We start from the raw sequence: 144,179 nt of genomic DNA, 5'->3' as shown, positions 1-144,179 counted from the left end.
TGGTAGCCGTTACGAGATACAAGGGACATTTTCACAAACAGTTTCTTTAACTTAATGACGGTTAATGGATTATTTAACAATCAGTTCCTTGTCTATTATCATTATCTCTTGCTAAATAACAAATACATAGGTGCATATTATTATGCCTATTAGCTCGACTATTCGAAGAATAAGTAGACCTTACCTCAGCGTCGGCGTTGGCGTTGGCGTCACACCTTGGTTAAGTTGTTCGTAACAGTCCATATTTTGACAAGGTCATTTGAGATAAAGCTTTGAAACTTTCAACACTTGTGTACCATCATCATGTCCAGTTATAGGCAAGAGTATACATAACCCCATCAAGGATTTTGGCTGAATTATGGCCCCTTTTGACTTGAAATTCTTGGTTAAGTTTTTCGTACCAGTTTATATTTTGTGTAACGTGTTTGACATATGGCTTTGAAACTTTTATCACTTGTTAATCATAGCAACCTCTATCTGTAGACAAGAGTACATACATTTTGTAACTCTGACAAATATTTTGGCTGAATTTTGGCCCTTTTTGGACTTGGAAATTGGTTAAGTCTTTGTACAAGTCCATGTTTTGTCAAACTTATTTGACATATTATGGCTTTTAAACTTCGATCATTTGCTTATCATCATGATTTCCATCTGTACGCAAGAGTACATAACTCTGACAACTATTTTGGTTGTATTACGGCCCTTTTTGAACTTGGAAATCGGTTCAGTTTTTCGGACAAGTCAGCGTTTTGTCAAAACTATTTGACACGTGGCTTTGAAAGTTTGAACACTTAATTAATATCATCATGATTTCAATCTGTAGGCAAGAGTACATAAATCTGTCAACTAATTTGGCTGAATTATGGCACTTTTTGGACTTGGAAATCAGTATTTTGTTTTATATTAGTCCATATTTTGCTTTAACTGTTTATCATATGGCTTTGAAAATTTGACTACTTGTTTACCATCATAGTCTACATAATTATGTAGGCAAGACTACATAACTAGGACAAGGACTTTAGCCCAGTTTAGCCCTTTTTGACATAGAAATTAGTTAAGTCTCTCATACCAATCCATATTTTGTCTAAACTGTTTGATATATGCCTTTGAAGGTTTGAACACTTGCTTAGCATCATGGTCAGACACTGCCATTATAGTGTAAGACCCCAAATCCACAAATACAGGGACATAGTTTGTCTTATCTTTTTTCTTTTGTCTAAAATCTGTGCTAATATTTTGACCCCATTCTTTCATCAGTTCTTCGAATAGTCTAGCGTGCTGTCATCCGATCCGACAGCTCTTGTTTTTTCTCTGCTAAGTTTAAAATATAATTCATTCAAGTGTTGAATAAACTCATTAATCTGTTATCAACAGTTTATAATTAGCATGGAACAGTGTATTAATTTGGAGTTCCTTTGTTATTAAGGTTTTGAAAGAGAAGGTAAACAATCAGATGAATGCTGGTATCTGTAAACCATTTAGATCCAAGTTTTAACTGAACACTGATTAATTCTTATTTGTTAATTCATTTTCAACAAAGTCTATGTAAGTAACCATGAATCTCTAAAAAAATGGAGGTCCGCACCCTAGAAAACCACAAACAGGATTGTCTAGAGGTATGGATCCGTACCCTTAGACACTTCCTTTTATGTGTTCTAATGTTAAATCAGTTTGTTAACTGTGCACACTTATAACAAAAATGACTTGTTTAAGTAATTACAGTTACACGTTTCCTTTTCTCATAATTTCAGAGCTCAAAAATAATTGATTTAGTATCTGAGTTACACTTGAACCTATATGAAAAGTTTTAAGCTACAAGTACTTTTCTGTATGACTGTCTACTTCAAAGTTTTTAGTTTACATGTTAAATATATTTTAATTCACAAGTTTTTGTTTCATGTGTATCATAATAACTTTGATTTTTATTAATGACTTCTCTGATGCTTGAACAGAGTTGTTTCGAATTCATGAGCTACGACATTTTATACTGTATGGTATCACAATGTTTTTGTTTTACATGTTTTACACATTCATTCTTATCATTTCACACATTGTCCAAATTTGACCACTGTTGTAATTTATAGCCCCACTGCTGAGTTTAAATGTCCATTTTATTGACTTGGGGACTAATATTAATTACATGCATCATTTTAGCAATCTAGGAGAAATTCCCTCTCTACCCTTGTCCTATAACTGTACAATAAAAAACATAAGCTATATACAGGTTATATAACAGCAAACTAACACAAAACTACTGTTAATAATTTTAGACATTCAAGTGCAAGTACAATATAATTTCAGCTTCAGAGATGTTTATTTGCGGTTAAGGATCTTTCTAAAGTGAATTGACGCGACCATAAGAAAATAGAAATAACGCCTGACCAACTTTGCTAAATAAATAAATATGTACTTCGTGAAGAAAATCAAGATTCTGCCTGAAAATGAAATTCATCTTTTAAAAGATATGTGCGAAACTTGCGGCAGCTCCGCACTTCAAACTATGCCCAGTCGTAGGATAATGCAACAAGTTCAAGCTTCCTTCCAATATGTCGACTTTGTAAAATGATCGCGTCCTTTCGTTCCGTGACTCAGCGTCTGTATTAGTACTCGTTTTAAATTTGAAAATACTGAGCTTTTTTACTTGTCTTAATATAAAATTCGGTGCTACTTTAAAGGCAGAGCTCCTTGAAAAATCACCAGTGCCCCTTAAAATTCAAAAAAGCGGTGTTATTGCAATGGCTGCAAATATCTGTAATTACGGATCCGTGTTCTGTTATTACAATTATATTTGTATCAATGATATTCTACAATTTCTAAATGCAAATTACGTTCATTTTGGGAGGAAGGATGGGACCGAATTTCGGCCAAGAAACACTGCTATGGTAGTCCTCTGGTATGGGAAAATGACAAACAACCATTTACATGTACATTTTTGTTTTAAATTCAAAACAAAAACTGTTTTTAAAAAGTGATTGATCAGAATTTTACACAGAGAAAAACACTGAACACAGAAATTCTCGAAAACTCCTGTTTAATTTACCAAATTACTAACAGTACAGAGCTTTTTAAAAGTTTATATTTTTTATCTCTATAAAGTAGGGGTTGTAGTAGAAACCTTTTGCGTGTTAATTCTCATTTGTATGGCCAACATTTTTTTCCCCCAAGTGTAAAACACTGGTCAATGATTTCTAAGATTTATGGATGCAATATAAGTGAAAGGAGAGAGGAGCAATATGTGCTTTTCAAAAACCCACGCCTGTTAATTTGGACCCCCATTTTATTTATAGTTTGATGTACTCAGACTACTATACAGGAAGTACATTGGAACCTGACATCAAAACAAAACCTTTTTAAGTTTTCGCAAAAATGATTTTTGTGACAATATTTGCACAAATTATTTTAAATATATAAAAAGTAATAAAACTGGTGAAAGTAAAAAAGTAAAAAATTCTGGTGGAGATCGAACTCCGACCTATTATGTTACAGCGGAACACCTATTATGTTACAGCGGAACAGTGACGTCATAATGTATAAACATATGCATACATAACAAATTCAGTTTCGGCGGCGTACATTGAAACTTACGCAAATACTTTTTTCTTACATAGGAAGTATATCGGGCACTAATTTCTTTTATTTTCAAACACTCATCTACATTTTTCTTCACTGTTCAAAAGAATAAGCGGGACGTTTAAATCATCCGTAAACTGCAAACCAAGCGTCTACTGGCTCCTATTAAAACAAACAAAATACTGCTAAAGTATGGAACTATTTTATTCTAACGAAGTTTTGAAATCACAGGAGTGATAAAAAAAATCGAATAAAGATTTTTTTCCGTATATATTTATTGGAGTGTATGTGTGTGTGTGTGGGGGGGGGGGGGGGGGGGGGGGTAGTGTTTGCACTGGCCGGTGTGTCTTCGACAACAACCAAAAATGATACTGTGGTGTTCAGAACTTAGGCGATCTCAAAACAACTGAACAGGGTACAAAATGAACGAAAGTGTGAGTATTAATTTTTATAGGACATAAAATGCGGAAAAGGAATGTTCATTGCCTTTCAAATCCCTATAACATGAGAAAATTTAAGATACCAGTAATATATTTTGTAATAATATGTTTTTAATAAATATTTTAAATTCATTTAACCAAAACCTTAAACTTTATTACAAAATTTACGTCTTAAAAATACTAGCTCTAGTAGCTTGATGGACCCTCTCTTGTATTTTTTGTAACCAGCCTTTATAAAGAAGTTATAACTCTTATAGGTGTTGCTAAGAAAAATATACATGTAACTGTGTGTATATACACAGAATAGAAAAAAAAATGTCAGAATTATGCATTGAAAACATATATCATGCAGTATCTTTTCCCAACATAAGCAACATATCAAACAAAGTGCAGTGATTGTTTGTTTTGTATTCAGCGTGACGTTTTACGTACTAGTATATGTAACGGCGGACAGCGAACCTCACCAGTGTTCAGTATTGCCATGTTCATTACAGGTAATTGCCAACTCATATGCATTTTCTATTAATTTAACGAATACAGATTTATGTATATACTCTCCACAATATTGCAATAAATACTCAGTAAAGAATTACACCACCATTTTTTTGAGAAAACAAAACCATGGTTTACATGAGGGACCTGCTTTGGCATCTGCTCGTAGTGCAATCATTTTATTTCAAAGCAATTTGTTTATACCCGAAAGACGTGACCAGTAATTAGTTAGAAATTTTTCCGTTGTCTTACAAGAGAAATTTGCCATCCCCTTTCGCCAGTTACAGACACACTGAGTTTATACTTTCCCCCAAGTCATCCGTTTATTCATTACATTTATTTCACATGGAAATTTGTTAAAAGTATATGAAATGTCATCGCCCATTGCCGCCGGGAAGACAGAAACTCCAAGCAGAGGGGTACGACTCCGCCAGAAATAGAATAACCCGTTGCCGTTGTTGGCAGCCTGTATGCCGGAGAGGAGAGTCCTGGAAGTTGAGGTGCCCCATAGCACATTTGGAAATTGATGCATGTTTGTTTTCTAGTGTGCATCCCATTTCAAGGGTGTGGGAGCCAAAACGATTTGTGGCCTGAAGGCTTTTGGTGGTCGTATTGTCCCAATACCACCAACTGGCTACCCATGCAACGCCCTTGGAAATCTCAGTATTAAGCTTACATCATTAGTTGTTTCATAAGTCGTTTCATATTTGCTTTGCACAAATTTTGCAGCTTTAAAACAACACGATGATACAAAATCCAATATAACTAATCTATTTAACAGGTTCTTAAATGTTCCACACGCTTCAATCGACCTTGATGGATTTTCGAACATTGTATTTATATTTGAAGGCATACACATTCAACATCTATAAAATAGAAATCTTTGTCGTCGTTCTTGAGATTTTCCTAACATGAACTCGCCGCATCTGGACAACCCGGAAATTACTTACGCGGGCATGCGTTTCTTATTTTTGTTTAAATCTAAATATTATAACATAATATCTTTTCTGAGCATCTATGCATGGTGTAGGAGGCAAAATGTATGGAAATAATTCTATAGTTTAAGTATAAAGGACTATCCACATTAATTGCTTTTTGCCGTGAAATCGTCATATCTGGAAAATCCGGAAACACGTACACGACAATAAGTTTCTTATTTGTTGTTTAAATCTAAATATTATGATAATATATTAATTTCGATTATCTAAGCTTGAAGTAAAATAGATACTCTTAAGTTTTTATACCATTTATGAAGTTTAAGTTTATGAAATTACAGTCCAGTGGCTATATGACCAGATGGACAAGGCACATGAACGACTGGCCCACTAGAATTGAAGAAAATTGCGTACAACATCTTTTTCGAACTTATGGTTCTCTTGGCAATACATGGGAGTTTTTTATCTTTTCGCTTCCATTGCTTATTATCAGCCCTTCTCTGTGGCTCAAACATGTGCACCAAGGTTTCGTCACCTGTTAGCAAGTAAGAAATAGCACGACTATCACAGCCTTTGTGTGTTTCCAAAAGTTCCTATTTTATATTTCTTTTACATATGTCTTAGTATAGAGGTTCCTCTATAGATACATTAAAAATCAATTAATTTTTCAGTAAGGGGAAGAAATAAAATATATAATGTTACAAATCAGCATTTTAACACGACACCAAGAATTTGAATTCACCACAAATCTTATTTTTCAACACTTCATGCTATTTCCTACTTGAGGCAAACTCAACATTTATGTATTGAACGTAATGTGACTCCAGAAGTTAAATTCATGCTTATTAAGCATGAAAATGAACTTTTGTATTCTGCATCAACATCTACGGTGTACTGCCCAACAAACAATTCTTATTATGACTCAAAAGTCCTTGTCATAAAAGATGAGTAAGCTCATTAGGCACAAAGTTAAAAGGAACCACAATTTTGTGCTTCCGTGAAATCTACTCGTACCTTTTCATTTGATGTTTCTTTAAAATTTCATATTTGTATACATTATCTACATATCTATCTCTCGATACAATCACATCCTTTTCATGGACCTCGTCACTTTTGTAAGCGTCAAGCTATAAAAGATTAAGTATAAACGTAATTTGAACCAGTTAAAAAAACAAATAAAAGATGATGGAAAATGTGTTACTGATTGGAATGGGAAATATCACTGTATGTCAAATGGCAACATGTTGAGCATACTAAAGAGAATGAGAGATTCGGCATTGAATTCAGAGAGTGCCGCTCACGTGAAACACAACTCCTCCACTGAAAGATGATCTAGCTGAACCCCTTGCTGCAGGTCAGCAGTCAGACCTTATTCTCATTGTTTTTAGCAAGGTTTTTCAAAAAGATAGCCAAACACAAACTTTCTGAGCTCGGTATCGGAGGCTGCACTCTTGACTGGGTTAGCTCCTCCTTCTAATGTTGTTTTTCTTTATGGCGAGAAATCTGTTGAAGTTATTGTAACATCTGGTGTGTCCAAGGGTCAGTCCTATTCTTTTTTACTGTATATAGATGACTTACCTGATAATGTAAAATCCCAAATCCAGATCGAACTCTTTCCTGATGACACAGATGTTTATACCGTAGACCTATAAAATGAGGTTTCTTTTAACACGTATATTAACAAAATCTGCGCATTAGTAAACAGACCGGCTTCATAAAACGTTTACTTTTTATAATGATCAAAATTAATAGACCTTATATCTATTTCTTACGGAATGAATCATATTTCAGGTTTCAAGCAAAAGCAAAATCCTATGCAGGTAACTTTAACTTTCGCGAAAAATTGCAATAAAATAATGACAGGATCTGAATCTTGGCATGTAAATAAACAGGGGGTGAACTTAGTATATTGTCCATATCTTTCTTAAAACTGAACATTTCTTAGTGTAACTTTGTAAAACATTTGGTATTAGACCATGTTTGATAATAACACTGTAAAAAGGGAAAATATGATACGAAACATTCATCTATAGATCAGTTTGTTTATTTGTTTTGTTTTGGGTTTAACGCCATTTTCCAACAGTATTTTAGTCATGTAACGGCGGGCAGTTAACCAAACCAGTGTTCCTGGATTCTGTACGTGCCAGTACAAACCTGTTCTCCGCAAGTAACTGGTAACTTCCCCACATGAATTATCAGAGGTGGAGGACGAATGATTTCAGACACAATGTCTTTTATCAAATCGACACGGAGAACATACGTCCCGCCTCGATCTATAGATCAGAGACCACCAATTCAAAAATGTACAGGGAACGTACTGGGAATAAGGTAAGTGTATACCTGGGACCATAAGGTAATGTTTGTCCGTTCTGATTGGCCAGTCACGGAAATAAACCCAAGAAGTGATTACTTTTTTTCAAAATTGAAAGTTTTTACTGCATTTATAGTAATTTGTTGTACCTTTTGACAAAATTTGCTACATCACTATTCATATGTTTTTCATTCGATGTTTTGGTGGAACTAATGTAGTTCTTGAAAAAAATGTGATTAGATATACGTGTTTTTTTATTTATGGAAGGCCGTAAAAAGCCATAATGTTATAATGTTTGTCTATGGGAAAACAATTGACGGTCTCTAACCTGTTAGCGTTTTTTTTTCAAGCGTTTTTCTGATTTATCATTATCAGCGGATGCTTATAGAAAGAAGCGGTATGAGAATTGGTGGTCTCTATCCTATTGGATTTTTATATTGATCAGGGACCACCAATTCAAAAAGTACAAGGGAACTTACTGGGATGTGTGGGGGTGTGTGTGTGTGTGTGTGTTCGGGTTTAACGTCTTTTTTCAACAATTTTTCAGTCATATAAACGACGATGTCTACTTGTAGCAGTGAGCACAATGCCCAACTTTATAGTGCTGCCTCACTGGAATATCACGCCGTAGACACGTGGCATGATACCCCACCCAGTCACATTATACTGACACCGGGCTGACCAGTCCTAGCACTATCCCCTTAATGCTGAGCGCCAAGCGAAGAAGCTGCTAGTACCATTTTTTACGTCTTTGGTATGACGCGGCCGGGGATCGAACCCACGACCTCCCGCACTCGAAGCGGACGCTCTACCACTAGGCTACCGAGGCGGTACTACTGGGAATGAGGTTAAGTGTATACCTGGGAATAAGGTAGCGTCTGTGCATTCTGATTGGTCAGTCATGTAAACAGACCTAAGAAGTGATTAGTATTTCAAGATTGAGTTTTTTTACTGCATTTATAGTATTTTATTATACATTTTGCTAAAATTGGCCACATTTTATGTGTATTGAAAAAAAAGGTTTATCAACCGAATTTATTTATTTACAAGTGGGTAGTAAACAGACAACATAAGCTCTGAAGAGCTTTTGAAAGCTACTACACAAAGTTTAAACCACATACATATATGATATTATAAAAAAACATAAAAGTTACTTACTCTGACATACAAGGTGATAAAATTCTACGCAAACAAATAAATATCTTAAGTGTATTATATAACGCTAGATATCATGGTTTCTTAAAAAAGTTAAGACGTAAAAATTGAGATACTGTTCGGTGATATATGTTCACCTTTTGCTAAAAGGAAGAACTACCCCGACAAGCAAGTTGGTCCACAGGCTAGATATCATGGCTGCTTAAGCCGGTGCTAGGGGGCGTGGGCAGTGTTGCATTTTCCATTACTGCTCATGAACAGACTCAATCAAACCGAGTCTGCAATTTTCACTGTTTGCCTTGTTCTCGGTGCTTCCGAGGGATCTACTTTCCAGATTTTATTAAAAAAGTTAAGACGTAAAAATAGAAATACTGTTCTGTGATATATGTTCACCTTTTGCTAAAAGGAAGAACTACCCCGACAAGCAAGTTGGTGCACAGGCAGTACATTTGCATTGTCGCCCCTCCCAGCCGGAGATTAGGGGCTGGAATTGACCGTAGGAGGTACACTTCCTAAAATTGTCTGGCAGGGGATTTTCACAGTTTGGCAGCAGAATAAGGGGGAAATGACCATGTTTTACAATATTGAAACATAGTAAAGCAGCTGTATTTCTATATCTTAAACCTATTTCGGAGTTTCTGACACGTATCAGGGCGTGTAAATACGGAGGACCTTGCTTGTTTACTATTTTAAAACTTCTAGTGCAACAGATCTCATTCGTCGTACTTGGGGCGATGGAAGTCCTGATTTTAACAATATATCTTCATAAGTACTTTGATGGTCATCAAAAATAAAATGTAAAGCTCTCTCTTGCATTTTCGATTTTCTTGATGTTTGTTTCATTAGTAACATGCCAAGTTAAAGGGCAATAATTGAATTTGACATAATAAAAGACTGATACATTGTCATTCAACCAAGTTTACAAAAATATTTGCCAATACGTTTCATAACATTCAATTGTCTAGATGCTCTTTTACAATTATTTGACACATGAGTATTTAAATTTAACATAAAATCGATGGTTACACCAAGTAATGTTACTTCATCTTCGCATTTAATTTGCACATCACAGAAGTTGAAAGTTAATTCAAGCTTGTGAGTATCTTTGCCAAAAGCAATAGCTTGAAACTTTTCAGGGTTTGCGTTCATGTGCTTAGCAGCGAACGAGCCAATAAGTATGATGCTTTGCTCTTCTAGTGTTTTAACAAGGTCAGATGGTAAATCTCTAACATATGATAAAGTATTGTCATCCGCGCAGTTGTACAAAGTACCTTTAGTGATAAGATAGAAAATATCATTGATAAAAATATCAAAAAACACAGAACCTAAAATTTAGCCCTAGGGGGGACTCCCTTAATAATATTTCTAAAACTACTATAAGACGAGCCTAATTTAACACAGTGCTTTCTATCTGACAAGTAAGATAAGATAAGATAAGATCATGTACTAACTTTAGCCAATTTAAAAATCTTATTCAGTCATGGAATGGCACAATGTTCCTCCTGCTCGTTGGGGAGGGGTGGTGGGGGTGCGGGGTGGGGGTGGGAGGGGTTCATAACACAGACGCAGCATAAACTTAAGTGCATGCTTGGCATAGTGTATTCTCAAGCTTAAGTTTGCTTTTGTTCCTTTTCATTTTATCTTTTTGTTTTTCTGCTTTATATTCAAGCATTGAGTTTCATTTTGCTTTTGTAAGTCTGCTTACTGCTATTGTGTTTACTGTATGTAGTTTGGTTTTGTCTTCCAGAATTTGCTTTAGCTAAATATTTGTGTGTAATTAAGTCCTGCTTTTGTTTGCATTTAGATGTTGCATTTTGCTTTAGTTCATGTTGTGTTCAATTTTGTGATTATTGTGATTACATCCCTTTGATAGAACCAATATAACATGTGTCTGTGTACCAAATTAACTTGAATGTGAAGTACCTTGTTGCTTGCAACCCAGCCTATCTGTTGGAAAATCTAATGATAGAGCTTATATGTCATGTTTATATGTTAATTCTTAATTAAACCAAGTTACTTTTAACCATAATACAAATCTGTATTTCTTTGTTATTCATTTAAGATGCTAATCAGGTCATTTTCAAATCTGATTTGAGTGATATTCTGATTTTTTAACATATTTTTTAGCTATGGGACCTTTGCCCCAAATTCCTGGTCAACTTGTAATTAATTCATCTTTTAAGCAGTTTTAAACCAAAGTTGGTGGGATTAGCATGTTTCTCATAGATTTTATGTTGTAAATTATCTTTTCTTACTTGTAGCTTATTTACTTTTGTTAACCTACACCTGTTATATAGTCAGTTAAAAATGCTCATCAGAGCTTATGTTACTTGTAATTATCTTGCCGACTCAAAAATAAATCTTATCTTATAAGTTTTATTTTAAGTCGGCAAGTCATATAACAATACAACGTAAGTTCTGACTGAGCTTTTTAACCGACTACAAAGTACTTAGCTTTTCACAAGTTTTACAGCATTATCTGACAAGTTATAATGTTTCATTTTAAGCAAGAGAAGATCATGAGGCAGACAGTCAAAAGCTTTAGACAAGTCCATTAGAACAGCTGCTATATATTTGTGTTTATTTACTGTACTGTAGTAAAGCTAGTTTCCAGTTTTCCACTATTTTCAGCAAAGCGGAGTTTCAACGGAGTATCGCTATTTATATGTTTTTCGGCCGATATTTTGGTAGATTTAAGATACTTCTTGGAAAACATGTAATTAAATATACATGTTTCGATTTATGGAAAGCCGAACATGCCATAGTCTATGGGAAAACAATTGGTGGTCTCTAACCTGTTAAACGTGATTTTTTTTTCAAGCGTTTTTGTGATTTATCATTGTCAGCGGATGCTTATAGAAAGAAGCGGTAAGAAAGTGTTTCCCAATTTTTTTGTTTTGGTATTTAATTTGTTAATTACTTCACTTCAGTTTTAGCGTTACCAAGAATCATTCGAAAGGCATCGCATTCATTCCGTACAGTTGATAAATTTATGTGACGCTAAAATAATCATCATAATTATGTCACAAGTTTTACATTGGCATCATTGTCACCTTCTTTATGAGGCATAAAAGTAAAAAAAGTCTTGTTTCTGGTCACCCGACCGACCGTATTTTTTACCCCTGACCGTAATTTTTTTTGGCCCAAAAAGATCAGTCTACGAAAAAAAACGTGGCACCACAGATTTTGACGAAAATTGAGAAAAACATTTTGATATTTTACGTTGTCTACCTAGGCTAGAGGTCTCAACCAGAAACAATCAAAACTGTGGTGGAAACTGTGGCCGATTGAAATTATGATTTATCAGTAGTCACGATTTTTTTTAGCCTTAACAGCTTACCTGTTGTTTTAAATAATAAATAGTAAATAAAAAACATAAGAACAAGACATATTTATCAAGAATTTCTGTTGTAAAAAATTTAAACCTCTAACGTTTCAATCGTCTTCATGTAATGGCGGTCGAAGGCGTGACCAATAAAAAAGCTTCGTGTAGTAATGTATTTACCTGTATCGGCCATTTTCCAATGTATGTAGTACACGCTATTTAAACCTCTGAATTTTTTTAACTGCAATAGTTTGAAAGTTTTTTAAGGAATCTAGATAATAATATACATCATTTGAAAGGCAAAATTACAGGCTTTCTATGTATGTATTTCTTTTTTTGATCCGTCGCTTTATTATAACATAATTTACGCAAAGAAGGGGACAGTGCTATCACATTCTTTTCCTTTTCCGGTTTGTACTCGGAGGCGGATATCGACAAGTCAAGAAAATATTAAGTTAACGATATTCAACTCTCGAGTACAATTAGGCTGATATCGACAAGTCAAAAAAATATTAACAATATTCAACTCTCGAGTACAATTATTTGGACTACTGACCTGCACAAAAAATGCCCCGTGCGTCAGCTGGGCCCGTGGAAATTTTCTTTGATGCGTCTCAAGTTTGAAAGTTCTGCCCCCTTGTCAATCAAAATCCTGGTGATGCTGCCATAAACAGAAGTATGCCAGTAGGCGGAGCGTCGTATATTAGCTTCTGACAGATGTCAATCGCGCCACGTGCCAACACTGACGGTTTGTATTATGTCCGTCATTATCAAAGGTGTTGATTGATCCATGTGTAAATCTTTTTGAAAACAATACAGACTATACCAGTCTTATAGATTACCTGTTTACAGATCAAACTGAGTGAAATGTGAGAGTATAAAGCACGAAACAACACTAAATCTGGCTGCTAATTGATCGATCTCTGATGACGTTTGTTTACTCGCCGAAAATCCCAGCGAAAAACAAGTTTTGTTTAAGAATAACATATTTACTTAAATTATTTGTTGAAATTATCGCCCGACAGAATACGATGAATCAGAGCTCCAGATAAGCTGCGTATTTACGCAATTAAAGTTGCAGAAAACCCAATTGAATTCATTCAGTGTGCGTAGTGAAACGCAATTAAAATTCCTAATACCCAGTTCATAAAAAATCGCTTACGTATTGCATTTTCCTTATTATATAATGGGTACGAGACTTTAACGCTAAACAACTGACTGGTTATACGTTACCGGAGAACAGGTTGCTAATTATAGGAAAAAATTATAGGACCATTCAGTCGGCTGATCGGTGTTACTTGGACGCTTTGTAAACAATTTTTACGCTGATAAAATGTAAAAGAGATCGCAGAAAAAACATTGTTGCAGCACAAACAAACGAATTAGTGGGATATTTTGCTGCTCAACAAAAACATTTATCTGTTTTTGACGATGTAGTGTCACCAATACTGGACGACATCTTATGGGAGAACGCATATTGCTGTGAACACATTGTTCGGGATATTGCATGTATTGTGGATGAAATGATCTTCGGCTGCATTAAGGATGGAACAAAAGTATCTCAAAAAACATTAAATAATTGGAGAAAAAAATATCTTTGGTACTATGAATTAAAATAGTAATACACATGTTTACATTGCTTACAGGCATGTAAAAACATTTTTAAAAAGAGAGTACTGTTTAACATTTCATTACAATTTTAAATACATTTTTAGCTCATCTGATTTTTTGAAAAAAAATGATGAGTTATTGTCATCACATGATCGGTGTCGGCGTTGCCTGGTTAAGTTTTATGTTTAGGTCAGCTTTTCTCCTAATCTATCAAAGCTATTGCTTTGAAACTTGGAATACTTGTTCACCATCATAAGCTGACCCTGCACAGCGAGAAACATAACTCCATCCTGCTTTTTGCAAGATTTATGGCCCCTTTTGGACTTATAAAATATTAGATTTCTTGGTTAAGTTTTATGTTTAGGTCAACCTTTTCTCTTAAACTATCAAAGCTATTGCTTTGAAACTTGCAACACTTGTTCACCATCATAAGCTGACCCTGTACATCAAGAAACATAACTCCATCCTGCTTTTTTCAAGAATTATTGCCCCTTTTGGACTTAGAAAATCAGTTTTCTTGGTTGAGTAATATGTTTTAAGTCAGCTTTTCTCCTAAACTATCAAAGCTATTGCTTTAAAACTTGCAACACTTGTTCACCATCATAAGCTGACCATGTACAGCAAGAAACATAACTCCGTCCTGCTTTTTGCAAGACTTATGGCCCCTTTTGGACTTAGAAAATATCAGATTTCTTGGTTAAGTTTTATGTTTAGGTCAGCTTTTCTCCTAAACTATTAAAGCTATTGCTTTGAAACTTGCAACAGTTGTTCACCATCATAAGCTGACTATGTACATCAAGAAACATAACTCCATCCTGCTTTTTGCAAGAATTATGGCCCTTTTTGGACTTAGAAAATCATGGGTAGGACAATTTTTCTCAAAAAATCAGATGAGCGTCAGCACCCGCAAGGCGGTGCTCTTGTTGTATTAAACATTGAAAGGTGCCATTAAAGTACTTTTATGTACTTAGTCAAACCTGGTTAATGATATATACCATGTATACTGCAAGCATACACAATTTAATTTAAGCCACAAGAAAAAATAATTGTTTGTGCAAGATTGAATACCCAATTGGTTTTAGCACATACCCGATTACTTCTGAAAAGGCTGGGTAATGATATTATTTTTACCCAATTCAGATTTCCAATACCCAATTCAGACACAAAGTGATGGGTATATACCCAATTGCACCAAAAGCTTATCTGGAGCTCTGTGAATTTGTGCCTTTAATCCCTGTTGACAGCCGCTGATCGGCAAATTAACGTACATTCAAATTAGCACTTAATTGCCGCTCTTGCAATTTCTTCAATCCATTTAATAGTCAAAAGTCGCATATCAGTGACTGAACACGTGTGCATCAAACAAACAGTCAAAATTCCTTTAATCCGTAAGATAAATGCGTTTCATAACAACGAGTTTTGTCACCTTTTTAGCACATCTGATTTTTGGGAAAAAAAATGATGAGTTATTGTGATCACTTGATCGACGTCGGCGTTGCCTGGTTAAGTTTTATGTTTAGGTTAGCTTTTCTCCTAAACTATCAAAGCTATTGCTTTAAAATTTGCAACACTTGTTCACCATCATTAGTTGACTCTGTACAGCAAGAAACATAACTCCATCCTGCTTTTTGCAAGAATTATGGCCCCTTTTGGACTTAGAAAATATCAGATTTCTTGGTTAAGTTTTATGTTTAGGTCAGCTTTTCTGCTAAACTATTAAAGCTATTGCTTTGAAACTTGGAGCACTTATTCACCATTAAAAGCTGACTGCACAGCAAGTACTGTAACTCTACATTGCTTTTTGCAAGTATTATAGCCCCTTTTGGACAAAACAATCAGATGAGCGTCTGCACCTGCACAGTGGTGCTCTTGTTATCAAGAACATATGCCTTGAGAATACTTGATACACCTGCAAAACACAAACAAATAAATTTGCTTGGCAGTGCATACTTTAGTAAAATCCTTCCAGAATTAGTGGCCAAGGAAAAAGAACACTGTTACATGTAATATTTAAATGAAAATTTTCAACTTATTTGTGAAAACTGTTAAAAATAAAATATCTGTTAATATTTCTTATGTATTTTAGATTCGTGAGACACAACAATGGGTCTTGCAGAAAGCCCATCACCCGTGGTCCAAGGCCCAACATCTTGTGAAATTGTAGAAAAGTCATGGAAGAAGAGACTGTTGTTGAAAGATGCTAGAAGATCTTTTACATCTATCTTTATGAATATAGCTGCAGCATGTTTCTTGTACATGGAAATGTAAGTATATTTATATTAACCCTTACCCTGCAAAATTTCTATAATGAACTTGTCCATAGAGATCTTTCAGTTTGGACAGTACCATTAACTATTAAAAGGGGTGCATACCAAATATATACTGACTGAATGGCGAACAGTTCAGATCATGATCACAGACGGCACATCCGTGTAGGCTGATCATGATCTACACTGGTTGAAAAGGCAGAATCAGTCGTGTCCAGCATGATAAGGGTTAATATCCTCTGACTTCATGAAAGTTTGTCTTTCTCATACACTGTGTCATAGCTATAACTTTTAACTACAGATTCAATGGATACACAGGTACAATTGTGGGTGGAAAACTAGTTTTTTTTTAAATCATTGTAGAATATATTTCTCACATTTAATTGACATGCTTACATTTAGTTACATATAGTTATAATAGATATTATATGTTTCCTTACATTGATGTTGTGAGTGAGCAATTCCTAAGCATCTCAACTCTGAACCGTGGTTAAATATATCACAGATCTATTTCTTTAAAATGTACCAGATTATCCTTTTAGCTGATTAAAGGTATACCAACAATTGTTCAAGCATGGTGAGAATGGTGTTTTGCATGCAAGAGTCAGGTCTGTAAGTCATGTATTAATGACATCTCTTGTTTATAAATAATTCTTCCTACCTTATTTTGATTTTGCTGGTTGTAAAATACAGACATACATGTATAGTCATGTCTTTTTAAACGTGCTAAATTTGTCATTTACCACTGTAATCGTAACTTAAGTTTATAACTGGAGAATATAATATGTACGTGTACATGACTTTTTGTGTATTTGAATTATTTCTCTCCGGACAGTATTAAGTCATGTTGCTAAAACATTTCTAACAGTTCTGCACGTTATTTTTTCAGGACTTTCAGCATTGTGGCAGGAGGTTTGGACATAAATAGCAGTTTTCTGTGGTACATTGGTAAGATGATCTTTGAAACTTTCTTTACTTGTCTTGCATTGGCATAGCTCCCAATAGGATTTTTAGGCGAATGCCTTCACATGTTCTGAGATGTGAAAAAATGCAGGTTAGAATGCATCTCAAATTTATATGTCCAGAGTGCAACAAAACCAAAATAAATCATCGAGGGTGCTTGATCGCTGACACTAGATCTACATGCCTGGAGATAAAATTTTACTAATTTACAGGGAAACATCCCATACAGACACAACAGACATAAATTGTATTTATTTATTTAGCTGGCTCCTGAGTATAAGTGTAAAGATTTGCAAAAAAGAAACACAAGCAGATAAATTTATAGTGAATCGGCACAGCCTATTTTTCAAAGAGACTATCATGACTATCAGATGAACATTTCCAATTTTATGAAAATCTGAAAATTAATGTGCATTTCTTGCAATTTCAGAGTTCATCGTGGTTTTGGTATTCATGCTAAATATAGCCTTTGACGTGTTCAAATATATATCGTATTATGTGTTCAGTCGACAAGTGGAAGTTACACGGGTTCAGAAACAGCTTCTTGGTGTACGAGATAATGGTACGTTCTTTGTCTTTAATGTTTCACTGATTCAGAGTCGGAAAATAAACTCTATCTAGAAATATGCACAGTCATGTTCTACTGTGCAGCTTTTAAGAGAGCAATGTTAGAACAAGTGCATATTTCTCAATTTAAAGCTAGTAATCATTTTATTTCAAAACGCATATTTGTGTAGTAGTTTAGCACAACTAATGGTAACATGTACTAAAATTATTGTGACATGTTGGTAACGTGTCTTTAAACTACAGTAACTGTAAAATGTTGGTTACGTGTACTACAGTTACTGTAAAATATTGGTTTGAACTCAAAATACAACTTGTCTGCTACTGTATAAGATCTACCTTTTCAGTAAAGGTTTTTTTTATCAACTTCCTTTTAAATGCATGATGCAGTTATCAGTAATATACATTATTCTAAAGAACTCAAAAGCCAGTCAAAGGATGTCCATAGGAAGTTATTTAGCGTTTTTCAAAATGTATTGATTACTTTTGAGTTTGTCTGAAAAAATGAATTTTGGTGGGGTAAATTCCAGCGTAAATTACAAAATTTTAGCTATTTTTAAAATTTAACTTGATTCCATTTTTAGCTCGACTATTCATAGAATAGTACTAGTAGAGCTATTGGACTCGCCCATGCATTGGCGTCTGCGTCAGCGTCCCAATTTGGTTAAGTTTTTGTATGTAAGCTGGTATCTCAGTAACCACTTGTGGGAATGGATTGAAACTTCACACACTTATTCACTGTGATAAACTGACTTACATTGCACAGGTTCCATAACTCTTGTTTTTCTTTTTTACAAAATTATGCCCCATTTTTCGACATAGAAATTTTTGGATAAGGTTTTGTATGTAAGCTGGTATCTCAGTACTCACCAATGGGAATGGATTGAAACTTCACACACTTGTTCACTGTCATGATCTTACATGCACTAAGCAGGTCCCATAACACTATTTTGCTTTTTTACAAAATTATGCCCCTTTTTCGACTTAGAAATTTTTGGTTAAGGTTTTGTATGTAAGCTGGTATCTCAGCATCCACTAATGGGAATGGATTGAAACTTCACACACTTGTTCACTGTCATTATCTAACATGCAGTGTGCATGTTCCATAACTCTACTTTGCAAGTTTTCAAAATTATGCCCCTTTTTCGACTTAGCAGTTTTTGGTTAAGTTTTTGTATGTAAGCTGGTATCTCAGTATCCACTAATGGGAAAGGATTGAAACTTCACACACTTGTTCACTGTCATGATATGACATGCAGTGCAAAGGTTCAATAACTCTACTTTGCATTTTACAAAATTATGCCCCTTTTTCAACTTAGCAGTTTTTTGTTAAATTTTTATATGTAAGTTGGTATCTCAGTACCCACTTATGGGAATGGATTGAAACTTCACGCACATGTCCACTGTCATGAGCTGATAAGCACTGTGCAGGTTCCATAACCCTGTTTTGTACTTTTACAAAATTATGCCCCTTTTTCGACTTTTGTATTCATTCAATTGACAAGGCTGTTGAATAGTCGAGCGTTGCTGTCCTCTGACAGCTCTTGTTTGAAATATTCTTATTAACTTTCAGGACAGCTTCAGTTAGCACTAAACCAACATATTAAAATAAATTTCAAGAAAAGTTTGAAGGATGAAATTATGGACCATAACTTATTTCTAGGGAAAAATACTTTGTCTTACATTATGATAAATATGTCTTGAGTATTCAGAAAGATCTTGCTACTGTCTCTGCAAACTACAGGTCTTGTAAAATTTAGAGAAGATATTTTCGAAAGAAAGAAAAAACTGTTACGGATTTAGCAGATGAAACAGTAGATTGTTTAGTTGTCTAAACATGTTTTAACATTTCAGATCCTGGATTTACGCTGTCTCCAGTGAGGCCTCTGTTATCACCAGGTAGCGAGCATAGTCTAGTTTTCTCGAGCTCCCCATCAAGCCAGACAGCTTACTCCCCAACATCTAGCCCCTGGAGCAGCATGGGTCATGTGACACCTACTAATTTGGGTTCCTTTACGGGGGCACAGAGTTATGCAAGTCCAGGTGCATCATTTTTGTCAACATCAGGTGGCCACTATTCATCATTTGACAGGGTAGGTAACCAGTTTAAATAAAAAACATCATACATGTTCATAATTGTTTGTTTTGTTGCATACAGAGTCCCATGGACATAGTTTTGGTTCAAGTTTTTAACGAAGGAAAATCGCAGGTTTCAGGCACAGATGAGCAAAGGGGTAACCACCCAACATTCTGCAAGCCAGCTTGATGGTTTCTTGAAAGAATTCTGTGTCCCTTGTGTGGTTTTGAACCCAAGCTTTGCAGGAGCAAGTGATATGTAGTCATAGACCTCAAACAGTTTGCCTAAAACGGTCCCCCAGTATCAAATTTTTAATATGGAGCATGAAATCTGAACTGTTAAAACACAGAAGAGACATTTTGTTTAAACATGAGGGAAATCAACTAGAAAATATAACATGAATTTGGTAACTTCTATAATGGGAAAAGCAGTGTCGGTGGTCAAGTCTAAATGTTTTGCAAAAAAAATGTCTACATTCAGATGTTTTGAATGCTGAAGGTCATCTTTTGACACACATGACCAGTTTGCTCCATTACTACTCATTCATTATCAAATGCAGTAAAACAGAATATTCATAAAATTTATAATGTGTAACTGGCATTGGCAAAATGTAGGAATAATAATACTGTTGTCATATGTTATGTGACACTTTATGCAGATTATACTTTGGAGAACTTTTACATATATCATACTGTACTGTATGTATCTTCAACTCTTATTTTATGGCTTTTAGAGTGCAAGTTTTTCACACAGCAATATGTCGGGATATTCGTCAGGTGCCTCAATGTCACACAGTTTACCATACTCTCCGGGAATGTCCATGTCAAGTCTGGACTGCAGTGGTCTCCGGTCTCGTCTCTCCCTGTCCTCGTCATTCAGGTCTCCATGTAAGTTATCAATCAGTAGACTTTCTGAGAAATGGTTGCACAGTTTTGAGTGTACCATGTCTTTATTTAGACAGTCAGTTGCATGCTGTACTTAATTAGTTGAATTTCTTATCGAAATTAGTTAATGATTGTGCCTTGAAACAAATGTTGTATTTACAGTTGTAATTAATTACATTACCTAGTATTGTCTGAATCTGCTTGTGTTGAAACTAAAAATGGTTTGGTTTACTTCTGTTTTGATTTGCTGAAATTTATAATAGTTTTTGCTACTTTAATTTTTCAGTTTAGAGATGATTTGTTTTTGATGTGGAATAGTTGACTGATTCATTCAAGTCACTTGACAAATAGATTTGCTCTGCAAAACAACATATTATAAAATAATCATTTATATATATTAAGCAGAAGACTAACCAAAATTTTCAGAACGTCTGGACTGTATTACAATTGAATCATTTTTTTCATGTATTACTAACAAGAATGCAGTTTTAAAAACATATTAATTTTAATGTATTTACTTTATGTTTTACATCTAGCTCCTTCAGACAAGATGACAGACCTACAGTCATTGTCCATGTATCTTAAAGAGCAGGATGAAAAAGAATACAGAGCACATCTCAGTTAGTACTTACAGTTTGTATAGTACACAAATATAAATGTCAGTTTATAATAATGAAATGAATTAGTTTGGCACATTTGTCAATTTGTCAACCAAGAGTTGTCTTCTAACAGAGAGATGGATTCTTTATAGAAAACTTGACAAGGGGAAGCCCTTATATATAAAAAGTACTCTACCAAATGCCAGCTTCTGATTGGTTGATTTTGAGTACAATATCTAAATTGACCAATGACAAGATTGCATTTTAGACTGGTCTCCGAACTAATTACGTCAGACCTAGTTCTGGTTCTTGTGAGTTCTGGTTAATTAATTTTATATATATGAGAAATTACTTAGTGACTTTATTATACGCCCGAAGGGATGTGTTATGTTGTGACACCGGTGTCCGTCTGTCTGTCTGTCTGTCTGTACGTTAGCAATTTTGTGTCCGCTATGTAACTCTTGAACCCCTTGAAGGATTTCAGCAAGATTTTACTGTGAAATCATTAATATTCGTGGGGGACTAATTTTCGTGGATTTCGTGGTTGAGTCAATCCACGAAATTTAATCCAAACGAACAAGTAAAATTCCCATTCATTTTATGTTCAAAACTTGAAATCCACGAATTCATATCCCCACGAAATTGCCGTTTTGACCAAAACCACGAAATTTCATGCCCACGAAATTAAATGATTTAACAGTATTCTATGTTTCACATATTGTATATCTATTTTATGTTTCAGACCTTGTATATGTGTGCCATAGAATTATTCTTATTTTTATAACTAAGCATCATTATTTAAGAAACTAGGGAAGAACTTCTTAGACACACAGAATTTTGTAAATGATGGAGCATTGCTGTAAATGCTGTACTGAACCATGTTTTTTGTGTTGTGTTATTGGATAGGTTCTCAGGATATGTCTTTAAACGGTTCCTCATTCTGGAGTTACGGTCGACCAAGTATTGATTACAGTCATATACTGAGAAAAAACCAGTACCAGTTAGCTAGCAGATCACCTCAGTATCACAAGTCGGGGGCAGATGATAATGACAATATGGGAGAAGAGGTAAAATAAACAGTTGACTACTTGTTGATATACCTTCCTTGTTACAAGGTTTTGTCTTGATTTTTCCTTAATTATCTTCCCACATTTATGTGGGGGGCATATAGCGTTACTGCTGTCTGTCCATCTGTATGTACGTCCGGAAATCGTGTCCAAGTCCTCCCACACTATTAGTCTGATTTTGCTTCAAACTTTCAAGATGAACAACCTTGATGTGCAGATGACCTAAAAGGAAGGGATTTTTTCTGTGACTATTTTTACTGCAGTTATGGCCCTTTGATGGAAATCGTGTGTGTCCAACTCCCCAAACACCATTAAAAGGATATGCTTGAAAGTTTCACAGATGAAGGACCTTGATTTGAAGATGACCATAAATAATGGACTTTTTTCTGTGGCAATTTTTTTCTAGAATTATGGCCCTTTCTTAAGTTCACAAAATAGGCCATAGTGAAGAAATTTGGTGCATTCAACTCCTCATACACTTTTTGAAGGAATAGATTCAAAGTTGCACAGTTGCACAACCATATCTGAATATGACCATAAAGGAATGGCTGTGACCATTTTGATTAGTGTTGTGGCCCTTTGTTAATTTCACTGTTATATAGGGTATAGTAAAGAAATTTTATGTGTTCATGTAATTGCATAGTTTGTCGGAGCATTTGTGTCCTATGGACACAATTCAAGTTAAATATTGGACAATGTTGTTCATATTAATGATGACATTAAGAACTTGTTAAGTTTTCAACTTATTTAGTAAGTTTTCAGTTTATCATCCGAGTGATTTTGATGGCCATTTTTGACACCAAAATGTTTTAAGACTTATTTATTGGTGAAGTGTTACAAAAGCAACGTTTACTTGTCAAAATTTTGGCCATAAAATCAACAGTATAAAAGATGCATTTTAAAGTTCAAAAAGAGTCCCAGTACCCCCTAGAGACCTTTAGAGTTTTAGAGAGTTTAGACTGATGTATAAGTTATAACAGGATCTTGCAAAATGAAACCAAAATTCATTAAATAACTTATTACAAATTTTAAGGAACAGAAAGTAGAATTAAGGTCATATTATATAACTCTTCAGCTCATGTTCTGTCTGTCAGATCAGCGATAATTGCTTGAAACAACATCCATGAAGCCCAAAGGCCACCAACTTAATTTAGAATCTATAGGCTTGATCTTATACTGATTTTTTACCAAAATGTCTACAATAAAGTTTATAATTCTTTGATTAATTGTGAAATCATTTAGTGGGCATGGAACTTCATGACTTTGGCTAAAATGACTGTTTCACAGGGTTATATGGATTTGTTGACTTGTATGCATGCACTGGTATTGAAATTGTAAAGAATGGACTGTATTTTGTGGAAGAATAAACAAATACTTCTGCTCAATAGGTCCAAACAGAGTTGTATTTTCTTTGATCACATTTTTTTCTTAAATATCGAAACCTCATATGTTTTAAATAATGTTGCAGTTTTATAATAACTACTAAAAATATGTATAGATTTAATTTTAAGAAATATATTTGCATATATTTGAAAGTTTTTAAAATTATTATATCTTTATTTTGAAAAAGTGAGGTACTATAAGATCATTGATTGTTTTGTCTTGGCTTATTTCAGGTGTGGAGACCACTGGGTGTTACTGATGATAATTTATTCCTCTGGATTGAAAGGCTTAGAAAGGTAATTTATGTTCTGAATTTGGTTAAAAACAAAGGAATTTATTGCCATTGTCATGCCATAAATGCTACCTAAATTGTGAATACCGGTAGGCCTCCTTGTATACTTTTATGGATGAGTCGCAACCAAATTGTTACCTGCTGTAGACTGTGTAATTTTAGCACAGGTGTTTTTTAGCAGTTTCATGATCAGCAACCTTATTTGCATTGTTAAGAATTTGCGAAATGTGAGTACTTGTGTTTTAGGACATTATGCAGATTAACCCTTACCATGATGGACACGATTGATTCTGCCTTTGCAACCAGTGTAGACCAAGATCAGCCTGCACATCCATGCAGTCTGATCATGGTCTGCACTGTTCGCTGTTCAGTAAGTAAATTTTCAGTAAACACCCCTTCAAATGATTAATGGTACTGCCAAAATTGGAAGATGGAGCAGTCCATTATAGAAATTTAGCATGGTAAGGGTTAATATTCATGAATATTTTGAATTCTCAAGTTATGTTATTCGCAAATATTAGCAAAAATCAAACCATCGTATATATTCCCCAATTTTACATGGTTTTCAGTGAATTATCGAAATAGTAGCTTGAAATATATCCGGTAATTACACAGTGCAGATATCAGATATATTACTCACTAGTATGAAACTATAAAATGTGTAAATTTTGTCAGAACATGAAATAAAAAGAAAATTTGTTTGTTTTACATGTAAGATTAGATTAAATTTCACTCATGAACACCGTGTCTTCCATTTTCACTTGTGGCTATGCCATTCGTGAAAATACTGCATCTGGTGTTCACATGTGAAAGATATATTAATCATATACTGAAACAAACAAATATCTTCTCTCACTACAGCTATTATGCAGTGAAACTCCAGTGAGCTATCTATGCTGACTTTTGTTGCTAGTGGCAATACATTTCTGACTGTTAACTTGTACATTTATTAGTGTGTAGTATCCTAAACCTCAGACACTACGGTTTATACACTTAATCCAGTTTATTTTATGTTCACAAGTATAATGTGTATGAAGTTTACCGTAGGAATGATTTATCTTTTACCTACATTTTAATTTTGCAAATATTTCCATGCTGGGGAATTGTCTTTTTATACAATATGTGACAGTTATTTGTGAGCCTTGTTTCCAGCTTGAATTTTTTTGCATTAAAACTATTTTACAGTGGCTTGGTAACACAATAATGGTGAAATTGGCACGTGAAATAGACAATGTAAATTCACAACTTAGAAAGATTGGATCTGAAGATACTGAAATTGGTGGTAAGAAGTTTTTAATGTATAAATTAAGACCTTTGTTGTTGGTTTTTATTAGCTCAGCTGAACCAAAAAAGGTTCAGGGTGAACTATTAATTTAGCTGAATGGTCTGTCATCCTGCATCCTTTTTCTTGTGTCAACAGTTCGTTTGAAACGTCTCATCTGAAAGTACTTGCTGGCATTACGCCAGACTTAATCGGCAGAATCCTAGCATGGACTTCTCTCTTCTTTGTTTAGATGGTTTAGGAGTTTTTGGGCTAAAAATTAAAAGAAACAAAGCTTTAAACAACTTCTCATGAACCGCTTGATGTTCTTGTTCCATGATACATCGTGTCATAACATATATTTAAGGTTGAACAGTAAAGAAAGGGAGAGTATTGTTTATGTTTATGGGCATAATATCACGGTCAAGTTTGATAACCAGTTGGGTCCTTCAAATTTTTATTGAGTTATGGCCAATGAATTACTCAAAATTGCTCGAATTGACATTCTGCTGTCTTAATCAGAGCAGTGTTTAGGGGCTTCTGTGGCATTACTTGCAGAGAACAGGTTTGTACTGGTACAGAATCCAGGAACACTGGCTGGGTTAACTGCCCGCTGTTACATAACTAAAGTACTGTTGAAAAACTGCGTTAAACCCAAAACAAACAAACAATCTATGGCCAAGCGGTTTTGGTCACTGACTGAATCACTTGCCTCTCACCGATATAGGTTTAAAACCTCGCCTAAGGTGTAGAATTTTTCATGTGATGAAGCCATCCGTCTGGCTTACAGAAGGATGGTGGTTCTACCCAGGTACCGTCCATACCTGAAACAATACTGTGAGGGGCACCTGGGGTTTTACTCCACCTTCAAAAGCTGGAAAAGTCATTGTATTACCTAAGTTGTGTCAGTGTTACTCTTCACCCAACAAAAACAAAAGAAAAAAGATCTAATGTTTACCAAACTGGGTCACAATGTTTATCAGTGTAATATCTCGGCCAAGTTTAATACCCATCCAGAGTTTAGTGCCTCCTGATTTATGGCCCTTGAATGATTAAAAATTGTGAAAATTGGCGGTGTCTGCAGTTTTTATTCAGTGTTCACCAAATGGGTCGCCGTATTTATGCACATATCTTGGACATGTTCGGTAACCAACTGGATACTCCCAGCCAGTCTTGTGTTATGGCCCTTGAACTACCTGAAATTGCAAAAATTGACACTGTCCACTTAAATATGTTTGATAACACAGTTCTTATCCAGTGTTCACCAAACTTGTTTAATGTTTATGTTTATGAACATATTACGGTATCTTGGCCAGGCTCAGTTACCAGTCAGATAGTCTTTGTCTCTCTGGAGTTATGTCCATTTTGGCATTTTTAATGCCAAATTCATTACTTTAATAGAAAGACATAATGGAATGTTTTAATTGTTTAAAAAATTTGAATTAATAAGTGCATTTCCACTTTCTATTATCAAATGAAATTTAATGTTGTATAATGTATGTCTGTATTATTCCTGCCACTATTGAGTCTTATGACAAATATAATATTGTTTTTAAAAGAAATTAATTGAAGCTTGGGTTGACTAGAAATTGGACATAGTAAAAGTTACCTTCCTGTTCGACATTGAATTGAAATTGCTCTTAAGGGACCTCTGATGTCAAGTGGTTAAGTTTGCTGACATTAGAATCACTTACCCTCACCTCTCTTATTTAAGCCCTTACAGGGTCGTTATATACGGAAACCAATGAAACCATTTCAGCTGGCTTGCAGAAGGTCTGTAGTTGAACACAACGGCCCGCTTTTGCCTGAAATAATGCTCAAAAGGGCATCTGAAGTCTTTATCCACCATTTAAAGTCTGAAATTGGACATGTGACTTAAATTGTATTGATGTGAATTAAAACACTGCAAAATAAAATAGCTCATTTTATTTCAGAGGTTGGAGTGTCAATACTGAAACAGCTAGCTTTAACAAAGGGTAGTTATGTACCTACACTGAATGTGCTGGTTCCATACCTGGACTTCACTTCTTATCAAGAATATCTAGTCAAGAGAATCAAAGGTAAGCTGTTGGAAAAATTACCCTGTAATATGAATATTCTATAAGAAGTAAAACAAAACTGATGAACTTTGTTCAGTCTTGTGTTTTGTATGGCTTTATTTGTAAAATTTCAAGGGTTTATTTGAAATCAATATTCCAGATTCAAATTTCTGCAAGGCTAAACAGTCATATGTTGCAGATTTTGTACTTTTCATTCTATCCAAACTCTTTACTTGCCACATACAGGTTATTTTAAACTAAAGCGGGGAAAGGACTCGGGCCTTTTGATTTAGGAAAACAATAGCTCAGTATTTGAAAAGGGTTTTTAGCTCACCTGTCACAAAGTGACAAGGTGAGCTTTTGTGATCGCGTGGCGTCCGTCGTCCGTCCGTCCGTGCGTGCGTAAACTTTTGCTTGTGACCACTCTAGAGGTCACATTTTTCATGGGATCTTTATGAAAGTTGGTCAGAATGTTCATCTTGATGATATCTAGGTCAAGTTCGAAACTGGGTCACATGCGGTCAAAAACTAGGTCAGTAGGTCTAAAAATAGAAAAACCTTGTGACCTCTCTAGAGGCCATATTTTTCATGAGATCTTCATGAAAATTGGTCAGAATGTTCATCTTGATGATATCTAGGTCAAGTTCGAAACTGGGTAACGTGGGGTCAAAAACTAGGTCAGTAGGTCTAAAAATAGAAAAACCTTGTGACCTCTCTAGAGGCCATATTTCTCAATGGATTTTCATAAAAATTGGTCAGAATGTTCACCTTGATGATACCTAGGTCAAGTTCGAAACTGGGTCACGTGCGGTCAAAAACTAGGTCAGTAGGTCTAAAAATAGAAAAACCTTGTGACCTCTCTAGAGGCCATATTTCTCAAGAGATCTTCATGAAAATTGGTCAGAATGTTCACCTTGATGATGTCTAGATCAAGTTTGAAACTGGGTCACGTGCGGTCAAAAACTAGGTCAGTAGATCTGAAAATAGAAAAACTTTGTGACCTCTCTAGAGGCCATATTTTTCATGGGATCTTTATGAAAATTAGTCAGAATGTTCACCTTGATAATATCTAGATCAAGTTAGAAACTGGGTCATGTGCGGTCAATAACTAGGTCAGTAGATCTAAAAATAGAAAAACCTTGTGACCTCTCTACAGGCCATATTTTTCAAGAGATCTTCATGAAAATTGGTCTGAATGTTCATCTTGATGATATCTAGGTCAAGTTCGAAACTGGGTCACGTGCGTTCAAAAACTAGGTCAGTAGGTCTAAAAATAGAAAAACCTTGTGACGTCTCTAGAGGCCATATTTCTCAATGGATCTATATAAAAATTGCTGAGAATGTTCAGCTTGATGATACCTAGGTCAAGTTCGTAACTGGGTCATGTGCAGTCAAAAACTAGGTCAGTAGGTCGAAAAATAGAAAAACCTTGTGACCTCTCTAGAGGCCATATTTTTCATGAGATCTTCATGAAAATTGGTGAGAATGTTCACCTTGATGATATCTAGGTCTTCAAAAGTGGGTCACGTGCCTTCAAAAACTAGGTCATTAGGTTAAATAATAGAAAAACCTTGTGACCTCTCTAGAGGTCATATTTTTCAATGGATCTTCATGAAAATTGGTCAGAATTTTTTATCTTGATGATATCTAGGTCACATGTGCTCAAAAACTAGGTCACTGTGTCAAATAATAGAAATAACGGCGACGTCATACTCAGTTCAACACTGGGTCATGTGGGGATAGGTGAGCGATTCAGGACCATCATGGTCCTCTTGTTTTAAAACCTGTTGTAAAGTCAGTTTTGGGGAATACTTAATGATATTTTAAGAAATTTTCAGAATGGAAGAGGCCTGTAAATGGCCCCTATTTTCTTTATCTGTCATACTGTGTTAATTTTTACAAATATTAGTATATATTATTTTAAACCTAATACAAAGCACTTTTTGTGCACACAGACATGTTTACATATATTTTGTGTTATATTTTAAACTTGGGCTTGATTATGTCTTTAAGTGTAAATATAAAGTTCTGTATGTTTAGTGAAAGAGAATTGTTAAAGTTTCTTGGACATATATATTGAATTGTATAAATAAATAACCAGCTTGTTAGGCTAGTGGTAGAGTGTCTGCTTCAAGTGTGCGAGGTCATGCTGCATCATACCAATGACGTGAAAAATGGTAACAGTAGCTCCCCTGCTCTATGCTCATCATTAAAAGGGAAGCTATGCTTTATGCTCAACATTAAAAGGAAAATGGTTCAGGAATGAGTTGTCAAGAGTGATTAATATAAGTTGTAGAACTTGCTTCACAATCGACCTAAAATACATTAGAATAAACAAATTGTATAAATTGTTTGGTATCCTCTTGTCTCTGGTTATGGTTGTAAAAGGTTATATGTTAAATCTGAAGATTTGAATTTGAAAGAAACAAAATTTGTTTACTTTAAGGAAGCTATTATTAATTATTGGGTTTGTTAGTGAACCTTCACAGATATAAGTGGAATCGGTGCGATGAATGTGGGGAGGCATTAGCCAAGACCATATATTTACCATACTGACCCAAAATACTTCCATGGAGGATCACTAACAACCTCAGTAGTTGATTGTTTTATCGACAGCTTATATTTAGCCTAAACCAACATGAAAATCTACTGACCCTCCATGGAAATACAAAATGTATAGCGGTTTACCATGTGACCACATTTTAACCAATGACAATGCTAGAATCATGTGGGGGCTAAATCATGTTATGTTTTATTATAGAGTTGGGTAGTGACGGGTGTCTCAGTGAGTATTCTTGGTGCAGCGGAGGTTCAGGTGGTCAGTATGGCAAAGCCTGGGGTGAACATCTACCTACAGATGCTGGGGTATGTCTTAAAAAAGTTAAATGTTAGTCTACATGAATATATTAACCTTTAGCCTGCTAAATTTCTAAAATGGACTGATCCGTCATTCAGTTTGGGCAGTAAGATTTATTATTTGAAAGGGTGTTCACAGAAAATTTACTGACTGAATAGCGAACAGTGCAGACTATGATCAGTCTGCAAGGATGTGCATGCTGATCTTGGTCTGTACTGGTCGCATAGGCAGATTCATTTGCTGCCAGCAGGCTAAAGGTTAATCAGGTAATGTGAAATTACTAAATTTCTCATGTGATAATTTCATGGTTTCTTCCAAAACAGCCATTTTATTGGGATATGCATGTGTGGATTTCAAATTTTTAAGATGAAATAAATAGAGAATTTTTTTCTATTTTGAACTTTATTATTTCTTCGGAATGTCATTTTTTTGATAGTAAATAGCTTAAAAATTCATAATAATTAGTCACTTACAAATAAGCATTTCTCAGTATATCGTAAAAGGAAAGTGATATACAAAAAATGATGTGAAATTGGTATTATGAGAATTTTACATATACTGTCTTAGTCAGGAATTGTATCAATGATATCTAGTAAGAAAAACTAGGGAAATAACTAGAGAAATAGGAAAACAAACAATACCTTACAGGTTTTGATTTTCATTTCACATACATGATGATTGTGTAATCTATATTCTGGCAGATAATTATTGTGTAATTTTAAGTGGTTGAGTCTCTCATACCTCTTAGATCTATACATGGAGCTCAGAATTCAGCTACCCCTTATTGGGCCTCAGTTAAACTGCAGCATGTCAGTTTATACAATCAGCTGTTAAGATGGAATAGAAGCTATGACTGTTATACCTCCAAGTTGTAACATAAACTGATAAGGTATTATAGAAACAATGTTTAACTGAAACACTACTTCTGTTTGAAAATACTGCATTTAACAGATCTAATTTCAACATTTATTTTTAGTTGGTGATGCATATGCTATGTTGTTACCTGGATTCTAGGCTACCACCTGACCTCAAATATCCCGATGGTAAAACTTTCACATGTCAGCATTTCATCAAAACACCAGATACGCCAGGTAAGTTTAACTTTGGCTTGTAAAGATAAGCCAGGACTTTGTCATTTTATTATTATCCAGATTCCAGACTTTCCATGTTTATATTGACATATCAGCTAAAATGTTTTCCATGTCCTATTTTTACTAACTGTGTGTCATGTTCTCGTTATTTTGTATTACCTATGATAATTTTAAAGCGAATACAATAGCAATAGCAATACAATGCCTTTCTATAAGTTGTTCCCACTTACTTGTTTTGTTGTGGAATTAGAAATTGCAAAGATGATATGCCTTCTTTTTAAATTTAATGTCTTTATTTTTTGGAAATCTTCCTTGATTTGTAGTTTACGTAGCTTACATATTCTTCTGTATGTTGTAGATTTGGAAAAGGACAACCTGTTACTGTATCAGAGCAGCATTAATCCACCACATTTCCAAGTTGTCATTAAAGATACTTTACACAATCTACCCAAGGTATGTTCACTTCGTTTGTATCTACCATTGGTGTGCTCTGTAGATCATGTGTTCAATAAGGCTTAGTAATATACCAAATTAAATGACTGCAGTTGTCAATATCCTAATTGTAAGAATTGATTATGAAAAGTGATCCAGTAACTGTAATGGTTAGTTCCTCAGCTACAGTGCAACTTCATTCACTCAAACTTGTATCGCTTGAACACCTCCCTTAACTCAATGTCTGGTGCGACCAAAACCCCCAATATGGTACATATTGTCCTCCCTAGGCTCGCTTGAACACATATGGCTGGAACTCTTGAACTGTACGTCCAGTTCCGATGATTATATTATAAGGTAACAAATACCTTTTTGCTTGAATAAGAAAAGGTGTTAAGTTGAATTTCAGGTATTGTCAGTCAGTTTGCACAATATAGCGGTGAACTGTTGGAGAGCTGGCTAATCAAGTGTTAATGCCTAGAAAACCCAGAGAATGAACAAATTGTTGATACTATTTAGTGTGATTTCAATGTACATTTTAAAGGATATATATACTGTATCATTTTCTATTTTAGGGGCGGAATAATCTTTTCCATGCCATACTGTTTTTCCTGCATCATATAAAACACACAGAAAATGGAATGCTTGGGTACGTAAAATATATAATACATGTATTTTGAAGAGGAAACTTGATTTGTTTAAACCTTTATCCTGCTGGTGGCGAGTGATTCTGCCTTTGTGACCAGTGTGATTCTGCCTTTGTGACCAGTGTAGACCAAGATCAGCATGCACTGTTGCTATTCAGTCAGTAAATTTTCAGTGAACACCGCGTTGATAAACAAGTTGAATGATAGACCAATCCATTTTAGAAATTTAGCAGGGTAAAGGTTAACAAAAGTTACATAGAATTAGAAAATACACTTACAGAACATTAAAAATGCTTCTTGTTCAACTTTCATCAAAAGTTTAAATATGAAACTTAAGTCTGTCACATATACTTTCTTGGATAATGTATAGATGTCTGATTTGAATATACTTTTGTTGCATTTCCTTGGTCTTATCTTCTGAACATATTACTGATTTTTTATGCCAAATGTTCCTGTGTTTCAGGAGAGTCAACCTTGGAATGTCGGGAGTGAATATACTGCGGGTGATCGATAACTGAAAGAGAAATTGTATGATTGCATATGAGATTTTACAGTGCCTTGATAGAGAACAAAACGCATCGGGAGTGGGTGGGGGATCTTCAGTGCTGTAGATTACTAAACAGTGTCACTTTGATCTGCTACAAGTTATATCAGGAGTACCTTACAAGTGAATATACGGTGTGAAATAGATACCATAGTGAAAGTATGGCAGTTGGCATGATACAATAGATAGGGAAACAGTGTTGCGGATCTACTTTGTGCTATATGTCATTGTACAATTTCAGTTGCATCTGCTGCAGGTTATATCGCGTTTGCATCTCAATGTGTCTAAGATAACTGAACAATGGGTCGATACATTTTATATAAGGAGTGAAGCTACCAGATGCAAAACACCAAACAAGATTACAAGTGTACCATGTTTGTATTTTAGTTCTCAGGATACGAGGAATTGAATTTTAAATTTGAAGAAATAACTTAAAGATATCTGCAAATATTTTACCATTCCAGAAGTGAACTGTTACAATGTGTGGTCTAATTAGAGAAATCACATTAAAAATGTGCAGTACTGTGAAATCATTATTATTCGTGGGGGATTAATTTTCGTGGTTGAGCTCAACCACGAATTTAAGTCCCCAACCACGAATTTAAGTCCCAACAAACAAATTATGCCCAGATAATTTTTAATTGTACGCAAAGTCGCCAAAAAAGACACTATAGCGGTTCGATCTGATCCGTAGTTGCATGCATGCGACAGTACTAACCTGCAGCTTTCGTGTAGTTTATGGAGACTCCATCAACGATAAACATAAGTATGCGTGGAAACAAAACCGACTATTTCATTTAGAAATGCATCTGTGGTTTGTTTATGACAAGTTTGTCAAAGTGAAAGTAGATACTAAGTATAGAAGTTTGACGCAGCGTCACGTGCCACCTGCACTATAATACGGCTGTTATATGATTTTTTCGGCCCCGCTATGCAATATTTATACACTAGCCTTTATTTTTACTGACATGTAGTAAAATACTACGACTTTGGAACTATTAAATATTATAAATTAATTGTAAGATTCCTATCTGATGCATTAATACCTAATTCACATTACACGTTTCTCGGCAGGAAATAACACATGCACAAGTTCAACAGCAGACGCGCATTCATTTTGAACAAATGTTGGACCAGTTTATAATAGTTTATGTAAGAATTATTATGGTTATACAAGCACTATTTAAATGTATAATAGTGTGTTTTAATTTGCAGTACAATAATTAGTTCTTGTTTTTAACACGATCAAATGATCAACTTTATTTGTTTCGATTATGAATGCTAATTTTGCAAGGTGCTACGGTTTTGACACTTTTTAATTGGCGCCGACTTTTCTCATTGAATATTTCACAGTTTTTAAAAAAATTGCAAATTAGGGGTCGTATTATTATAGATAACGCAGTCGTTAATTGACACATGATCACTCGCTAATCTCCCGCGGCATTGATTGCAAATTCGGTAACCATAGTAGCGCTGTTTGACACGTGTAGGTTTCACATGTAATGACAAAAGTACTGGTAGATTTATTCCTGCGAAAATAAAGATTTTTTGGATTTTTTTTTTTTCAAAAATTGAAAATCCACGAATTTACGTCCCCACGAAACAGCCGTTTTGGTCAAAACCACGAAATTTCGTGCCGACGAAATTAAATGATTTCACAGTATTATACATTTTCATGCATGGGGCAGAAGATATTACAATATTTTTGAGCTCGTGATAAACTTATTATGAATGAACAGCTGGCTATAAGTGTATAAAGGTGGTTGTTTCAGTTTCATGACAGCTCTAAAATAGGAGAAATATGAGTGTGTGTTTCAAATTTTTTATGATGAAATGGCAGTCCAGCCGAAGAATGTGAATTCAACTGCAAGTTTACAGTTGTACAGTTTACAAGCTAAATAAATGTAGCTAATTAAGCAGGGAATCTGTGACTCATAACTGTTTTAAACTGTTTCTAAATCTCAGCATAAATTTTGCTGCTTGGTTTTCTTACAGGAAAGCTACATGCTTCATATCAAGTGGTGGTTATTATGTGAACATTAGTTATGTTTTTAAAACTTACATGAATATGATCATAATGTATATTTGTAAAAAATAAAAGAAAAATTCTATTCTGAAATAAAATTTGCTTTTAATTTTGATACTGTCAGACCTTCATCATTATCCAAGAAAATTCGTTATAGCGAAGCAATAATGACAATGCTGGTTTTCGGACATGGCCGAGTTGTACGTAATATCAGGCTGGAATGAAATGGAAGTGATGATTTTGTCACAACTTGTGCTTGGTTTATATATAATGGATACTAGTCTAGTCATTTTAAGTTAGTAATGCTTTTGTTTTCATGTCATTTTTAGCTCATCTGATGTTTTGAAGAAAAAATGATGAGTTATTGTCGTCACTTGATCGGCGTCTGCGTCAGTGTTGCCTGGTTATTTTATGTTACTTGTTCACAATCAATAGCTGACTCTGTACAGCAAGAAACATAACTCCATCCGGCTTTTTGCAAGAATTATGGCCTTATGGACTTAGAAAATATCAGATTTCTTGGTTAAGTTTTGCGTTTAGGTCAACTTTTCTCCTTAACGGTCAAAGCTGTTGCTTTAAAACTTGGAATGGTTATTGGCCATTAAAAGCTGACTCAGTATAGCAATTACCGTAACTCTACATTGCTTTTTTTTGCAAGGATTATGGCCCCTTTTGGAGTTAGAAAATCATGGGTATGACAATATTTCTATTATACAGAAACAAAAAAATCAGATGAGCATCTGCACCCGCTAGGCGGTGCTCTTGTTCAACAGTATGGTGATATAATGGTAATAAATTGAATAAGCCAGTGTTCCTGAACTGTGCATGAGTAATAATTTGTTTTTACCATGTAAATATTAAGTGTTGGGAATTAGTCAAAACTTCCAAGTTGATATACAAAATGACCAGAACATCATTTTTTATTCTAATTTAAAAAATCCATGTACATTTCTGTTAAAACACACAAACATTGAAGTCACGTCAGCATATTATGTGGTGCCATATAGGCACAAAGAAAGAGTGCTACCACATTATATCTACTATTTTATATTAAAGACATTTTAGAATCAAAAGATAGAACTGTGTTGCAAATTAATTCAACACATTGTATCGATTATTAGTCGCATAGAATAACTCGCTAAATGTTCACACACTCGTGTTGTTTCATGGGACGCTTTACTTCCCTTGTTTTAACATTTGTTTACATGTTGATGTCACGTAGACCTACTACATATGGCACCATACATGAGCTATGAAATAGTGCTTCCATATTTATCTACTTGCTTACATAAAAAAAAAGAATCGAAACTAGAAATTGTGTCTATAGGACATGGATGCCCCCACATACTGTACCATCTCTTTATAGCAAAAACTATCAAAGGGCCATAACTGCAGTAAAAATATTCACAGAAAAATCATTCCTTTATGGTCATCTGCACATCAAGCTTGTACGTCTGTGAAAATTTGAAGCAAATCGGGCTAATAGTGTGGGAAGAGTTGGACACAAAATATTTCTCTACATTCCATATAGTAAAAACTGTCAAAGCACCATAACAGTGGTAAAAATAGTCACAGAAAAAAATTCCTTCCTTTATGGTCATCTACACATCAAGGTTGTTCATCTCTGAAAGTTTGAAGCAAATCAGGCTAATAGTGTGGGAGGAGTTGGGACACACAAGATTTCGGGAAGCAAGAATGTATGTACGTACGGACAGCAGCAACGCTATATGCCCCCCACATACATGTAGGGGCATAATATAATAGCAAAACCAGGTTTTAATATATCGAACCAATACAAATGAGTTATACGCTGCATGTAAAATACACTCTGGCAACACCAGTATGAAATTATTCTGCAAGCATACTGCCTCTTCATATTGGCTCGATATATTAAATCATGGATCTGATTTTTACAAAATTGTGCCCCATTTTCCATGCAGTTTTTGTATGTAAGCTGGTATCTCAGTAACCACTAATGGATTGAAACTTCACACACTTGTCCGCTGTGATAGTCTGACATGCATTACACAGGGTTAACAACTCTACTTTGCATTTTTAGCTCACCTGTCACATAGTGGCAAGGTGAGCTTTTGTGATCACCCGTCGTCAGTCCGTCCGTCACGTGCGTCCGTGCGTCAACAATTTCTTGTCTGAACGATAGCGGTTTCATTTATGATTTTATTTTAACCAAACTTGCACACAACTAGTATCACCATAAGATCTCGGTTCCTTTCTTGAACTGGCCAGATCCCATTACAGGTTCCAGAGTTACGGCCCCTGAAAGGGCCAAAATTAGCTATTTTGACCTTGTCTGCACAATAGCAGCTTTATTTATAATTTGATTTTTACTAAACTGGCACACAACTTGTATCACCATAAGATCTCGGTTTCTTTCTTGAACTGGTCAGATTCCGTTATGGGTTCCAGAGTTATGGCCCTTGAAAGGGCCAGAATTAGCTATTTTGACCATGTCTGCACAATAGCAGCTTCATTTATGATTTTATTTTAACCAAACTTGCACACAACTTGTATCACCATATGATCTTGGTTCCTTTCTTGAACTGGCCAGATTCCTTTATGGGTTCCAGAGTGATGGCCCCTGAAAGGGCCAGAATTAGCTATTTTGACCTTGTCTGCACAATAGCAGCTTCATTTATGATTTGAATTTAATCAAACTTGCACAAAACTTATGTCACCATAATATCTCGGTTCTTTTCTTGAACCGGCCAGATCCCATAATGGATTCCAGAGTTATGGCCCCTGAAAGGGCCAAAATTAGCTATTTTGACCTTGTCTGCACAATAGCAGCTTCATTTATGATTTGATTTTAACCAAACTTGCACAAAACTTGTATCACCACAAGATCTTGGTTCCTTTCTTGAACTGGCCAGATTCCTTCATGGGTTCCAGAGTTATGGCCCTTTAAAGGTCCAAAATTGGCTATTTTGGCTTTTGCAGCCATATAGAGACTTCATTTATGGTTTTATTTGATACAAACTTCCAAAATATCTTCAACAACAATAAATCTTGGATTCCATGACAAATCAGATCCATTCGTAGGTTCCAGAGTTATTTTATATCTGATTACCTCCCCTGATTGTAATCAAAATGGATTTATATCAGTAAGTACTTATAGGACTTATTTGAAATTTCATTATTGTCATTAGTTGGACTGAGCCAATGAGGGTAGATAACTATGGACTGATTTTATGTCGAGTTACCTCCCTTTATTTCAAATTAAAATGGGTATATCTCCATAACTAATGAAGATACTGATCTGAAATTTCATTTATGTCAACAGATTTATTTGGCAGATCCTTCTTTTGTTAACTTACAATCATTTTTTTTAATTACTTCCCTTTTACGTTACTATAAATAGCTTGTTTCTAGTAACTTTTTTATTATTGGCCGTAGGGAAAAACCGAGACCACTTTTCTGTGGTACAACATGGATGTCACCTTCAATTTTTAGGTGTATTTTGACATATCTGTACCTTGTAAGAATTTTTTTTTTCTTTTTGGTTTAATTTCATCCCTTTGTTGTTCCTGTCCTTTGGACTTAGATATTTTTTCTGAGGACCTTCTTGTCCTCAAGTGCAATGATAACAAGTGAGCGATATAGGGCCATCATGACCCTCTTGTTTCACATGTATGCCCCTTTTTCAATGTGGCCATTTTTGGTTTAGTTTTGTATATAGCTTAGTACACACTAGTGGGAATGAATTAAAACTTTACATACTTGTTCACTGTGATGAGCTGACATGCATTGTAAAGGTTCCATAACTCTGTTTTGCACTTTTACAAAATTGGGCCCCATTTTTAGCTCACCTGTCACATAGTGACAAGGTGAGCTTTTGTGATCACCCTTCGTCCGTCGTCAGTCCGTCCGTGCGTCAACAATTCCTTGTCTGCACGATAGTGGTTTCATTTATGATTTTATTTTAACCAAACTTGCACACAAATTGTATCACCATAAGATCACAGTTCCTTTCTAGAACTGACCATTGTTATTAGTTGGACTGAGACAATCAGGGTAGATAACTATGGACTGATTTTATGTCAAATTACCTCCCTTTATTTCAAATTAAAATGGGTATATCTCCATAACTAATGAAGATACTGATCTGAAATTTCATTTATGTCAACAGATTTATTTGGCAGATCCTTCTTTTGTTCACTTACAATATTTTTTTTTAATTACTTCCCTTTTACGTTACTATAAATGGCTTATTTTTAGTAACTTTTTAATTATTGGCCGTAGGGAAAAACCGAGACCACTTTTCTGTGGTACAACATGGATGGTTCCTCCAATTTTTAGGTGTATTTTGACATATCTATACCTTGTAAGAATTTTTTTTGGTTAAATTTTTTCCCTTTGTTGTTCCTGTCCTTTGGACTTTTTTTTCTGAGGACCTTCTTGTCCTCAAGTGCAATGATAACAGGTGAGCGATATAGGGCCATCATGGCCCTCTTGTTTCACTTCTATATTCATCCAATTGACAAGGCTGTTAAATAGTTGAACGCTGCTGTCCTCCAACAGCTCTTGTTAAATATAAAGTCAATGAGTAGTCGATAGTTCAGAGTTCTTTTCAGTGAAAAAATACATATTGCACAATGAAAGACAAATAATTTAGTTGTATACATAACACTACAGCTCTGTATAAAACCTGGCCAGCTGAATTTGATACAGATCTATAACTTATAAAGAGGCATTGTTGGGAAGTCAGTAATCTTCAGTGATAAAAACTTTCATTGACTTAAGAAATAATTTATAGCAAAAGAGTGCTTTAACACTATTTATGCACGATGGGTCGTTATACGACGTATTACCGCCCGAATGTATAAATAGTGTAAAATACGGTTTTGCTATAAATTATTTCAATTCTAATAATAATATTATGCATTTAATCTAAAACAGTAGATAAAATATAGAAGCGCTCTTTCTTGATCGCAACAAAAATGTTGACGTCACCGCATGTTTACGTGACGTCATTTCTAGCGTGTGTTTTAACAGAGGCAAGCATATTAGAATGTCACATCATAGATGATTTGTTCATGATTCATTGACAATGACACCCTAATCAACAGCAACATCACTAGAAATTGGGAACTTCTCCAAAAGAGTAAGTGAAGGAAGCTTTTCTTGGGGAAAAGTGAAACGGCCAGGGTTTGTACTTGCCATCTCTAAACTGGTAATCTTCAGTTGTCTAAACTAGCATGGCAAGCAGTTTCAGTTGGATGCTCCTATGTTGGACAAGCTGGGATAACTCTGGATGTAGAGCACATGACTACGAATCAAAAAGTTATGAGTTGAATCTCCAAGTGCGGCTTACATTCTCCTTTATTCAGCCAGACATCCCAGCCATGTAGAGGTTTTCAGTTACTTGCAGGGAACCAGCCATGTGGAGAGGTTGTCAGTTACTTGCAGAGAACAAGTCATGTGGAGAGGTTGTCAGTTACTTGCAGGGAACCAGTCATGTGGAGAGGTTGTCAGTTACTTGCAGGGAACCAGTCATGTGGAGAGGTTGTCAGTTACTTGCAGGGAACCAGTCATGTGGAGAGGTTGTCAGTTACTTGCAGGGAACCAGCCATGTGGAGAGGTTGTCCATTACTTGCAGGGAACCAGCCATGTGGAGAGGTTGTCAGTTACTTGCAGGGAACCAGCAGTGTGGAGAGGTTGTCAGTTACTTGCAGGGAACCAGCTGTGTGGAGAGGTTGTCAGTTACTTGCAGGGAACCAGCCATGTGGAGAGGTTGTCAGTTACTTGCAGGAAACCAGCCATGTAGAAAGGTTGTCAGTTACTTGCAGTGAACCAGCCATGTGGAGAGGTTGTCAGTTACTTGCAGGGAACCAGCCATGTGGAAAGGTTGCCAGTTACTTGCAGGGAACCAGCCATGTGGAGAGGTTGTCAGTTACTTGCAGGGAACAAGTCTGTATTGGTACAAAATCCAGGAACACTCACTGGGTTGCATAACTGATTTAGGCTGAAATACTCCTAATAAATAATAATTTCTTGTTTGTTTTGAAGACAAGACCATTCATGAAACAATTTTAACTACTAAATAAATTGGGGATCCTACAGTAAATGGCAGTACCCCCACTTGAAGAATGTTTAATGACAACATAGATTAAATGGTGAATTTTTGTGGTGGGAAAGTGTTTCATTTGGGGATTAAAGTTATGGAATCGGGTTTATAAACTTTCCTGTCAAAACAAATAACAATAAGTAAAATGCTTCTATAAAATTGTTTATTCACATTGTTATGTTCACCAACATAGTACATATAGATATAAATAAATTTATTTAAATTTTTACAACAAAACAAGTGTTATAAGCAATGTGTATAAACAAATGACATTTAATGTATAGATATTTCATCAAGCATTCAAATTTATTTGATCTTTTTGTTATGGTTTCCTTCTCTTATCCTACCATTTACTATGATAAATACATCAGTCATCGGCAAAAAAATCCTCTCTCGTATTTACTTGCAAAGTAAAGTCCTAAAGAAAGCAAGAGCAATTTGTGAAACGCATGTGTGCCCCTCTGCCCCCAATGGTGGCATACCAGATGTAATTGGGTGTGTAATTTTCAGTTGCTAGGATGATGTGACCTTGACCTAATGACTCTAAAAACAGTACAAGTCGTTACATAAATTTTAGCTTGATTTCTACAGGGTTCTGTCTTCTTGAGCTATAGATCACCCATCTAAATCCCCAGGTCTCTCTGACATTGAATACCCAAGCTATTGTGTTCATTGCTATAGCCCCAAGCCTTCTGCAGTTATTGTAAACCTTGCCCTTCGACACACTGACCCCTGAAACAATAGGGACCATCTACTGACCATGTGCAACCTTATAATATTTGGCAGTCCTTGGTCAAAGCATTTTTCAGCCCACAGATAACTATGACCTTGACTAACTACTTCAAAAAGCAATTATATTATAGTGGTTATGTAGCAATGATGCAGAATCATCCTATGAAGTCTGACCACTGTATGCCCAAGCAATTTAATAAGAAACTATTTTTAGTCACGACCTTGACCTACCTACTAAGACCAATGAAATCTGACTTCTGCAGGCAAAAGCTTTCTCTCGTTATTGACTGGAAATAGAATACTTACCAACTGACTGACATACCGAAGCAAACCAATATACACCCTCTTCTTCAAAGTGAGGTATAATAAAGGACATACAAATATCATTTTCTTGCCAAGTTCTGTATATCGTAGATCTTGTACAAGTAATATTACATAATTATGGACAAAACAGGTAAAAGAAGCAAAATACATTCAATTTTAATGTTTTCCCACAAGCCCATCACTGGTTTCTGTATCTATCACAGAACAAACATTACTAAATAACAAAAGAGGTGGGTATGTAAATGCATATAAAACATTTATTTATAGAGTGCAAAAATAACTTGGTTCTAATATGTCAACTTTATGGAAGCCATATTGTATCACATATCGAATTGCAAAACACGTATGTTAACCACAAGTAGAAGTATAGAGTGGAAATAAAGGTATCTAACTTTAAATAAAAAAAGTGTCAAGCTGTTTTTCCTTTGGCTTTAAAGGAGTAAAATTCATTGAAATAAGAAATTTATGCATAAGAAAACACATACCGGACACCAAGAGCTAACCTAACTACTCCCAATAATATTATACATGGTATACATAACCATGTTATTCAAAAACTGATAATGTTATTAACTACATGCAAGGAGAAAAAGAAAACATTAACTGAAAATCAACAGTGAAACCTTTCCAACATCTACACATTTCGGGTGTGTTAATTATCACATTACAACACTAGTAGGTTATTGCACAACTGTGTAAAAATATCCTCATCCCTTTACTATTAACATTCAAAAAAAAAAAGTTTAACACAACTACTTGAAGACTTCTTCATTCATTAATATGATAGTTATGTAAAGCATTTCAATGTAAACAGAGATGTCATTCCATGTGCACACAAAAATTAAAGGTTATTAGCTTGGTGTAAAAAAATATACAAAAGTTCTACAACAGAATTGTCACTTTACTTTAAAAGTGCAATTATATCACTCCGCTAAAAAAATGGGTGTACATTTTTCAATGCCAAGCTAAAAATCTCTTTATTAAACATGCATCTACTCTTATTATATAAATGAATCAAATTTCTGGTATAGCCACAGTCGAGTGGAAAATACCACTTTTTAAAGTGACAAGAAACTTTAGAGTGATGTCAAAAACAAAGCCAAACAGTATCTTATTGTAAGTAAGACTGAAAATAAGTATATAATCAAGCCACATACCAAGGTGGCACCTCCTTTGTGTAAAAATATGTTTTCACAAGCTTTTGATAGAAATTTTCATAAAATTTAACACTTTCATCCCTGAATGAACAATATGAGGGATTTTCATACTTTAACCCTTAGCCTGCTGGTGGCAAGTGATTATGCCTTTGCGACCAGTGCAGACCAAGATCAGCCTGCACATCCGTGCAGTCTGATCATGGTCTGCACTGTTCGCTATTCAGTCAGTATATTTTTGGTAAACACCCCTTTAAACAGTTAATGGCACTGTCCAAATTGAAAGATGGAGAAGTTCATTATAGAAATTTAGTAGGGTAAGGGTTAATAAAGGATCTGTATTACAATAATTGAAACTTCCTCAAGTGTGTTACATTTAACTATGCAATATATTTGGGCCTAGGATTTTTCAGGACTGGTCCGGATTTCAGGTTTCTGACCAGAATTTCCCTTTATAACTCAAGGTAATGGGCTTGCTTGACCAATTCATGTGATCCCTGCCTGTACACCTTATATTTTCCTTATATCTGGTCTGCACCATCCCCTTGAGACCACAAGCAATTAATGTTTTATTATTTTATTTTATGATAATATTCTTAATGGTCTGTTAACTCCTTAATATTCTGACTATGACTTTAATTGCTTTTTAATCTTAAACCAAAACTGTATACCACTTCACCAGCAAACAGAGTTGTATTTCAATACCTGCTCTGTTAAAATCTTTCATATACATGCAATTTGAAATTTTCTGAAAATTGTAAGAGTTAGCAATGTTGTATATGCAACATGTTCACGTCACTAGAGTAAAATCCCACCTCTGAACAGCACATCTAGCTTTGCAAAGTCTGAAATTTCCCCTTTAGTTAATGTGTATGCCAAGATATCTTAGACTAGAACTTTCTTTCACACTCAAGATGAAATCAGTTCAGCTTTTTACATGTAATTAATTCTGCTAACAGCACGGACTGCAAAATATAATTTCTTACAGTTATAATTCAATGAAAAATTAAAATATTTAGTTTCCACCCATGTAAATACACAGAAAAAGTCTAATGTAATTGAACTATAATTTACATTTACATTTAAATCCGTGAACAAAAATTTACATTTACATTTAAATCCGTGAACAAAAATTTACATTTACATTTAAATCCGTGAACAAAAATTTACATTTACATTTAAATCCGTGAACAAAGACAATCATGTAAACTATACTTCATGTATCATTTGAACTTGAAAGTAGAAAAGAAATGTAATGTCATGGCAAGAATTTCCCATCTCCTTATTTGAGAGTAGGGACTGGTGAGGTACTACTGGATAAATGAGGTTAAAGCGGCTTCTTTCACTCAAGTTAACCTTAATTTAAACTGTAGGTCTTGACTTTTATGAAACCGGTTTCAAATTCCCATATACGGCATGCCACAAAAAAGTTTTTATTATCCATTAAGTGTCAATATAACTATTTAACAGTCATTTGTATTTCAGTATTGGTGACTTTACTGGCATATTAATGTTACCTAATATGAAATTACAGTCAAACCTATGATAAAGACCACTTATGAATAACGACCATGTTTTATTTCACATTTAAACACATGCAGTGTATTATAACCTATGAATAAAACACCACCTTCATAAATTATAAAGACCACATTTTAGCTCTCCCAATGGTGGTCTTTGTTGACGGGTGTACATCTCTTTGGTTTTACTGTGTGTATCATATCTCCAGTTCCAAATGGTATTTTCCACATTGCATTTTTAATGTTGTAAAATGTATATCATTTCCTAGTCTTCAGGTAGTCAAAAAGTATATTAGTATTAAAATCATATGAAACCTGAAAGCCTTCTTACTGTAAACAACCACAACCTCAGTATTACATTAGATAAAAATTTAGTATAAAAAAACTCCTGTTATTTGTGATTCCATATTCACAAAAAATATACTGTTTCACAATATTTCAGCTAAAGCAATAAAATAAATTGTGTTTATCAATTTTTTGTTGTATTATAACAATAAATTCACCTAGAGAAGTTTAAAGCTAAATAAACATAGAGAAACAGTGCGTATATTTTCCATGTAAATATCATAATTTGGTGATACATTTCTCAGGAAACAAGCAATACTGAATGGTTCAGTAAAACTTAAAGCCTTGCAGATATATTTCCCTTGCACTTAGATGTAACAGTAAAAAAATCACTGCATAATTACGTTTTTTATGCATACAATATACATACACATCAGATCTTTATATCAATTAGACCAAAACTATAAAGCCTTTAAGGTATGTTTTGGTTCAGTAGAAGGGTGTTACAAAGAAAATTAAATGAGCCGTGCCATGGGAAAACCAACATAGTGACTTTGCCACCAGCATGGATCCAGACCAGCCTGCGCATTCGCGCAGTCTGGTCAGGATCCATGCTGTTCGCTAACGGTTTCTCTAATTGCAGTAGGCTTTAAAAGCGAACAGCATGGATCCTGACCAGACTGCGCGGATGCGCAGGCTGGTCTAGATCCATGCTGGTCGCAAACCCACTATGTTGGTTTTCTCATGGTACGGCTCAAATAAATAAGTGACAATATGAAAAGTATGAACTATATACATATTTCCTATATTTCATTCTATAAAATAACATACTTAGGGAATTTTGATTATAAGCAGACTGAAGTAAACTGTAACATAAGGAAGCAATTTAATGCACAGAATAATGAAAGTTATATTAAACTGAAAAAAAATATTTCACACTGTTCAGAAAGCCCTGCAATATATTTTCACAGCACAAGTAATGAATATTTCTCTATACTTTAGCAATATTTATCACATGAATGACATCGCAAGAGTGAAACAAAGTCATTGCATAATTTTGGTATTACACTACAGTGACTGTAATAAAGCTTTGACGGTCCAATTAACTTGGTCTATAATAGGCGAAAATAGAAGATAATTATGTTGATGTTTAAGTTTCAGCAGGCAAAAGTAATTATGTGATAAAAAGAATATTGCATTAATTTTGTGTCTTTCCACATCGAGTTTTTTAAACTTGTTGAATAAACTGATAAAATGCTCAGCAGAGCTTTGCATTCTATTATTTTATTCAACTTGTTTAATATATGAAAAGACACTCATGTAATATCCTCTTAGACTACATAAAATACATATTATTCAGCCATAAGAAATTATTTTAGCTATGAAATTCACATTCAAAAAAAAACCTATGAACTTTAAACTTTAGTCTCTAATATTTCTACAACATTGTCTAACCCGATGTATTGCTAGAGCTACATCGGCAGGAAATATACAGCAAAATTTTAGAAATGACAAGCAGAACTGTACAATGAGACAAAATAAACATTATGCATATGAAATGATTGATCATAATGGAATGTAATGGTAATTGATATGAATTCATAATAATGCAAATAAAAATGTTCTAAACTCCAGGGGTACTTCTATAAATTATAATATACATGTAAATGCAAATATCAGCAGAATGCATCCTACATGTAGATAAGCAGTACATGTAGACAAGCAGTTTTCCCTGGTATAAAAAAAGAATTCAGTAGGCCAAACAGTAATATATACTTTGAAATCAGTTAATTTTGTGGGCAAGAAGTTTTGTGATTTTGACCAAAACAGCCATTTCACAGATATATGAATTCAAAAATTTCATTTTTTGAACATATTAATAAAAATGAGAACTTTACTTGTTCATTTAGATTTAATTTCTTGGGTTCATCAAACAAACAAAAAATCCATGAAAAATAGTCCACCACAAATATTAATGCTTTTACAAGTTTACAGTGTATGAATTGGTCTTGAAACATGGCACGAGTTGAGGGGGTCCTTTATAGTCTTGGTAGGTTACAGGTTGTTACTGACCATAACCAATGTCCAAGGCAAGATCGATTTGAAATTGTGTACAGACATAACAAATAGTGTAAAACAGTTTTGAAAAATGTTCTTTATTTATTGAGGTTCTCAACCTCTTTTGATATCCTTTACCCAGTAAATTAATTGTTATCAAGAAAAGGTCACTAATAATAAGGTATGTTGAAACATGACCTTTTTTATAAACTTTTGTTGCTACTGAAAATCTTTTACCATAAATCAATTTATTTTGTTGGTGTAAATTTTTGTAATTTTTACCAAAATTACCAATTCTGTTAGGGCAAGAGTTTGTGGCTTTCCAATTTTATAAAAAAAAAAATTGCGCTTGTTGGGATTAAGTTTCACTGACTGAAGCTATCACAAAATCCACGAAAATCAGTCCACTACAAATAATGATCTCACAGTATCAATAATGCCATATGACACCATCTCTGTATGATGCTCATGTCATGACATAGATAATTTCACAGCACATTTGTCGAAAAACAAAATTACAAAAATACAGTGAATGTCTCTGCCTTGCTCACAACCTTACACGAGTATACATTTGATATCTAAAAATGCTTTTATTACCAGTATGATCATAATATCAAAATAACTGTTGTGTATATATATTTGGTATAACCCTGTTGTAATGAATGCCAAGGATTTACATGTTATCAAAAACTAGAAAAAAATCTGTACAAAACAGTTTAATTTTGCAATAAAAATGACATTGTTTGGTGTGAAAGGAAATATTAAATGAAATACTTTGTATATAAGACAAGTTTCAGAAAAAAACAGTCTTTCAGGAAAAAAGAAACTTAATATTCAGCAAAGAAAATACGCATTTGTTAAAAAAAAAAAAAATATGTCTATGTCAACACTGGGTGAATTTTAAGGTATGTAGAATGCAGGTGACTAGAATTTTAAAAGTGAAGATAAATCAGTGCATTTTTCAGATATAAATGTGTGCTGAATGTATCACTAAATCCTCCAGCTCATTTTTACATATTAGTAAACCAAAAAGTTCATTTTGTAAGAGTAAAAACCAATGTGAAAGCAAATACCTGTCACATCAATGCAATTTGATTATTTACTTCTAGACATTAAAGCAGGTTTTCACAAAGTAGGGAATTACATTAATTTTGTACTTAAAAAAATAATGTGTTGCATTGTAAAGATCATTAAACAAGCTACTGAAAAAGAAATTCTAGAAAAATGAAAAACAAATATCAATCTTATTGGTTTAAGACAAAGTTACAAAGTAACATTACCAGACTGTTTCAAGTAGGCATAGTTTAGACTGGTAGCTACTTTTTCCAAAATATTCCTCTTTTTCTATCAGCTGCTCTTTATGAAAAAAAAATGCTATTGCCTTACAGGTTTAACATTTGTTCTTTATATATAACGTGTAATGCTATAATTTAGTATCTCGGACAGCTGATCTAGGTCTCTGTAACATCATATCCTCGACAACCTGGTGCTCTTCCCCACCCTCGTCATTGGCTTTAGCGACTGCTAGATGTATACATTGTACCCATGGTTCAATATTCTGTTGACCTTTGGCCTTGAATACATAATTCTGATCAGAAGTGAAGATTTCAAATGCCTTTGGAATGTCACGTATACCCTTCCTTACAGCTTTTACACTCTGTATCTCTCTCACGGGTAATGTTTCTTTTCTCTGTAAATAATAATCAATAGATATATTTAAATTATCACCACAACAAACACATTTTCTTTTCAAATTAATGTTAGCTTTTGTTGACAAAAAATGGTAATTTGCACCAGAATTTCACTTATTTACCCATTCATCTAAATGTTCTTTACATTAATATTTTCACCAGTTCCGTGTTAGATTTTGGGAGGCATGGGAGCATAACAAGATATCGTCAGACAAAACATCAAAACAACATTTCATTGACACAACAGCACACTGACACCATGAAACATAAAACGTCAACAGATTATCAAAAATATGAAAAAACATAAACAATGTGTTCACACTTTAAGAGTAAGGGAAGTAACTCTGATTTATTAAATACCCTCTTATCACAGCATTAGTATCACTGTGTTCTTTGTTTTATATAAAGTATAGTCATTCTAGGGCAATTATTATTTTTCTATCACTGCAAATGTTACGGTAAATGCTGATCTAATTTTAATGAGATCTGATTATCAATCAGCAAATTCAGTCAGACTGTGACAATTGGTCGACACAAACAACTGTCTTTCCATATATTTTGGGGCTGATGTTCTGTCATGTCAATGAAATGTTATGTCACTGCTTTGCCATAAACCCAAGCCTTTGCCTTATGGTAAATTTTGTTCCTGCTCTGTCACTGTTATAAATGTGCTAATGATTGCAATGAAACTTTGCAGGTATGTACAAATGGCAGATACAAACATGTCAGTAAAATTTCATCGGTAAAAATTTGCTACAAACAGGGATATGGCAAATGAAACATTTAGTGTCCTAAAGCCTAACCGTGAGACTTACACCTTTAACCTGCTGTCGGCAAGTGATTTTGCCTTTGCGACCAGTGCAGACCAAGATTAGCCTGCACGTCAACGTAGGCTGATCATGGTCTGCACTGATTGCTATTCAGTCAGAATATTTTCAGTGAATACCCCTTTGAATAAAAAGTGGTACTGCCAAAAGTGAATGATGGATCTGTCCATTTCAGAGCAGGGTAAAGGTTAAACACTGACAAATATGGACCCAGAACTTACTGAATCACTCTTGTTGTAGCTTATCTGAGTTCCAGATAACGTGAAGTATCTTGTCTTCCATCGCTTCAGAAACCTCCATCTTCCTTTCTTCTCCTTCAGCTGACCCTGAACAATATTATCAATTTTAAGGTACCAAGCTTTTCTAAACTAAAATCATACTTAGCATATCTACTAAAACATGTGGAAGAATGGCCTATTAAATTAATGGGCAGAGATCAGTTCAGATGTACTTTTGATGCTATTCTTTTACGTGTTAGACAAGGCATTTTTTGACTCTTTTAAATTACAAGATATATATAAAAATTATACTAAGCTATTCAACTAATAACTTTGCTTCTTAATATCATTTCATTATAAAACATCTGTTGTGTTGGCATGGAAAAATCTCATATCTTTTCTAAAGTTATTGTTATTCCATGCTGTTTATACTTTAATTTACTTAATAGGTTCATATTTAACCTAAAATATTATTTTACTGGAACCTTTTTTTTTTCATTTACACATGGCAAATACTTACAGCTATGACGGGATTGCCGTCAGGCATCAGCTCGGACATTTTCTCGGGATGGTTACACATAAAACATGCCCAGTATTTCTTCACTGCATTGAACTCGAACACGTCAAAATATCGCACATTGTGCATTTCTTGTAACAACGCATCTTGATCCTGTAAAATGGTGAACAATTTTGTAGTAAATTCAGTGTAATTTTATCTGGAAATGTCCAAACATGGTTACCAGTTGCATAAATGAATAAATCTTGATACTGTTTGCTGCCCAAAAGTGACAAAACATGTTGAAAACGTTTAATGCAAAACCTGCAATACAAGACTTGATTGTTATTTATGATTCTTTAGACCTTTACCCTGCAAAATTTCTAAAATGGACTGGTCCATCATTCAATTTGGGCAATACCATTTATTATTCCAAGGGCTGTTCACTGAAAAGTTGCTGACTGAATAGCCAACAGTTCAGACCATGATAAGCCTGCAGACTAATCAGGCCAGCAGGATAAAGGATAAGCTATAAAAGCGATCATATTATGTGTCCAAAAAAATAAACAATTAACATCAATTCCTCAAACAGTGAAAATCAAAATATTTTCTAACCCACTGACTGAATTTTCACCCTCTATATAATAAAGTGTCCAGAATGAAAATAATCTGTACCTTAGCAACAGGGAATGATGAGGTGACAAGTGTAAGATATCCGCTATTTCCCTTCTCTGGATACAATGCATCCCAGCATGCTTTCAGACTGCTCACATTTACATCTTGTTGACTCAATGCAGACTGAGACTGTGCCTAAAACAATAACCATGTTAGTTTAAAAACAGTTTGATGTATCAAATAAGTTTTTCTAAGTTTTCTTCTATTTACATTCAAATCGAACGAAAAATTATTTGACCATGTTTTTAAGATTTTTGAATTCTAGTCATAGGCTGAAACATATTTTCAAGTGTTTCTTACCAACTTATTTCTAATAGTTTAAAAGACATTGCCATTGGTTACTTATTCTTAATCTATTCTTCTATCACCTAATTTGATACAATTTTTGCATTTTGGTCATATTATTTTCATTCTCAAAATGGCTGCAAGCGATGGCAATGTCTGCTTTGTAGAAATTCTTTAGAAATTTTATTTTATGCCACATCAGTACAATTTCAATCATAAATTTTTTTCAAACTTTTATGATGGAGGAACAATTAGTAATAAGAGGTATGTTATTTGAAGTCAAGAGACCTGCAACACTTGGTTATGAAAGAACCTGCATAAGATTTTTTTACCTGTACTGCTAGGAACATAAGATGTATCCATGTCTTGGGAAGTTTGGTGTTAAGGGTGAAGAACTGTTTTCCATACAAACAATGCTTTCCATTTATTCCACATTGGAAATTTAATCTCACATAACGTTTGTGTCGACCATCTGAAAAGAAAAGAACAGAAATAACTCGCCTCTAAATTTTGGAAATGACTTCACAGAGGCAAGCTTAAATACAGTAAAACATTGCTATGACTGGTGTGTATAGCTACAAACATGACGTTTCAGTAATGAACTATAAAGTATATAAAAGATCAATAACAAATAACATTCACAAGTTCTACATACAAAAGATTTGTTTGTTAGGTAGGTTTCAAGTCAAACTGACACTAGGTAGGTTATTTTGCAAAACTGAAGGAATAGACTAATTAGCATACCAAGCATTATTAGGGACACGGGTTGTCATCTGGGAAGAACCACAGACCCTCCACAAGCTAACTGGGTAGCTTCCTGACAAGAAAACTCTACAGCTTAAAGATGGCTTTTGAGCCCACAGCACTATGGGGCAGCCTATTCAATGTTGGCGAGCTTAAACCACTCTGCCTTCACATACAAAACACAGCTGTCAAGGCTCTACAATGGCCATGAATGTAGTTTTAGATTTTCAATGGGATCTCATTTTGTAGCTTGACTCTACCAGAAACTCCACAAAAATTAGTTCCAAGTAAATATTAATAATATCACAGTATATATGTTAATGTTGATGACATGTTAATCTAACTAAAGTGACCAAGAAAAAGCAGTAACATACATGTATTTGATATACAATCTTAAATGTCACACTTAATAGTGTCAAATAATATATGGCAGAAGCAATCTTTATTTATCTAATCACTTTGAATCGGTTGTATGTTGCACAGAATAGTTTACTCTGGCTATTTATAAGCTACCCAGGTTGTTTACTTTCATCATCATGTTTAAATCAATTTAAACACATTTCTTAAATCAAATTAAAAAACATGCATACCAACTATGCTGCATTTAGCTGGAAGTGGTATTCTGGCTGATAAACTGCTGATGAAGTTTCGTATTGTACTTAAATGCTTTTCACAGAAGTGTTGAACTCCATCTCTAACTGGTTCTGGCTGGTAAATACACAATGAAAGACAGTTAAGACAAACATTTTAAGCAATGGACAGTATACACTTGTACTTTCGCACCTCAGGCAATAGTTTTGACTACTGGCTGGCAAAGCCATTCAATAAGTGTTTTATTACATGACATCAGAGATAATTTTCACAGTTTTATTCTTTATTTATTTAAGCTTAGTAAAAATGTGTCAAGTATAGATTGGTCAAAAAGCATGGAATTATATCAGGTGTCGTGTAATAACAATGAACAGAAACTTTGTCTACATAAAGTAGAAATTATTCACTTTAGTCAGAAAGTATATGGACATACTTAATGAATGTACCTAACCCTTGCCGCCCTGCGTTGTTAAAAATCAAAGAAATAAAGAAGAGAAATTCCTCTTCTGCTTGTTTTACGCTTTATTCCATTCTGTTAAAAGTCTCAGTGGCATAGATATATCAAGGCACATTGAGGCTCATACCTCAGTGTTTTTCTGAGAATAGATATTAAAGCAAAACAAATATGAAAGCATGTATTGTTCCAAATTTAAAGGTTTTACCTTGAAAGTTCATATTTTTAACATGTCTGGCTATTTTACTGAGTTCTAGCAATCAAAAAACCTTGAAACAAAACTGACTGAAACCGTGCTGTCTGTTTATTTAGAATTTAAAGACTCATTATTATTTTTTTTACAAATAATAATAAGAGGCAAGTGATCTGAAGTCAGTAACCTTAACCGGTTGCCCATAAAGCTTTATATTTCAGAAGGCTAAAAACCTACATACTGTGACCTGAAATGCCGTGTGGCAGCTGTAAAAGGTCTCCCCATTTTTAGATTTAGTGTTGATATATTTTCTGGTCCTTTGGGATCATGCAGTCCATTCACTTTTACTATGATAGAACACGGCTTAAGCTTGTGCTAGAAGCAGTTTCATTACAGGTACCTCCAATAAATGGACTTGATCAAAAATAGTCTGTTATTAATTTCCCGGCTGCATTCTATACTTCCAAAGAATATTTTTAAAGATTTTATTTAAAAATACTATAGCAATATAATACGTACTGGCAATCCAGGATTACTGCTCAGTGTGAGAGCACTGTTTAATGAAGCTCGGTCCAGTGTTGAGGCCGGACTTACAGGACGATCATTCAATGTTCGGACATTTGATGAACTGTTCCTAAATATAGAAAATTACATGAATTTACTGGTGTCATTACAGCTAATCAAGAATTAATTAATTCAAAAACTTTCCAAATCACAATGAATTTTGAAGGTACATGTATTTGTTCCATATCTAAAGTGCTTGTTTTTGAAAGGACGGACATATTCTTCAAACTGAGGTTCTTATAATCTTAACATCATTATGAGCATTTTCAAATAATTCAATCCTCTCAATTCTTATCTGATGAAAATTAAGTAGCTTTGATCATAAATTTTTGTAATATTGAAAACTGAAATCAACATCTGAACTATCAAACTGCAAATGTTTTGTAATCCATATAAAACATGGAATACCTGCCCCAGTGTTATATTCACAAGACAAAGGATAAGGTTCATTTCAATATTTACCTTGAAGCTTTTGATAGACTTTGTTGACTGGATCTCGCACTGTTAGGCTGTTGTTGTTGTTGTCTTACACCTACTACGTTGCTAGGATATGCTGGGTTGCCAACAGTGATAATTGTGACAGTTCCTTCAGTCTGGCTTGACACAGATCTCATTTCCTTCTGTCCACAACTGTAAGGTAACCAATTTACATGTTAAACAGAAAACGGTGATGCTAACAAATTATGAGTTTAGAAAAGCCAGGCCTGAGACTAGCCAAAAGCAGTGTTCTAAACCATAAAACCCATTTTTTTAATATTTACATAGGGAAATTCTGGCAGTCAAAATCTGAAATAAGGACTTAAAAATTCCTGGCCTGAAGGCTTTTTATGGTTTCATTCCTAGGCCAGGGTCAAGTTATAAAACTGAGTTTGGTCATGGATACTCTGATATCTGACTGGTTGTTTCTGAACTCATTCTTGAAATTGACCAATGGCAAGGCTGCATTTTGAGACTGTCATTCTAACTCTGTACTATAACACTGAAGTCTGGATTCAGACTGAAATATTCTTCTTCAGTGCTTTGTGTGTTGTGTAGTGCCTGTAAAAACTCTTCCAGCAAATACAGATTTTATCAGTACACACTTTTATTTATTTACAAATAAAATCATGTTTATCATTGATATTTTCTCAACCTTTTGTTCTGTAGCAGTAACACTACTTGCATGTACATTGGGTTTGTTATTGCTAGGTACTTGTCACTTGTTGAAACTGGTTCCATTCCTGGCTCTAGATGAAATTATCCCAAAAAACCTTCAAATATTCAACAAAGAGCAGCTGTCTGATTGCAAGTATATTCAGATATTCAGATTTTCAGATTGAATAAATCAATTCACTGCACTTCTCACCTTGATTAAGTTTAAAATATAAATGAGCTAAATGTACCGAATTTATAACAGAAATCAATGTAAGCTGTTGAACCACCTAATTTAGCGGGCATAACATTCAGTCAGTCTATTACGCCTGGACATGAATTTGTGAAATGCTGATTTTGGACATAAAACGCATACATTTATAACCTACACAACTTACTATTTTTTATGATCATCCTTCAGCTGATGAACAAGAATTCTGACTGCACTTGACCCACATTGCGATAGTTTACTAATTTCCATGATATTGTCCGCTAACAGATTATGATGTAGTAATCCAACAGCTTTAATTTCTTGCAGAATCACAACAAGCGCTGATTGGTCAGTTAGAGTTGATAATAATGATACCAAATAGTTCATGGTTTTCACAGCGTGCACCTTGAAGAACAAAATTAGTCAAGTTAGAGTAATAAACTAGATCTGTAAGATAAGCAGACGTTTGCCACTTCCATGAAAATCCGACATTTAACACTTTAAAATCTTAACTAAATCTAGATCTTCCGTGGTACTTTCATACCAACGATAAAAAAATGATACTAACGTGGCAACACCCTCAAAGTTATAAGTGCATGCTCAGAGAGTTACAAACAGGCAAGACTACAGTCCATGCCCACAACTAGCTTTTGCACCAGGAAAAAGAGAAGACAATGTAAGTTAAAATCCAACAATCAAACCTTGGTTAAAAAAGTAAATGGTCACTGGGATTTTCTAATTTTCCCCTTGTTTACACACTGCAAAAAGATTCTCTTGATCCTCTGAAGAAAAGTCTGTAATACATTGTAGTCATAAAAATTAACTATGCAGGAATAACAAATCAAGAAGACCTCAATCTTTTGTTTTGTTCTGGTATTACCCATTTTCAAAATATTTCGGTTTTCATAGCAGACCAGAATTCCTTAATCAAGTGTTCCTGCATTCTGTGCATGTAACAGTGGGCAATTACCTGAAACAAGTGTTTGCTGCATTCTGATCAGTACTTAAAATTCGAAGTATCAACACACAGCAAGCTAATATTCAGCATGAAACATAGGCATAATGTGACCTTACCTGCTGTAAGCACTTACTGTTGTTGTCGCATAGCCCTATACATATGGTTTGCGTATTCTGTATTCAGTGGATAAATCGTCTGCTGCATTTCTGGCATTTCTTCTAGGAATGTTGGGGCGTCTTACAAAATATTGAAAGGTGACGTTTCATTATCGGCAAGCATTTGTGACTCCTTCTCACAAGCATGGTATTTTAAGATAATGGAACTTGTCTAACTCTCTGAGACATCAAGCCCAAACGAAACACAACAATTGATATGCTGAACAAAAAAAAATACATCGTTAACCATTGGTTTTTCAATTTATCAGTTTCTAACATTAGATTTACCACTCCTGTACTGTTCAAACTAATTGTTGTAGACATTTTCCTTATTATTAACAACAAACAAGAAAATTGCATTAATATCTTTACAAAACACTGAGGGATGGAAATGCACACCCTCTCACACTTGCACCAGCGTAAGCAGATCTGTATTACCAGTATTAATAGACTCTATATCCTCAAGGACCCAAAAAATATAAAATCTGATTTCACTTTTACTCATAAGACATTCATTCATTATGGGATTGTACCTATAGTAGCTATCAATCATAAAGCAGAAAACGTACAAATCCGTTAAGCCTGCTGGAATACGGCACGTGAGAACACAGCTTCCAGATTAAAATGTCTTTACATTATACAAAAAATTCGCCATCTTGGATAATTTGTTTTGAGTTCAACAATATTTTTCAACAAAACCATAATTCTTATTAACTTCGGGGCATAAAGACCTTATTCGGTTTTCTCTGAACCGTGCAAAATCTTTCTCCAAAAGTAACTGCTATTCTCCCAATCGACCTGACAGGTCAAATGATTTCAGACCCCACCTTCTTCTTTAAGAAAAGACCTCTTTTCTTCCACAGATCTTCGCAACACTCATGGCTGGACTCACAACAATCCAAAATACATAGATTTCACTCTCCCTACTAGCTTGAAGTGAGAACACCTGGATAACATGAAATTCTGCCCTTTCAATTTCTAACTGAACACTTAGAATCTTTTCTTTTGAAGTTCTGTCCAGTAAAAATTTATTTTGATTTAAAATTTACTAAGAAGCTATCTTACAGGCCCTGTTCATGTCAACCATTCCATTTTCTATTCTACCACCCTCTTCACTTTAGATGACCAATGTTGTCCTCTTTGATGGAAAACATACATACACTACACCCTGTGCCTGCAACCACATTTCCTCTTGTCATCATAGCCTCTTTCACTCTTTTTCCTCCTTTTTTCTTTCTGACCCCTTCAGTTTTATTTAGCTGTATGTATAACAAGGAAATCATTGAGTAAGTAACATTAATATTAGCAAATGTAAAGTTTTCATCCTTTAAAAGTACTCTTGCCTAAAAAGAAACTTCCATCAAAGGGAGGAGATCGCTTATACCACAGACATGTGTTTAGTTTTAAACATTTGTCCTAGAAGTTATTTTTACAATGCAAAACTTAAAATCCCAATTCAAATTTTAAAAAATTCATTAGTCCCACTTCAGATCAAATCAACTTTTAGAGGTTAAGTACGAAATGTGTCTATGTGACACAGGATGCCCCCCCACTGTATAATGACAAGGACACAGTTCACTTTTAAAGACCAATTTCTTACTAAGTGCGGGCGCAACTCTGTACTTGACTAATAACACAACATTACATGACCCCACTTATAACTAAGTCAGGGGCCATAACTCCTAACACAATAATGATCCGGATGCGGAACCCCATCCTAAATCTAACTAGATTCGGTAACCATGCAACCCTATTTTTGGACTGTTTTCCACCCACTCTTGCCATATGAAACTGTAAGTGCGCTTGATGACTGCTTAAATTCTGTACTACAATTACAACAACTTATGTCTCCACAACTAACCATCGTCACCAATCACACTCACAAAGGGTTTGGAAAATTTGTATGAAGCCATTTTTTATCCGTGGCAGAAGCCCTGATTCCTGTAAAAGTTTTGTGACTCTAATCAAATACCTTGGAGCTAGGAGGCGCGACTACAACTTCCCTAAGGACAGACGAAGGACAGATGGCATGGGCATAACTATGCAACCCCCACCCGACGTGGAGGGATAAAAAATGTCCTACTTTACTTTTTTAAGTAGTTGTTTTCTCACGGTTATACTGCCTAGCATAACATGAACAAAATCCTGAAATACAAATCTACACTCTGTAGATCATTTTATCGGTACATCCATGCTGTTTTCAGAGATTTTCATAAATCCTGCCATATGCTTTGGCCCTTAACATCATAAGAAAATGACTAATAAAAATAAATTTACAAAACCTCTACTTAGGTTCTATGTCTATTGTGTATAGAAATTACCTTACATTCTGGAACTTGACGTATATATCTAAGATGAATTGGCTGCGAGCAATTTCATCCTTTTTGTATCCTAAGCAACACTCTTTTTTTTTCCAGAACTGTTTAACCATGTTCTTCTTCCTAACAAAGATACTAACAATATCTAATCAAGGCAAGAAATTTGCTTCCCGAAAAAGAATAGAGTGGAACCCGCTGCCCCCCGCCCCCCCCCACCACCCCCACAAAAAACAACAGCGTTCTCCATAGGATGACACATGCCCCCGAGGGCAGTTGGGGGGGGGGGGGGGGGGGGTTTTTTTTTTATTTTTTTTTTTTTTTTTTTTTTTTATTTTTTTTTTTTTTCTTTAATGAATAGTTTTATGGCGCGTAGTTAGAGTTTATGGTCGACCTTTGACCTCCGGAGCTGGTTCCTTCGCGTGACACGTCGTCTTACTGTGTAACCATTCACGCGTATTTATTTTAAAATCCAATGCTACTACAAAGCTCATGGACCGGACACGCCCATCAAGTCACTATCAGAAAAATGACCTTAATAACGTCAAGTTGACCTGACCTTTGAGCTAACTACCTGTTTCTTTGCGCGCGCACATGTCGTCTTACTGTGGTACACATGTCATGCAAGTTATTTGAAAATCCATCCATCGATGAACAAAGATATGGCTGGACAACGCCCCTCAATGCACTATCCTTAATGTCTGTGTGACGCTTGACCTTTGAGCTCAGACCTGGGTCTTGCGCGCGACACGTCATCTTACTGTGGTACCTTCATGCCAGTTTATTTGAAAATCGCATCCTCGATACAAAGATATGGACCGGACACGCCCATCAATGCACTATCCCTTAATGTCGAGTGTGACCGATGACTTCGAGCTACGGACCTGGCTTGCGCGCGACACGTCGTCTTACGACAAAAAAAACTGGTTGTACACATTCATGCCAAATTTATTCGAAATCCCTCCATCGATGGACAAGAATATGGACCGACCACCATCATGCAGTAATCCTTTAATTGGTCTACGTGTGACTTACCTTTGAGCTACGGACCTGGTCTTGGCGCGCGACACTCGTTTAATGTGGTACACATTCATTCCAAGTTATTTGAAATCCATCCCATCGCTGAAAACGATATGGACCCGGACTCGGGTCATAAAATAACCTACGTTCCTTTCAATTTAAAAGGCTGCCAATTACCAAAAATAGTAGTAATACCTGTATAGCTTAGATTTTTTAACACGGGTACGGTCTCGTTTCAAAGTCTATAATTAATCATTTAAACCTGTGTTGAAAGATATCGGTAAGTTTGCTACTATCACAAAGAGGTAAGGGCGGTATCTGCTGCTTTTCATATGTTTCCTTCTTTTTCCCGAGCGAATGGCGATCGGTCCATTCACACTTCCCGAACTTAGTGAACCATTATACGATGTTACTCCATCAAACTCGAGCGGTAGTGTGTGACTAGATTTCTCTTCCCAATACCCGCTCCCTTGGCAACTATTTGATCTAAACAAAAAAAAAAACAACAGGAATAATGGATTAGTATTTTCATGCATTGAACTTACATGACAGTTTTTGGGACACATTGATAAGGGCCAGTTGTTTATTATTGCGTGAATTCTCTTCGCCGCCCCATCAAATAAGATAAAAACTGGCGTGCGCTTTGTGAACGTCATCCCCCACAGGTTTTTCTAGCTAACCTTGGGAATCAATAGCCTATACCACCCCCATTGGATTTTTGACGCATAAATGTTCCAAATTGGGAATAATTTCGTCCATAAGGAATATAGTAAGGATGTGTTTAAAGCACTTTCTCATAATACACTTATTTCACATTGTACAACCTCTTTAACAGACTTCTTCCATTACAAATTGTCAATAATTTGGTCAATTTTGTGCATTTTGATGAAATATGTTTCCAGAATGTAGATTGTGCATTTTTGCCTCATTTTGGGAAAAATACATACTTGTTGGCATTGGGAATATAGCCGAATACGCTATAAAACACCCATAAAAAAAACCCTGCCCCACGACATAAATTCTTACTTTTACTGTTTTAGCGTGCCAGCCGCTCGTGACGGTAATTGTCTCTGGAAATCTTACATTTCTCATTGTTTTTTAAAGGTGTCTGAATTATTAAGCCCATTCGGTTTAGGCACGACTTGACCATATCGTACGCATATCTTGACTTTATTCGCCAGTTTTTGTCAAGGTCAGGTAACTGTACTCCAAAAAGAGATATAAAGAAAACATTTTTTTTTTTTTCGTTTGTGGGGCTCAGCGGGGAGAACAATCACACTTTGGGACTGCCAGCCAGTGTTTCAATTTTACGTTTCTATTGCTCGGGACCATTACCTGGCACTTTGAATTTTTGCATTTGCAACCTGCTGAACTTTGAAAGTGGCTTAAGTCGAACTGTTCATGAATTTTTCACCTTTTTCTTCTCGCGCTTTTCCTACAGTCTTGGACCCCGTAAATAACCAGTTTTCCAATAACCAGATCAGCATGACATCAGGCTCTTGTTTGCCGCCTGTTGGAAAAGGGAGGTAATTATTGCCAGGGGGACATAAATGTTAACCGTTCCATGATAATTAATGATGAATTTATTAGCGCCGCCTTTCCACATCCACCCGTAAAACTGGATGTCGTCCTAGACTTTACCTAGGATTTAACGTACAGGATGGCAGGTTTTAGTGGAGCCCTTCAATTAACAGATTTAAATGATTTCATAACACCGTCACAGGTTTGTATCCATTAGTTAACTAAAGAACCAAAAAGTCTTCTACATTTACAGCTTTTTTTCCAGAACTTTCGTGGAAGCAATGGTCGATAGGGCTTTAGACGCTTTCCTACAGAGGTGAAGGCCCCGGGTTCGATTCCTGGCTACTCCCATTGCGGTGTGTCGTTGGGCAAGGCACTTTATTTAAATCACGATTGCCTCAGTTGACCAATCTGTAAATAGGTACCAGCAAATTGCTGGGGGTAAGTGGTTTTAACTCTTCTTAAATAGGGTCGCCCAAGCAGTCAGGGGTGTAACTGTTTCAAGTTACCACAGTTTATAACCCAGTTGAGTTATTATCTTATCTTCCGAAGACGTCAAACCCCTTGTGGGAACGTAGACGTTTTGCGCGTCAAAATCATAAAGAGAAAGAATATAGTGATAAAAATTTAGAGTGGAAGAAACTAAAAAAAACTTTGGTGATATTTAAAACTTGAGTTTGCAGGATAACTAGGGCGAGACGTGTTCAAGGCTGCAAACTGCGGCACTGAACTGCTCTAGGGTAGGGAGGTGGGCGACACTTGGGGGAAGTTGGTACACAGTTCTCGGAAAATAAAAAACTTCTAATAGTCAGTGGTTGCAGTAATTAACCTATAACTTAGGGAATGGCCATAGCGGACACATCGGGTCATTGGGGTAAGGTAGTCTATGATTGGGATAGCAACCAGATCATGATGAATCTTATAGAAGAGTGATAACCTAGAATCTTTACGCCTTAAATCCAGTCGACGAAGGTTTAGGGAGTGTAGCATATCTGTTACACTAGAAGTAATTGCTATTTTTTTAAGATATTTAAGGTTAACAACGCGAGTGCAATGCTACACATGCAGCCTCTGTGTCAGTATGTGCATGATCACTCTTACAAAACATTTAAAGGCTTGCCTAAATACAAGACTGACACAATAAATTGCTTCGAAATTTACAGTACAAGTCTCTTTAGATGAAATGTTTCAGTTTAATCAGTTATCCACAGAAATTTCAGATTGCCAAATTAAAGTGATAAAAGCAGGACCACGTTCACTAACTGGAATAGATAACTGAAACGTTATTCTGTGTATTTCGAAGTAATTTATGAAGTCAGTCTAGTACCGGTATTTAGGGAAGCCTTTAAATGTTCCGAAAGGGCTATGATGCATATAGAGGCTGCAAGTATATAAACTCAGATTTTCACAGGTTTTACAGGTATGCCGAGTAACTTCCCAAAGCGTTATGCTCAGATAGTTGACCTTGTCAATGTATATGATAATGTGATTGGATTTTTGGTCATAAATTTATTTTTTTCATTTGACTAACGTATAAACAGTACATTTTTGTGAAAAAAGGGATTTTTGAAAAAAAACACCACTAGACCAGTGTCTTTGGGTTCTTTGCAAGCTTTATCCTTGAACTGTTTCACTCAACCTTCTTCCTGTATATTCTATTTATGTCTGTTGGATGTAGAAATAATGATAGTTCTATTATCTTTCAATTTTTGTAAAGTTAATATAGGATTCAATTTCTCCCCAAAACTAATCAGTTTGTACACCATAGTTCTGGCTACCATATAGTCCACGACCATTTGTAATCCCGCTCGAAAGTAGTTGAGAAATATAGCCACATATACCAAATTATTCCTTGGTCTAAGACTTAAACAGTATGTATGTATCTCTTCTGGGGACCGCGACTGGATCCGGAAATGACGTCATCAATATGGCGGCCGATTATGGAAATAATACTGCTGAATAATTTCTTAAAAAATCAGTAAAATTGCTTGTGATATCGACTATCATGTCATTAAACAAGCCAATGGGACATTTCAAATATCTATATTTACACTTTCTCAGGAAACAATATATTCAATTTATTTTAACTGTTTAATTTGTACCCCACCCACTTAATTTACAATGCATTTTTACACGTCGCTTCTACCTCTTGATATTAACTATTTTCAACTATTCTTATGGTGTTGAATTTGAAATAAGTTAATTTCGAAAGTTACAATAAATATAACATACAATAAGAGAATATATGTTACCAATATCTGCTTTTAATAAGTACCTAGAAGAAAAGGAATTTGAAATGCAGTTAAAAATGACGGCACAAATAGTTGTCTATGCTCTTATTATAAGATTATATGCAAATTACATGCATTGTTTGCAAGTTCATTTTGATTAGATTTAAGCATGATCAAGACGATTATGCCAGTAGAAGTTTAACAGATCTTTTTTAATTAATGCAAGTGTTAAATTCATGATAGTCTTCTTAATTATTCTGATTTACCAGTTAATTATATTCATTAAGGCTTGACATCAACACTGAAAGTGTTCTACTTAATTCGACTTCAGCCCCGCGATAACAAAGCTATCTACAAACAGTATTATTCATTACTCCTGCATTAAAACGTTCTGAGTTTAATATGGGCTTTCCGCAAGTACGTTCAGCTAATTGCAGCAGGAAGGGCATCAGGGGCATGGGGTAATCATTTCATTGTCTTTTTTTCATCATTCCTTCTCTGCAACTGAAAGTATTTATCAAAAGATCCGATATGTGATATACTCTGCAAAGCCTTTTTAAACCGTAACACTGCAGCAATGCATGTATAGTTTAGAACATGATAAATACATGAACAAAGTAAAGCATATACATGTAGACAGAAAGCTCAAAACGTAAAATAAAGGAAAAGAACGAAGTGCGGCAACGCCTTGGAACGGTCAGTTGTAAAATGGCAACAATGTTCACACTCTATATCCCCATCATTTTCCAATGTGATAGAACAGTATACATAAAAGTAAAATAAAGGAAAAGAACGAAGTGCGGCAACGCCTTGGAACGGTCAGTTGTAAAACAACGCTGGTGTGCTTAAAACAGAACATTGGCAACACTGTTCACACTCTGTATCCCCATCATTTTCCAATGTGATAGAACAGTACACATAAAAGTAAGCCGTCGACTGCTGAATGTCTTATTTATGAAAGGGAAACTAAAGGCACGTTATGTGAAAAACAATAATGATTGGGTAAATATCTATATGAAAAACCTCTGGTCCTTTAGTTTTATGGAGTTCATCTAATATTATCACAATAAAATTTTACTTAAACTGGTGCTAAATGGCGTGGGGTTATTTCACCTTTCTTAATCTCTCATGAGCAAACTTAGTCAACCGAGTCTTCTATCATTTTGATTAGATGAGTTCTATACTTTCAAGGGATCTTCTTGAAGCTTTTAACAAACCATTTGCCCATGTTCTCCATGCCGTTGCAGAAAGCAGAACAACAGCAGAATATTATTAAGGAACCGACGAATCAGGAAAGAAAAAACATATCAAAGCAGCTCAGTATTAGGGGGCTTTAAGAACTATCATGGCGTCGTCCACATCTTTCGTTAGACACGGTCAAATAGGAAAATCTAGCGTCCAGCTGACAAAGGACTGAACACCAAAAATGCAATATATCTCTTAAATTTGATAAATAACTATTGTTTTGATACACTTAGTAACAGTAGTGTTTTTAATTGCTATTAAACGCAAAAAAAAAACACACACAAACTGAATTACGATACTGATATTAAGCGGAATATTCTCGCAGTTGATAATAGCGGTATTTCTGCAAAAGGACATATTGATAACGTTCATTGAATTCTTGAAAGATGCTCTAGCAAAGATATGGCGATTACATAAAGGTAAAGGAAAAGGTATTTATTAAACGTCACATATAACCGACAAACAACATGACCTACAGCTATTGTGAGACAAACCACGCATCTAGTAACAGATACCTACCTGGTCCGATATATTTCAAAAAAGTGTATGGGGAACACCCCACATCCATCTAAATAGAACAAAAGCTTGGGTAAATCAGTGTACTTAAATCAATTTCAAATATAGAGATACATGCATGTCAGCCCCAAGCAATGCAGTATTGTAGTCTACATTTAATAACTGTACCTCCCTGGCATAGAAATGAGCAACAATTGATTGTCCGTATTTGAAAACATCATCAAGAATGCGTTGAATTATTTGAATTATTGTTGATATAGTAATCACAGCTGACTGTGTATAACGTTTTCTAAATCATACGAAAAATATCTGCGACAAGCTAGGCAGAAATAGTTCTCACGGATTACTTATTACATCTCAAAAAATGCATTCCCTAACCGGACATCAAGGTTGTTCAATAAGGAGAGGGTTTGACAAACTGCTTCACATGGTCACATGAACAAATAGGAATATAAAAAAAGAGAAAAGGCTTAACTGAAATTAAATGCATTAAAATAATTTAAGCATTTCCTTTGTCATTCATTAGGTAAATAGGTATAAAGAGAAAAGAAATCATATGAAACAATTAACATCACACCTTGTAATTGTTGGATTTTATTTTTTCTAGGATTTCTTTTTTTAGAGTTTGTCGCAATATCGTTTCACGCGGGGTAAAATATCAGTTAGACATGAAGTTATACGTTAAAAAAGTTAGTATTGGTACAAGTAAAAGGGTTAAATTATCTATGAAACGAGCTTAATGTGATTGTATATGCAATTAAGGAATCCATCATAATCTTGCTGATCATCTATGCGAACTTTGAAAATACAAACTTCAGGGATGTGATTAGTGGCCAAATCCTGTTCATTAGAAGGACTCAGGGTGTAGGTTTAAGTACTATACATTTCCTTATGTAAAATGTAAATATACTGTAGGCGTTAAACGACGATGACATCATAGACCACCTAGTATGCTGGACTAAAACGTACATAGAGAAATCTTCTGATGATTCCTTTCTTAGATTTCTTTAACTCAGGTTTATGGGGAAGTATGTATTATTTGGATTTATCAATTTTAATAGGAGAATCTCCACTTTAAAGCTGTTATATCATTAGAAAACAACATTCTTAAGATTGCATTATGTAACAGATTTTTTTCTATTGATTTTGCGTTTTGACCACATTGTCGGGGCGTTAAGCCGATCTGACACACTCATACAGATAACAAGGGTATAAAGATATATATATAATTATGTTATTTGACTATGGAAGTGATAGAGTATTAAACTATTTCTATTTTTAATCGAGCATACTGTGCCATTTAACAGAAATTTGCTCACTTAATATCGTTATTTAGCCATTTTCGTCATTTTCTGATATTTATGGATATTTTTCATTTTAAGCATAATTAATTCCATCTTATTTTTCATAAAAGTGTCTTATCTGCTAGAATAAACATTACCTTCACTAAATATATCAGTTTTACAATCATAACATAGTTTTCAAAGACGTTATCACCTGTAATTATTCAGCAGTTGTACATTTTCTGCCTTTCTAATTTTCTTTTTAGCCGCCATATTTATGACGTCATAACTTTTTCCAGTCGCGTGTCTGGAAAGAGATACATGGGAAATTACGATAACTTACTTCAATCTACAATGTGGTATGGGTCTCTATATTTCTCAATATTTTTCTCACGGCAGCCCATATTCCCACAAATCGACGTGTACTAATAACTTAACTGACACTATTTTCATTTTGTGATGGTCACATGCATTAAGTTATGGCAAATCCCAATTTGGATACCCAACCAGTGTCAAACCGCAACATCTGTGCACTGACTCTTGTGAAAAACTGATGACGTCACACTAAGTTCGTAGCACTTAGTTATTTTTAGCTTGACTTTTCGAAGAAAAAGTAAAACTATTGCACTTGCCCAGGCTTCGGCGTTGGTTGAAGTTTTTGATAAAGTCAAATATCTCTGTTACTATCAAAGCTATTGACTTGAAACTTCAAATATTTATTTACTATCAAAGTCTACACCAGGAGAAACAATCCCCATAACTCTGATTTGAATTTTGACAGAAATATGCCCCTTTTTAACTTAGAATTTTTTGGTTAAAGTTTTGGATAAAGTCAAATATCTCTGTTACTATCAATGCTATTGACTTGAAACTTAAAATACTTATTTACCATTAAAGTCTACACCAGAAGAAACAATGCCCATAACTCTGATTTGAATTTTGACAGAATTATGCCCCTTTTTAACTTAGAATATTTTTTAAAAAAAATTGATAAAGTCAAATATCACTGTTACTATTAAAGCTTTTTACTTGAAACTCAAAGTAGTTACATACAATCAAAGTCTGCACCAAGAGACACAATTCCCATAACTCTGGTTTGAATTTTGACAGAATTATGCCACTTTTTAACTTAGAATTTTTGGTTAAAGTTTTTGATGAAGTCAGATATCTCTGTTACTATCAAAGCTTTTGACTTGAAACTTAAAATACTTATTTACCATCAAAGTCTACACCAGGAGAAACAATATCCATAACTCTGATTTGAATTTTGACAGAATTATGCCCCTTTTTAACTTAGAATTTTTTGTCAAAAGTCAAATATCTCTGTTACTGTTAAAGCTTTTGACTTCAAACTCAAAATAGTTATTTACTATCAAAGTCTACAGCAGGAGACACAATACCCATAACTCTGATCTGAATTTTGACAGAGTTATGTCCCTTTTTAGCTTAGAATTTTTTTTACCGGCAAAGCTCTAATTCAGAGTCAAGCACTGAGAAAAGTTGAGCGCGCTGTCTTACGGACAGCTCTTGTTTAATATCAAGATTGCCCGCCCGCTTAGCAGAATAGGAAGAGCACAGATATACGGATCACAGGGTGTGAGTTCCATCCACAGGCACAGCGTATGTTCAAAACAACCAGATATCAAGATATCTATTGTATATTTATGAATTTAAATGAATTATAGATAATTATATCCATTTTCAACAAAACTTTCTCAAAAAATGTAGTAGGGAAACAACACGTCAAAACCATGGCAACATTAAATTGCTTTTATTAACCTACCTGTTTCAGTCAGTTAGACCTTCATCGTTTTCAACAAAGTTCATGAAAAAACACACCTTAAAAGGTTTTAATTACACAAAAGTTTAATGAATAACAATTGTATACCACCTATTTGTTTTCAAAATGAAGAATACCTTGATCACGTTACAGCTGCAATGGTGTGCAAAATATTGCATACAGCAGAAACCATTTGAAACTTGTGTGTATTTTATAACTCAACTTCAGGTTGTGTTACATGGTTAAGTTTATATCAGATCAAAAGAAAAATGGATTAAATATATTTTAAAGTATAAGGTGAGTCCATGGCATTTCATTTAATGAAATTATAATGTGGCTGATTTCTGGCACAAATCTGGCTAGGTTTCAATACAAGGTTCATTTCAGCACAGAGATCCCTTACGGCATAATTATAAACATCTCTGAAGCTGAATTTCTTTAGCTTTGACACCACTGTAATCATATTTTGAACATTCAGCTAGTTTTGCATACCATTATATTTGTGCCACATTAAAGAATTCTTACAGTACATAAATTATGATCAGTGTGTTTAGGAAATCTTGGTCAGATTTGAAACTGGGTCAATAACTAGGGCAGGGATTTGTTTCACTCAGTATTTTGGTAATGGGGAATAAAAATTTTAATGTGAATTATGCATGGTATGAAAGAACTTTTCTGAGGGGAAGCATATAAATGGCACTACTTTAGAAGGATTTTTAAAAAGACCATCAGGGCACTGGATCAAATAGAAACCCTATTTTAACACTCCAGAGGTTACATTTTGGATTTTTTACCTGATCTACATGAAACATGATCAGAAGTTTTGTCTTATGGAATTTAAATCAAGTTTATAACTGGGTCATCAGGGGTCAAAAATGAGGCCACAAAGTCATGTCTTAGAAAGCCTTTGTTTATACTCTCCTGAAGCAAAATTTTATATCATAAATGAGTTATTCTGCACGAAACAAGGCCAGCAATTACTGTCTAAACTAATTCTAGGTAAAGTTCACAAAAAGGGTTATCTGGTGTCAAAGTTAGTTCAGGTGAGTGAAGCCAGTGCCTTCATGGTCCTCTTGTGGTACATTATTAACTCTTGTGGTACCCATTATCAGGGTTTTATACTTAATGGAAAATTTTTTATGCAGTTTTTGGGAAATTTGAAATTTCTTTAAGAGGAAGACATAGCTATGGTAAATCACTAGGAGAATTATATTCATTTTTAAATTCTTGTGAATTTATGATATACATTCAAAGACTAATAAATACAGTAATTAGATCCCAATTTGTACATCAGATAAGATCAAAGCTTATATAATAAATTAGCTTGCGTTGGTAACATTAATTATTACAATTCAGATGATGTTAAACTGACATAAATTTGACAGTGTTAATATGATAAGGTTAACTAACTTGAAGGAAATGCCTCAGGGACCTATGTTAACTGTCTCTGTTACCGAGTCATAGTAAGTCAACATATGAAATAAACATAAGAATTTTTTTAATAAACAGTAAAATAATGAATTAAAATTATTGGCACCATTTATCTTGAAAATTGTGCGGAGTGCTTTTTTGCCAGTTTAAAGTCAGTGACACAATTTTTTGTACGAGACATTTGGATTACGGAGCCAGACATGTATATATAAAGAGGAAGGGACATATAATTTATTATATACCCATGTCAAATGATCAAGTAGCTTCAGTTTCTATAGGATAAAAGATATTTGTAATACAATGAAAAACTGATAGCCATGAAGTATGAAATTTCATTAAATGTATAGTTATGTTGCATCAAAAGTGATTGATTAAATTGGATTTAAAAGATACGCTGGGAAAAATTACAAATGTAGTCTGAACAGGCTGTTAATTCTTTTGTTAAACTCAACATTATATAACTATTTATCAAATTTAATAATAGAATTCCTATATCTTCTTGAAATGATGCAACTACTGGTTATGTTAAAATTTTTACTTTTGACTTTGATAGCAGCTAGGACTGTTCTTGGGTTAGGTCATGAATTTGATCTAACATTTGTATCTAAATTTGGAGATGTAGAAATTGGGCAAGTAGGTGGACTTGCTGTAAATAAAGAAGGAGATGTGCACATCTTTCATCGAGGGGAAAATATCTGGAATTCTTTCTCCTTTGATTCTGAACATGTTTATACTTTGCAATATTTTCCGATAGAAGTGGATGCTGTTGCTATTGTGTTTAAAAATGGAACGCTTAAGCGATCATTCGGGAATAATACATATTATCTACCCCATGGATTGACGCTTGATTTTGATGGTAACATGTGGTTGACTGACGTTGCGCTTCATCAAGTATTTAGGATACCGAAAGATGGCAATACTCCTGATCTTACATTAGGTTACCGATTCGAACCAGGATCTGATCTCGACCATTTCTGTAAGCCGACTGATGTTGCTGTTCTATCTACAGGCGAGTTTTTTGTTGCCGATGGATACTGTAACAGTCGAATAATGAAATTTGATAGGTATGGGTATTTTATTAAACAGTGGGGAACAAAAAGTGTCTACAAGAACTCTGATGGGTTTCCTCTGCTAGGTACTTTTAATTTTCCTCATGGTTTAACTTTAGCAGAGGATAAGCATAAAGTTTGTGTTGCTGATCGAGAAAATGGAAGAATTCAGTGCTTTGACTTGGAAGGAAACTTTTTAAATCAGATGCACCCAAAAGAGTTTGGGCGAGCAGTATATGCAGTCCAGTACAGTTCAAGCCATAATGGTGTTCTTTTTGCTGTAAATGGGCCGCGCTATGATTCAAGTGACCCCGATACTAAAGGATTCACGCTTGATATCAACACTGGTGAATTGCTGTCAACTTGGAATATTCCAGAATCTGGCTTTACACATCCGCACGATATTGCAGTTGATGAGAAAAATCACATTGTTTATGTTGGTGAACTCAATCCAAGACAGGTTTCGAAACTAAACATGCCAGAATCATTATACACTGCGAGTGCTGGACTGGATAAATTGACTTTAATTGGCATTTTAGTCGCTGTTCCTGTGCTAGTCTTGATTCTTGTTATTGTTCTTTTATGGCTGCATCATACTGGAAAGTTAGTTAGGAAAACCAAGAACAAGCCAGCCCCGGTGGTAAAAGACTATAGTACTGAAACAGAGAATGTGGACAGTAGCTTGGATCTCAGTCAGTACTCTGTGTCGTATAGTCAGACAAAGGTAAACTTTAAAGTAGTGAAAATATTTCATACAGTCATGTGAAAATAATAGTTTTCTAGGCCATCTTAACAAACCACATTAATAATTGCTTCTCTCCTGCTGACCAGTCACAAACAAAAACAAAAAAGAACAAAAAAAAATGCAGCAAAATGAATTCAGTCAAGATTCACTTGTTATACTGGGATTTTTATGCCCCCGAAGGGAGGCATATTAGTTTTCAACTGTCCGTCCGTTAGTTCGTTAGTCACAACGTTAACTTTTTGCATGAAGGCACTTTACTCGCGAACCACTGCACCCAGGACCTTCAAACTTCACATGCTGATAGTTCTTATTGAGTTTACCACCCCTACTGACTTTGTGGTCACCAGGTCAAAGGTCTAGGTCACAGGGGCCAACGTTAACTTTTTGCATGAAGGCACTTTGCATGCGAACCACTTCACCAAGGACCTTGAAACTTCACATGCTGATAGTACTTACTGAGTACACCACCCCAACTGACTTTGGGGTCACCACGTCAAAGGTCAAGGTGCTGCGGGGGCATTTGTCACCATTAATGACAGCTCTTGTTTTCACCTGATATGTAAAAGGTGGAAAGGTCTGATTGGAATAGGGCATTGTTGAAATAGTTGATCTTCAGAACACCCTCTGTATTAATGTTTTAAGTGGTCATAACTGTAGGTTTAATATAGAGTTGCTGCAAACCTACCAGTCTAGACTATCATTCTTTGTTAAAACAAGTAGTCTGGTATAAACAAAGCTTTACATATTAACTATTTAAAGACAGTTTGCTTACATTAATAATAAATAATAATTTAATGTTTTCTTTAGATCTAAATAAGAAACTATTTTTTTTATAATCAACCACTCTCATTAGTCATTACACGTGATGTTTATTTTTTCATATCTGTTGATACACTAAACATGCACAAAGCTGTATTATACACTTACCAGGCTGCAGTGGCATGTTGTAATTGGCCATACACAGGACAAAATCTATATTGGCACAAGGGCAAAGCTTGAGTGTTTATACATTTTAAGGGGTGCCAATATTCAAGTAATGAGCTGTTTGTTATATAAGTCTTATTAACTTTTTTTCGTTGGCACGACAAAGGCTATTTCAGTAAATGGTTACTGTGCACGCTGCAACTTCCAGTTATTTACATCAGTTACAATACTTTTTCATGTACAATGTTGTTACTATATAATTTAACTAAGGTTTAATTACAATATTATAAAATCTATGTACTAAGTCTCATATAAATATTGTTCACATACTTTTTATGTAATGAAATATAGCTTTGTTGAAAATTGATACATTTACAACAATAAACTCTTCTAAGTTCTAATGAGAAAAAAATGTTTCTTTGCTAACTTAAATCTTGTAAGAATTGTTATTTACTGTTTCTTTTTTGCTCTGGATTTTTCCTGATTTGGGGATTTTTTTTTCTGAAAAGATATGGGATGGGCAGGGAAAACATTCTTTTAGCAACAGTAAATTGTTCATTTTACTGAAATCAAACTTCATTGATAAGACATGAATATTTAACCTTTAGCCTATTTGCAACAAGTTTTTCTGCCTTGGTGACCAGTGCAGACCAAGATCAGCCTGCACATCCGTGCAGGCTAGTCATGGTCTGCACTGTTCGTTATGCAGTCATTAAATTTTCAGTAAAAACCCCTTTGAATAATATATGGTACTGCCCAAGTTGAATAATGGACCAGTCCATTTTAGAAATTTAGCAGGCTAAAGGTTAATGTTATACTTTCAGGAGTGCATCAAACCTGTGAAGATTGACAGGACTGCGGGGAAAGTTGGGAAAATCAGAATAGAAGACGATGGCAGCTACGTCGATGTGTCAGAGGTAATGTAATATTTCATTATAGGGCAAGGTTGCTGACAAAAACTCATGTTGCCCTCACTGGCATATGTTTAGTCCTTGCTAGTGGTTGATTTCTTATAAGCAAAGATCCAGCCTGCAGGCTTTTGAAAAGTAGATAGTAGCTACAGTGTGCCCATCTTTGTCAGAAACAGTGCTCAACTATTAAAACATGCCAAGAAACTCATTATCTGATCCAATCTTTAAATTTATTTGAGCCATTTTATGAGAAAACCAACATAAAGCGTTTGCAACCAGCAAGGATCCAGACCAGCCTGCGCATCTGTGCAGTCTGGTCAGGATCCATGCTGTTCGCTAATGGTTTCTCTAATTGCAATAGGCTTTGAATGCGAACAGCATGGATCCTGACCAGACTGCGCAGATGCGCAGGCTGGTCTGGATCCATCCTGGTCGCAAATGCACTATGTTGGATTTCTCATGGCGTGGCTCATTTGTTATCTACACTATTTTGTAGAAAAGTTGTCATTTATTTTCAGAGGACAAAATATTTTAGTAGGAATCATCCAAAATATTGATTAGAAATCCGATAATATATTTATTTCTTAGTAACTTGTATCAATTGGCACTTAAAGTTAGGCAGCTTAATTAATGTGCCATTGCATTATTGTCAGTAACTAAATTGTTCATTACGTAGTAAAGTCTCTTAAACTCAACAATAAACAATAGAAAAACTGAAAGTCTGCTACCTAAACTTTTAAAATTTCAGTGAGTAATTTAAGCAGGTTTATAATGTAATGAATAAAAAATAATGATAATTACAGTTAGCCATATAAACCTGTTAGCTATGTTTATTTGAAAGTATTGTCGTTACTTGAGCATACATTTTTAGAAAACTGTTGTGTAAAATTTAAAAATATGATCTTCAATTGATGCATTCTGATAGATGCTTCTGCCTGTTAACCAAGAGTGTGGTCTGTTGAGATCCAGAGAAAAAACATAATGTACTGTTTATATTGACACTGGCTACCTGAAATTTACCATATTGAAGGTCTGTCACATGTATATAGATTTTCAGGTTTTAAATAATGTAGTGGATAAAAACCGTTAATATATATGCAGTCAATTTACAATTTATTATTATTCCAACATTTTGGCTACAAGCCTTCTTCAGGGAATAATAATAATAAGCAATAGATATAACGTGATAGTACGTTAAGTGAAAATTGCGGGAAACAGACAGCAGTATATTAGATGCAACATGCTGTTTTCAGGTTTTGAATATGCATACATGTATTTTGAGCAACTGAAATATAAATGTTTTGATAGGGAGGAAAAGAGACAAAACTTCAGAAGGCACAGATTACGTTAAATGATTGTCTGGCGTGCAGTGGATGTATTACATCAGCCGAGAGTGTACTTATAACACAACAAAGTCAGGATGAACTGTACAGAATACTGCAGGAAAATCTTCAACTGCAAAAGGTAGGTTTGTATGGTATAAAAAATCCTTTTTCTTTAACCTTTAGCCATCTGGCGGCAAGTGATTTTGCCTTCGCGACCAGTGCAAACCAAGATCAGCCAGCACATACTTGCAGGCTGATCATGGTCTGCACTGTTCACTATTCAGTCAGTAAATTTTTCAATGAACACCCATTTGAATAATAAGAGGTACTGCCCAAGTTGAATGATGGACCAGTCCATTTAAGAATATGGCAGGGTAAAGGGTAATAGTAGGGTGCTGTGAAATCATCATTTAATTTTTGTTGGGGACTCAATAATTTTAGTGGATTTTGTGGTTGAATCAGTTCATGAAATTTTATCCCAACAAACAAGTGAAATTCTCATAAACTTGATTTTTACAAAGTCACACTGCATGAAATAGTTGTTTTGACTATTACCATGAAATTTGATGATTTCATAGTACTTCATTAACTCATGCTGCAGTTTAATAGTCGTGTTAACCATTAGCCTGCTGGGGGCAAATGATTCTGTCTTTGCGAACAGTGCAGACCAAGATCAGGCTGTGCATTCATGTAGGCTGATCATGGTTTGCACTGCCCTTCTCAGTCAGTAAATTTTTGAAGTTTGTTTTGATTTGCAGAACGGAGAAATATTTACTCAGCTGAGTAAAATATTACCAAAACACTTTGATGTCAATGCAAAGTTTATCTCACCAACCATGTTAATATTAGCTGTAAAGTTGATTTTATTGTGTGTGTTTTCTCTTCATATGGAGAAGACATAGTAAGTTGCCTGTATGTCTGTAAGAAAGTTTGTTCTAAGGTCTTCTCCAAAATTATATAGAAGTTTGACCAAATTGAATTTAGAATTTAAGGCATGAATTTAATGAAATTAAAAGATCGGAAAAGTCTTTCAGAATCTAGGAGGGAAGCAGTTACTGACATTTTATCTCTGTTCTACTTCAGGATGGACAGGCTGAGCAACAAAAGACTATAGTAGTATCAGTGTGCCCACAGGCCCGGGCATCGCTGGCTGCAAAGTATGGCCTGTCAGTGACAGAGTCATCACACAAGATAACAGCGTTCTTCAAAAAATTAGGTAACCTTAAAATAAATCATTGCAGATATATTTTAAAGCCAATATACAACCTTAATTTTGTTGATTTGGCTCTAAACCCAACCACAGCCCACCCGCTTAGCTCAGTAGGGAGAGCACAGATCTGAGGATTGCGGGGTTGTGAGTTTGATCCCCGGGCGAGGCAGTATGTTCTCTGAGACAGTTTGATAAAAGACATTGTGTCTGAAATCATTTGTCCTCCACCTCTGATTCATGTAGGGAAGTTGGCAGTTACTTGCGGAGAACAGGTTTGTACTGGTACAGAATCCAGGGACACTGGTTAGGTTAACTGCCCGCCGTTACATAACTGAAATACTGTTGAAACCGAAACAAACAACATTCAAACAAACAAACTTAAACCCGACAAAAACTGATCTATTTATTAATAAGCCCTACTACAGTTATTACCATATACATGGCTTCCTATTGTTCAGAGGTAAAATCTATAATTTGCATCAGGCTTGCAAGATTGCACAACTGTAATCAATACATAGACCTACCATTCATTTTGCATAAAGAGTTAAACTTGTATAAACAGTTAAATGTTGCATCTAAACAGCCATTCATATCAGGGATTATGTTTAAATCACAAAATTTAAGTTTCAGCTGTAATCACATGTAGTGAAAGCATGGTTAGCTGTAGCACTGGCCATTTTTGGGTGCATCCCAATGACAGACAAAAAAATAGGTCCTGCTAATGTCTTAGGTTTTTGATGATTAACACCAACTGCTGACTTGTTAGAGACAGATATTTTTGATATGCACACTATATTTTTTAATACACACATAATTAAGAGTTCCCATTCATAGTAATACATACCTGCTGAAAATAGTATATTTTAGTACAAAGTCATACTGCACATACTATATATAGGTTGAAATGGTTGTTATAGTACTTTGCTTAAATCTTCAAAAATTTCATTGTTCTGAATTTTCTAACAGTTCTAATGTAGCTCTCAAGTATTTAAACCTTTTATGATGACTTTATGCTTTCAGGTGTCCATTATATCCTAGACACGACATTTGCACGGGGCTTCAGTCTGATAGAGAGTTGTCGGGAATTTGTTAGTCGGTATAAAGAATCAGAGGTTACTCCTGCTGCCTTCCCCATGTTGGCCTCAGCTTGTCCAGGTGAGTTATATACATGTATACTGCTATGGTTCTGACTATCTGCTCAAGCATGTGGACAGTTGCCAAGTCATAACCTGAAATAATTAGAGATTGTAAAAAGTGCATGTTTCCCCATACCCCTTCATTAAATGAATCCCATTCATTATTTCAGTAATCTTACTCGTGGCAATCTACCAAGTTTCTATAAATAACACCACTGTCCGCCATTTTGAAATTCCAAGCACCTGGCTATTACCGGTGCAAAGGCAAAAAATGCGTCTGTAGTTGTATTCCCAAAGTTCTGTCCCTTAGAGAAATCTCAGGGCTTCAATGCAACGTGGCAGCCTTTGACACTGAATAACCATTAACAGTCACATCTTTGAATGCCTTGGCTATGAGACTAGGGTCATAGTTCATTTACTTATTATTTCCATGAGTTTGAAGCTGCAGTGAAAATGAAAAAAAAATATCTGTCAACAAAAAAAAAAGAAAAAAATACTGGAAGTTTAGGTCAGTTAATTTTGGCGGGAGACTGAAAATTCAGGGTTCATACGCGTCAGGGAAAAGTCAGGGAAAAAATTTTTTTTCAAGGTCAGGGAATTGTCAGGGAATTTTACAAAATGTCAGGGAAATTTTGAAATTTGGAAAATGTCAGGAAAATGTCAGGGAATTTTCTGATCTGGTTAGGCAACAATTTGTAAAGGTTAAGGCAGTTTCTTCAAATATTTCCTTTTTCATGAAAGCTATCACACTTACAACAATTAAAGCATAATTTTAAATTATATGCATATATCTATATTCTACATATTTTTCAAATTCCATATAGAAGAAACTGAAAGGGGTTTGCACCCCTTACCTCCTGAGCAAATCTGGTGATGGCTATATCTAATGATTCGATCCCCTTCTCTCCTGTATAGTGTCCATTACACATAGCCATTACTATATATACATACAAGGCTCCAATAACACAAACATATGGTCTTTATTTTACACAGTTTCAATATTTGAAGAAGGATGTTTTTGTGATACTGGTGCCTTGTGCATGTGGCTAGTGCTTGGTGCATGCAGTTCAGCTTTTTAACCTTTCAGGTGTGACTACTAACCACTAACAATGAGCAGGCAGACTAGATTTAATGTTGATTGGTTGAAGGACCCTAGATATTCAGCTTGCTTGTATATAATAGTATGCAATACTGTCACTTAATTATGCAGGGCTTATTTTATGTGCGATATATAAAATTGAACATAATATTATCTACAATACCTTAAAGACATGCTTTTGCTACCAAGGTGTTTTGCATGGTATATATCCTATAGATGTTACTCTTTTTAACTGGTAATCAGAATGACAATTCCATTTTAATGTAATTTAGTAAAGCTATGTTCAGAAAAACAGTTCGATTTGGCTAATATGTTCAGGTTTCCAAAAGTAATTGCTTTATTGTCTATTGGTCATAACATAAAAACATTTGTTTGTTTGAAACAGTGTATTTGATTACTTTTTAATGCATGATAATTCATGTCATTTTGCTTGCCAGTGTGTTTTGTATAATCACCAGAGCTCCATATCCAGTTGATTTGGAATAAACAAACAAAATATTAAACAATGTAAATGTTTGTCAAAAAAGGAGGTAAGGGTTGGCTGTAGGGGTGGTGGAGGCCAACATTCTATTTTTCATTTAAAATTGAACCACTAAATGTGCACATTTTAAGATAACAAAAGTCATACTAGGTGACTTGGTTTGTATCGTACTGAACCAAAAAGTCAGGGAAAAATGCTTTCATGTCAGGGAAAAGTCAGGGAAATGTCAGGGAATTTTGTCTGAAAGAATGTGTATGAACCATGAAATTTTTGGCAGGAGATTTTTACCCTGTCACTGGTTGTAAGATCAAGGTAGGGTTGCAGCAGAAGTCTGCAGAACAAGTGTTTGCAAGTGGATAATGTTATGACACGGGTAATGTCTTGAAGATTTTGCATTTATTTACAAGTTTATACAAGCAAAAGACAAAACTTATTCTTAAGAAGATCATATTTATCGCTGAATTCAAGTGACAGATAGGGTGAGTCTTTGTTTATGTTTATGCAAATGAGCATGTGACATGACGTCATATGGTGCATTTGTTAAAAATTCGAATTACACCGGTAATACCAGGACAAAGGATAAATAGGATATAATGCAACAACCATGACTAATCAGTATAAGGGAAAAAAGCCATTGTAGCCCTTTATTGTTCACCTGAGTAACATTGCTCTTAACTAGTGTTCCAAGCATAAAATCTGCTAAAGATTAGACATGAATTTTCAAAGTGCTGTTAAATGCTGCATCTTGATGAAAATCTGTTCTTGTAGTGTTGCTGTATATGCAGTCTGTACATATGTAAAGTCATATGAGCCGTGCCATGAGAAAATCAACATAATGGGTTTGCGACCAGCATGGATCCAGACCAGCCTGCGCATCCGCGCAGTCTGGTCAGGATCCATGCTGTTCGCTAATGGTTTCTCTAACTGCAATAGGCTTTGAAAGCGAACAGCATGGATCCTGACCAGACTGCGCGGATGCGCAGGCTGGTCTGGATCCATGCTGGTCGCAAACCCACTATGTTGGTTTTCTCATGATGCGGCTCATATGAAAAGTGTCCTTTCACCTTTACTATATTTTGTTGGTTTTATGGATTATCTTTGTTAGAAATCTGCAACTTTAACCCCCCAATATGGCTGCCAGTTTTGACAATAGGAATATATTATCTCTGCTGTTTGTTATGTTTTGTAGTTGTTCTCATAATCGATAAAATGAAGTTGTTTTAGTAGATAATGTAAAATATCTTACAGTTCTTAGTTATATTTTGATGTATCCTATACATTTGAGGGTAATTGGAGATCATAACGTGAAATGTAATATCATCCATGGTGAAAGCAGAGGTTGGAATTATTTTCAAAGGTTCAAAGTATCTGCTATCAATTGTAAATTCATGTGATATTTAATTTTATTGTACAAAACAAGGTGCTTATGATAATACAAATCATGATCTTTATCAACATGATGTTCCTGGTATGAAATTAAAATTTTTCCAGCCAGTGCAATGTACATAATTATGTCTCCCACCACACAGTGGTGTGGGAGACATATTGATTTACTCCAGTCTGTGTGTCTGTCTATCTGTCTGTGTGTGTGTCTGTCACCAAACTTGAACAAAATGTGTTTGACCATAAGACCTCGGCCAAGTTCGATAACTAGCCAAATCCGCTTAGGTACTTTTGAATTATGACCCTTGAATTACTGATTGGATCCATTCGTCTAGACCATCTAATTGTCTGGACCATCCAGAGAAACTAGTCATTTTTCATTGGGCAGTTGTGGGAGACATGTGCTTTTCTCAAAAGCATCTCTAGTTTATATAGACAAATGCATGCAAAGTCCCCTTACAGTAACAGACACTTATATTGTTGATCAGGTTGGATATGCTATGCTGAGAAGACACATGGTTCCTATATCCTCCCGTACATCAGTACAGTGAAGTCACCACAACAAATTATGGGATCTATTGTTAAAGTATGTAACTTATGTTTTTCCATTTCTTGTTGGGTTAACAGCTTAATATATTCTAGTGAGGATTCCAGGAACACTATTTAGTTTAACTGACTGACAGTGTAACAAATAACAAAATTAAAAAAAAGTATAGAACAGGTGGGGTAGTTACTATGTTGTTATAGTAAGATTGAGCATTCAGCCAGTTTTAACGATTAGAGACTATTGCAAAAAACAAAGTTTCATTAAACTTTGTGGATTTTTATGAAACTTTTCATGGTTGTAAATTATCCTGTATTTTCATTAAAAAAATATGAGACTCAGTGATGAAGTTATGGCTAAGGAAGTGGATAGTTTAAATAGGGAATTATTCTGAAATTTTACTCTTTAATATCTAATCTCTGTGATCACCCTGGCAGTTTATATAATTTTTTCTTGGAAAAGTTATCTTCATCTCAAGAGTAGGTTCATACTTTGAATTACTGTGTATAAAATTTCAGGATTATTTTGCAAAGAAACTTTCAAAAACTCCAGACCAGATATACCATGTGAGTGTGATGCCTTGTTTTGATAAGAAATTGGAAGCTTCGCGTCCAGATTTCTACAGTGATATTTACAGTACGAGAGATGTCGACTGTGTTATAACATCAGGTAAGTAAAAATGCATTGAAGGGACGCATGCATTAATTACACTCTCCATCAGTTTATTAGTTTGCCCATCTGTCTGTAACACTTTGTGTTTACCTATTGCTTTTTAGCTCACCTGTCACAAAGTGACAAGGTGAGCTTTTGTGATCGTGCGGCGTCCGTTGTCCGTCCGTGCGTGCATCTGTAAACTTTTGCTTGTGACCCCTAGAGGTTACATTTTTCATGGGATCTTTATGAAAGTTGGTCAGAATGTTCACCTTGATGATATCTAGGTCAAGTTCGAAACTGGGTCACGTGCCGATAAAAACTAGGTCAGTAGGTCTAAAAATAGAAAAACCTTGTGACCTCTCTAGAGGCCATACTTTTCAGTGGATCTTCATGAAAGTTGGTCAGAATGTTCATCTTGATGATATCTAGGTCAGGTTTGAAACTGGGTTACATGCCATCAAAAACTAGGTCAGTAGGTCAAATAATAAAAAAACCTTGTGACCTCTCTAGAGGCCATATTTTTTATGGATCGTCATGAAAATTGGTCAGAGTGTTCACCTTGATGATATCTAGGTCAGGTTCGAAACTGGGTCATGTGCGTTCAAAAACTAGGTCAGTAGGTCAAATAATAGAAAAACTTTGTGACCTCTCTAGAGGCCATATTTTTCTTGGGATCTGTATGAAAGTTGGTCTGAATGTTCATCTTGATGATATCTAGGTCAGGTTCGAATCTGGGTCACGTGCCCTCAAAAACTAGGTCAGTAGGTCTAAAAATAGAAAAACCTTGTGACCTCTCTAGAGGCTATATTTTTCACAAGATGTTCATGAAAATTGGTCAGAATGTTCATCTTGATGATATCTAGGTCAAGTTCGAAACTGAGTTACGTGCCTTCCAAAACTAGGTCAGTAGGTCAAATTATAGAAAAACCTAGTGACCTCTCTAGAGGCCATATTTTTCATGGGATCTGTATGAAAGTTGGTCTGAATGTTCATCTTGATGATATCTAGGTCATGTTCGAATCTGGGTCACGTGCCCTCAAAAACTAGGTCAGTAGGTCTTAAAATAGAAAAACCTTGTGACCTCTCTAGAGGCTATATTTTTCATAAGATGTTCATGAAAATTGGTCAGAATGTTCATCTTGATGATATCTAGGTCAAGTTCGAAACTGAGTTACGTGCCTTCAAAAACTAGGTCAGTAGGTCAAATTATAGAAAAACCTAGTGACCTCTCTAGAGGCCATATTTTTCATGGGATCTGCATGAAAGTTGGTCTGAATGTTTATCTTGATAATATCTAGGTCAAGTTCGAAACTGGGTTAAGTGCCTTCAAAAACTAGGTCAGTAGGTCTAAAAAAAAGAAAAACCTTGTGACCTCTCTAGAGGCCATATTTTTCATGGGATCTTTATGAAAGTTGGTCTGAATATTCATCTTGATGATATCAAGGTCAAGTTTGAAACTGGGTCAGCTGCTCTCAAAAACTAGGCCAGTAGGTCTAAAAATAGAAAAACCTTGTGACCTGTCTAGAGGCCATACTTTTGAATGGATCTTCATGAAAATTGGTCAGAATGTTCACCTTGATGATATCTAGGTCGAGTTCAAAACTGGGTCACATGCCATCAATAACTGGGTCAGTAGGTCAAATAATAAAAAAACCTTGTGACCTCTCTAGAGGCCATATTTTTCATGGGATCTGTATGAAAGTTGGTCTGAATGTTCATCTTGATGATATCAAGGTCAGGTTCAAAACCGGGTCACATGAGCTTAAAAACTAGGTCACTATGTCAAATGATAGAAAAAACAACATCATACTCAGTTCAAAACTGGGTCATGTGGGGACAGGTGAGCGGTTCAGGACCATCATCGTCCTCTTGTTAATGATTCATTGGATTCAAATAAGATTTTACACAACAAGTAAGAGTGATGAGATGTGTCATACACAAGGGTCTCGTCTCTACCTGCAAGAACACAGACAAGGGCAGACCACATCTTGGGTATGGGATATTGGTGACATCTTCTGTTTTCATTTATGATTAGCTTGTAAGAAGATGTTGTGTCTTTTAGTTTTTCACAAATGTGTTTTATCTGTGAATAATATAAATGTCTGTCAGACAGTAAGTTACGTTGCTGTATCTATCACACTGATTTTTGTCAGTCAAAAAAGGTCAGAATCATAGCTATAGTTTTGCATGTTCATGTAAGAAATGGCTGAAATTTAAAAAAGCAATGCAAAAGCTTTGATATATGACATTGATTTGAAGTTGAGGTGTGCAAACAATAAATTGGTTTAAATTTAATCTAGACCTTGCTTCTCTCCAAGATCACTGCATATGGTTATCTTGAAAATCTCTTCAGAAACTCATTGTCATATGCCAGAATTATTTTCATTAAAGAAAAGATATATTGCCAGAATTGTTTGAAAATAAAGTGAAATGACTTGTATGTGAATCAGTATCTACATTTTATCTGTGTATTTAGGTGAAGTAGACTTGATGCTACAGAAGGAAGGCACCGCTCTGTCAGATATAGAAGACCATCCTTTAGATAACTTGTAAGTACAGTAGCCATTGTATTGAGGGATCAAACAGAGGATAGGCAAAAAGTGGATGGTCATTAAAATTTAGAAAGACGTGATGTTTTACTGTTGACATACCATGCTCAAAAAATGTTGAAAATAATAAATATCATATCTCCCACATGAAGTAGGGGAGACATATTGCTTTATTGCTGTATGTCTGTTCATCTGTATTTCAGAAAGTTTTTCACGCGACTGCTCCGACATCACTTGACGGGTTTATACCAAACTTCACAAGAGTGATCATTGTCAAGCATACTTGTGCATGTTATCAGCATTTTTAGTTTGATGATTTTCTGGAGTTTTGGCCCTTGATTTCTCAGATTTTATGATGTTTTGGCCACTTCTCTTATATTGTTGGGCTGACTTCCACCAAATGTTACTGGTGTGATCAGTGCCAAGCCAAGTTTTACATACCTCCCACATGTTCTGGTTTAATGATTTTCAGTTGAGTTATGGCCCTTGATTTGTTGTATTTTACCTTGTCCGACCAACTGCTGTGATACTAACAACAGGAATTACACCAAACTTCACTTAAATGATCAATGCCAAGCCTAGTTGTGCATATCTGAAGCATGTTTTGTTTTGGTGTTTTTTAGCAGAGTTATGGTCCTTGATTCATCAGATTTTATGTTGTTTTAGCCACTTCTCGTATATGATGATCAGTGCCAAGTCTTATTATGCATACTATTGGCATATTCTGATTCAGTGATGTTACCATTTATTTGTCATTTTTTTTATATATTTTGGCATTTTCTCTTACATCTTCTGGCAGATTTCCATCAAATCTTACAGGAGTTTTCAGTGCATAGCTGTACATAGGATTGGCATATTCAAAGATTTTCAGCAGAGTTATGGCCCTTGATTTATCATATTTTCCAGTGTTTACATTACTGGCTGTATACAATTAGTCTGAATTTCACCAAACCTGTTTAGATTAAATGATTTTCATGACCCTTGATTTGTCAAATTCTTTGATCTTTGCTACTTTTCATATACCACTGGTTGGAATTCCACCAAACTTCACAGAAGTTACATGTACCACTGCCAAGCCTATTTTGTGTATACCATTGGAATATTATGGTTCAGTGGTTTTCTTGAGTTATGGCCCTTAACTTTTGGTCTTTTACAATTTCTACATGGTAAGGGGTGGAAGACGTAATATTATGTTTTCCCTGAAAAATAGTCTCAAGTTCATGATTTGTTTTAAGATGTCGTAAACCCCGGTCTGGGGTTACATGTTCGACGAGGACCTCGAATGTGGTTGTTGGCAATGTTCTTATTGCTCGAGTTCTGGGGTAAATGTTCAGGATGACCGACACCACTGGCTTAATTAATTCAAGGAAAAGCCAGATTCCTTATAAAGCCACTTTCTGGGCTATTTCAAAGTTATTATAATGCCAAGTGCTGTAGTAATACGTTTAATTATTATAACACCACTTGGACTATAAATTGGGAAAATCAACACATTATGTAGAATTAAATGAAAACACAAGAGTAAGTCCAATTTTATAAATCTATTAAATCTAAAGTCCTATAGCTCAAAGAAGTATAAAATACACAGAATGGCAACTGGCTGTAATCTCGCGTGAGCTCGTGTCAGAGCGTGATTCGGCGTTATCTTACTAAAAACAAACATCGGCGAGCATGGAGTTACAATTTGTACCTTTAAAACTACATTTAAAATACATGTTAGCTTCTAAAACAAAATTAGTTTAATGTGAAATGGTCTTAAGACACGAAGTACACGGGGTTTTTTTGCCATCGAAAGAAGCGTGGTCATACGGTGATAATTATTTTACCGATGAATAATTGCTTTCGCATACAAAATGGCGCGTGGAGAAAGCGCCACTTCCGGTAAACGAGATCTCGTTTTTTTGTCACGGGAGGTTGGCGAGATTTGCTCTATATGCCTTTCAAGTTGCCAATCTATTTATTTTTATAGCTCTTTGTATAGCTCTCATATCCACACATTCACAATTACAAAGATATAAATTGTCAACTGTAAAACTTCTACAATTAATATATTACACCAGTTAAAATATTAAGATATGTGTCAATATTATCAGAAAATTCCACAACTACATGTATTCCAAATACAGTAATTTTCTTAAGCAAATAAATTAGTCTCCAAATTTCTATTTATTCCCCAATAAAGTCCAAAGTTCCTAAAATTGGCTCTAAATTTCCAATAATTTCTTAACCAAGAGATGTGTTTAATCCAAAAGTGTAAACTAGAAGAGCCAAGAAATAACTGATAAGCCCATATTTATAGAGAAGCACCAAAGATGCTGCAATCTGATTGGTCAATGACATTTTCCCAAATATGTAAAACTTTTCTCACTAAATGCAAGAAATCGAATAAATGTCATCAAAAGACAATTACATAAACACAAACTAGAAGAAAAACTACACCTTATCAGTGTATTTCAATTTACAAATAATGCTTTAAATGTACTTAAATCAAGTGTCAAAGAAATGACACACAAATTCTCCCGAAGATATCCAATATGGCTGCCAAAATCAGTCTTCACATCTAAGGGCCATTTTTATAGGATTACAACAGAACAAGGCTTCTAAAAAATCTGTAAAATTTCATATAACTAAAAATTAATATCCTTGACATGATAGTAAAGTTTCAGACCTGAACAATATCTCTAAATATTTTTAATAAATATTTTTATTGGTCAGCTCTAGTCACATAAGAAATTGACTAGCAAAAATGTAAACAAAGTAGATTTTTCAAGATTACTTTAAAGCTACATTATGTCATGTCCTCAAACTTTACATAAATATTAAGACATATATTTACAATATATTGAAAGTGGAAATACCATGGCAAAATATAAAATATGTATTTAGGAGCATTTAATGGTTTCTGCTGATAAACTTTCTCGAAGTCGGGAGTTTTTTAGGTATATTTTTGGGAATAACTCGACCAATATTTACTCAATAAGGGTCAAATATTCAGCAAAGCTCCGTCATAATGTATTCTTTAATGTATGGTAAAAGAACATGGTAACTTAAACTATTTATTTAGATATTTACAAAAAGCAAAATATTTCTGTGCCAAAACCCAGGTTTACTACAAAGATATTGAACACTTCTCCCACTCCACAGACTGTTGTAATTGCTTGTAAAGATATTAATTGTATACACTGGCAAACATACTCTCAAATTAGACGGTTGCTGCAACCTGAATTGGTACATAGTCCTTTAATAGATACTTCTGCAGACTGTTTCCTGCTGTGACCCATTTAATGTGATTGCTGGTCGTGGAATGAAGTTGTTGTTTAACATTAGTGTAGGATTTATAAGGGGTCATTTAATAAAAGAAGTTCTTCCTTAAACCTTATCATGCTGGACAAGATTGGTTCTACCTTTGCGACCAGTGTAGATCATGATCACTCTGCACATCCGTGCAGTCTGATCATGACCTGCACTGTTCACCATTCAGTCGGTATTTTTTTGGTATGCACCCCTTTTAACAGTTAATGGTACTGTCCAAATTGAAAGATTGACAAGTTCATTATAGAAATACAGCTGGTTAAGGGTTAAAACGTGGTTTTATGTATGTTGTCAACTGTATGTAATCTTTTCTTGCTGGAGTTGAGAGAGATTGAGATTACAATACATTTGTGTGGAAAATACCTTTACATAGTGATAAGCATCTTTGTTATGACATTGTCAGATAAATAAATCCAGTTTCTTTCACATTTACACAGTTTTTGATCTAAAAATTTTTTAAATACTGTTATAAATGCTGTAAGAATGAAATCTTGCCTGTCCTATGAGAGTGAAATCTTGCCTGCCCTGTGAGAGTGAAATCTAGCCTGCCTTGTTAGCATGAAATCTAGTCTGCCCTGTGAGAGTGAAATCTAACCTGCCCTGTGAGAGTGAAATCTAGCCTGCCCTGCGAGTGTGAAACCTAGCCTGCCCTGTGAGTGTGAAACCTAGCCTGCCCTGTGAGAGTGAAATCTAGCCTGCCTTGTTAGCATGAAATCTAACCTGCCCTGTGTGTGTATAACCTATCCTATGCTGTAAATGTGCAATAAAATTGAAGCCACTACTGTTTGGTAGCAGAAAAAGTGAAAATGAAGTAAATGCATTGCAAATGCTCTCCAAAATCAATGCTGTTACTTAGAAAAGACATTTTTTTATCATGTATCACAAAAAAGGTCATTGGTTGATTTCTGGTAGTAAATTTGCTCTAGTATGTGCCTGTAGAGACTAACTGTTACCAATATTTTCAGATTTGGAAGTGCAGATATTGTCAGTCACATCGGGGGCGGTTCTGGAGGATATCTTGAACACATTGCCAGATACGCTGCTGAGGAAATACTTGGTTTCACTGTTGAAAGTCTCAAATATAAAACACTGAGGTAACTTCATCACCTATTGTTGAATTGTATTTATTTTAAATTTAAAGAAAATATTTTCATCTTCTGTTAAATGTGTGAATTCCTTCTTCATATCAAGCTTGAAAAGAATTGGAACCACTGCCTTACCCTTGCATGATCTTAAGAGGCGCCTAATAGGGTCTTAACACTTGGTTTTGCAGTAACTCTGTGATTCCAGCAGGTATGCAAATTTTGATTCCATACCTCATGTTTTTATTTCAAAGTAAATGAGATGTGGAACCAAAATTTGTAGTCCTGTTTGGCGCCATATAACCTATACTGTGTTGGTGCGCCGTAAAACCCAAATAAATAATAAATAATCATATCAAGCTTACACTTGAGGAATTGTGGAGACTGAAGTGTTAAGCCACTCTCATCAGAATGCTCCTGAAAATGAATATATGAATATGCAAACCTGTGCAACCCTACATAATTATAAAGATCATGCTCAGAATGCGAAGTGGTCTTTTAGTGCAGGAAGTCTTTATTGACAAGTTAATGGAAACTGAAAATGTTTTTTTTTTTATAAAACCAGTGGCCTTTGAAGTAAGGTTGTGTCTGTTCACAGATGGTCTCTAACGCAAAGTTAACAGTAAAATATAGAAGTGAGCAGTGCATATGTGTTGATTGAAAAGTTATTTTTATGCCCCACTCCCCCACACTTGGCAGTGAGCACCAATGATCAGCATGACATGATTATTTTGTGCAAGAACCATAACTCTGGCCTTCTTCTATTGTGAGTTGTCTCTCCTTATTGAAAGTTCTTGTCCAGGGCATAACTCTAAAAAAAAACTGTAGAGAATGTATGCAAGTTGCATACAATGATAGATGAAACTTAAAGGAAGTGCAGTGAACATGGACCTTAATATACCCATCTTACTTTTTGAATTATCTCCCATTATTGAATATCCATCAGGATTTCCTGTCCAGTCTGTAACTGTCATTCATGGCTGGATTTCAAAAAGACTTGGCACCTATGATGATGTGCTGTGTGCAAGAACCATAACTATACCATTCTTCCTTTATTAGTTATCTCCCTTTATTGAACGTTCTTGTCCAGGGCATAACTCTAAAACTTCAGTAGGGAGTATATGCAAATTGCAACCAGTGATAGAGGACATTAAGTGCAGTATACATTGACCATAATATACCCGTCTTACATTTAGAATTATCTCCCTTTAATTGCTAAAGGTCACCTTTGAACAGAGACCACCTGGCTGTAAAGACTATCAGTGGCATATCAGACTTGACATCTGCCATGTATCTTAATCTTTGAATAATGACCACCTGAATAAAAACCACTGTTTGTCTGTCGCAAATGCAGTCTTTACATGTTTGTGTGTATGTGACAGTATGTAAAAGACAACATAAAAAGGGACAAGAATATTTAAGCGGAATAATTGCCTCTTGAATTTACAAGAAATTATTGAATATTTGCTGTTAATTACCAAGTTTTGAGGGATTCATTTTGATATGTAAAACATGTAACTGATATTTTTGATAAGACTGACCATTTGCTGTATGTCATAATATTTTGTATATTTTTCTGCAGAAATCAAGACTTTCAAGAAGTGACTATAGAAACAGAAGGCAAACCACCAATCAAAATGGCTCTTGCATACGGTTTTAGAAACATTCAAAATATAGTACAAAAAATCAAACGTGGAAAGTGTCCATACCATTTTGTTGAAATAATGGCCTGCCCTTCAGGCTGTACTAATGGAGGAGGACAGATAAGGCCAGAAGGGGAGGTTACTCCAAAAGAGAGACTGGTTGCAGTGACAGAACTTTATAATTCAGTAAGAACTGTAAATCCTTGGACACAGTCTGATATTCAAAATCTTTATGCAGACTGGTTAGGTGGGACAAACAGTGAAAAGTGTAAACAGATGTTACGTACACAGTATCATGAAGTGGAAAAGATGACAAATGCTTTAGCAATAAAATGGTAGAAGAGTGCAAAATGACAAATACCGAATAGTTACGTCTCCCACCAGTGGTGTGGGAGACATATTGATTTACTCCTGTCTCCTGTGTGTGTGTCCGTTTGTCTGTCTGTCTGTCCGTCTGTCACAAATCTTGTCCACACTCTTTAAGTCAAAGTAATACATGTATTGGTGCATGGTTGACTCAGATACATAACTATACAGATGATTAGGCAGTTGTGGGAGACATGCGCTTTTCTCAAAAGCAGCTCTAGTTTTTTAAAATTTGTGGTGCTACTTGATTTAGTATCTTAGTCGTGTTTGGATGCCAGGACAATATTTATATGTTATTAGATTTGTATTGAAAAATATGCATAACTTCTGCAGCTGAAATATTGCATTACTCAAGAAGCACAGTAGAATTCAGCAAAAGAACAAATCATATAATTTGTATTGCTGTTTTTCAATTCTTAAAGTTGATGTACTGAAACAATTTATATGTAGACATTTATAAGGGAACAAGATTTTTCTTTTCTTGGTATTGTTGTTGTTAGTAGTAATTCTTAATTTATGACAAGCTGATATGAAAGTTATGCCAGATATTGACCACATAAATTATATTCTAGAGATAGACTAACACCTACGCTGTATATGCTCTTGATTGAAAATGAATATAACTAAAATAAATTCAAAAGGGTTTTTTGTGTGTTTTGTGAAGGAGGTTGTTGGTATGAAATAACTATTCAGCTGTCTTACAAAATATTTCTGGTTCTTCCCATGAGCCTGCCTTTGCCTGAAATAATTCTCAAAGGAGCACCTGGGATCTTCCTCCACCATGAAAAGCTTGAATGTCACCTTATTGTAATGTCAGTGATGTCAAACCCAACAAAAAACATCAACATAGCATGAAGTTTAGATAGAAAATTTATTGCTAGATTTCTCGACCTTTGTATTTTTTAAAACCTGAATATTTATTTTATATTACAAATTCTATGTAAATGAAGATTTTAGAATAACTCGTGCGAGCTAGGAAAAGCTGGGCCCATATTCATCAACATTAAGTGTGTTAAAGTTTTGTTTTGCTCCATCATAGATGAATTACAACAGACTGTAATGAAACTTTACATGAATATGCAGTCTGCAGTTACAGACTTTGCTGTACACAAAAATGGGGCAAATTATATTTCAGTAATTGGCATTTTTGTCGAGCCCGCTTGCGGATGCGAAGACTATAAGATTCTTTCACTGGTTATAGTGCAGATGGGAATTTCCGGCCTCGAGGGTAACTGTTTAGGTGGTAACGAGGTTCCTGCCGAGTTACCGGCTAAACAGTTACCCTAGAGCCGGATATTCCCATCTGCACTTATAACCAGTGACAGAATCTTTTTCTTGCATACCGATATCAAGATAAAATAATAAAAATAAAATCAGTCGAATGGCTTTCCTTTTAGAACTATTTCTTATAGCAGCGTATTTAAACAAAGCGCGGGAAATCAACGTCCTTAAACAGGAAAGACGTCATGACGTTTCAAAGACAAATAACAATGTTTAGTTCCGGTTTTGTTTTATCAGTTCCAGCGTAACGTTATGAATTTTTGATAAAATAACGTGTTTTGAATCGAGAAATATACTATCAGGAACAAAGAGGAACTGTCAAGGTATTGGATTTTTATTCTGTTTTTCAAAATAAAATATAAATAACTACATAAATCTTCTACATATATGTAGTTCGTAATACGTCATTTAAAGCACGAGAGTCATCTTACACCCCGGGGTGTAAGATGGATTTTTCCAGCACCGGTAAAAATACCGGAAATCCCCGTCTGGTATGCAAGAAATAGTTGTCTGAATGACTGTTCGGTGTATGTCTGCGCTTCTATCTGTACGGATTTGTTTGTCCGTCTTGTTTATATTTGGCATGAATGTTAACCTCAGTGAAAGGGAGTGTCATGCGCAAACCCCAGGTTCCTATCTCAAAGGTCAAGGTCACAGTTGGAGGTCAAAGGTCATGTCAGATCTTATCTGGCCCATAACTTTGACATGCATTGAGGAATCTTGTTTATATTTACTCCAGGTACCTATCTCAAAGGTCAAGGTCACAGTTGGAGGTCAAAGGTCATGTCAGATCTTATCCGGCCCATAACTTTGACATGCATTGGGGAATCTTGCTTATATTTTGCGTGAGTGTTTAACTCACTGAGACTGACTCTATCTCAAAGGTCAAGGTCACAGTTATGGGTCAAAGGGCGGGCTCAACACGTTGCCCGTGGGCATCTAGTTTATTCTTAGTTTCAAACTTGTAACTTTGATGAGTACGAGCCCAGCTTTCTATAGCACCACAAGAAGAAAAGTAGATAAAAGTTGTAGTTTTTTGTAACACTTATTTATATTGTGTTTGTTTAAATGTTAAAGAAATTTTGTGATACAAAGAAGAAACGAATAAAGTATTGAAAAAAGTACCAGTAAAGGATTTTTGTTTTGAGTTATAATGACATTTTTAGCTCACCTGTCACATAGTGACAAGGTGAGCTTTTGTGATCACCCTTCGTCCGTCGTCCGTCGTCAGTCCATGCGTCCGTCTCGTGCGTCCGTGCGTGCGTCCGTCAACAATTTCTTGTCTGCACAATAGTGGTTTCATTTATGATTTTATTTTAACCAAACTTGCACACAACTTGTATCACCATAAGATCTCGGTTCCTTTCTTGAACTGGCCAGATCCCATTACAGGTTCCAGAGTTATGGCCCCTGAAAGGGCCAAAATTGGCTATTTTGACCTTGTCTGCACAATAGCAGCTTTATTTATAACTTGATTTTTACTAAACTGGCCCACAACTTGTATCACCATAAAATCTCGGTTCTTTTCTTGAACTGGTCAGATTCCATTATGGGTTCCAGAGTTATGGCCCCTGAAAGGGCCAGAATTAGCTATTTTGACCTTGTCTGCACAATAGCAGCTTCATTTATGATTTGATTTTAACCAAATTTGCACACAACTTGTATCACCATATGATCTTGGTTCCTTTCTTGAACTGGCCAGATTCCATTATGGGTTCCAGAGTGATGGCCCCTGAAAGGGCCAAAATTAGCTATTTTAACCTTGTCTGCACAATAGCAGCTTCATTTATGATTTGATTTTAACCAAACTTGCACAAAACTTGTGTCACCACAAGATCTCGGTTCCTTTCTTGAACTGGCCAGATTCCTTCATGAGTTCCAGAGTTATGGCCCCTTAAAGGTCCAAAATTGGCTATTTTGGCTTTTGCAGCCATATAGAGACTTCATTTATGGTTTTATTTGATACAAACTTCCAAAATTTCTTCAACAACAATAAATCTTGGATTCCATGACAAATCAGATCCATTCGTAGGTTCCAGAGTTATTTTATATCTGATTACCTCCCCTGATTGTAATCAAAATGGATTTATATCAGCTGGAACAACTGATACGGGGACTGGAAACCGGCATTTATCTTATCTTATGCTGTCGTCCAATCGAAGCGTATGCCGTAGGTTATTCTGCTATTACTCAAACACTTACGCCTTACAGTTTAACTCGTCCTTTCAGTGAAAATCTGGGAAAGTATTTGTTGAATTTTTGGTTGAAAACAAAAGTTCTGCCATGAAATTATTGCCTGCATCTGTTTTTAAATGGAAAATATCTACATTAATGTTACTTTTCGCCCTGTGAAAATGGCTAAATCTAGACTTGTCTTACCCAGAGAGAAAGATGTCGTTTTTTACATGATATTTGCCTTGTTGATTCAGAGCATTTAGAACAAAAAAATTAGGACATATTTTAATGAAAATAGCAAGTCAAAACTGTAAACTGTTGCCTGAAAATATTTGTTTATGATATTGCTCTGTTCTTCACCATTTAAATGCGTGTTAAACCTAGATGATTTTCTGCAGTTTTATCTTAAAGTTTGGAATACTAAATGTAACTTCGTTGTCGGCCTTTTTTTAAAAAAAAATATTGTTATTTTAATTTAAATACATTGTATTTTTCACACATCAGTATTAAGATTAAATTTATTAAACTAATTTTTGGAGTTTAAACAACAATTTCGTTTGAAACATTCCCTACGTTCAAGAAGAATGTTTGTTTCTGTATGTAGAAATCTGACATTATAAACAATAATTATAATTACGGCTCTACAAGATTAAGAAAAGTATCAGCTTTCTGTTATTTTCCATTTTTTTTATTCAAATCCAACAAAAATCGGCCCTTTGATAAAGGTTTGAAGTTACGTGGTAAAATATTTCTTCAGGGAAGTGAGCTCGAGTTAATTCATAATAATTAAGCATATCACCACATGCAGTCGCATGCTGTTTTTTGCTTCAGAATCCCTTTAGATCAATCTCTGATCATCTAATTATCGCCACTTAACATGTGACTGGTAAACCCTTTGAACAATAAGTGTTATAGCTCCATGATTAACATGAGGTAATATGCTAATTACACGCTAATCGATAGTGGCGAAAACAAAATATCGATCGCCAATGACTGGTCGATATTTACAGGTATGGACGACAGCATAATACAGATAAATGTATTGATTTATACGGAGTTTCTACTCCCCGTATTAGACCTTCCTGATATCAGTAAGTACTTATAGGACTTATTTGAAATTTCATTATTGTCATTAGTTGGACTGAGCCAATGAGGGTAGATAACTATGGACTGATTTTTTTGTCAAATTACCTCCCTTTGTTTCAAATTAAAATGGGTATATCTCCGTAACTAATGAAGATACTGATCTGAAATTTCATTTATGTCAACAGATTTATTTGGCAGATCCTTCTTTTGTTAACTTACAATCATTTTTTTTAATTACTTCCCTTTTACGTTACTATAAATAGCTTGTTTTTAGTAACTTTTTTATTATTGGCCGTAGGGAAAAACTGAGACCACTTTTCTGTGGTACAACATGGATGGTACCTCCAATTTTTAGGTGTATTTTGACATATCTGTACCTTGTAAGAATTTTTGTTTCTTTTTGGTTTAATTTCTTCCCTTTGTTGTTCCTGTCCTTTGGACTTAGATATTTTTTCTGAGGACCTTCTTGTCCTCAAGTGCAATGATAACAGGTGAGCGATATAGGGCCATCATGGCCCTCTTGTTGGGTTGTTATTTTTGGTTGATGTAACTCTACCTTGATTGAAATACATGGTTCAAAATAATTGTTATTGTTCACCCAGCCTGTTACATTATAGGATTTTCATAACTTTAACCTGAAGATGTTTTTAGGGAATTCCTATAATTTTGGATATGTCTTGGCAATAAAAGTTACAGCAATGTCTTCAGATTCTATCCAAATTGAGAATATCCTAAGTAAATATCGAGACATTTATTTAAAAAGATAACATGAAAATTTTGATAGAAAGAATAACCAGACTTTGGCTGGATTGCCTCTATTTCAGTTTCTGCAAGGGGAATCACTCCTGCATTACAGTACATTGTATGTGTGTATGTTTTGTTTTTCGACTTTTTTTTTGTTTAACGTAGCACTGACAGTAAATATGGCAATTTTCCAGTTATTATGGTGGAGGAAGACCCCAGTTTTCCCTCTGTGCTTTATTTGATCACAGGCGGGCTCCTGGGTAGAACCACTGACCTTCCGTAAGCCAGCTGGATGGCTTCCTCACATGAAATATTCAACGCCCTGAGTGAGGCACGAACCCAAATTGGTGAGGAGCAAGTGATTTTAAGTCAGCGACCTTAACCACTTGGCCAGAGAGGCCTGGTATGTGTGTATGGTTTAAGTTACAGAGTACGTGTAATAACCAACAGTAACACATAGGAGCATATCATCTGTGTAGTAAGAATGTTAGTCATTTTAGTTGCAAGTTAGATACTGAATATGCCCGGATTGTAGAAGCTTTGCTGGTTCTTTAGCATGAAAGGTGTAAAGCACCCAAACACGGGAGTCTTATCTGGAAGTTGGTGATTTTAGATGGATGAGCAGAGGTTCAGACTATTTTTTCCAGCATGCAACCACCACACCCTTGGCACCCGCCTTAGTCTGAGTCTTTTCATGGACATTGTTTATATATATGCATTTATTCTATAAGGTTCTAAAAAGAGGCAATCCTAAATTCTACACTTTGTTACATTTCAGCTGCTCTTATCTCAACCTACATTTAACCAAGAAGGGCAAACATTTGATCCCAAACTGGATGAAATTAGATTTAACTGGTGTGTATGTCAATACAAACAGGTTTAGAAGCAGAAAACTGTTTTTCCTCCACAAATGGTGTGTAGAGGGTTACGTGGAGCCATTGGCATATGTAAAGTAACCATTCTAAAGGTTTGCAGAAATGGCAGTACAAACTTTGAAGGATCTTGTGTCATTTTAATTCTATGGACGAATATTAGAAAAATCACTGTTTGAATTTTGGTGCATACACATTTAGAAGAGTTGTTTTTATTGCAATGCCTTCTCCAGATGAGGAATGGCTTGTTTACACATTATAGTTTTCTTCTTTTTTTTTCATATTATTTTAATCAAAAAGTGAGAAGTTGATCAATATTGAAGTCCAGTTTATAGAGATATGCATTACTGATTTACATTTAGTCTGCTTTTTCATGTTAGAAATCTACGAATATATTTAATTTTGCGAGAAATTTGAGTTAGCACCAAATAATACAGATTTTTTTTAAATGAAAATCTCTGAAATATTTACAATGGTTTGATTATCATGTGTTGTAAAGGTTCAGCCATAATGCTGTGAAATCTCATTTTCAATATTAAAATTATAAGAATTAAAAAAAGTATATCTAAATGTTAGAAACACAAATAATATACAATTTGGATGGAAATTAGACAATAATCGGTTTGGAATATTGACATTGTATGGGCTAGCATTTTCAAAATGCTACAGCTATTTTATAATTAGAAGAAAATGCCGGGCGACTCTTACTTGATACCTCTGACATAACTGCCCTAGATGTGGCTGATAGACAGGGGCAAGAAAAGGTTCATGTGAAGGGATTGTACATATCCTGAAAGGTTCAGGGAAAACAACCCTAAATTGACAAATAAACTAAGCCAACATAAAAGAAATTATCAAAGTGAAAGAAAAACTTTTCTCAACAAGCGACCAGGCAGACAAAATATGGCTTACATGGTGTAAATATCCTTTTCAATGATTAGAATAATATTGTATTGCACATAATGTATTCAGTGAGCACCATTTATGTCAACATTATTAAAACCTTTTTTCTTAATATAGAAAGTTCAGGTGAATCAGAGTTATTTTATGGATGAAAGCAGGATGACGTGTTATACTTTGAGGCCCTGGTCCATCATTCTGTGCCAGATTTGTATTGTGACAATATTCATCAATAAGTTAGTTTATTGAAAGAAAATAAAACATTTTTCATTAAGTTACATTTATGATTATGTGGAGAATAGTAGTTATTGAATATTTAACTGTGAGAGTAAGAGTGCATCAAAACATTCAGATCTTGAAATATTGGTGTCAACGTTATGGCCATTATGTCATATGATGCAGGTAGTAATGAGGAACAAATAAATCCATCATGTAATAACAGAGATAAAGAGAAAGTGCAACAAGACCTTAACTAAGCACAGAACGCTGAAGCGCACACCAACATAAGGGCGTGTAGAATAAATAGGCCCTGGTAAAGATGAGGTACCATGGATAGCTCTTGGGTAGCTCCAGAGGATCACAGAAGGTAACCGGGTAACGTTAGCACTTTATATCTCTATATTAACCATGTTTTCGTCCCAGTTCGGGCCCCTTTGGTAAGGAAGTTTAGCCATACGTTACACGAACATTTGGTAATAGGTTCAATAAAGGGCATGTACCTGAAGTAGCTAAGAGGTACTATAATGGACATATAGGTACAGTTTGAAATCTGCAGTAAATTCGATGATATGTAATACACGGATATGGGGTAGAGGAATTTTATATACGATGTATATGCCGATACAATTTTACGTTTTGACCCTTATTTAAGGCTCTACGAGCTGGGTCCATACAAGTAGTATATATGAAGTGTAGGTAGATGTATCCAGTTTCATACTCAATGAAATGACTGCCAAGCTCAGGTGTTTAGGAAAAGTACTCAGCCATGAACAAACTTTATCTTTGAATTTGACACGGATGGATGTTCAAATTTTGTGGATAAGGAAGCAATACTCTACGTCAAAATTATGAGTTGGTAAGTTAAAATTTCTAGATACATTAGCCGAAATTCGTATCAGTCCAAATTATGGAGATACTAGTTCGAAATTTCGAGAACTTGTCCAGATTTTCTGAGTTAATAGTTAAAAATGGCCCGTTCCTGGAACCAATGCCCTTCCATATTAAAAGTGCACTTGCAAGAATGATAGCAAATAAAAAGCTAGACGATTTCCTCACATGAAAGAATACTACATTTCAATCTTATAATTACAGTGAAATTTCGTTCACTCCACTTGCACCAGAACAGAAAGAAAATGCAACTGTACATGTTATACCCTACCCCTAGGTATACTATAAGTTCTTATAGTATACCTAGGTGTAGGGTATAACACGTGCAGAGGCATTTTCTTTCTGATCTGGTGCCAGTGGTTCGCAATTTGTTCGAGTATTCCGAAGTTCGAGCCATCAAACAAACATTATAAACGGATTTTGCCGGGACCTGACGATGAGTCCGAATGATGGATGGTGTTCGAATTATCCGAGTTCAAGCAAACGAAGTTCGACGACTGTAATTGTAAGATTGGGGTGTAGAATTCTTTCATGGAGGAAATCACTCAGCTGACTTATGGGAGGTCGATGGTTCTAGCCTGGAACAAAACGGGCCCGAAATAATGTCAAGAGGGGCATATCTTCCTCCACCATCAAATCCTGTACATTCGCGATATGACGTAAATTGTGTCGTTGTGACTTAAATAAAAACCGGCCAAACTTTCTTTTTTGTTATGTTATTGTTAAAATAGCACAGAATGTAATGAAACTTTGCACGAGTGTGTCGTTCTTCAGCGTCTATTCCACTAGTATGTATATTTTTATGTATAAAATGTTACGACCGAATTTGTATTTTGCGTTCTTATTAAAGTTTTTTTTTACTTGTTTCCTTGATGAAATCGACGCAGTGGTCAAATTATATGAGGCACAACTTGCAGACCAGTCTAAAAATCCTAGCATCTGATTAGTTGGTTCTGAGCTCAGTCTAGAAATTGAACAATGACACAGCTGCATTCTTAGACTGGTCTATAACCTTGGAGTCAAAATGTTTTCAAATTATAAACTGGTTCAAACATAACGTGAGACAGTACAATGAAACTATTTTATTTCAAACATAGACATATCATTTTAGTACACACTTAGAGACATACTATCATGCGTGACATGTTTATTGTAAATAAATATATTGAAACATTTTAGTAGGAAAATTAATATAATTAAACGAAAAGATAAAAAGAAGCCCTATTAAAACTTAAATATTATATCAAACATAAATTAAGAAGAAAATATAAAAGAAATAACACATTTATGATTCTGAAAAAGGGTTATACAGACGTTTTAATTTGATGAAATAGGTTCATGATATACAGGGATTTGTACAATTTATTTCAGAAAGAAGACATTTTATGGAAGAAAATCTCACACTAAAACGGCCATTATCTTACAATTTAGCTTTATCGATTAAGACTCTTCCAAGAAGACATTTGATAATAGAACAAGTTGGAAGGATTACCAACGAAAGATTATATAGTATATCTTCTTCAAATATCAGTTTTAAGTGTTTACAAAGGGTTTGTATGTACTTTTATTACAATGTTATTTTTTCATGCCCCCCCCCCCCCCCCTCCCCAGTTGGCTGAGAAATGACCTCTCAAAATTTAGACCCAGAAACCGCACCAGAGGCCCTCCATTACCTAAATATTCATACTAACAATGCACCAGAGGTCACCATTTCAGATCTGTATTTCAAACATTTCCATAGGGGGAGTCCTCCCCGACCCCCTAACATGGGCATAAGTCCCCCGTTCCCGTATCTAACCGCCTCGGTGGTGACATCTTCCTTCTAGACTGATCCTCTCCCCATCTCCCCCACCCCCAGTCAAATATTTCTGGATCCCGGCCGGTATCACAACAGGTGACGGCCCCATTTTTTAGCTGCTATTTTGATATCCAGTTTGGTTAATCCTATTTAATCCCCCGTCACGAGTGAGTGGGGGGTGTTTAGGAATGGTCTCCGTCCGTCCGTCCGTCTGTAACAATTGTGTCTACTCCATATAACCCCTTGAAGGATTTTCATGAAACTTGGGTCAAATGATCACCTCATCAAGACGATGTGCAGAAATCTTGAGTCAGCCATGTCGGCTCAAGGTCAAGGTCACAACTCAAGGTCAAAGGTTTGGAACAAATTCATTGATGTCGCACGCGTCATACATGGACTATAAAATATACTTAACAACGTCAATGCTTCCACCCAATACCATCAAACCTTTCACTATCCATAACGCGGCGGGGGATATAGCTGTCTTTCAGACTGCCTGGTTTATATAAATTTGTTGTTATTTCCATTGTGGTGAATGCTTCATGCTTATTTGAACCACCCTCAAATCCCTACCTGAAAAAAACCGTACCGGCGTCATATGAGATACTGTGACCTTGATCCCACTGGAGCTTAAATCCATGATCCCCTAGTTGAGCGACGGACGCCTTAACCACTAGACCCCCGCTCCCATTCTGATCTTCCGTTTCATTCAGATATCGTGCAGAATGGTTAGAAGGCCTTTTGTAAACGTAAGGCTGACACATCTTATAATGCAGACCCCGTCTTAGAACAAAAGTCTGTACGAGTGCTTAATCGATTCAGCTAAATATGTGATATCGCGAAAATGTATGACAAATCATTCAACATAACATATAAACGTCAAAGTATAATCCTAGATAAAGAAATAGTTCTTATGATTTCACCATTCCTTCTTTGTAGCTTAAAATACAATCATATCTGAAGATACTTAATTTGATACATGTTTGTATTTAAAATGATTTTTCTTTGCCGTGACTCTACCAAGACAGAGCTTTTAGTTGAGACTAAATTTTGTTAAAGATTTGCGTTAAACACTGTATAACTGCTATTATACAGTAGCAATTCTTTAAAGAATTATAATTATGCACTTATACCTGTTTCGTTCTCACCCCTCAGAATATATGAACATTGAAAAAATGTCTCGTGCTTGTTTTTAAATTATTAACGAATGTTAACGTTATGTAATGATGGTTTTAAGTAATAAGAAGGGACGTCTAAATTTTATATCGACATACATTTATCTCTGTACCTATCTGAAGTGAACAAAACAGAAAATCTCTTCTTTTGCACAATTTCATATGCAAACTTATTACAAATATAACCTTGTTAGAGGGAGTTCACAGCTTGGCTATGTCGAATTCTGATAGCGACACAATGCGTTGCAAAGGTGCATATGTTTTGCTAAGGATAGTGGAGTGGAGCACATCTGTTTTTTGTTTTTGACATAATTATCACCCTCATCAAATTCGTCAAAATCCCAAATCATTATATCGTCATCACTTTCAACATCGGTATCATCAGTTTCATCATTATTTTATAAGTAACACTCTCATCATCTGTGATGTCTTCCTCCTCATCATCATCGTGACGTCATTGTCAGTTTCATCATCATCGTCGTCGTCGTCATCATCATCATCTCCAACGTGGATTATTATAAAAACAATAATGCTCCCCAAATATATCCTGAACACAGGAATACGAAAAGAATGGAACGGCGTGTTATCTGGCAACTAATGCTGACAACTTTTGCTTTTGCTTATCAAGTTTCATTCAGGTTCCATTTTCAGCAAAGTTAAAAGTGAAAAATGGGGAGATAAACGAAAGATATTTAAACGAGAGTTATGTCTCTTGCACGTTAAGTTTAATAAAATTCTGGTCAGTAGTAACAATGTTATAAAAATGTAAAATGAAGTATAAAAAGGGAAGATAAGCTAATAATTATTTTAAGTATGTTTCAAGACCTTAGCAATTTGTCTCATTAATGCAGTTAGTAATTAAGAACCTTGAAATTCCATACTGTTCCATCTTCTTTCGCCATACTGTTTGAGAGGACCACTTTGCAATATACAAAAAATGGCTAAAATATACGGTAAAGAAGAGAAAATAGACATAAATATGTCAACTAATGACACTCTTAGTACAAACTTTATATTTGAGCTGATAAAGATCACCAGTCATATTTCCAATTCATATCCTAAACCAATGCGACACAAACTGTCATTCCATTTACACTGGTTCCAATAACTCCCCACTTGATACGAGACCATTGCAACTTTTAACACGGATGAACATAATCGCTTAAAAGTTTACACGTGATTTTAAACCAGTTCAAGTAAATATCAAAATGGATAAGCACATTCACTATTACTTCACAGCACACGAATATTCCATGATTTTAAATCATTACAGGTGTTTATGTTACGTGCGACAACGATGTTTGGCTTACATTAGTCGCCAAAGTTGCTCTGCTAGAAGAGACAGAAATTGGTCTCGGTCTGCCGGACTTCATTCTTTCAATAAGCCCCTTGTACATTGCCAGTATTCTTCTGTTGAAGAGGAAGGCAAAGAAAATGAAAATTCCTTGAGAACAGTTAAACACAATAAAAAGAATCCCTAAAAGGTGCAATATAATGCAGATTGCGTGAGAAGATGGTCCAGCGAATGCACTTATGACAGACGAAGCTAGTCCGAAAATCCAGGTGAAGCCCATAACCGTGGACATCCGAATGTATAACATTACGTCATCTCTTCCGGACATGTGCTTCTTTATGGAGGATGTGCGCACGCTCGATCTTGCATCACGTGTGCTTGCCCTAATGCAAATAATCGTCCGTATAAACATGACTGTATTCCCTAGCAAAATAAGAATCATAGGTCCTCCAAACGCAGCCATTGATGCAACTGGTTGCTGAATCCAACATCCTATGCTGTAAACATGGCTATCACCGGATATATCCGAATCCGAAGAATTTGTTAGGTCTGAGTTTTGACTCATCCCAGTGGTAGTGACAGATTTTCCACCATACCCGATGTCTACCCCATCTATGAGGTCTGTGAAGTCTAGGACTCCACAGAAGGTAACTATAAGAAGCGGACTGCCCCATGCGTAAAGCAAATACCGCGGGTGATATTTCTTTTTCTTGCGAATTCGAGTTAAGATACACTTATTGCCAAAGGTTCTAAAGACATCAAACGACATGACATTCATCCAAAAGAACGATGCGAGGAACAGGTAATGCAGCAACATACCTACTGCAGAACACAGCCATGCTTGGTGGGGCTGAATCCAACCAGAAGTTATAAAAACCAGCTCTCCCATAAACAAAGAAAATGTAAGATTCATTGTATTCACACCTGGCAAATTTCTTAGTTTGTCGAATAATCCATATGTTATCAACACAGATAGCATACAAATAAGGGAGATAACTCCGAGAATGAAAGTTAGGTAACTCTCAGCAATAACAACTTTGACGAGATCCTCGCCACAAGCAAGTGTCCATTTTCCAGCGGCGTAAATCCTCTCAACGGCAACCCAATCCGATGGAGTGCAGATTCCAACTGTTCCTGCCTGTACGTCAACATATGCATATTCGCTCATATTGTATGTACGGTTTGCGAATCCTATCGATTTATTTTCAAACAAATGGTATTCATCTTTACTTAGGACGACACGGCCACATTTCTCATCTGCAATTTTTGGCATGTTGCAGACGAAAACAAAGCTTGATATTTCAGTCTGACTTAGATTACCCACACGCGATTCAATGTTCACTGTCAAATCATATTCTCCTGGAAAAAAACGTTCACCTGTCTCTTTCAATACAATGACAGTAACATTTTCTCCAGTTGCATTATCATATTCGTTACTGATGTCAAATTCAGCATCATCCAACATGGGATGCACACCTTTTTTGCAAAAATCATCTATTGACGTTCCATGAGGTGTATTTTCTACAGCCTGTACTTTAAAGTTTGTACCGTTTATTGTCAAACTGAAAGTGTTGCTGTTTATTAAATTACTCATGGACTGTACAACAGTTTTGACAGATTTTTCAAGAAGAGTTCTGTTTTTATGTGCCGGTTGTAGAACAAACGAAATTCGAACCGACATTCCGGGGCTCTTGTCCCATAAAGATTCAGTAACGTCTGTCCACCCACCTGACATATCATCATGGTGAATTTCATCCCCACCGTTTATTTGCTTAGAATCTTCCGGACTTTTCATTTTATTACTTAATTCTGATTGCATTTCTTTTTTCGTTTGTCCTTTCTGTTTTTCTGGCATTTCAACATTGCCTTCTTGACTATTAGATCCATACACCACATACGAACCCTCGTCGTTTTCCGGATGAATTATAGGACTATTTATAACTTTATCAGACCTTGTGTGATCACGCTCCCGTTTTGTTGCCAAACCTTCCGTTGGTTGTGTCGGTCTTATATCAACTCCCCACTCAGGCTGACCAAGTTGTTTTGACGTTTGGACATTAGAAACTAATTTAGACGGAAGCGGGGTCGTGAAACGATGAATTTCGATTATATCCCCAGTGCGATTTGCTAGCTCTGTTGAGTTGACCAAACCTAAAGTCAAATTCTGTATTCTTACTTTGCTTATGTTAAACATATTTGCAAGGTTTTCAATGACTAGACTTTCTATACCAGCAATTCTCAACATATAAATATCTCCATACGTGATGTTTTTAATTGTAAGAATGATCTGTAATGGTTCATCTGTATCTTTAAGGTTGGACAAATCATCAGGATCGGTAGAAGGTTTGTCGTCAGAAATCTTCTCACATGTTCCTCCTACTAGTTGATATCCATCGTAGCAAACAATAGGACGACATTTTTGAAACAGAGGATCGTATTTCTCATTTACATTACATGTGACTGACACGCTCTGGGGACTTGCTGTCGTTGAAAAGAGTATGTGTGTTTTTCCATCGAAACCGAAATTCATGAGAATAGAAAATGATAATGGAAACGGCGAATTATCAGTTCTGCTTCCATCACCGATTCGTGTTGTGTGGTAGCGCATTGTACTGATGACGTCAATATGAGAACACTGGTGTATCATCCGGGAAACTGCGGGATTTAACCTGCGCACGCATCCCATTGAACTGGCAGTAAATTCTTTCATCAATGTGACTTGATCAGTTCCATCAGACAGTGACAACGGCTGCATGTGTTCGCAATCAATTTTTGTCGTCCACGCCTGCACAATAGTGACGTCATTGCATTGAGCGCAGTATACATTCCTATACACGAAACCTTCATGATCCTGAACTGGAGTTTGCCTGATATCAATAATGCTCTCCTGGTGCATACGAGGAGAAAATGGTGTTCTATTCTCGCAAAGCTCCCAGATGTTAGAACGGACAAACCCCAACCGGCACGTGGAGATGACGTAAATAGGCGTTTTACTGTACCCAGTAATAAGAGTGCAGATGGCGCCGCGTTTTTCATACATGCGTCGCATATTGAACTCGTCAGAGTTATGAGTATCCTTTGTTCCAACGTCAAGCTCGACATCGACAAGCGGGGCTTCTTTCGGTACATCTGAAATTATAAATGAAATACATTAAAATGTTGTAATGTGAAAGAATGCCATAAATAATAAAGAGAACGTTAACACTAACTGGTACATATATTTTCATGTGAAACGTCCTATTATAGGCCACTATTAGTAAATCAGAGGAGGGGACTTATAAACATCTGTCCGTCCGTCACGTTGCCCGTCAATCCGTTAGTTGCATAAAGAAGAATCCTGTGATAACATTTAGAGCGTAAGATATTTTTCATTAGAAGATGTCCTTTAATTCCGTCTGTTTGTCTCTCCATCTGTCCGTCTTTATGTTTTTTCTGTCAGTCAACTTTAACAGAACAACCATGAAACTTAAATCAAAGATGATAAATTATTTAGAATACATGCAGGTCCTTCTAGTTAGTAAGTACAACATCGTGGTTCTCATGGCAAAAAAATATGACTAATGCTCCTTCTAGTAGTTTTGATTTAATAAATGGAATTAAGGAAAACAAAGTCATGAAATTCGAAACTAATATCGAGTAGGGCGGAACATTTATACGTTCTCTGAAGTGTAATTTACAAACAGCATATATTTGTATTTAGATGTCACTACGCATGAACACACTCAATAGCTGGTGAGAAACTTCCAATGGCTGCAGCACACATCAGGATCCATTTTAAATGTCTGTAAATTACATTTTCTTGAAGAATATTGTCAGTCCTGAATAAAAATTAAAAAAAAAACAAACTTGGTTGTCGTGTTTGATGCAAGAAAAAATATTTTCAGCCAAATAAACACATTGTAACACCTGCTAAAATGGGACCCAAATTCTAGTGGTGGGGTATGACTTAAGTTTTCATGACAAATTATGTAATGCTATCATTCTATTATGAAAACACCTGTCATTGTCATTTGATTTCAGCAAGAGGAAGAAGAAGGAAACGGAGAACTACTTGAATCTGCTATTATGCAATGCGCCATTTTCCTATTTACTGTCTGTATATCTATACCAATATTTCGATATTAAGGATGATGTTCGCTTGTCTTTATACATGTAATTATTTCTTGCTGATGACATATTTATAATTGTTACATAGATAGGAAGATAAGCTGATAAGGCACGTCCGACTTTTTGATAAAACTATATCAAAACTAAGTTCATGTAACGGGGCTCTTACACATGCGCAGAAAAATGTGAAATTCACCACATTTAGCAATACCACAATCTAAAAATAATGTTCGTATACTGTTATATATGAAGGCAATCAAAATCTCTGGCAATATTTTGTTATTCATGAAAAACAAACATTTTTCTTTTAATCTGAAAAAAAAGTCATATCATTTAGTTTCTAGGAATAAAACCCTTTGATTTGCATGGATTTTTTTTTCCAACTTATTTGTTATTCCGGCAGCAACATTTCACCGCTTTTTCTCGTGATTTTATGACAGTTTCAAATTCATTCTAAAACATGAGATATGGCTGGGTCTAGCTATGTGTGACTGATTTGTGAGCATTATCCATGTTATATAGAATATAGAGGGAACAGGATTTAGTGTACTCACGTCAACTTTAATCGGATGTTATGCCCAGAATAAGAAACATTTATTACACAACATCTAGGTAAACAGAAAGTAAACTTGTTCACACTGGCTAAAGCTTTAGCAGATCAGGCGGTTGAGTGGTGAAGTACACAGAAAGAGTGGACAAATATGCAAAAAAAATAACACATTTCCGGTCTTGTAAGTTTGTTTCATAGGAATTTCTACCCGTTATGTACCGACTCAAATACAAATGATGGATACACCTGGAACGTAAATGAGAACGAGTCTGTTTCTTAGCACACGTGTTCACTAAGCTGAGATCTGTACAGTCTGACGGGGAAAGTTAGACTAGACTAAATGTATGTTAAGATAATAAACGTATCACTAGTCACAGATTGAATTTGTACTTACCCTCACCATTCTTAATTTCTATTATGAACTTGTCCATCTTTCAGTTTGGACAGTACCATTAACTGTTAAAAGGAGTGCATACCAAAATGATACTGATTGAACGGTAAAGGTAAACTTAGACATTGATCATGATCTGCACTTGTCGCAAAGGCAGAACCAGTCGTATCCAGCATGATAAGGGTTAAAAGCTTGCAGTTGTATTACTACATGTCATTTAATTGTGAAAGCAACTCATTTTTACAGTACAATAACCAAATTAAAAACATCTGATGAGGGTTTTCTACTTTTATAGTTAATATCCATTAGAAAAATATGCGCTTTGTATATGTACATTTATATGTCTTTAGAGATTAAGTAATTTAGTAAAAATTTAATCCAGAGTATTGATACACAAGATGGTTTTTTGTGTGTCTTATTTAGGTCATATGACGATATTTAAGTTTTAATGGTGGACAAAGACCCCGGTTTTCATACGACAGGAGAAGACACCTGCGTACAACTACAGGCCATCTGGATGAACGAATTATACACCTCACACTGTAAGAGACTAGAAATTCTAACAGGAGGTGGAACCTCGGTAGGACCACTGGTTATCTAGATGAGATATATTGGTGAGAAAGGAACACGTAGTCTTGAAAAAAGCAATAGTTATAATGAAAACAAACAGTTTGCTCAAATACACCATAACAAAGCATTGACACTTAGAATAAAAACAATGTCGCTTTGACAAAAATAAACACCGACATAATGTAATACCGTGTGACTCGTTTCTTATCTTTTATCATCCGCGACCAGTAGATGACCTTTGTTAACAAGGAAGAATCGGGCGATGTCTTGGTTTACCTTTAATCAAGTCAACACGGTAACCTCATTCTTCTCTTAAAGTTATTTATTGCCCGTCTTTCAGTAAAACATTTTTTTTTATGTTAAACTTAAGTCTGCATTTTCCATTGAGAGTTGATATCTAACGTTGAAATATTTCAGAGAAAGATGCGCCTGATATATCTTTAAATCCATTTCTGCCCTACTGGTACTGATGATAAACCCGAACAGAAAATGAAGTTTTTTTACCTGTAACTTTTTTATTTCTGCAAATTGTAATCAATGGTCGGTATCAAAATAAAGCTTAACCTTTGCTGAAAACTTTACATAATTCAAATTTATATTTAGTAAGCAAACTCACACGAAGTGAGGCCCTGAAAGGGGTATGTAAAAAGGGGACTGTATGAACGTTGACTGATGATAAATTCGAACAATTTGTCGTTTACAAAATTTTCTTGGTATTATTATATTGAAACTTTCCCCAAAAAGCTGCAACAGTCATTCCTGACAAGTAAATGAAAAGTTACCAAATGTCGAGCCTTCATGTTTCAACAGTGAGCATGCGCAAAAACCCCTCTTCCCAGTAATTTTGGTAAATATTTTTTATACAAATTTATGTAAGTCATTTATTTATACAGAATATTTACCAATTTTGTTTTTGTTTACACAGTTGGTGTTGTAAGTGAAACTATTAGATGGTGGTTCAATTTTATAAATAATCGATGCAATCGATATTTCCAAGGTGTCGACTTTATCATCTGTCCGGGTTTATCATCAGTACCAGTAAACATTTTGCTAGATGAAAAGATTTTATTGTGCATAAATGATAAACTGAATCTCATAACCCATACATACACGTTTGACTGACTTTGATCACTATCATATAGCGTAACATACTATCTCGTTTGAAGATGATTTAACTAAAATTCTAAAATGAACTGGTCCATCATTCAATTTGGGCAGTACCATTAATTATTCGAAGGGGTGTTCAATGAAAATTACAGACTGAGTAGCGATCAGTGCAGACCATGATCAGCCGTGCAGGCTGATCTTGGTCTGCACTGGTCGCAAAGGCAGAATCACTTGCCGCCAGCAGGCTAAAGGTTAATAATCAAGTATCTGTATCACCATGTATAATTCAACTTTGCTAATAATTGCAGAGAAAAAGATGTGCTTTGAAGTAATACTATGTTATATCAGCAAAATTCTGATGATCTATGATAAAATAAAAACATATATTTCTATCTGTACCAATTTGTATTTCTGAAAATTGTCCAATTATTGTGTTACCATTTATCATACTAGTGAATATGCTTTCCATAAAGTTAATACTACGCTGTATTTAGAGATATCTGATGGATATATTCGGCAAAATTAAAAAAGAAGAATAAAAGAGCAAATTCTGGCATTTATTCCTGCAAAAACAAGTAAGTGACAAAAATGCAAAAATGAAATTTATTCACCCCCATCCCCCTCCCTCCCCAGATTTTATTGAAGTTTAAACTACAGTTCGCTATGCGACAACTACATAACAATTTTATATGACAATTAAAACCAAAACTACAAAGGAAGAGTAATGAAATTTCGCTATTTTGATATTTACATATTAATAATTTATAAAGTGCAAAATAACATATTATTTATGTGTTGTATATTCTAAGTATGTGGCAATGACACGCCCGTCATAACATTTAAAAACTATAAACCGTCATATTTGACTTATGCATTTTCAGTAAACAATTTATATCTTAAAGCACTTTAAATTCAATTTTTATTTATAAAATAATGTTTTTGTTATAATACATTATTAATCGTATGTTTGCTAAAATCAAACATATCTGCCTCTTTCCCCTTACCTGTAACCCTGATATATGGGGCAGGAATTTTAAAATGCGATTTCAGCTGTTTTTAAACGCAGTTGGAAGCAAGATGTTGTTGACTTATTTCAAATATTATTTATATCATTGTATTCCTTCTTAGTTATACTTTCATGTCATAACAGTGATAAAATTTGTTCCAAATGAGAGCAACTTAAAATTTGCATTTAAAATGATAATTATTGACTCAAAAACCTCGCATACGTCTGCCTGGCGAGATCTTAGGATATCTGACTGAAAATATGCAACTAAAATAGGCAAGCCAGTTGATATTGTTCGAAATATTTTTTAATCAACCTGATGTAGAACATTATTAATTATTTTTCCTGATTCGCACCTTTGTCACCTTCAACAAAAGTGCCCTATTTATCATACCAAGAAACTTACAGTCAAGGGCACTTTAAATTGAAGACGCCATCAAATACTCGCGTCTTCGATGCTATTAGCTGGAAAATTTCGCAAGAAAATGTCTTAAAGACACAGATTTTATCCTCAGTCTGACATTTTAACGTTGGTCATCGTTTTATCTAGTACTCGTTGATAGCGATTAAAGTTCAAACCAAACAAGTTTAAGATAGACAAATGACTCGCCATATGGCCGTGTAAAGGTCCTTACGTTAAGGTCAACTAGCACAGTTGTGGCGAGTTTTATACTGCTTTAATTAGTTTTACGTCATATTGTCTCAGATAGATTAATTATCATTTCTTCCCGATACTTAAGAGTGATCTTGAATGTTGAAATACCTGGGAAATATATTGATGCAGTGAACGCATTATTGGCTAACGACGTCATTTTGTGACCCATGGTTTTGCTTTAACCGCTGTCTGTGTATTTAAAGCAAAACACTTTAAGTTAAGAAATGATGTTAGCTCAACTTGCGCGACATCGGCTTCGCCAAAATAATAGAACTGTTAATGCAAGCATTTCAAGTAAATTACCACCTGAGAGGACCTATAGGCCGAAACGTATATATAAATACAAAGTGTTCCTTCTGTTTAGATGTGTTTAAATCTGTTAAAGAAGCTGCAAATGATAAAATGTTGAACTCTTAACATTTTTAAGATTTTCTTTTATATAAAAAAGACGCGTTTCGCAAAATGACCTAGTTTTGGCTGTTCCGCCTAAAAAAAAAAAGATTCCTCCTGGTTTAATTTGAACATGTTAGAATGGAAATAGATTTCCCAATTAAACGTTATTATTGAACTGGCAGTCCCTATCACTGTTTCATCTTAATTAACCTGTACCCTGCTAAATTTCTAACATGGACTGGTCCATCATTCAATTTTGGCAGTACCACTTATGATTCAAAGGAGTGTTCACTGAAAATTTACTGATTGAATAGCGAACAGTGCAGACCATGATCAGTCTGCACGGATGTTCAGGCTGATCTTAGTCTGCACTGTTCGCAAAAGTAAATATCACTTGCCGCCAGCAGGCTAAAGGTTAAGCTCAAAACCTGTTTGATCCTCGTATACCGTAAACAGAGGATAATACACGAGTGTTTTTTCGTTTTAATTTAATTAAACGAGTTGAATAAAATAATAACATATGCGATATTCTGTCGAGCATTTTATGTATATAACGTCAATGTGGAAAGACACAAATAAAATTTTCTTTTTACCACATTTACCTACTGAAACATCAATTTTTCTACCTATTATAGACAAATCAATTCAATAAACGTCTCACATACTTAAAATGACGTCAACGTCAAGGATTTATTACACAAGTGTGTTACACAAATTATGTAATGGCTTTATTGCACGCGATGTCAAACATGTGATAAAAAGGGGATATTACATAACCGTCCCTTCATATTGAATTTATTAAACGAGTTGAATAAAATAATAAAATGTGAGGCTCTGTCGAGCATTTTATAAATTTGATTTAACGAGTTTAAGAGATTCAATATGAAAATACACAAATGTTACATTTTTATCTCATGTTAACTATTCCTTCTGAATTATCGAAATTTCTTCTATCTTTACCTATAATAAGCCAAGTCAACGTCGACGTCAAAGCTTTATTCTTGCATAAAACCTTTGTTTTTTGCCGATTTCGACCATGCACAAACAGGGGAAAAAGCGTGTACAAACAAGGAGCACGTGCTGTTGGTGAACGTTTTGAATATGCTGTTGCGGGTCCAACGTAAGCAAGTTATGGATCCCGAATCAATTTTGGCCGAAGTCGAAAGGTCCTAGACTTATGAAATCTTTTCATCTGCATTTTTATTAAAAATATCATTTTTCAACCTAACTTTACTTTAACTTGTAGTAGGTGCTACCTCTCTTGATACGCGACTGCATTGACGTTCCGTTTTATTGTATTATTACGCGTATTTGACTCAAAGTAAGTTTACACGCCGCGATTTAATCCCTGAAAATGATATGCAAACAATATTTACAAAAATACAATTTCGTTTTTCAAATTAATTTGAGTCGAGAAAGTTGACATGCTAACTTTAAATCTTACACTAAAAAATGTTTGTGTCTACTTTACACATCTATGCAGTCTACTGATGTAGTGATGATGTGTAATGTAAAGCATAAACATGACGAAGCGTTAAGTTTGAAGGATTTTTCCATAGTTAATGAACACTTGATGAACAGAAGGTATTTATTATATATTTTTCAATTTATTTATAGATCTCACCAACCATGTTTGAGTTTATGAATTCAATATAAGTTGATTATATCGATGTTGGAAAAATTAAAAATTTTGTGTTTATCAAACTTTGATCACGATGGGGTTGGGTGCAAAGCAAAATTTTCTACGTTATAGGCCTAGAGATTTCATTTCTAACGATATTAAGAATATAGGTATCGATACCAATTTCTATTGCACGATAATGTTTACATTTAAACAAGAGGACCATGATGATCCTGAATCGCTCACCTCTTCCCACATGACCCAGTTTTGAGTATGACGTCGTTTTTTCTATTATTTGACATAGTGACCTAGTTTTTGAGCTCATGTGACCCAGTTTTGAACTTGACCTAGATATTATCAAGATAAAAATTCTGACCAATTTTCATGAAGATCCGTTGAAAAATATGGTCTCTAGAGAGGTCACAAGGTTTTTCTATTATTTGACCTATTGACCTAGTTTTCGAAGGTACGTGACCCTGTTTTGAACTTTACATAGATATCATCAAGGTGAACATTCTCACTAATTTTCATGAAGATCTCATGAAAAATATGGCCTCTAGAGAGGTCACAAGGTTTTTCTATTTTTGAGTCGGCTAAAGGCTGAAAGCCTTTTGACGAGTCCTTGCTATCCAACGATTCTCTAAATGGACCAAATAACACAGTGAAGGGATGTAGTTCTATTAGATTTCTCAAACTTCAAACAGTTCACTGCATGAATGAAGTTAAGTTGTGTCAATTCCCTTTGCTATGACCAATATACGATGTAATCTGTCATATTTATGACTTGTAATTGTGCAATTCTCGAATGTAACTCATTAAGCATAAATGTGCATTTTAAGAATTGCGCAGGCTTACAAAGCTTGGGTAACATCCAGCGAAAGACAAAAAATAGTTCCAGCAGGGCTCCAGATAAGATGCGTATTAGCGTAAATTACGTATAGAAATAATGCAAATACGCATGTCTAATAATTTCTAAGCGTATAAAAACGTATATAAAATTACAGAAACGCACACAATGCTTTTTTAAAAACAAAATCTGAATCGTCTGGACGCGTTAGGTAACATAGCCCATCAGCCTTAATTCTCCCACATTGAACGTAAACACGCATCGTATGATTTCTATAAACTTTGCGTGGGTTGAATTTTGCAGTCAGTAAACGGAATAAATTATCGGAAGAAGAAGCTCTTACTGGTTTGTTTAGTTACTACTGATATTAAAAATGATTTTAATTCTTATTTTTCGAGAAATAAACAAATCGGCGAAACATTAAATTGTATTTTCTTGTAGTTTTTGAAATCGAAAGTAGATCGTCTATGTTTGGCGAAACGAAACAACTTTTTTATGAAAAGATTTAAATAAGAGGTAATTTAACCGTAAACTTCAATGTCAGATACTGCCAATTGCTGCTAAATGTCTTCGTATCATCACAATTTGTAAAATATATTGTTCAAACTGGAGAAAAGTGTAATCGTATCCGGATATAATATTTTGGGTAAATATCGAGCTGTGTTATGAAATTTTAAGAAAAAAACTAAAAACAAACTGAAACTGGTAGACTATACTGTCAGTACATCAATCATTAGCCGACTCAGGCCATTCAGGCCTTTGATTATACCTACTGGCCTAGTTTTTGACTGCACGTGACCCAGTTTCGAAACTGACCTAGATATCATCAAGGTGAATATTCAGATCAATTTTCATGAAGATCCATTGAAAAATATGGCCTCTAGAGAGGTCAAAAGATTTCAATAATTTTAGACCTACTGACCTAGTTTTTGATAGCAGTTGACCCAGTTTCAAACTTGACCTAGATATCATCAAGATGAACATTCAGACCAACTTTCATACAGATCCCATGAAAAGTATGGCCTCTAGAGAGGTCACAAGGTTTTTTTTTATTATTTGACCTACTGACCTAGTTTTTAAGGCACATGACCCAGTTTCAAACTTGACCTAGATATCATCAAGATGAACATTCTGACCAATTTTTATGGAGATCCATTCACAAGTATGGCCTCTAGAGAGGTCACAAGATTTTTCTATTTTTAGACCTACTGACCTAGTTTTTGACCGCACATGACTCTGTTTCGAACTTGACCTAGATATCATCAAGATGAACATTCAGATCAATTTTCATACAGATCCCATGAAAAATATGGCCTTTAGAGAGGTCACAAGGTTTTTGTATTATTTGACCTACTGACCTAGTTTTTTAAGGCACGTGACCCACTTTCAAACTTGACCTAGATATCATCAAGATGAACATTCTGACCAACTTTCATACAGGTCCCTTGAAAAATGTGGCCTCTAGAGAGGTCACAAGGTTTTTCTATTATTTGACCTACTGACCTAGTTTTTGACGGCACGTGACCCAGTTTCGAACTTGACCTAGATATCATCAAGATGAACATTCAGACCAACTTTCATATAGATCCCATGAAAAATATGGCCCTTAGAGAGGTCACAAGGTTTTTCTATTATTTGACCTACTGACCTAGTTTTTGATGGCATGTGATCCAGTTTCGAACTTGACCTAGATATCAGCAAAATGAACATTCTGGCCAACTTTTATGAAGATCTTGTGAAATATATGGCCTCTAGAGAGGTCACAAGGTTTTTCTATTTTTAGACCTACTGACCTAGTTTTTGATGGAACGTGACCCAGTTTCGAACTTGACCTAGATATCATCAAGTTGAACATTTTGACCAACTTTCATAAAGATCCCACAAAAAATGTGACCTCTAGAGTGGTCACAAGCAAAAGTTTACGGACGGACGCACGGACGCACGGACGGACGACGGACGACGGACACCGCACGATCACAAAAGCTCACCTTGTCACTTTGTGACAGGTGAGCTAAAAAGCGTAAGGGACAGACTATCAATTTAAACCAAGCAGAATTGTGTTCTGTCTGCATCTCACTCACTACACCTGCAAATATTGTGTAAAGACAGGATGTCGTGTATGCCCTTTTCTCATAACTCCGAGCCTCTAAAGCTAAAGTTCCTATCGATATATCGGAAAAGGGGGAATCATACTTATTTTACATATATTTAATATTATAGAAATTACCACATCAAGAATGTCCGTTCGGCATGTATAAAATATGCACTGTTTCTGTTGGCCCTGGAGATGCATAAATAAAACATGTGTCAATTAACAACCTGAAACGGCCGACTTCGATCGGCTAATGTCAGCTGAATAGTCTTGTTTTTTCGATATTTCCAGCACTTTAGTTGTGTTTTATGCAAGAATAGCGATAACACACGTTTGTTTCGTGAAACAACATCTGCAGAATCCCTCGGGCTATGTTGGTACACTCGCCCTACGGGCTCGTGCACCAACCAATCCCTTGGGATTCTGCAGATGCTGTTACACAAAAAAACGTGCGTTAACCCTACATTACACTGGTGTAATACGGAAATTGTGTTACGGCTTTGTTTCACGCCCATGACGTGAAATATGTGCCAGGGATTTGGCTATGAAAGCTGGCAATGATAACAGTGGTTTTCTTGAATCACGGAAAAAAATGGCATAGGAACGTTATATACACCCAAACTTCTAAAACGATTCTTATTTTTCTACAGCATATAATATGCCTTTTTATCAGACAATTCAAATAAAACCCGTGGACGCTAAGGCATTATGTTTTAACAGTTTAATGATATTCAGTTGCTTTTTCCTAATACATATTGTCCATGTCAATGATATATTACATATAGAAATACTACATACATATATAAAAATATGAATTAAACCCTATTAGAACAAAATGGGAGAAGTCTGATAAAGATCCATCAAATAGTTCATGAGAATAAGTCATTTAAAGGTATTTCTGCTTTAGCTCTAGCGGGATCATAAAGGGACAATTACCCATTTGAACTAAATTAAGAGTGGACTTTACAATGATGCCACAGACCAAAGTTGTTAAGTATCCATCAAGCGGTTCTTGAGAAAAGTCTAGTTTTCCTATTTCTGTAGTGACACCTAATACACTGAATCTGAAAGAAATTGAAAGTCGACCTTATAATGATGCGACAGATCAAATTTATCGAAGAGAATCCGTTTAAACGTATTTCTAATTTTACCTCTATTAGCCCCTAAGGACCAAGTGTACCCCTTATGATTATGCAAAAGACCAAGTTTGGTGAAGAACCATTAAGCGGTTCATGAGTAGAAGTCATTCACAGTTATTTCTAATTTTTAGCTTTAGTGGCCCCTTAAAGAGGCCAATTGTGAACGAAATTCAGAGAAGACGTTCAAAAGATGTGACAGACTTATTTTGATGAAGATCTATTGAACAGTGTAGGAGGGGAAGTCGTTTAAATGTATTTCTGTTTTTAGCTCTGGTGACAACTAAAAGGGACCATCTATTTCCCCTCCCCCACAACCTATTGAACAAATATTACAGAGGACGATGTAATGATGCTACAGACCAAGTTTGATTAAGATTCACCAACCTGTTCATGAGAATAAATTGTTTAAATTCATGTCCAGCTCTAGCGGTCTCTAAAAGGAACCAAATGAACATATTCGGGACGGAACCTTATAACGGCGAGTCGACCCCTTAAAGATGCCAAGCATCCCCATTTGAACAAAATTCAGAGAAGACGTTATAATCATGCTACAGATCAAGTTTGATGAAGATTTTTAAGCGATTCATTTAAATGTGTTTTTTTTTCTCTCTCTATTTTTAACACTAACGACCAGTAAAAGGGACCAAGCGCCCCAATTTGGACACATTTTGGAAAAATCTAGCAAACGATCCATCAGATGAAATGATTTTGAAGGTATTTTTACTTTAGCTCTACTGGCCACTAAAAAGGACAAAGCGCCCCCATTTGAACCGGAATTTAGAGATCTTATATTGATGCTGCATAGCAAGTATGATGAAGATCCACCAAGCAGTTCATCAGGAGAATTATTTTAAATGTTTCTCTAATTTTAGCTTTAGTGGCCTCTAAAAGAGAACAAACGTCCATATTTTAATGAAATTTGGAGGGGACCTTATGCTTACTCTACAGACGAAGTTTAATGAAGATCCATCAAGCTGTTCACGGGAAGAAGTCGTTTAAATGTTTTTCTACTTTTAAATCTGGCGGCTCCTTACTGGGGCAAGGTAAACCATTTCAAAAACCTTGTTAGATATTTATATCGGACGCTATTGACCGAGTTTCTAGCAGTTTCAGAAGAGAAGATGTTTAAGTAAAAATGTTGACGATGGAAGACGGACAACGGACGACAGGCCATTCACCTACACTTAGTAATAGCTCACTCTGATCAAATTTCAGTGAGCTAATAAAATATTTATAATGATTGTGCCTATGATAAACACTTCATTTTATGAAGGTAACATTTTAAGACATACTAGCTGCTTTCACTTCAAACAACGCATTTTGATGTTACGCATTATATACACACTTCACAGGGATACAGAATCAATGTCATCAAAACATTGATAAAACAACACCTATTGTTCATTACCCTTATATAAAACTAGAAGATCCAAAATATAAGAATGGGTTAATCATTTTATAGATAAATAATCATTAATGCAACAGAAGCGCAAATGTTTTCAAATGTTATCCATTTCAATTCTAAACATAATGGCAGAGATGTTGTTTTAACAGATTTTCATAATAATATGATCTTTGCAGCTTTATTCTTTAATTATTTAAATATTTAAAATTCCATTTGTTGCAGCTACTCAAAATGATATCCCAATAATCAAAACAATTTAAGAACCACTTCCTTTTTCTAAACTGGCACAAATTACGATATACGTTTCAGAAGAGCAATATCAGACGTAACATTTCAAGACTTAAAATTGCAATTTTTACTCTCTAGCGGTCGAATTCGCATACATTTTAGGAATACATTTATAACACTTTAGTAGATTTATACGCAAAAACGACTCATAAATGTGTCTCTTTAATGAAGTGAGTGAGTTATATTTTACGGCGAACCGACACAAAAAGGCCATATATCGCCGAACTCTTTAATGAAGAGAACAGAAAAAATTGCATTCCTGAAACTTAGCAAGATTTTCTGTAAATCAAAGGGGATTGTTATGTCTTTTAAGATAAATCAAATGTTATGATTTCTTCTAAATTCGAAACGATACAAAAAGAAATGTTGGATTTATATAACAGTTATTTACTGCAATTAAATCATTAAAAGACATGTAAGATGCGGTAATTACACAGAGAGAAGTAATGTTGCTTCCAAACAAGAGCTTTGAAATGCCTCATACAACGAGAAAACTCATTTCAAAGGCAACCGTACAATACATGAAACTGTGCAGATAAAAAATGCTATTCACAGCATTGCATGGGAAGCTTCCTCTAGGAGAAGATATGTTTATAGCACTGGTCGAGGTACATTTTAAAAATGTTTTCACTCAGACTACAGTAAAATATAAATATATCATCAAACTGTTCACTGCCTCCCAGTTTTATCTACTACTTTATTGTTCTTTCTGTCAAGTCCGTGAACACAAGTACAGAATCGTTCTGTTGCCAAGTCGTAATATGATATAAAACGATCTCCAGATTAGGAGTTACTAAGTCTTAATTAGAAGAAAGAAAGCCGTAAATACGAGTCTGAAAAGCCTTTTTTTAGAATTCCATTATGATAATGTATTTATACACATGCTATTTTTCACAACAATCATATATGTATATTTACCTGTAGAAGATGGTTCCCTTTTCAGGATTTTATCAGACTGCTCCAACTGAGTTTCGGGACTGAACACAACGTCGACGAGTTCTTCAACAGCATGTAGTTTAGCTTCCAGCATATCGGAAGATGTGTCACCGTTTCTACCTCTGTGTTCGTTTGTATTATCTGCGTCTATGTCGGTGTCTTTTTCAATAGCAGAGACAAGTTCATCTAAAATTTCTTCGATATTGGCATCAACATATTCAAACAAATTTTTCATATCAGCTTTAAAGTAGCCATTTTCCACTATGGAATCTGGGCCTCCAGTAGTAACCGTTTCGTTATCCATATCGACCTCACCTTTTAATTTCTCAGCCTCTTTATAACGCAAATAATGTTCAAAAAGGTCTAAAAGTTGACCAACATCAATGTCATATAATTTGTTCAGTGTCAGTTGCCCGTCTTTTTGCTTATATTCTGTGATTAAATATTCAAGTATTCCAACAAGCTTATCTATATTTTCTTCCCCAGCATCAGTATCTCTGGAATTGTTAGTTCCCGTTTTAACCAAGAGATCGTACGGATCTTTGGTCACAGGAGCACACATTGTTGCTGTTAACAAAATTAATAACCAAAGCATTCTTACTACACTATTCATCTCACACTTTCAAAATATTGTAAGAATTAGATTTTTTTTAGGGAATTCTCTTATGTCAAAAGTAACTTGTAACCAAATGAGAAACTGATTCTACCATGTCTTCAAAAGCTTCGTAAATCCATAAGCACTCCACAACAAGACAAAACCATTCTTAGTAAGGATGATGGTTATGACAAAAAGCTAAACTAATCCAGCGAAGAATGAGCCTAAAATTATGAAACTTTAATGTCACTAGTGACGAATATTTTTCCATCGTAAACTCTCTGAACCGAAGACTTTCAGAAACAATCAGAAAATGCGTCTTAATATTTGAAGTTATCTGATGACCAGAGGAGTTCAGTTTATCTGCCTGATGATAAGGAGAAGATAACAGGGCACTTGAAACAGTGTTGATTTCCACTTGAAACTAATCGCTAACTGCAGAGTGCCCCTTCATACTTGACATCAAGTATGAAAACAATAATTGTTCAGTTGATTAACGGGCGCGCGCTACTAGAATGTAAGACACGGCACGTGCCGCAAATGCGCATGCGCCCAGAGGTTGTGATATTGCAGGGCCAACATTCTTAAATGTAGGAATGCGAAACAGTCAGTTTGCAGTAAAATATCAAATAATGCATTCTGCTAAAAGTTTGCATATTTTTGTAGTTTTAGTTTTTATATTTTTGCAAAACTGAATAGATTAAATATGATTTACGATAAATGTAACACGACATCGTTTGTTATATTTAACATTGTACAATGCTTATGGTAAAATTAGAAAAAAAGCAAAAACGATAGTAAAATGGTACAAACATTATTAACATTAAGTTAAGTTGTAACGGTTTCTACATATATTGCTAAAAGAGGTCAGTTCGGCTTATTTCTTATTACTGTTCGGCAGGGACATAAATAGACATGTATACACTATAAGTATATACGGTAAATCTTGCCACGTATAACAATATCAATTTCAATATTTGTTCCTAAGACCGCTGTCTGTGGGACATACACCATTTTAAAAATACTTTTATTTCAATTGTTACATATTTCTTTGATTGAGGTACATGTTGGCACGTTCTGTATCGTGTGACAAAGAATGCTGACTGGTACCAGACCAGATAGAAATGCCATTGTACATATTAGACCCTATCGATAAGAGAATGCCATTGTACATTTTATGCCCTACCCTTATGTATACTATGACTGGCCAATTCGTTTCACATTTACGGCGTGTTTCGACGTGGGCAACCGGCTATGCATTCGTTTGGCTCCCCGGCACTGCCCGGGTTTATCCAGCGTACGCCAATGTGCGCCGGTCTTGCGAGATAGGCATATCGGCAGCTCATATATTTTCGCGATATAAAATCGTGTAAACGTTTGGAAATTTGGGTTAATTTCAGTAAAGGTAGAAACTTACTGCAAGAAATATTTTGCTTATTTGTACAGGACACAATAGAAAATCATAAGAAATTTGAAATTCATTTTCTTTATTTGCGGCTGACGTTGCCGGCGTACGCCGAAGAGTTAATTTATTAATAAACCGGCAAGATTGTTTTTCTTGCCGCTCACGTGACCGGAATTTCCTGAGTTGAGTGAAACGAATTTGCCCACTGTACATGTTATATCCTACCCCTATGTCTGCTATGACAAATAAATGCCACTGTACATGTTATATCCTACCCCTATGTCTGCTATGACAAATAAATGCCACTGTACATGTTATATCCTACCCCTATGTCTGCTATGATAAATAAATGCCACTGTACATGTTATATCCTAGCTACCCCTATGCATAGTGGTAAGCTATAACATACATACACGGTGGCATTTTCTATCTGCTCGAATAGACCTATATTAACTGCAACGAGTTTATCATTACTATATTTGTATGATATGCTGTAGAACTTAAGGATACTAGTATCAAGTAAAACATGTGTTGGCGGTAAACTTTTGATATGATTATCAAAACAGAAATAAAACGACTCTTAAAACTTATCTTAAAGTAAGGATGTGGTAAAAATCTTATTCGCTTTATCATTCTAGTGGATTTGTTTTGTTTGATAAACAGAACGAAGCACACCACTGTTTATTTAGGGCTAGACAACGTGATATCAACGATCCGTTCGCTGATTCTGTTAAAACGAATTTATATATTTTCAAATATTAATGTTATTTAAAGTGAATTTGTGTTGAGATATATTGCTATACAATTCTAATCTACATGCCCAGTGCGAAGTACAAATCGTACTACAAAAGGCCCAATACGCACTGGTCAATGCTGCAGAATTATAGGCAATACAAATACAATATGTCTCAACTCATTCGTGTAGAAGGTGTCTGCAAGCCATACTATTACTGAAACCAATATCCCTAGTTAAGTTAACCAACTGCCGTCACTTAAGTGAACAAAAAACTGATGAAATAATGGCGTTAAACCAACATTGATAAAATGTTTCACTTTTTACTGGCTACGGTTGTTCTTCAAACGGGAAATGTTATGTCTGTAGCTAGGAGCACGTGAATGTCATCCCTTTCCATACAGCTTTTTAACATGGGGTTTAAGCTTATACAGGGTACCATAAGGTTTAAGCTTATACAGTGTACCATATATTCGTGAGCATACATAAGCACTGGTTAATAGTACATATTACAAATATTAGTACCCTATCAACATTAGAACTGTTACATACGAGTATATATATATTTTCATTCATAAATTATGTAATACTATAGAATTATGTGAATGAGGCTTATGATCAATTAAAATGATAACAAAACTGATTTCTAATATCCAAAGCTTTATGTACGTACATGGCTAAGTTCTGGTTAATCTTAATATTCTCGGAAGTCAATAAATCTTGATATATTTGGTCTTGACCAACAATATTTCTATACTGTTTTTTTCTGAAATTATTTTAAAGTGAACATTATAGTATATAATGAAATTCACCCTTTAATGTATTACAATAGCGACATTCTCTATTTCAGTGGATGGAGCTTAATTTCAGCTATGACTGGCCAAATGCAACTAGGTTATAGACCTATAAATAAAAAAGGGCCGACAAAAGTGGATTGTGTCTAGAAAAATGTGAAGTTATGGGTGTTTGATCTGTTGATTGGTAAGAAATGACTGCACTGGAATTATGTTTTTTTTTATTTTCTAATTTCTAAAAAAAAATTAAAATATCAGAGAATGTATAAAACATCGTTAAAAACTTTTTCGACTTAAAAATGTTGAAATAATTTAAATTTGAAATTATTGCCAGTTTTGGAAAATTCCGCAGAAAATTAGTGAAAAGTAGCAGAAACCCATGGGCTAGTCTGTTCCACTTATCTGTTTTAGCAATACAATATGTAGTATAAACACGTGGAAGAGTCTAACCCATGGGCACGATATAAATTTTGATGAGTGTGTGTAACTAAGTTTGTTCTGCAAGCTAAAGTGCACTACAAACCTGTATCCTGGTTAGGAACAGAACAGAACAGAACTGATATTTCATTTGACGTGTACCACAGGCACATCATCATAAAACAAATTAAAAAAAATTACAACACATATAATAAAGCTACATTTCAACAAGTGTAGATGATAATTATAATAATATTGCTCTAAATTTCTGAGAGGACGGGCTGTTAAATATATGTAACAGATGTTCTCAAAGACACAGGTTAGGATAGCAAACATCAAACAGTAAAGCTATGTAAATCTAGTTACGTTACAAGTCTGTAACCAATACGGGTGTAGCAAAAGTTGTCTTTATTTACCGGAGGAATTTAGTCACATACCGAAATAAACTATAAATGTTTAAACCAGAATTACATCAGGATTTTTCATAGCCAGACAAGTATAGACTGCACAAGTTTTACTGTTATCCTACATAGTTTGAACCATTTCAAGTCCTTATAAAATACAACTGTATTTGCCACTAGACTGGGTCAACTGCAAGGCTTAGTCAATTGCTGTGAGCGAGACAGATGTCTGATAAGACCATTACCTTGTAAACCCAAACAGACTGAATGGATTAATTATATATGTAGCAATGAAATGATTTCAGGACATTCAACTGGTCAGCAGAATTCTTAATATAAGTTACGCATTTTTCCGAAATGAAAAAAGAACATTCCATTGTCTGTTTTTTATGCATTGCATCCAACCAAATGAATCAAATCTAAACTTTCAGTTTTATTTTGCAAAACTTTGGAAACACATTTAAAACATCTGAAAATGAACTTGACCGCTCATTCTTACATAACCTGACCTCTTGACAAACAAGGTATAGCCTTGAGCTTATCGCAGACAGTTGCTTGCTCATTTTTGTAGTATAACCTTTTAGCAAAGTCAGGCATACTGAGTGTACGTTTAAAACGTATAAATTTACTAACAATAATTCATTATTCTTTTTTTTTTTTGTATTTACATAACTCAAATGACTCAGCATTTAGGAATTATAAGGAAAAGTCAGCAGTAGACTTGTTATGTGGAATACTTTTCAGCTTTACATTAGAGTCCATGTATTAACGTCGTTTAACACTCCAAAATTACCAAGATATTTTGGCAGAAGATTTTTTTTTATGTAGGAGTGATCATGACGTATGGTCAAATTCAAAATCGGTGAATTATTAGTTTATGTGCACCATACTGATAATTGTTTGTCAAGCATGTCTGCCGCTCAAAAGAAAGTCAAATGTTAGATAACATTCATGATCAAGGCCAGTGCATTTAGAACATCGCTAGTTGAAAGTTTGCATGAAGAGGTAAATGAACTCTTATTGCAAATGTTTTAAGGTGGTGGCAAACATGTCTAGCCTTGCTCAAATTAAACTCTTGTGATATTGCTATGTTTATAGAATACAGAATACAGAATACAGAAAGCTTTATTCAGATTTGAGCCATGAGCTCCTCATCATTACAACATGTACATATTAAATCAAGGTCATCGAATTTAAACATATTTACAAAGCATTTAAAACATATTTATCACTATAAGTGTCAATTATATGTGTTATTATACAAAAACAAATAAACATTTACCAATTGCAAAATTAAAGTATCACCAGTAGAAGGTATAGGTGAATAATATGATCTTGGTATATACAATTTGAAATACATATTTAATTTTCTAACGTATTCCGTCTTACTTTCAAAGCACAGCTGATAAAACAGGCTAGATTATTAAGTGTCTCTTCGTTTGTACATGATAAAAGTTTAATAAGTTTCCACATATTTGGTCTTTCATAGTAATATCTGTCAATATACTAGTAACGTTTCCTCAACATTTTATAACGCGGACAAACACATATCATATGGAACTCATCTTCTATGTCTCTAGGACCACAGACATCACAAGTTCTTTCATTTCTGGCAATTCTGTTTTGACCATAACGGCCAGTTTCAATTTTTAAATAATGTGCAGAGATTCTAAACTTGGTTAACAATGTTCGGTATCTTTTATCACTAACAATACTGAGATAGTTTGCATATTCATAGTCTTGTTTCAGATGCTTATATATGATTAGCACCTGACTACTTTGTATACTGTTTCTCCAGGTTTGTATTCATGAAATTGTCAATAAGCCTTTGCCGGAATAATGGTATGAACTGTTTAACATTTATTTAAGCAGGCGTTTCCCATACATAGCCAAAACCATTTACGTATAACATGTCCTTTACATAACAACACCAGTTTACTTTATTATCATACATATCGGTTTTCAATTATTCATATATAGTGCTTATAACACAATTATTAGATTTAATCACTTTAAACCAGTATTTCAATATTCTAACATATCGGTTTATATACAATTGGTAGAAGCCCGCCCGTTTAGCTCAGTAGGTAAGAGCGTTGGTCTACGGATCACGGGGTCGTGAGTTCGATCCTCGGGCGGGGCATATGTTCTCCGTGACTATTTGATAAACGACATTGTGTCTGCAATCATTAGTCCTCCACCTCTGATTCATGTGGCGAAGTTGGCACTTACTTGCGGAGAACAGGTTTGTACTGGTACAGAATCCAGGAACACTGGTTAGGCTAACTGCTCGCCGTTACATGACTGAAATACTGTTGAAAAACGGCGTTAAACCAAAAAAAAAAAAAAAAAAAAGAAAACAATGGGTAGCGGCACAATTCGCCATATATTGCAACATTACTCGTTGAAAGTTTTACATTCAAAATTCTTTTACAGAATTTCAATTGAATTCTTTTTATATCTCTATTCTTAGAATAACCCAATATTTCTGCTGAATAACTTAGAATTAACGAAACAAAAGAATGAAACAAACCTAACATAGTTTTTGGTGAAAAGTTAAATTCCTTTGTATTTGCTAACAAACAATTCATTGCTTTTAATGCTTTACCTATGAGCATTTGAGCATATATATTATATTATAACTGATATTTTAGCGGATTTTTGCATGAGTGATTTTGGCGGTGTTTTTTCTTCAATTTACGTTCTTCTCGGCGATATGTGGCATTTTTCTGTCCATCCGTCGAAACTCACTATTTATGTGTTCAAATTAAAACGAGTCAAGGGATGTCTAAATTAAAATATGAAAAGTTATTTGAGCCGCGTCATGGGAAAACCAACATAGTGGCTTTGCGTCCAGCATGGTTCTAGACCAGCCTGCGCATCCACGCAGTCTGGTCAGGATTCACGCTGTTCGCTAACAGTTTCTCTAATTGCAATAGGCTTTGAAAGCGAACAGCATGGATCCTGACTATGTTGGTTTTCCCATGGCACGGCTCCTCTACCTATTTTTTATGTATGTATTACTAGATCAATTTGAATCCAGTCTGACGAAGGTAACAATTTATTTTTACGCGGAATATTCACTCCTGTCTACCGATGTATATGCATGACGTGCTATTAAATCCAAAACTAATCACATCAAATCAGGTGGCGTAGTGGCCCTTTGGTAGAAATTTTAGTCAGAAATAGATATGGATTTATAAACATATATTCTTCACTAGTGAAGAACTACATTTAAACATGGAAAACATATCAAAAATTAAATAAATCTTGAAAAAAATCATGTATAACAACAGATTTATAAATATCACTTCGCCAACGTGAACTTAGTAATATCACGAGATTTATCAAAGAAAAGCTGTTTGTTTTTATATATTAGATTACGTGAAAACAATATTTTATACTCTCACTCGTGAGACACCATTCGTGAGACATATGATTTCGCATTCATTCAGTGAAATTTAGATTGCTGAACAAAAAAAAATACCCCAAATTATCAAATCTACCTAAAAAAAGATTCGAATTTTGGAATGCTGTACTATTTATAATAATTTGATTTGGTGATGTTATTGATCCAGTCATTACGAATTAGGTACAACTAATAAAATTGACTATTCTACAAAATAACAACGTCTTTTTGCATTATAAAATTTAAATAACATCTGTATGTGATATTGCATTTTTTACACTAGATTATGTAATACAGAACGACCGCAAAGATAAGTTTACATGCAGACGACTGTGCGAAAAGGGAAACAAAATAAAGACAATTGTAAAATGTTGTCTGCTAAACTAAGCTCTCTGGCCTCTTAAATATCTTTAAAGTGTTGTTATAACATTCAAGTAACCATAGTTATAAATAAGATTTTTGTGACACGTGAAGTGTTTCCATTTATTGGTATCTTAAGTTATTTTGATATCTCAACAATGTTTTATTGCTAAGATGAGTTTCACCTACTTCTTTTTCGTTAATTATTCAAACTGGTGAGTAATCTGTCAACAAACGTTGAAATGGTGCTTTAAAAATATGTAGGACAATCATCTTTAACATCACACTGGCCATAGTTTTAACAGAAAAAGTAGTTTCAACGTTGTTTGAGTGGTGATTTTTACGCACAACAAGTGGAGAAAAAATGAAAAAAATCACACATTTCCGGTCTTGTATGTATGAATTAAAGGAGTTTCTACCCGTTATATACCGAATTAAATTTAAACGATGGGTGCACCTGGAGCGTAAACTTGTCTTTTTCATAGCACGTGTGTTCATTTAGCTGAGATTTGTGCCGTTTATTCAAACACTTCTGTACAGTCTGGTGGGGGAAGCAGACTTTTGACATTTTTTTAGAGTATCATTTCATGTACAGTGCTATTCGGGATCAGGTAATTATTGAAACACTTCATATTTAAAGGGATTCTTCTTAAGACAAACCATGCATATTTTCATAGAATCGCGTTTGTTTCCGAAAGTCAGCAATTTTATATGACGCCACAAACAAATTTCACATTTTATTTGTTTTATCTTATTATTTTTTTGTAAGAAAAGATATCAACACTAATTAAAATAGCTATTAAACAGCTTGTAATTGTTTTAGCCGAATTTGTGATATCATCGATGGTTAATAGTTATTTGAGCCGCGCCATGAGAAAACCAACATAGTGGCTTTGCGACCAGCATGGCTTTGCGACCAGCATGGATCCAGACCAGCCTGCGCATCCGCGCAGTCTGGTCAGGATCCATGCTGTTCGCTAACGGTTTTTTCTAAATGCTATAGGCTTTGAAAGCGAACAGCATGGATCCTGACCAGACTGCGCGGATGCGCAGGCTGGTCTGGATCCATGCTGGTCGCAAACCCACTATGTTGGTTTTCTCACGGCGCGGCTCATTTCATGTAACTAATATTAAGTTGACGATATTGCAAATGGTCTCAGTTTCCCAAACTTTCACGATTTGCAGAGAAAAGACAAGCTAGATTTTTGTTTATTCGTTTTGTCCTTGTGTATTTGATTTGCTTTGTCTGATACGTACGTTTTTGCTTGTCGTGTGCACGTCCACGTGCTGAGAGTTGCAGTTTGGTGAGGCTGGTTTTTGGTACGTGGCATTCCCTGTTTGATATTCATTCTTGTTTTCTTTTTATTGATAGATTCCGAAAAAAAGTCTAATGTTAAGATAAAATAAAAATGCAAATATAAGATATTAGAATAGCATTATCAGTATAATGATAATGAACGTTCTTAGGTTACTTTGTGTGAGGTCATGATGGCATTTTTATGAGGAATAGGGCTCGGCAAGTAAGAAACAGAACGGTATCCACTTGAATGCGTTACGTAGTGATCCACTCGAAACTACGTTGCGTTAGGTTTTCGGCGGAGTTCAGTCTCGTCTAAAGCATTCCATGCAATAATAAGTTTAAAATACGTAACATATGATAATTGTAACAATACGGCGATAACTTATTTTGTTTGTGGCGTCGTATAAAATTGCTGAATTTCGGTCAAACGTTTTCTAGCTTTCGACACAGAAACGTTAATGTTTCATAGACGAATGTATGTTATGTGACAGATTGTTTTTCCTGCTGTCACAGTCTAAAACTAAATTTCATCAGCATATTGATTACATAGGGCTCTTTCAGCTCGTGTGCCGAGGTAGCTATACGACATTATCTTGACTATGGATTGACTTTGTTACAGTAATGTGCATACATGCATGCATAATAGTGTAATTATAGAATTGTACGATATATGTGATACCGCGACTGTCTTCTCAAGGAACAAGACCGTTTTAAATAGTAGCTCTGATTAAAAAAAAAAACACATTTTACAGCATACGTAGATTTTTTTTTGAACAGTCAAAACGCTCTTTGTTTATTTTTCAAAACCAACTACTACAGCAACAGCAAACAAACTCATAATACTACTTTGCACCAACCCTGATTTAGCCTGCCTCCCTGGCTGCATGGATATTTTTTTATATAAATACAGGAACATTTTATTAGAAAATTTTAAGCCTCTAAAATTGCACAATTTTATCTGATGGCTGAACCATACCTCTGTTTGGAGCCAGGGGCAATAAAAAATGTCAGTGTAGAAACAACCTTCTGGAGTTACTTCCCTCTTAAATGAAGAAAACTGATATATGTAAGTAAGAACAAACATAGGGACGGGAACCAGTCTGACCCTGATTGTACGTGTTGATATCTTTAAAAATACAACATTTTCCCAATACCGCTGCAAGAGAAAATGTTTATACATATTATATAGGCCTACATAAACAAACCAAAATGCACCAAATCTAGTATACAAATAAGATTTAATTTCACCGCAACTAATGACCCAGTTTAAATGAAATGGGAAACCAGTTTGTATAGAAAACAGGCATATACAGTGTAACAGTATAACAAATAACATCTTTTCTTAGTTTTGGCTATTTACGACTACGCAAAAACTTTTTTATACCGGATGCAATAGATAACTGACTTAGCATGTTTTATCCGAATTACATAAAGATAAAACCTCTTCTCGCATGCCGGACAGAATTTTACCGTGTTTTCCTTTAGATGTAAGATGACTCTCGTGTTGTAATTTATGAATGAATGCATGAAGTCAGACGCTACTATAACATAGTAATACCGAAAAGATACGCATTTGTTTTTATGTTTTGTTACTTAAGAAAGCGGCGTACAATAAAAGGAATGTATCACTGGTTGTAGGTATGGATGGAAATATTCGGCGCTCCGCCCCGGGGGCCATCCTTAAAAAATTGTTTGTTTGCGGTAACGCGACCGACTCATGAAAATCGCCGCGACTCAAACATTTTTTTAACCTAAAACTTGGATTTTTTTTAATCGGTGCCATGTTTTTATTCTTTCCTGTTTCGTTATTTCTTTTGGGTAACTATTTGTATTTGTACAAGTTTTCCTAGACAGTGTTCGTTGAGGTTCAACTACATGAATGATCGATATGACCGATAAGAAACAAAATATGTGAATGACATTATTGTACCAAATACAAACCGCGAGAAGCCCACATGTCAGTCGGCGCGTGGCATGACTGACATCTGCCAGAAGCTGATTAATATTCCAAGCTCCGCCTACTGCCATACTTCCGCTTATGGCGGCGAACAATATTCGAATTCACCGGGATTTTGATTGACAAGGGGCAGTTCTTTCGAACTCGAGACGCATAAAAGAAAATTTCCTCGGGTCAAGCCGACGCACGGGGAATTTTTTTTGCGGGTCAAATACGAGTTTTTCTCGATAAGTGGCACAAGACCACAGTTATTTGCCCTTGGTTGACAATACGGAAGTGGTTACGCGGAAAATAGTTCCTCTGTTTGATGGTGAATATTAGTGAATTTTTGAGTGAAAGACCTGCAATAAATGGCATGATTTAATAGAGGAGATATGAAATAGTAGGTACATGTACAATTTGACAGAATGAAAATGTCAGAATATGCATAACATGACTTTTTGATAGGGCCTGTTTTGCCTGTTTGCGGCCATCTAGAGAGTATTCTTCATACGCATGTGATTTGGTTCAAAATGGTGGAAAAAAGAGCCGGTCAACCCAATGTTTTCTGTGGCTGGAATTTTTTCTCTTGGATAGTTCTGTTGAGTTCAGGTATTTTTATAGGGGTTGGAATGCATGCAAAATTGCTATAGTGTCCAGTGCCTATATAGAACATATAGTAAAAATAACTGTGGTCTTAGGCCATTGCGAGTGAAAACCCAGAACCTCGATTCTACCGAACGCCCTGCCGATTTCCTGATATACTACAAAAATTCATGCAAAAGTTGTTTAGAAAATTCCACATGGACAAATCGTGGTACATAGTGTTATCTGTGCAATACTGCAGACGTATTTAACCGAGTTTTAGATTTGTAAAATAATGATTTTTCTCGTACGTAAAACATCTGGGATAGATAAATTCTTGGATATCATTCTGTCATAATTTCTCAGACAATTTTGAAAACAAATAATAATAATTTTAGTTTCGATCTTTTGTCGTTGCATAACCTTTTTAATCTGCCCCGTGGATAAAACTGCAGTGACACTGCACAAGTCACTTGGAAAGAGCACAATAAACGTCAAAAATATTAGACAAACAAAATTTTTGACCTGAAAATTTATTTATAAAGTTAAACATCCTTTCAATGCAATGACTAAAACCAGCGAAAGAAATCCATAATGTTTACATTTCTAGATTTTCCTATTTGCGTGAAATTAAATTTCCATGGGTCCACTTTTTCCTATTTTTCAAAAATTACTAGTAATATTAGTATTCATACTATGTGAAAACTACCACCCTTGCAGATATGTTACAATCAAGTTAGCATTCTACAGAGAAGTGTTAGTACCCAGAAGGTGTATAAACCAGAGGGTTAAAAAGAAAATGCAGGTGTTCGAGTCTGTTGTACAATTAGCATACAAAAAAAAAAAAAAAAAAGAAAAAAAAAAAAAAAAACGAAAAAAAAAAAATCCCTACCTACCTACTCACACTAAAAATTCTGGGTCGCGTTACTGCAAACAAACAATTTTTTAAGGATGGCTTCGGATAATTGTTTTGCGTTATATCTACAGAGCCTCGTTACCATCGGGTCGTATATGTCCACCTGCACGTACGATGAGCGAAATAATCTTATAATTTAGTATCAGGACAAAATCATACCAAGGATAAATGACAACACGTTCGTTCATTTTTTAGCAACGAACATTTTGACAGATGAAAGTGTTCCAAATAATGCCATAAACAATGCAAAGTGAGAGGAAAACTTGATTTTAGTAAAACACAAAAGATCTGTGTTTTCAAAACGCAAAATCACGCCCCCGGATGTATGACCAAAGATGTTGTTTTTAGCTCACCAGAGCACAAAGTGCTCAAGGTGAGCTTTTGTGATCGCCCTGTGTCTGTCGTCCGTCCGTCCGTCCGTCCATCCGTCCGTCGTCGTCAACAATTTAACTGTTAACACTCTAGAGGTCACAATTTTGGCCCAATCTTAATGAAACTTGGCCAGAATGTTACACTCAATAAAATCTTGGACGAGTTCGATATTGGGTCATATGGGGTCAAAAACTAGGTCACCAGGTCAAATCAAAGGAAAAGCTTGTTAACACTCTAGAGGTCACAATTTTGGCCCAATCTTAATGGAACTTGGTCAGAATGTTACCCTCAATAAAATCTTGGATGAATTTGACATTGGGTTATCTGGGATTAAAAACTAGGTCACCAGGTCAAATCAAAGGAAAAGCTTGTTAACACTCTAGAGGTCACAATTTTGGCCCAATCCTAATGAATCTTGGTTAGAATTTTACCCTCAATAAAATCTTGGACGAGTTCGATATTGGGTTATCTGGGATCAAAAACTAGGTCACCGGGTCAAATCAAAGGAAAAGCTTGTTAACACTCTAGAGGTCACAATTTTGGCCCAGTCCTAATGAATCTTGGTCAGAATATTACCCTTTATAAAATCTTGGACGAATTCGATATTGGGTTTTCTGGGGTCAAAATCAAGGTCACCAGGTCAAATCAAAGGAAAAGCTTGTTAACATTGTAAAGGTCACATTTATGACCATATCTAATGAAACTTGGTCAGAATGTTAATCTTGATGATCTATAGGTCAAGATCAAATCTGGGTCAGGTGGGGTCAAAAATTAGGTCTGCGGGTCAAATCAAAGGAAAAGCTTGTTAACACTCTAGAGGCCACATTTATGACTGTATCTTCACGAATCTTGGTCAGAATGTTACTCATGATGATCTCTAAGTCCAGTTTGAATATGGGTCATGTAGGGTAAAAAAACAAGGTCACAAGCTCAAATCAAAGGAAAAGCTAGTTAACATTCTAGAGGCCATATTTATGACCATATCTTAATGAAACTTGGTCAGAATGTTAATCTTGATGATTTATAGGTCAAGATCAAATCTGGGTCAGGTGGGGTCAAAAATTAGGTCACCGGGTAAAATCAAAGGAAAAGCTTGTTAACACTCTAGAGGCCACATTTATGACTGTATCTTCATGAAACTTAGTCAGAATGTAAATCTTGATGATCTTTAGGTCAGGTTTGAATCTGGGTCATGTGGGGTCAAAACCTAGATCACTTGGTCAAATCAAAGGAAAAGCTAGTTAACACGTCAGAGGCCGCATTTATGACCATATCTTAATGAAACTATCTTGATGATCTTTAGGTCAATAGGTCAGGTGAGCGATACAGAGCCTTCATGGCCCTCTTGTTTGAGGTTTTAAGTATGGAGTCTAAAGGTGAAGATCATAATGAAGGTCAAGTAAATCTATATATAGGTCAGTTTGTAGTCTTGCCACAAGGCTTGTTGAGTGTGAGTATGAACTAAATTGGGCCATCTATGTTGGCTGTAGGACCATAAATTTTGTTTATTAAGGATTTAAGTTTGAAGGTGAAGGTCATATGAGAGTCAAGGTCATTTATATATTGGTCAGTTTGTAGGTTTTGCCACTAGGATTGTTAAATTTAAGTATGAACTAAATCGGGTCATTAATGTAAGCTGTAGGCAATGGTGTTCGTACAGACGGATGATGATCAAGGACATCTATATATAGTTCAGTTTGTAGGTCTTGCCACTAGGTTTGTTGAGAGTGAATATGAACTAAATTGGGTATCTGTGTGGGCTGTAAAACCAAAAATGTTTCTTATTAAGGTTTTAAGTTCGAAGGTGAAGGTCATATGAGGGTCAAGGTCATTTATATATAAGTCAGTTTGAGGATTGTTGAGTGAGTATGAACTAAATTTGGTCATTAATGTGGGCTGTAGGTTATCTGTTTCGTACGGAAGGACGGACGGGATGACGGATAGTTCAATCGCTACTATATGTCCGGGGGCATAAAACAGAACTACAGGATATTGTTTTAGAGGAATAAAATTGCGCAGTTTTTATAAAGAGTGTGTTAGAATATGGAAAGGGAGTTTATTTAAGAAATAATATATCTCATCCAGTGATTTGTCGTAGAATAAATCATTGTTTGGAGTTCAGATGCGAAGGAATTATATCACGAGGGCGCAGCCCGAGTGATATAATAATACGCATCTGAACGACAAACAATGATTTATTCAAGAGCAAATCACTAAATGAGATATATTATTTCGATTCTAACACGTTACCAGGGATTTTTAAGTACTTTCTTGACGATATTCATTAAATATTTGCCCGTTTTCAATCGGTTTCTTTTCAAGCGCGCCGCTATGCCGTTTGATGCCATGACGTAATAATTGTGACGTCAGAACAGTGATTTGTTGTATAATAATTCACTGTTTTCTGCCTTCTTTGTTTAATAAGAAACGAATCGGATCGTGTTAGAATTCTTGTTTTATCATTCATTAGTATTGCAAACGTGTTCGACTACATGCCGGAAGTATCAACTTTTGTATAAAATAAGTGATTTTTTAGTGGCAAAATGGGGGGAGGAGGTAAAATTGCCATTGTTTTCTCTAATCAACGCATTGAATCGACCTTTTCTACATGATTTAGCAAGCAAGTATTACCAAAACTGTTTTATAGTCTTAAACTGACCCTCTGTAAAGTCACTCAACTCAATTCTGGATCAACCCTAGTTTTGTCAAAATATCAGTCAAACACACATTACTACCATTAGTCAATTCATGATATCATAAATGTATTCATGCAGTTAATAAACTATATTATGTAAAGAATCATATATTGCATGATCCAAATTGGATGCAGAGAGTAATAGCAAAGCCCGTCTGTATGTTAACTGCTTTGTCTATCCGCCCAGAACACTGAGGACCCTAACCCTAAAGTATAACCCTAATACACAGGCAATAGCACTCTGCTTCGCAGCTTACTAGTGAATATCTTGTTAAATTAAAATGTCATCAAATTCCATCAAGCTTTCAAGAAGTGACAGAAAATATGATGTCAGAAATATATAGTTGCTTGATAAAATATAATACAGAAGACAATTATTTTGAAACATCTGATAAAGTCTATAGGAAGAACCTAGCAAGTATAGACCACAACCAGCAAAATATAAGCAGACTCAAAAATTTATTATACATATAAATTGAAAATACGCATTGATCCCAAAGCACCGGAAGTTATAACTACACTGAGTCAAAATACGGGGAGACATTTTGCATCTGTCACATTGCACTTTGCGGCGGTGGCGTCGGCAGCAGCAGCGGCGGCGGCAGCAGGAATATGTGTTCGATAAGCAGCAGCAGCAACAGCCATAGCTCCCACCTCAGAAAACATTACAAGAGGATCCTTAGAGCAGTTTACACACGGCGGTTCTCCAACACCCTATATTATGATGATTCGGTCCAACAGGTAGATTTTTAATTTAATCACAAATTCTAGAATAATTTAAATGATTGTTGTAATTGTAATTCAATGTAAAGGTTCTGTCCAATAACGAAGGAAAAAAAACGGGGCTGTAACGCACGAATTATTTCGCTTAAAATCCCTATATTTGGGTACCAGATAGACTCATAAAAGTATATATTTTTTACGCTTCACTAGGTTCGAACTCATCCTTGGGTTCCAAAGTGTTTTTTTACGCATGAGTGATTTTAACCTCGATTCGACTCTGAAAGTAGATAGCGCTCGTCGAGACATTTCGTTAGATACCCTACATGCCTAGGTTCTGTCCAATAACGAAGGAAAAAAACCAGGTTGTAACGCATGAATATAAGATTCTTTCACTGGTTGTAGGTGCAGATGGGAAAGTCCGGCCTCGAGGGTAACTGTTAAGGCGGTAACGAGGATCCTGCCTAAACAGTTACCCGAGAGCCGGATATTCCCATCTGCACTTATAACCAGTAAAAGAATCGTTTTCTTGCCTACCGATTTCAAGAAGTAATAATAAAAATAAAATCAATCGAACGGCTTTCTTTTTAGAACTATTTCTTATGGTAGCGTATTTAAACAAAGCGCGGGAAACCAACGTCCGTAAACAGGAAAGACGTCATGACGTTTCAAAGACAAATAACAATGTTTAGTTCCGGTTTTATTTTATCAGTTGCAGCGTAACGTAATGAATTTATGATAAAATAACGTGTTTTGAATTGAGAAATATACTATCAAGAACAAGAAGGAACTGTCAAGGTATTGGATTTTTATTCCGTTTTTTGAAATAAAAAATAAATTACTACATGAATCTTCTACATATATGTAGTCCGTAATACGTCATTTAAAGCACGAGAGTCATCTAACACCCCGGAGTGTAAGATGGATTTTTCCAGCACCGGTAAAAATACCGGAAATCCCCGTCTCGTATGCAAGAATGATTTCGTTTTAAACCCCGATATCTCGAAAATCATACGTGATAGACTCATAAAAGTATATATTTTTTGAACCTACTCATCAAGACCTTTCCAATGATTCCCGAGCCTCTACGATGACTTTGAATTTTGATGACGTCATTTCCGGTCGGGAATCAGATTTTCGAAATGTACACCTCTCGGGCTTACCAAAAATGTCAAATACCCAGAACGTCAAAATTGACCCTTATTCACCTTTCTTACGTGTCCAGACCTGCCCATCTGACTCATTATTGCCCCAATGATCTTAGGGATGGGTCGGTGATGTGTTTGGGACTCCCCCTATGACTCACCCTAAAGGCCTTTGAATCCCACAAACCAGTCGATACAAGTACACTAGGTTGACCCGTTAACTCCACGCCCGGCTGATCTCAAAAATTACTCCACAAAAAAACAATATGGCGGTTTATATAGATAAAGAAGGATTACCTAGACCTATAGATATGACCCTAACTATACTAACCGTACTGAACAAGATTCTTTAGAAGCATATAATACAACACTAAAACCTTTCTGTGATTAGATTGTAGAATTTTTGTCCAAAGAAATGAATTCCAGAAAACAATTGCCAATCATACAAACATAATTATTGAGATTGGTTTATGGTGTATCTTTTTTAGAAACAATAAGGCTGCCATGCAGATGTACGTAACCTAAGTTAGAACTAGCTTTATTCAGTATAAGGTGCATTAATACTGGTAATAAATAAACTTAAATAGATACCACTTCAACCGCATGTCTACTTTATAAAAATGTTCAGCACCATGACACTGCAAGATTACTCTGTATCTACAATACATCTGTAATTGAGGACAAAAGAAGTAGATATCACTGACAACGACAACATTTATTGTCCAACCTAATACCTGCCTTGAATTGTTGAAATGTGGATTTGATAATAAAAAGAGGAGATAGATGTAAATCGGTAAATTTAAGACTACTTCAGTATTAACTACGTAGATGTATTGGTCTTTGATATATGCTATAATTCTGAAAGCATTCAATACTGACATGACTGACATAATATGGTAGCAGCTGAAGCAATTCGGTACTAAATATATATTTGTATTACTTCTATATAATTCTCCGCGCCTACAGGCGCAGAGTATTTGTCATTGCTTTTTGTGAGTGCAGTGCAATGTATGTCGTAAATGACGATTTTTCCTTTCGATTTGCAAAATTTCAAATTTTCATTAAAAGTTTTTAATGCCTGATCTGGCCCATAATAATTGCATCAGATTTAACAATACAAACGAGAAAAATAAGTTTCACTAGAAAAAAAACGCAGGAACGAAATCAAAGAGCAGAAAAGAAAACAGTTTATGTCGGACATCACGTGGAAAATTCCTTTCGTTTTCAGTTTGATGAATGCGCCAGAAAGAAGGTTACCTTTTTAGTGTGTAATAATTTTATTTTTTTATTTCATTTTAAATATTGATTTATTATATTGTAGTACGGTGCCCCTAAAGTGACATGTTACGCACTTTTTTTCCACTTAGGTAATGTGAGACTTTTTTTATTTCGTTTAAACGAAATCATTTCGTTTAAACGAATTAGTTATTTCGTTTAAACGAAATCATTTCGTTTTAACGAAATAACTATTTTGTTTAAACGGAATAACTAATTCGTTTAAACGAAATAACTAATTCGTTAAAACGAAATCATTTCGAATTAGTTATTTCGTTTAAACGAAATGATTTCGTTTAAACGAAATAACATTTCGTTTTAACGAAATAACTAATTCGTTTAAACGAAATGATTTCGTTTAAATGAAATAACATTTCGTAAAAATAAAATCATTTCGTTTAAACGAAATAACTATTTCGTTTAAACGAATTAGTTATTTCGTTTAAACGAATTAGTTATTTCGTTTAAACGAATTAGTTATTTCGTTTAAACGAAATAATTTCAAATGATAGGGGATATAGGCCTTTTATTCCAACCGAAATTCCGGATACTGCTTTGTAAAGTTAATTTATGTTAATTTTTAAACCCACTTTATTGTGTTAATTTTATTGGAATGTATATAAGTAAGTTTTTTTTCTACTATTTGTGTATTTCTGTATGTTGTGCATTTGTTAAGGATTGTTGTATGCTGTGTAATGTGTTGTTACTATATAGTTGTTTCTATGTATTAAGTTTGTAATTCATTCTATAACTTCTTAAAGGTACAAGGCTCTGTCACCTTAATGTAGGCATGACTATACCCATTCCTCTTTCGGTAATCAACACCTAACTTATTACACAGTATGTACGTCTGGAACAAACATCCATAAACGGTGTCTTGTATTTTTAGTTTTATACTTTGATTTTTTTAAGTTAATTATTTATGTGTTTAATGTTTAATATGCATAATTATAGTCAAACTTTTTACAAATGTCACCTAACAATAATGCAAAAACTGGACTTTGAACCAAGGTTACTTGCATTTTAAAGTACCCTTGATCTATTATATCAATGAAAGTTTCTTACAGGCTGACCTTTAGCAATAGAACACTGGTCTTCCTTGAGAGGGGGCTGATTGCACAACATTGACTGTCCTTACAAAATACCAGTTTATCAGTATATGACTGTATATAGTGGTAAAGATGTTTATAATAGTGAACTGTTGGTCAATATTCATTGCTGTGTATTCAGAAACTGTTCTCCTAAAGAGGAGGTGAAGAAAACAACATGAACAACAATACCCACTATGATGTTTGTTGTGTTTCAACTATTGTACATCTTAGTCCTTTCTCATCATTTGACTTGAAAGGATCATATAGAGCCCACACTCCTGATTAGATATTTATCAGAATAATAGTCTTGGTAACATCTGAGCTAAGTTTGAAACTTAATCATTTCGGATGAACAACTACGTAAGTCTGAATATAAGCACAACCTTGTGTATGCAATACATTTCATTCCTTATACCGAGTTAGAGGTCAGTTTCTCATATGGGTCTTGATCAGCCAATAATTAGGTCACTAAATACAACAACAAAATTCTCGCACACACTACAAAGGCAATGTTTTTCTCCAACATTCATGACTGTTTACCTAGGGTCCTACAACAAAGACACCAGTATCGTTATATCATCTTCTGTTCTATCAGTACTATGTACACTGCTTTGTTTGGCACTGGGTTTCCTTTTGCTGCATCTTGCAGCAAATTTCCTACTTGTACAATAATGTCGCCAAATAAAATGTTTAGTATGTACATATCATTTGATAGAATGCTAGACTAATGCACTGGTTCCTAAATATTTTGACGTTCTGTTTAATAAATATACTATAGTGTTTTCTATGTTTGAAATATTTACTAAAACGAATAAAACTATCCATATGTAAGGTTTAGGAAACACATGCAATAATTGTCAAAAATATTTTATGTAAAAATAATGTACTCACACCCTGTAGGTAGTTTTTTTTTCAATTTTGAACACCCCCACCCCCACCCCACATTTTTGCAATACACGTATATAATGATTATTTACAAAGGCATGTAAAATATTTTGTTGTGTCACTCGTGGGAAGGATGTTTAAAACGGAAACATGATCTTTTACTATCTTTCTTACACTCTTCCAGAAGTCTGGCCTTAGCTCGGTTTTCACTTATTGGATAGGCAATCTAAATATAAAAATGTTCGATGTCCTTTTACTTAGATAATCATTTTTATAAAGTCTTAGAAAATTGGCAGCCATCTTGGCGGCCATTTTGAATTTCAGACGCCATGTTGATTTTGACGTTTGGGTCTCGATAAAATATTTAGCGTATGGTGTCAAACAATAAACGTGCAAAGTGATTTGCTTGTTGAATTATCTGAACGACTTTTTTGTAATATCACTATAACTATATGGTCAGTGTGGACATAGACATTCATTATTTTCGTGAGAATTTCAAGGTGCATGCATTATTGATATGAGGTTAGATTTTTTTACCTTCTCTATTTCAAATAAGCAGTTGAAACTTATCAAATAAACCAGAGGCAATATTACTCGCGTCTTCAGAAGACTTCTGTATTGTTGTGAAACAAGCAAAGTTTCATTAGCTCGACTTTTCGAAGAAAAAGTAGAGCTTTTGCACCCGGCCCGGCATTGGCGTCGGCGTCGCCGTTAGTTAAAGTTTTTGATAAGTTAAATATCTCTGTTACTATCAAAGCTATTGACTTTAAAGTTAAAATAGTTATTTACTATCAAAGTCTATACCTGGAGAAACAATCCCCATAACTCTGATTTGATTTTTGACAGAGATATGTCCCTTTTTATCTTAGAGGTTTTTGTTTGTTAAAGGTTTTGATAAAGTCAGATATCTATTTTACTATCAAAGCTTTTGACTTGAAACTTAAAATAGTTATTAACTATCAAAGTCTACACCAGGCGAAATAATTCCCATAACTCTGATTTGAATTTTGACAGAGTTATGCTCCTTTTTAACTTAGAATTTTTTAGTTAAAGTTTTATATAACGTCCAATATCGCTGTTACTTTCAAACCTATTGACTTGAAACTTAAAACAGTTATTTACTATCAAAGGAAGAAACAATCCCCATCTTACGGACAACTCTTGTTTTTTCTAGTACTTCCTTGTGTATCTAAAGTAAAATTCTTTTTTGAAAGGAAACTTTAATCTTGTTATACATATCCGTCTTCTTTCACCTCTATATTGATGGGTCAAAGATCAAATAAATGTGATGGTCGTTTTGAAAATCGCTCTCGACAAAATTTCAATATTTCGGATCTTTAAGTGTCAAACAAAAGTAAAATTGGATTTATATTGATAAATAAGTAATAACCGAGATGTGTACATGTGTCCTTGATGGCTTATCGTAACAAACGTGACAAAAAAACCGGAAGAAAGCAGTAAAGGTAGTATCCCCGATTCAAAAACCGCGCGTAATGGCGGATCTTTACCTGATCAGTCCTGTGGCAATTAGTTACCATATAAGAGACGCTAATTCTGTTCTTTTTTGGAAATTATGACGGAGATTCAAGTGACATAAATCTAAACATATTGAATAACTCGGTTTTTGAAAGTGATTCTGGCCTTACACGGGGAGTTCACAAAGTTCTACGGAGATGGAGGGTAACCAAAATAATAACAAGGTTAACGATTCACAAAAGGTTCACAAAGCACTGATACGGTAGTCCCATCTAATTCTGACTTGATAAACTATTTAAAACGCATTGAATGTAGAATTGTTCATGTTGAGAAAATATTAGAAACGTTGGAGTCATTAGAGTCCAAAGTGTCAAAATTTGACGTCGAACTGAAAAAACTATGGAATTATATACAAGACAATATAAAAGTGCATGATGAAAAAATAAATAAAGTTTCAGATAGTGTCAATAATCATTCGTTAGCCTTGGGGCAAGCCAATGAACACACTTGAGCAGCTGTTGAGTTCTTGGAAGCGGAGAAATCAAAAATGGAAGATAGGTTAACATATCTGACTTCTCAGTCCATGCGTAACAATTTAGTATTTAGCAACATCGCTGAGGAGAGAAATGAAAAACCTCAGACCACGGAGAAGAAATAGAGACTAATAGATTGGTGCCGTGGATTGAGAAAGTTATCCGGTAAGGCTGAAGAATTTATCGGGTTCGCCTACGGCTCACCCGATAAATTCTGGAGCCGATCCGAATAACTTTCTCCATCCACGGCACCAACCTATTATTCTATATATCCTGTCACCCTTTTTTGAGTTCCTTAGGGTCGCTACCTTTAAACAGATACTTCCTGATTTGTGTCCCTTTAATTGTGACGTAATATGAGACGGTATTATGGCGACATGATTTTCGCGCATGAAGAAATAATTCCCCAGATTTGATAACTTTTCAGGTTTTAAGATAAACACTTCAAAGGCATTGTAAGCAGGAACATTGATAAAAGGTTATGCAGTTTGCAAAGGGTTTATTGATCAGTCAAAATATCATTGTTTTTTAAGATTCGTGAATGAATTCAAACAAGTGTTAAATTACGGTAGAGGTCACGGCCATCGTGTCAATATAAATAGATCTAATATCCAACTTTATTTCATGAACATGTTGAAGTTTTGGATATTCAACACTGTACCAGAAAACAGTGAATTCATCTGTGTGTTAAGAGTAACAGTGTCCTTTACAACTGAAATGGAGTTTCCGGCAGACTTTGAAGAAACCGGACATGGGTGGGTTACTTCAACTGGCACTGGTACATGTACGTTAGGCCTACTTTGACATTCTTGTGCACGAACTTGGTGATTATTAATGTTCAAATTTTCTATCTCATAGTCACTTCGTGATTCAGGGTTTGGAGGTGACACATCATGTGACAGTGTAAAAGAACTTGTTCTAGAGCTAGCAGTAGCACATGCCACAGACTGAACAAATGGCTGAGAATGAGATGCAGATTGACATGGTTGAATAATGCCAATGGCAGGAAAAACGGCCTCACTGACACTTGAGCAGCTGGCTGAGGATGATGGCCTGTCAGAACTTGGTCTTACAGTGGAAAGTATTCTTGAACACTGCTTGTGGTTTTCTTCGGACATGGAGGAGTAATTCATCACAGACTGAATGTTTTTGTGGCCACTAATTTGCATGATGTCTGTAGGTGCGATTCCCGAATCACGAAGTTTCTGGACAAGATGCTTGCGAGTTGAATGACTGGTCAATCGTTTACTTTCATCGAGCTCTCCATCAGCAGCCATAATCTTCAACAATCTGCCAAGTTACTTTTCTCGAAGCTTTATTTTTATGAACCAGGTGTCACCGTCAGTTTTCTGGGAGCTTGTGCGAGGTGCAATATAAAAATGATGATCTGGTTCACAAAATGTTTGCGGCCTTTCACTCTTGTACAATTTGTACATTTCCACTAGACAGCGTTTGGGATCATCAGCAGTTGCGAAGATTTTTGGTGTAATCTGTCACACATCTTGGATGTTACTTCCTGTTCCTGTTTTCGTTTGCCTTTCTTGAGCCGGAGATATTCAATGCCATCTGGTCCAGTTTCTAGCTGTATGTCACCCCATCCGAGGAAATAAAATGATAAATACATTTAAAAATGTGTGAATTTTGTGTTTTTTAATAATA

At 35.1% G+C, this 144,179-nt stretch overlaps 4 protein-coding genes across 4 annotated transcripts; 2 read left to right on the top strand and 2 right to left on the bottom strand.

The window, feature by feature from the left end:
* Positions 1–15,942: 15,942 nt before the first annotated feature.
* Positions 15,943–32,967, top strand: LOC128548098 (transmembrane protein 209-like). Its single transcript, XM_053522483.1, has 15 exons — positions 15,943–16,103; positions 16,996–17,054; positions 17,500–17,631; positions 19,488–19,726; positions 20,444–20,597; positions 21,131–21,214; positions 22,100–22,260; positions 23,877–23,939; positions 25,121–25,217; positions 27,131–27,256; positions 29,997–30,100; positions 31,069–31,183; positions 31,542–31,636; positions 32,191–32,264; positions 32,726–32,967. Exons 1-15 carry the CDS (start codon positions 15,943–15,945, stop codon positions 32,778–32,780), a joined length of 1,719 nt encoding a protein of 572 aa, XP_053378458.1. The 3' UTR covers positions 32,781–32,967.
* A 15,332-nt stretch (positions 32,968–48,299) lies between these two features.
* Positions 48,300–58,096, bottom strand: LOC128548097 (protein melted-like). The gene is made up of 12 exons (XM_053522482.1): positions 58,067–58,096; positions 57,344–57,442; positions 57,031–57,129; positions 55,258–55,475; positions 54,191–54,358; positions 53,684–53,798; positions 52,517–52,634; positions 51,515–51,654; positions 50,898–51,032; positions 50,247–50,396; positions 49,730–49,834; positions 48,300–48,680 (listed from the first exon to the last, which is right to left on the bottom strand). The coding sequence occupies exons 1-12, from the start codon at positions 58,094–58,096 to the stop codon at positions 48,414–48,416; spliced, it is 1,644 nt and encodes a 547-aa protein (XP_053378457.1). The 3' UTR covers positions 48,300–48,413.
* Positions 58,097–61,166: 3,070 nt separating this feature from the next.
* LOC128548371 (cytosolic Fe-S cluster assembly factor narfl-like) lies at positions 61,167–92,343 on the top strand. Its single transcript, XM_053522967.1, has 10 exons — positions 61,167–61,241; positions 73,068–73,160; positions 74,463–74,618; positions 75,563–75,695; positions 76,710–76,844; positions 80,277–80,374; positions 80,851–81,001; positions 83,463–83,535; positions 87,813–87,941; positions 89,512–92,343. Exons 1-10 carry the CDS (start codon positions 61,179–61,181, stop codon positions 89,909–89,911), a joined length of 1,431 nt encoding a protein of 476 aa, XP_053378942.1. The 5' UTR covers positions 61,167–61,178; the 3' UTR covers positions 89,912–92,343.
* Positions 92,344–101,703: 9,360 nt separating this feature from the next.
* LOC123526411 (uncharacterized) lies at positions 101,704–120,392 on the bottom strand. The gene is made up of 2 exons (XM_045305544.2): positions 119,460–120,392; positions 101,704–105,499 (listed from the first exon to the last, which is right to left on the bottom strand). The coding sequence occupies exons 1-2, from the start codon at positions 120,088–120,090 to the stop codon at positions 102,354–102,356; spliced, it is 3,777 nt and encodes a 1,258-aa protein (XP_045161479.2). The 5' UTR covers positions 120,091–120,392; the 3' UTR covers positions 101,704–102,353.
* Between the last annotated feature and the right edge of the window lie 23,787 nt (positions 120,393–144,179).

Source organism: Mercenaria mercenaria, chromosome 14, assembly GCF_021730395.1.
Source record: "Mercenaria mercenaria strain notata chromosome 14, MADL_Memer_1, whole genome shotgun sequence".
NCBI lineage: Eukaryota > Metazoa > Mollusca > Bivalvia > Venerida > Veneridae > Mercenaria > Mercenaria mercenaria.
Note: the sequence above shows the minus strand (reverse complement) of the source record. Positions and strands in the feature narration are given on the sequence as shown.

What these genes read in the sequence shown, in the direction of transcription:
- LOC128548098 (XM_053522483.1), top strand. Translation starts at nt 15,943, where the DNA reads ATGGGTCTTGCAGAAAGCCCATCACCCGTGGTCCAAGGCCCAACATCT. An exon ending in TGTTTCTTGTACATGGAAAT is followed by an intron (nt 16,104 to 16,995) that starts GTAAGTATATTT and finishes TTATTTTTTCAG; the next exon opens with GACTTTCAGCATTGTGGCAG. An exon ending in CAAAACACCAGATACGCCAG is followed by an intron (nt 31,184 to 31,541) that starts GTAAGTTTAACT and finishes TGTATGTTGTAG; the next exon opens with ATTTGGAAAAGGACAACCTG.
- LOC128548097 (XM_053522482.1), bottom strand. Translation starts at nt 58,096, where the DNA reads ATGGCTTCATACAAATTTTCCAAACCCTTT. An exon ending in TTATGTTCCTAGCAGTACAG is followed by an intron (nt 51,033 to 51,514) that starts GTAAAAAAATCT and finishes TTATTGTTTTAG; the next exon opens with GCACAGTCTCAGTCTGCATT. An exon ending in CATCATTCCCTGTTGCTAAG is followed by an intron (nt 50,397 to 50,897) that starts GTACAGATTATT and finishes ACCATTTTACAG; the next exon opens with GATCAAGATGCGTTGTTACA.
- LOC128548371 (XM_053522967.1), top strand. Translation starts at nt 61,179, where the DNA reads ATGGCAGGTTTTAGTGGAGCCCTTCAATTAACAGATTTAAATGATTTC. An exon ending in ATTTCATAACACCGTCACAG is followed by an intron (nt 61,242 to 73,067) that starts GTTTGTATCCAT and finishes TTATACTTTCAG; the next exon opens with GAGTGCATCAAACCTGTGAA. An exon ending in GCTACGTCGATGTGTCAGAG is followed by an intron (nt 73,161 to 74,462) that starts GTAATGTAATAT and finishes ATGTTTTGATAG; the next exon opens with GGAGGAAAAGAGACAAAACT.
- LOC123526411 (XM_045305544.2), bottom strand. Translation starts at nt 120,090, where the DNA reads ATGAATAGTGTAGTAAGAATGCTTTGGTTATTAATTTTGTTAACAGCA. An exon ending in AAGGGAACCATCTTCTACAG is followed by an intron (nt 105,500 to 119,459) that starts GTAAATATACAT and finishes TTATAATTTCAG; the next exon opens with ATGTACCGAAAGAAGCCCCG.